The sequence below is a fragment of the Dermacentor andersoni genome, chromosome 10 (assembly GCF_023375885.2).
Source record: "Dermacentor andersoni chromosome 10, qqDerAnde1_hic_scaffold, whole genome shotgun sequence".
Classification (NCBI taxonomy): Eukaryota; Metazoa; Arthropoda; class Arachnida; order Ixodida; family Ixodidae; genus Dermacentor; species Dermacentor andersoni.
Window position 1 is genome coordinate 115,196,663 of NC_092823.1, and position 142,665 is coordinate 115,339,327.

The 142,665-nt window shown below is 45.3% G+C and overlaps 8 protein-coding genes and 1 long non-coding RNA gene across 11 annotated transcripts; all 9 read right to left on the minus strand.

The window, feature by feature from the left end:
* Positions 1 to 2,442: 2,442 nt before the first annotated feature.
* On the minus strand, positions 2,443 to 14,852 carry LOC126544780 (uncharacterized). Its single transcript, XM_050192253.3, has 4 exons — positions 14,408 to 14,852; positions 10,624 to 10,801; positions 5,246 to 5,387; positions 2,443 to 2,837 (listed from the first exon to the last, which is right to left on the minus strand). Exons 1-4 carry the CDS (start codon positions 14,496 to 14,498, stop codon positions 2,745 to 2,747), a joined length of 504 nt encoding a protein of 167 aa, XP_050048210.1. The 5' UTR covers positions 14,499 to 14,852; the 3' UTR covers positions 2,443 to 2,744.
* A 10,395-nt stretch (positions 14,853 to 25,247) lies between these two features.
* On the minus strand, positions 25,248 to 35,001 carry LOC126544783 (uncharacterized). Its single transcript, XM_072284735.1, has 6 exons — positions 34,946 to 35,001; positions 34,682 to 34,834; positions 34,500 to 34,578; positions 26,770 to 26,988; positions 26,077 to 26,283; positions 25,248 to 25,446 (listed from the first exon to the last, which is right to left on the minus strand). The coding sequence occupies exons 1-6, from the start codon at positions 34,999 to 35,001 to the stop codon at positions 25,351 to 25,353; spliced, it is 810 nt and encodes a 269-aa protein (XP_072140836.1). The 3' UTR covers positions 25,248 to 25,350.
* A 983-nt stretch (positions 35,002 to 35,984) lies between these two features.
* Positions 35,985 to 44,718, minus strand: LOC126544782 (uncharacterized). 2 transcript variants are annotated; one of them, XM_050192255.3, is made up of 4 exons: positions 44,397 to 44,718; positions 42,164 to 42,341; positions 39,537 to 39,678; positions 35,985 to 36,401 (listed from the first exon to the last, which is right to left on the minus strand). In XM_050192255.3, the coding sequence occupies exons 1-4, from the start codon at positions 44,482 to 44,484 to the stop codon at positions 36,255 to 36,257; spliced, it is 555 nt and encodes a 184-aa protein (XP_050048212.2). In that variant the 5' UTR covers positions 44,485 to 44,718; the 3' UTR covers positions 35,985 to 36,254. The 2 variants fall into 2 exon arrangements, with proteins under 2 accessions (XP_050048212.2, XP_054933813.1); XM_055077838.2 differs by lacking the exon at positions 35,985 to 36,401 and adding an exon at positions 37,319 to 39,380.
* A 10,189-nt stretch (positions 44,719 to 54,907) lies between these two features.
* Positions 54,908 to 74,441, minus strand: LOC126544784 (uncharacterized). Its single transcript, XM_055077835.1, has 5 exons — positions 74,261 to 74,441; positions 69,942 to 70,140; positions 68,215 to 68,356; positions 56,340 to 56,571; positions 54,908 to 55,006 (listed from the first exon to the last, which is right to left on the minus strand). The coding sequence occupies exons 1-5, from the start codon at positions 74,406 to 74,408 to the stop codon at positions 55,002 to 55,004; spliced, it is 726 nt and encodes a 241-aa protein (XP_054933810.1). The 5' UTR covers positions 74,409 to 74,441; the 3' UTR covers positions 54,908 to 55,001.
* LOC129387961 (uncharacterized) lies at positions 71,417 to 74,197 on the minus strand. The gene is made up of 2 exons (XR_008615105.1): positions 72,773 to 74,197; positions 71,417 to 71,543 (listed from the first exon to the last, which is right to left on the minus strand). It is a non-coding gene; the product is annotated as an uncharacterized lncRNA (long non-coding RNA).
* A 1,650-nt stretch (positions 74,442 to 76,091) lies between the features above and the next one.
* Positions 76,092 to 81,897, minus strand: LOC126544781 (uncharacterized). The gene is made up of 4 exons (XM_050192254.3): positions 81,644 to 81,897; positions 79,220 to 79,397; positions 78,067 to 78,208; positions 76,092 to 76,377 (listed from the first exon to the last, which is right to left on the minus strand). Exons 1-4 carry the CDS (start codon positions 81,726 to 81,728, stop codon positions 76,282 to 76,284), a joined length of 501 nt encoding a protein of 166 aa, XP_050048211.1. The 5' UTR covers positions 81,729 to 81,897; the 3' UTR covers positions 76,092 to 76,281.
* Positions 81,898 to 84,276: 2,379 nt separating this feature from the next.
* Positions 84,277 to 94,207, minus strand: LOC126544776 (uncharacterized). The gene is made up of 4 exons (XM_050192249.3): positions 93,934 to 94,207; positions 89,059 to 89,239; positions 86,093 to 86,234; positions 84,277 to 85,686 (listed from the first exon to the last, which is right to left on the minus strand). Exons 1-4 carry the CDS (start codon positions 94,022 to 94,024, stop codon positions 85,516 to 85,518), a joined length of 585 nt encoding a protein of 194 aa, XP_050048206.1. The 5' UTR covers positions 94,025 to 94,207; the 3' UTR covers positions 84,277 to 85,515.
* A 7,169-nt stretch (positions 94,208 to 101,376) lies between these two features.
* LOC126544778 (uncharacterized) lies at positions 101,377 to 114,620 on the minus strand. Of its 2 annotated transcripts, none has more exons than XM_050192251.3 (5): positions 114,463 to 114,620; positions 110,812 to 111,003; positions 107,924 to 108,104; positions 106,824 to 106,965; positions 101,377 to 101,539 (listed from the first exon to the last, which is right to left on the minus strand). In XM_050192251.3, exons 2-5 carry the CDS (start codon positions 110,900 to 110,902, stop codon positions 101,447 to 101,449), a joined length of 507 nt encoding a protein of 168 aa, XP_050048208.1. In that variant the 5' UTR covers positions 110,903 to 111,003; positions 114,463 to 114,620; the 3' UTR covers positions 101,377 to 101,446. The 2 variants fall into 2 exon arrangements, with proteins under 2 accessions (XP_050048208.1, XP_054917087.1); XM_055061112.2 differs by having other exon boundaries at positions 114,458 to 114,620.
* A 13,993-nt stretch (positions 114,621 to 128,613) lies between these two features.
* On the minus strand, positions 128,614 to 135,430 carry LOC129380314 (uncharacterized). The gene is made up of 3 exons (XM_055061113.2): positions 135,152 to 135,430; positions 133,360 to 133,501; positions 128,614 to 128,862 (listed from the first exon to the last, which is right to left on the minus strand). The coding sequence occupies exons 1-3, from the start codon at positions 135,265 to 135,267 to the stop codon at positions 128,758 to 128,760; spliced, it is 363 nt and encodes a 120-aa protein (XP_054917088.1). The 5' UTR covers positions 135,268 to 135,430; the 3' UTR covers positions 128,614 to 128,757.
* Between the last annotated feature and the right edge of the window lie 7,235 nt (positions 135,431 to 142,665).

Here is a 142,665-nt window from a genome sequence, read left to right on the forward strand (position 1 = left end):
TTCTGGGTGGTTGATCCCATCTGAGCTAGCCAGGAAGCTGCATACCAGATTACAGAACGAAGCCGAATTATTGGCAACTCGAAGTATGTAGCAAATCAGTTATGCGGAAGCCCGCAAGGTGGAGGACTGTTCCTTAATGAAGGCTTCTACAGAACTGATTTGCTGATATGCAGTACCTTTGTCCTTTGAGTTGAAGATTAATTCGGCATCGCCTTGCAGTCTGCAAGCCTCAGATGGTAGAGCGAGCAGTACAGAAAAGCACTGGTCCCGGATTGGTCTCAAGGACTAACAAATCCGGCATACTATCGGGTACTATCAAATGTGCTTGTTCGATTACCAAGCTTTCTCTTTCCGAGATACTGGTATCAGCTTCGTATCACTCTTGGGTGGATGATAGCGTCTTCATTTCATGTTTGCGAATGTCATGTCATCATCATCGCCATCATCATCGTCATCATCATTCTACTTTATGCCCAATGCAGGACGTAGTACTTCGATTACCCCTGTTTTACGCTAGCTAATTCCAACTCACTCCTGCTCATTGTTATATAGAAATGCGAAATTCACTAAGTACTTCGACTGCTCTCGTTGCGTAATAAATTGCGCGAGCGAAGTGGCAGCGACGCATCTCCTGGATTCCGATAAAGCATGTGCGGCGCATCCTGTCTAAAAGAGGTTACTCGGGCGTCGAAATCAGTCCACGTGTTATTTCGCGCTTTACGTAAGCGAATGTTGCAAGAGACGGGGTCACGCAAGGCTCTTCTGACAGTGCGCTAGTTTCTCCTCTGTTTTGCGTTGCATGCTTGCTTAACAACCTATGTTTCTTCTGTGCCACGGACTTTAATCATATAATGTACAATTTATTACGTTCGCATATGCACTATGCCTAGAAGTGCGAAAGGGTGGCATTCGTTTCCGTTTTAGTTTCTCCCTTGGATGCATATAGCCGCTGCAATCAGTAACATCAAGTGACGTCGCTCAACTAAGCACTTAAAACTAACATTCCACGGATGACGAGGGGACCTTTGGTAAAAATATGTCCACCTATAAAAACGCCATTCAGCCTGCCTAAGGCACTTTACTCTGGTTCATGCAACTTTTGTCCTGCACCGTTTTCATCTTTCGGCCCAAATCGTCACTTTGCGCTTTTGTTTATTCGAGATTGTTCATATTGCTTTCTTTTTTATTGTGATAGCACTTATATGGACACTCCAGGCGAATTTCTGTAATTGGCGTCGCCGTCGCCGTGAGGTTCCGCATAAAGTCCAAGGGCGATATAATCGTCACCGCGCGCCATATCCTGTATGTGCAAGTGAAAGCGTGCTAGAGGGAGCCAATGAACGCGGCTCAATATCACGTGCGCCAGCGAGGAAGGCGGGCTGGAAGCACGCTCTCTCCAGTCACGCGCGAGGCAAGGCGGTGTGACGAGGGCGGAGGGCGTTCTTCAGCGGCTGCTGCTGCTTACGGCGCCGCCGTGCGGGCGGCACATATTGAAAGCGATCTGCGGCGTGGGCAAAGTGCGCGCCCACGTGGGCCTCATCTTCAAAACGTCCTGCGATGTTTGCAGGGTCCGCGTAGTGCCGGTGGCTTCGTATGCGCTGTGCTTTCGACGATTCGTTCGCGTCGAAGCGAGAAATGCACGAACGTCAATTCGCTCGCTGGTGGCTTCCACGATTCCTCGCTCCTGCGTTTTGACAGCAGGTTTCCGCGGTCATCGAGCGAGATGTGTTCGTGTTTATATGGGCGCACGTGATACCGTGCTTGTTAATTCAGTTAGTAAGCGAATGTCTGAAAGTTTATACGGCTGATAAAACTACTATCTTTACTTCTTATAGCTATCTACTATTTTGCTATCGCAATCGGTGCTTCGCCTTCCGGGCGGCACTGAGCCTTTTCTTTAAATTCGCGAGTGACTGGTCTCGCACTCCTTTAACATGTTATTTTGTACAACTTTCTAACTTTATTTTTCATGTGTTTTAAGCTTTGATTTTTTTAGTGTTCTATACTTGTTCTAGAGTAGCACGCCAACAGCTAGGCTAGGTATTCAGCTCTAACTAACGTATTTCTCTCGAATTGCACATTTCACCCCTTCCCGCGCATCACCTAGTGAGAGCACGACACATTATTGTGCTGCTGCGACACTTATTTACGTTACTTTTTATTGGAAACATTTTCTTCTCATAGGCCGCAACTGCCTAGTAATTTTCCATGTTTGTATTTCTTCAGGCGTAACTTATGCTGCGCGTTAATCAAATAAAACCAGTACGGCATTGCCAGCACATCTACCTTTCACATATAATATGCTGTTTTCGTTGTACCTCTGTCAAAGAAAAAGCGTAAAAATCCAACATGAAGGCTTAGATTACCAGTGTACCTTATTACGCCCAGGTAATGAAATTTGAACGCTCTTATTTCAGTTGTGTTGAGTAAAAAAAATACAAATCGTTCGCAACATCTTTTTATTCGCGCAAACATACAAATTCATTCTCGTAATATTGTCTTGATGGCAGCAGATGAGATTGTTATCTTCCACATTTTTTCGACGAGTCCATGAACTAGTATCTGGTATGTGGCCATAAATAATCCGAGTGTTGTACACTGCTTCTTCATTGCTTAGCTTTTCTTTCCCTCACCCGTAGATGCAAAAGGAAGCCTTAATTGGACCTCTCCTAATTCGTCCATGCTTTCCTGGGCAATTAAGCCTTCATCCTCGACCTCCCTTTGTTTCTGTGAGCCGCTCCTCCTCAAGCCGCTATGTTTACTTTGAAGGACTGACATCCAACCGAGGCACCACCGTCGGTGACCTTAAGCTCAATAGTGATGGTCGTTGGGGCAAACTGCAACAAGAACAGAAGAGAAAAAATAAGTATTGGCGTATAGAGTTCTGTTTACTGGTATTGTCAGGCGCTGAGGCTCATCGCTTACTGTTCAATGTCCATAGATTACTCTACTGCGTTATACCAGCCTGATGCGCCTACCTCCCGTGCTCCTTCTCACTAGCAGTACTGCGCCAAGATGATGAAACGAAATATGGGACGTCCCTCTCGCAGGTTGCCAGACTACATCTTTAATGGTTGTGTCTGTAGGTTACTATCACCCTAAACGAATGGTTCTCCCCTTCTCCAAACGAGGCGAGGAAGCCTCGAAGGCTGTAACTACAGACTAGATCCATCGACTAGATCGCCCGCCACCGGCAGAAATTTCGCATTGCTCTTGACTGTATGGTCTCGGACCATGTTCAACTTTGTTCGCTGGCTACTACAGCGAACGCGTCTTGATCTCTTCCAGGAAAGGGCCTGCGCAGGCTCAGGGGAGCTAAAACTTCTCCATTACCGCTATTTTTCCATGATGATAGTTTCCTAACATTTACGACGTGAGCCATATCGGTTACCTTGCGCCATCACTGTATGCATTAAATTTGCCGTCCAATTCATTTTTCTCCCGACGTCTGCCAGCTGTTAATCACATTTAGGTAATTATTTGCCTTCCTGCTTCTCTTTAGTCTACGTCGTCGAAAGGCGATATTTACGTACGATACCGCGCCGGCTAATTTTAGTCTAATAATCTGGAAGTGGACCCAAATATGCCCCCATACAATCCGTTATGCAAAACTTGTGGTGCTCTTGTACGCGCCACATATACAGATGGCATACTGTCATTCAGCACGTATAATTGCGTTCTATCAAGGGATCACTAAGGGTGGAGCGAGCACAAGTTTCCATTTTTAAGCATTGGCTGCAGCCTGAGACCATTCCTTGTTGGATCTTCCTTGATCACTTCGTCTTCATACTCCTGTCAACTTCTGTCGCTATATGTACAGGTAACAAACACATCTATATAGCACATGCAACGTAATGCGAAGCATTCATGATTTATTGCGAAGGGTTTTCTGAATTTGGCTGACTCAACGGTAGTTGATGCCTACGGGGTGCAATCATTAATGGTTATGTATATTATGGACCATTATGGTTTATGTGGAGATTTCTGGCAGTAGTATATATATGATTATAACAAGTAAGATAAAAAATTGGAGGACGCTTCCGCTTCGCCTTCAAGAGTGGAATGCGATAGCGTTATCGCACCCTGTTCGCACCGCCCACTCATTCCCCAATCACGCGGTGAGCGACGAGCAACGCAGCGTTCGGCGCGGCAACGAAACGTGCGCCTGAGCAAGCGGAACGAACCAAAGAATTCGGTGTCTCAGAGCGAGAAAAGATCTGCGTGAGCCAAACGTCGTGATCGGCACGGACAGCCGGACCTCGACGCGCCATGAAGGTGGACGCGATCAAGGGGCTGACGCCTCGATGGGATTGTCCTCTATCTAGCTTGGGAACATCACGCAGACGCATAACTCCTCGCCAGCAGCACGGCACACATCGCAGGGGGCGCTTTCTCACCAGATGTGCTATGGCGCAGCGATCATGTCAGAGGCGTCCCGCATCGGGCGCTTCATCTAGGAATCGCGCTGTGAGAGGAAAGAAGAGCCGCGTCGCCTAAACACGAGGGTTCCAGTGACGCACACTGGAAGTTGGAAGGAGAGGGAGCGAGAAAACTTATTAAACGCAAGGGTATTGGGGCATCGTCGCACCGTTCCCCGCACGGCCCCAATGTGCTCAAACGAGATGAAAGGGAGAAGCGGGCGAGTGGCGCGCCACCTGTCGGGGCAGCGCCGTACATTGCGAGGAGGGGTTCTTCTGTGTTTGCCGCAAGATGGCTCTGCGTGTGCGTACTTCGCTACTCGTTTAACTGCGACTACTGTAATTTACATGATCATAATTACCGATATACACCGCAGTATAACTTTCTACGGCACGTTTCTAAGGCAACACCGCCTTCACTAGAGACGTTTTTGTCGCGCTTTGAACCATCGAACTCATGGCTGAGTGGTAGCGTCTCCGTCTCACACTCCGGAGACCCTGGTTCGCTTCCCGCCCAACCCATCTTGCAAGTTGTCTTTATTTATCAATTGCATTCCAGGATTTTTTGCTCACGGCCCACGCCGGCGACACCGACGATACCGGCTTTTCTGCGACAGGCGCTCCTGAACGCTGTCGCGTTAAAATTGCTTGTAATGGCCAGATATAATATTGAGAGCAAACTAAAACTCAGTCACACCCACCCAAGTTGGCCCAGTGCACAGGGTAGCAAATCAGGTGCAATGGGGTTAACCGCATTGCTTCTACTTTATCATTCGCTCTCTCTCCTTTTTTTGTGTGTGTGCTATATCAAAGCGCCGAGTACTTACACCTATAAGAAACTGTATGAAGGACTCCAGCTTGGCCTCTATTGTCTCTTGCACTGTAATCGCTGGAACCGGGCACTGGTTGTTCCACAACTGAGCCAGCTTCTTCTCGAAGTCCTTTGTTCCACCGCAGAGCTTGTACGTGCTGAAATTTAAAACGCGATTATTCGGCCTATTATCAATAAATTCTATGCGATACGGCCAAGCTCAACGTGACTCATTCCCACTTCCTCTCGTTCTATATATCTTGCACTAAGTAAATTGAATATTTTTGCAAATCTGTTCGCTTTTGCGTACCCTATGTCGAAAGAGATTAACATGTTCCACGTGGACAGTGAAAATTACGCGGAATGTAAGTGTTACGCAGCACTATACAATAACAAGAGGCCTCTGTTCAGCACAACGGCGGAAGGAAGAGCCTACGCACCCGAAATGTTGGCGTTTCTTCCGTATATTGCTCCGCCACGCCAGACGCTAGCTACCATGCGTTTTACGCCATCGCCTACTTTTCTTCATCGCAAGGCCGTACCTTTCCCGTTTGCCTTCCTCAACGCTTCCTCTGGTTCGTTGACTATGCTTGTCAGCAATCCTGTTAACTACGCTGTGAACTTTCTGCGTGCAGAGTCACTCGGTCGTGTCCAAAAAACCGTCGGCCTCTGCTTCCCGTTTTTCAAGAGCACAGACGACACGGCCTGTTCGCTCAACGCCCTCGCTTCTCCCGTGCAGCACACACTGGGTTCAGACATTTCTCTATTATGTCCTGGACACTGATCTCGAACCGCCGCACCACAAGCAACTTGTCAGGCTAAAGAATTTTCGCTCGTAGTTTGATCGCGACCAACAATTCTCCGGCGTTGCAGGGCTAAGCACGAGATAACGGGATCCCAAAGCCGGCCACAACGGCCGCATTTCGATAAGGGCGAAATGCAAGAGTGCCCGTGTGCCGCGTATCGCTTCCACTTTAAAGAACGCTAAATGGTCAAACCTATTGTGGAGTCCGCCGCTACGGTGTGCCCCTTAATCAAATTGTAGTTTCGGCGCGTAAAACCTTAGATTTTAAGTGTCTCAAGCGGCAAAATATACCAACTGTAGCTGGCTCGTTTCCTCACAACCACCGACCAGGTTCGCGAGAAGTTAAAAGACGACAGCGGCCTGGCTACGCAACGTTCTGCAAATGGCCACCTTGTAGGGCTGTGGATAGTCCCCATAGTCCTTGCATTTCACAGAAATTTCTTGCGCGCTATCATGGTTGCCACCGCGTGATGTACCACACATCTGTCTTCTACACCATTGATCCTATAGCACCATCACACGACTTGAACCGTCGCGATCGCGACACGTACGGCACATGTGAGCCGTCTTAAGCTACTACCCGCTCATTCTCCTTAGCCTATGGATCGCCTGAATGGCTCAGCTTTTTTCCCGGCGCCATTGCAGCGAAGAAAAATGAGAAGAGGTGCTTTGGGTCCGTCGCTGTCCGCGAGGCCGGAAGATACAACGACAAACACTTCAGTGCTCTTCTATCGCCTGGGTTTCCGCTCCTGCTTCGCTGCACAAAATAAGCGCCCTACGACATGAGGATACATGTAGCAAAAGCATAATCCAGGGGTTTCAGCTACTTTGGTGGCTGAATAGTGTAGCATATACCTTGCTAATACGGCAGAACATAGCATCGCCATCATCATCAGCAGCAACAGCAGTAGCAGCAGCTGCCTCTTTTTATGTCCAACTGCAGGACGAATGTCAACTCCCAGGGATCTCCAATTACCCCTGTCTTGCGCTAGCTGATTCCAACTTGCGCTTGCAAATTTTCTAATTTTATCACCCCACCTAATTTCCTACCGTCCTCGACTGCGCTTCCCCTTCCTTGGAACCCATTATGTAACTCTAATGGTCCACTAGTTATTTGCCCTACGCATTACATGGCCTGCCCAGCTCCATCTTTTTTGCAGAACAGTAAGTACTTATACACAAATATATCCTGAATATCACGGTGGCCTGCGGTGCCAACGGTTAATATTCGCCGGTAGTGTAGATCTAATTGCTCTCGCAATAAAACTTAGGGCGAGAAAACTATCAAACATGGTGGGCCGGTTCGGCGTCACATTTTTGTCGTTTTTAGAGAGGAGAAAGATGATATCCCGGCTAAAGCAGGATGATTATCATACTGGTGTGACCTCAGACGTCCGGCCATTAGGCAATAATTGTCGCGTACTTCGACAGGACGTCAGGCAAGCTCCACCTTCCCGACGTTTATGCTCCTCGGTGGGCGGTCGCCTGCTCTGACGCATCGCAGCCGGTTTGGTATTCAATGACAGCCGTGACGGCCGCATTCTCACGATGGTATACAGTGCAAAATCGCTCATCGCATCGATCTCTAGGTGCACATTGCAATAACTAGGTGGTTTAAGGTATCCCTAGAGTATCTACTGCAACGTAGTTCATAGCCGCTGCTGTCTCCGCAGAAAGTTATACCGCATCCGTTAAACAACCTCATCAAAATCTTCATAGCTCGAACAATGCTGCCTAAGAACTTACATGGGCAAGATGCGAGCGGGTGTTAAGAAATGTCTTTGTTCCGCTAAAAACAATTCTGGCGACCGGACAATTAATTAATTTATTGATACGCCCTTTTCCGCATATATTGCCATCACGAGGTTATTCAAAGATGAATCCTTACCTCAAGAGCTCGTACATAAATAAATGGGAACGGGTAAACAACTCTTATCGGCAACCATTACAACGAATTTATAGGCGTGGTTTCAGTATTTTAAAGCTACATCCTGCCAACTGTAGAAAGCGGATTTTCAATTTCAGCTATCATTTCTTGAAAGATTTCACCAATATCACAAAATTTAGAAAAACCGGAGGCATCAGGTTTACGAATTTTCCTGAAATTTCCCTGCAATTCAGTAATAAAAACAAGATGTCACAATTTTGTAGTCTAGTAAGGATGGGCGAATATTTTCAAGTTTGTGGATGCAAATTACGAATGCGATGACAAGTACTATTCGCAGTCGAATTCGAAAAGGAACTATTAAGTACTTTCAATACTGAAACCAACCCAATGTGTCGCAACAACCAATAGCTACATCTTTGTTACTGTTCTTCATTTCCTAATCAAAGTATTGAAGTTTATCAAAAGTGAAACAACGATAAAGAACACTTCCAAGGAATGTAGAAGAAAGAGGGATAATGCATGTTCGGTTTCCGGTTTTACGGCGGAAGAATGCGTGAAAACTTGTGCTTGTGGTCTGCCATTTAATGTTATTGGCCGTCTCGCCATCTAGGATTCTCATCTTTTAAGCTACTACCACAGATCTCGCCCTAACAACAGGCCCTTTTACATGTCCTTGCGGCACACAAGTCCTTCGGAAGCTCTTTGTTTTTCCGATACCACAATTTATCTTTTTCCCCCGCAGCCGGTTGTTTAACCTTTGTGTGTGAAGCACTAGTCCATACAGCAGGCAATCATTTTTGGAAAGCTTGTTTGCAACCTGGCTCTAAAGAGGCTAAGAGGCTGTTCTTGCAGCTTTTAATGAGAATTAGATTTCTCGTGTTTAAAACTGACTCTTTGTTCCTGACAGTAAGCTGTTTATTTCTTTCGACTTGTCAATATAAGGATTGTACCTAATTATCCAAAATAATATTGCTGCTGTAAATACGCTTATACGCCTGCAGTTGGCTATGCGATATTCCATTCGAGGTCCGATACTTCAATCAATCAATCTTTATTTTCATTCTGTCACTGATACAGAAAGAAGGACTGTGACAAAAAGCTATTTGTCAGAACAGCTTGACTAGGTCACAGCCCCACTTACTATTGCTATTAAATTGGTGTTCAAAAAATTTGGTATTCAACCATCTCTACTGTTCAGATATAAAGAGTGTTGAAATTTGATGTAATATATGACGCGTTTTAAAACATATAACCGTAATTTTTAGTAAGTATTTCGCAAAATCTCCGTAAACAAACAAGCTGAAAACGTAGGTACCACACTCGTCCAATTTTTGTAAGAGAGGCTGTCGACAAAAGCGCGATATCTGATTTCCGTATTATCTTATGGATTTTTAAAATGTTTGCTTCAGATTCTTTGAAACTTGCCGACTTTGGCATTCTTGAAAAAAGAAAAAAGAAAGAACTGTGCGGCCCAAGATTTACGTTGCGCTTTCTGCAATGCGTGCAGAAAGCTACTTTCCCTCCTAAATGCAACAAACTTTATTAAAAATTGTTCACTGGTTTTCTAACGGGAACATCTTTGTGTTTCAGATGTCTTTTTGAATACAAAGGTCACATACCGCCCATATGTAACGCTTCTTCTTATCTACAATTTTGAATGGACATTAGGACTAACACGAAATCGCTTTATACGGATTAATCACACTTTGAAAACTCTACATTACTCAATTTTGTGCCTTAATATTGATTTAAGAAGAAAGAAATGAAATTGAAACTGTCATTAATTCTACTTTGTGCCGGAATCCCAGCGCCAATACGCCAATGGGACGTCAAAAATTTCAAAATGCAGTTTCTTTCGGCATCTGCCCCGTGGTGGCTCAAGAAAAGTTCATGAAGCATGCCCAGTTTTCTTTGTGTCTCGTTTGAAATACAATGCTGTTCATCTTTGCTGTCTGAAAAACACCTAGTTCTTATCACACGCCATCGAAATTTACGACATTGACAATGGTAACCGAGCTCAACATGTTTCCTTCACTTTTTGGCGTATAAAGCAAAACTCTTCTCAATAAAAGTATAGCTTTCTTTTAGCATTCTAAAGGGTAGTTTACTAATGCAGGACAAATATTTCTTTTTCTCTTATGGATCTTTTTAAAGGGACACTAAAGTGAAATATGATTTCTTCTGCATCAGTAAATTACCTTTCCAAAACACCAAAAACACCACTCTTACAGCGATAAGACGTTTAGTAAGCCAGAAAAAGCGCAAGAACGAAATACGGGTGGCGACGCCTACTTGATTTCCTGCACCTGGGGGCTGTAACGTCTTGGATTTTGATGGCATCTTCTATAGCCTACTAATCATATATAGCGCTACAGATTGACCACATTGTGTTCTAAAGGAACCAAATGTTAAACATGGCAAGTTTCGGGAACCTTTACTCAGCCAACGCGGCTAAAATGCGAAAACATACTTTGAAATCCCTGACGTCACGCTGACGTACAGGCGCTGGGATTTTAGCGCGAAATTCAAATACTGATACTTGGACCTTCATTTTCTCATCTAATAATCAAACTATTTTTTTTAAATGACAGCCTGCAAGGTTCTCAAACAATGCTTCATTAGTCTAAACTGATTTATTGTTTCACTTTAGTGTCCCTTTAAATAGGGTCTGCGCGCATTTGATACTTCTGGGATATCGTACCATGACCCGATGTCGTTAATGCAGCTGATACTGCCACCGGTCTGCCTCTTCATGGTCACGGCTAGCGTGGGGTTCGATGTGAGAGGCTCCTTGATCACAAGTGTGAAGTTTAAAGTCATCGTCTGCCCAATCTTGGCGTTGACAATGGTGACGTCGTTCACCATAACTTTCTGGGAACCTGCATGATTGCGAGGAAATGAGAAAGACGAAGAGACATGAGCGTCACCCTGTGTACCAAAGATGGGCACTTCCACAAGTTCGTCTGTCTTTGTCCTACCCCAAGGGGCCTGCAGCCTTGTTCACTGTGACGTCATAGACTCTGCCAGTACTAACCTCTGCGCCAAAACGTGATGATAAGAAATGCGCATGAACAGAAGCTCAGAGCATAGGGACGAGGCACTGAGTGCATTATAGTGTCATGAAATGATCGGACGGTAGTAAATATTAGCAGCACTCTAGTTGAGGTTAAAAGGCAGAACCATTTCCTTTTTTTTTGGGGGGGGGGGGGGGGGCGGAGCACGTAATGTGGAGTACTCAACAACCAGTGGTCCATCCGAGTAGCAGAATGGTTTTCTAACAAAAGATAAATACACACGCGGATGGCAGAAAAGTAGTTCTGGTGGTTAGGTTAAGAAGTCTTTCAGGTGTAGGAAGCAGTCATCTCACGCTGTGCGGAGATAGGTGGGCATCTTGGGATGTGTAGTGCTAATGGGGCATGCAGTAGGAAAGAGAAAACGAAGACACGGTTATATAACACTGTTACCATATAGCAGATATAGCATAACTACAACATATTAACTGCAGTAGCAGCTATAATTACTCTACCCACCGCGATTTCTTCGTGCTCTCCGTAGCCTTACGTTCTTAGCTTGCTATTGACATATCACATGATGTGAATACCGACAGAACCCATCTCATGATGAATGTCGTCGGTAATGCAATTAGCATTGAAGCAATGTTGCCATAGAGGCCTTATTGCCAACGCGGAAATGTGTACGCAGCCGGGGTTGCCTTTTGGGCTTCCTGCTGCACACGCTGCGCCATCTAGCGGTGCCGCCGCAAAGTACGCGCGCGGCACAGGTTCGATTCCCAGAAATTTTAACGGTTCTTTTTTTTTGTCATTGAAGTGCAGCACATATGCTTCGGCACAATATCCCGTTACAGAAGTTGGCGTGAAGGGGGTGCATTTAAAGACGGCAAAGATGAGGTGACACATATCCAGTGGTGTAAGTGGCAGCAACAAGGTTGATTCAACAGCAGCACATTATCCGTGCCACATACCCAGTATCCAAAGTTTGTTCTATGGCTGGTACCGAACCTTCTCCCATCAGTTCACAGCCCTACGCGCTGCGCCATCTATGCGCACCACGAAGTCAGATGTAGCGCGCTTATACCTTAAGTAGATACGTACATTCTTGGAAAATTGTCCAACCTCCAACGTAGTGACCATGCTGCACCATACTTTTCCAAGCTAAACATACTCACAATAGATAATCTATTCCAAGTAAGGCTTGCTATGTATACACATAAGGAAATTCTGCATCACCCAAATACCCTGTCCGCATTTTGGTCATCCGACAACTCACGATATCCCATTAGGCATAAGAGACTAAGAATACCTATATTTAGAACCAAATATGGTACTCAGACACTCACCTACCTAGTACCTCATTTCCTAAATAATAATGCAGAAATCGCTACTATGATTAAGGAATGCAGATCTGCTTGCAGTGTAAAGAAAAAGGTTAGGAATTATCTTTTGCTAAGTTCCTAATGGTACTTAACTGTCCTTGCGGTCTCGATAACTTTTATTTTTATTTTAGTCGTTTTTTCTCTCACATTGTTTCTCCTATTTGCTATATAATGCTTTGTAACACTGATCAGTCTCATTTGCTTGCTTAAATATTCCGTTGTTCTCGCGCATTACTGATGATATATTATGTATAAAGTGTAATAATCTTACTTCTTTGTATACTTGATTGCTTGCCGCATACATTTTGTTCTTTTTCTTGTTTCTACTTTGTTGCACTGTATTTTTATGATGTTCCACCCCCTGAGCAATGTACGGGTAGGGGGGCCGTTGTCAGGCAGTTGCATCTGCCTTGAGCCCCTACATCCCAGACAATGTATTGTCTAAATAAAGCATTCATTCATTCGTTCATTCATATACAGGGTGTTTCTACGAAGACATTAAGTATTAAAGCTTAAGCTTTTAAATGTAGCCGTCTTGAATTAAGAGCAACGTTCCTTCGGAGACATGCCATCAGTGGTGGCAACCACAGGTTGGCCAGTGGCACGTGGTAATTAGTCAATAATTAACAAACAATCAAGAATTAACTTTTACACATTTAGTTTCAACGGTTTAATCGTAAATGGACAAATAGAGCGAGCTCTCATTAAAAGCCATATAGACCTCTGGACCTCGAAAAGATTGGATTACCCACGGAATTGTGACACGATGAATTTTGGCTATCAGAGCACGCGAAACCGAAACCGGGTGGCTGTAGCGAGCGCAAAGCCGCGCCCCTCGAGGCGGCGTTTTGATTACGTCACCCAGCAGCGAGCAGTCGACGCACTGCGGCTCTGGACTGCTCGCGACAGCGAGGAGTCCAGAGCACACGTTGTATTTGCCATGTGCCACAGGCAGTTTTTTTAAATTCTCGCAGCAAAAAATCACACCCTGTATAGCAGCAGACAGGATTATCTTTATTTTTACACTCAGACCTGTGGTGATGTCGGATGCGGCGCAGCTTGAACATGTCATCATGCCGTGGCAACACCCGCTGCAGTGACTCAGTCTGCCGTGACGTTCTCCTTCTGAACACATACGGGGTCGCCGTTACGAACGAGGCCATGTCGGCTGTGCGACTGTTCCATGTCGATTTAGGTGGGACTCGAATACTACCGCGCATGGAAATTTCAGCACAGAATGTTAACAAAAGCGAACTTAATGAGATCATGAGACAATACGGCTAAAATCCTAGGTTAAGTCATAGCTGCGAATGAAACGAATATGATGACTTGACCAATACGCTTTACTAGGTGATATAGCAGCAATGTAATGTAAGCGTAGAAACCGCAAAATCTGGAGTGCTCCAGTGAAGAGGTTCCGAGGTATTGGTTGAAAGTGGTGGACAGAGGACTGCCGTAACCATGAACAACAAGTCAATTCCGCTGCACTTAATACAGCCTTCCGAGGTTGCCCCTGGTGGTTATTCCCGTTTAACAACGCTTATCCTTCCGAACTCGAGCAAGCTAAACGGTAGAGAATCTTACTTACATATGGTGTTACCTCTGGTCGATATCATCAATAGTCTGTTTAGTTTGCTACAGGTTGACGACCTCTCATAGAAATCTCTAGTTATCCGTGCACATATCTCCAGTCAGCAGTGCCAGCAAATTCTCCTAATCTCACCACTACGCAGATTGCGTCACCGCCCTAGACTATATTTCTCTCCCAGTGGGCCGCACCCTCCTACTCCTACAGACCACGCTGTTTACCAATTCGACGCATTACAAGACCAGCACAGCTCCGTGTTCCACCTGACCGTGACCAGCACTTGAGTGACTGTCATTTGACGCCCAAATTCAAACTGCCACTTTTCGGTTCATTGATATCTGAGCGTTTTTCTTTCATTTGAATTTCCCCGTTGTCTTTTGAAATTTGACTCCACAGCGTAGTCCTGACAAAAATACACTACATCATATATACTCTTCCGTGACATCGATCAGCTGCTGAATTTAGTTTGCAATAAAAGCACAAATGTGGCCAACGCGTACTCACTCTGGCATGACGTAGGCGTAGGTGTCTGTACCGAAGCTCGGACAAGTAGAGGAAAGCCTGCAATGGCCACCAACTGTATTGCGGAAAGCATACTTTCAGGTCTTCGTGCTTGCGTGTCGAAGTGGGAAAAAAAAGATGAGTAACCTCGCAACCGCTCAACGGTAGGAGTTGCCTCTATATACAGGTGCTGTCGCTGCGCAGGTTGTACGGGGGAAAAAAATGAAACGCAAAATCAGCGGTGCCGAGTTTACGACACGCGGCGTTTCACATTAGCTTGCTAAGGCTGACGTAGCGTTTGCGGAGCTCAGGTGGGGCTGCTGCGACCTTTGCACGTGCCTCATCATGTCCGCCTCCGATCCGCGGTGGATACACCCGTGGCAGACCGCCGTGAGAAGCCAGTGGGAGAATAACATCAAATACATCCTGTTCCGAACGCGTGTGCATCGTTCCGGCGAAGCTAAGTGCGCACTAAATGAAGGCATTCAAATTTAGTCACTGGCAATATTTCCCTATTATTTTGCCGTCATTTTATTGTCATCGTTCTCATTCTCTTAGCTTCCACCCGATTCGGCAGTGATCAACGACACTCTGGAAATGGAAGTGGCCGCGAATAGAAATGGGGCCGAGCACATCCTGTGTGTTCGCGCGTGTGGTGTATTGTGCTAGATTCCCACAATGACTCATCGTAGTGCCTTTAGGTCACTATAAAGCTTCCGAAGTTGCAGTATTTGCTGAAATGATTGCCTTTTTTTTATAGTTTACGGCCACTCAGCAAAAAGTGGCAAATAAGGAGTTCGCTACCTCAGGTGAATTGCGCATTTCTCTGAATTACGCGTGAGAACTTGTAGTCTGGAGTAACGAGTGGATGTGCACGAAAGTAAGAGAGTACGCCGGAAGCAGGAACGGGGACAGAAGCCCCACACCACGTCCTAAATTGAAAAAAATTCTTGACATTTTAATGGGCCACATTCGCGATCCGCTAATTAGGCTCGGGGTAGTGGTGGACGCCGGATAAATTATGACCACCTGAATTTTTTTCACGTTCACTTAAATCTAGGTGGCGAGCGTCTTTCCACTTCGCCCGCGTGGAATCGAACCCAGGACCTCGAGTTCAGAAGCGCAACACCATAGCCAGTGGGCTACCGCGGCGGGTAGGATTAATTTTCAACAAAGCTTTATTCTGAGAGAGCAGCAGTGTTTATACCAGTTGTCTGACTCGTCACAAGCACTTTTGCAGTCATTTGAAAATATACGAGAGAGAACAAACTAGCGGCGTAACAATAACAGGCTATCAAAAAGGAATCATAGCTGTCGTCGCCATGTTCTGAAGACTAAACGCTTTAGGCTGAGTGGTTCTCTATATTTTTATGTAGCACATTCATTATCTGCAATTTTCCTGTGCGGAAACATTCATTTAGTCGCCATACAGTCTTCTAATCACTGTAGTCGTCGTTATTGGCGTCATCCTTCCTGTCATCATCGTCGGATTAGCTATTGCTGTTTTGTGTGAGGCCGAATATTTTAACAGGTCAAATGCGCAGGGTTTTCCGGTCTCGAAACGTTCGCACCCAGGTCTAGCAGTGATCCCCATCGTCGTTGTCCCTGTGGTCATCGCCGTTGTTCTTGTGATCATCTAGTCGGTTATCGCTGTTTTGCGTGGGACTCAAGATTCTCCTAGTAAGGATCTGCAGGGTTCTCTGTGTGGGAACATTCTTACCGATCTGATACAGCCGTCCTCATCGTCTTTGTCTCCGTTTTCATCGCCATCGTCCTTGTCATCGTTGGATTAGCTATGGCTGTCTTGCGTGGGCCAAGAAATTTCCGTTAGTGCGTACATCTAGTTTTCCTGTGTGAAAGCCGTCCCGTCGATGTCATTCAGTCTCTATAGTTCGATTTCTGATCGCTGTGGCCGCATTCCTATGTTGTCAGAGTGCAAAATCACCCTCGCACTGTGCTTTAGGCACAATGGTGAAAAAGTCGAAGTGGTCAGTATCGATTCGGATATCTCATACGGTATCTCTCGTAGTCCTTACATTGCTTTATGGAGTTAAACTGAGTCGATTAACAAGTCACTTATCATGTACCATCACGAGCAAGGTGTTGAATATAGCGGTGGCAGAGATCGACTGAGCTGGGCATTATTTCTTCAGCCGATTAAGTGAGCCATTGATTGATTGATTGATTGATTGATTGATTGATTGATTGATTGATTGATTGATTGATTGATTGATTGATTGATTGATTGATTGATTGATTGATTGATTGATTGATTGATTGATTTAATGCAAAATCAGGCATGCGTCTGCCCCTACTCATCACTTCAATTGTTTAACAATGGGACAGGGTTAATGCTACTACAGAGACTGAGATGCTAGCAAGCCTCTCACGGGTGAGAGGGGTCAGCCACTCGCAATGCACTTGAAGCGAGCAGGACAAGTAGACAAACGAATATCCTGATTTCTAATTTTCTATGAGTGAGCCTTATATGCTGGATGATATGTACACGGAAGCAAGTTGTCACTTTCGTGATACCAATGGCAACTGTTTGTTTAAATATAACAGTTACTTTTTCCTTTGATAAGCTTTACATATGTACGCCAAGGCAAGGTGTTGCTCACGTAATAATTAAGGGAGACGGTTTGGTCAAATAGCATGGCTTGCTGCTTCTCTTTTTTATAAGTTTGATATATGTGCAAGCAAAGTGTCGCGTGCGTGATGCTTAAAGCAAATGTCTATTCAAATCAAGGAACTCATAAAACAAAATTTATTTTAAAAGCTCCTTGGTTCAGATAGCATGTTTCTGTATGTTGTAACAGCAAGTATATATAGAAATTCGAGGAGTGTTTGCGCCCTTGGCGCCACCGCCGTGCTGTCTCGCTATCACTGCTTGCTGTCGCGCAAGCATGGCCGCCCGACTGGAAGGATAACAAGCCTCCAAAGACGCGAAACGCCAGCAGTGCGTTTTGGCTGCAAAAACGACACAGCCGAGGGGACGCTTTCTCACGTTCCGCTGAATCCCTCTGCAGCTGAGGGGGCAGCATCCTGCCCCTCACTGCTGGCATGTGCGCTGCGCGCGCAAACCCGGGCGCTCCTGCTGAGCCCGTGTGTGCATTCCGAACTGTGGTGCGCAGACTGGTAAGAGCGGAACGAACGGTGTACTTGAATCTAGGAATTTCAAAACTACAAAGCCTCATCTCGTGCGTCATTGCGGCGCGACGCATGCAACACAGGTGGTGGCGCTCATCACGCCAGGGCCCTGTGTCGCGCGAACGCGCCTCGCCAACGCACGTATATAGTTAGAACGCCGTCCGAGAAGTCTCGGAGCAACGCCAAAGTTTGACGCCGCGTTCGAACGGTCCGGCCCCTTTGGTGTAAACTTCCTGCTTATTTTTCTGTTTGTCCCACGTTTACGTAGAAAACGTGATCAGTTTTAAAGGCGACGCTTTTCTTTGCGAACCTCGCCACGTTTTAAGGGCGTTGGTGCCGCGGCGGGGCCGAATAGGCCCCGCCGCAGTACCCACGGCCTCGAATAGGCCGAATAGCCGAATAGGCCGAATAGCCGAATAGGCCGAATAGGCCAACCAATCAGCGCGGCCGTCGCGCGCCGATGGGTTCCTTGTACCACCACCAGATGACGCTCGCATCCGCGGAGGACGTCAGGGTGCCTTAGAACACGCACCTATAAAGCAAGATATAAGAAGGAAGAAGAAGCATGTGCTTGCTGAGGTAAAACTACGGAAACAATGGAGCATGTTTTATTAGAATGTGAAGACATCTGCCCAGCGGTCGATTTCGGCACCGCTGGCCTCCTTGAGGCCCTTGGGTTCAGCGAGAGCAGGGGAAAAGTAAACGCATCCGCAGCAGAGATTAGTAAGAGGCGATTGGAAGATTGGTGGAAGAAGAGTAGAGAAACGACAAAAAACGGAGATGTACAAAAACAAAGTTCACAATAGCGGGTCAGGAAATTTGATTGTGGGAGTTCATCGTGGTTTCTTTTTCTTTTTTATTAACCTAGGTATGACATTAGGTAGTATAATAGCAAGAGCTCGGTGGCGCAACCCACCGCTCTGTTTCAAAGGGGACGCTCATAACATCAATTCATCCATCTATTCATCCGCAACGGATGCGCGGCTTTCGTTTTTCTAAAGATAGCTGGGACGTTAGGCAAAGTAATGACGAGAGTTCGGTGGTGCGACCCACCATCCTGTTTCAAAAGGGACGCTAATGGCATCTATCCATTTATCCATCCATCCCTTCGCGGCAGCGGGGTTGGTACTGCATTAGACTCTCTGCAATGCCTTAATAAAGCCTTCCGTGTCACTTTGCTAGGACCGTCAATAAACACAGACTCGTGTGTCGACCGTTTGTAAAATCACCCGAAGCTTCACTGTATTAGATTCCAACTCGCTGGAACTGCTGCATTTCATAATCTTAGCTCAAGCTCTAAAATCCTCAAAATGCATATAATCGAATTCACTTGAATTCTTAGGTTTTACGTGCCAAAACACCGTATTGGTGGAATTCTGATTAATCTTGAACACCAGGGCATCATTAACATGCCCTCAGTGCACGAGACACGGCCATGTTTGCATTTCGCCCCCGATTGAAAGGATGCCGCCGCAGTCACGATTTAATCCCGCGACTGTTTAGCAGCGCAACAGCATAGTCGCTAAGCCACCGCGGCAGGTAATAATCACTAAAAAGGTTGAAATACATCTGGTTAAGATGTTTAGTTGATGCCCAGCATCAGTCACAAGACCATGCTGTATCACCTAAAAACAGACTGTTGTGTGTTCACCAACTGCCGATGGTGATTTTGTGGGCACAACACACACACACATATATATATATATATATATATATATATATATATATATAGCAGGCAAAGAGGAATTCTTCAGGCTACCTTTCAAACGTGTTTTTTTTTTTGTAAACCCTGATGAAGATTGGTCCACCGATCGAAACTGTTGCAATTAAATACTTGTTCTGTTTACCTTGTAGCATCACTGAAGTTCTATATATATATATATACAGTGCGAACAATAGAAGCACCTAGTAAAAATAACAGGACTTTACCGACAGTTCGGTCAGGGTACGGCCTTCATCAAGAGTGCTACTGCAACATCAGTGAGCTCAACTTATATATTTCCCTCAGTAAACAAAGCGACAGAAGCGAGCGATATAAAACAAAAAACATGAATACAAACGTTACGGACTTGCGCGTGCACAAAAAAAAGGAAAACAAACGTAGTCTGTGACCACAAGCACGCGTACATTTAGTGGCGTCACGAACACCGACTCGCTCATTGGCTCTTGTCAAAGTCAACAAAAACAACAGTGAACGCAAACTTGCGCGAACATGCAATGTTGCAATAGCGGAAGTAAAAACTTGCGCGTGGTATTATGAAGAAAAAAAAAGCAAAGAAATACCCTGAAGGAAAGCAAAACGTGTAAGCAATTTGTGAATAATTCACGCGTCAACAGGTGCGCATTCAGTCGTGTCCACAAGAGTGCAAAGACGAAAAGATGTCGCCAGTGGAATATAAGGAGTGACAGGGGTGACATGTTAACAACGAGCATGCGATAGGTTGCAGCTGCTGCAACCCTGAAGATGCTCAATACCCCTACCTGGTCAGAGGACACCTGTAGTGCGACCTCCACTAACCTCTGAGTCTTACGAGCGGCGTTCCATTGCCCTCTTTGCACAAGTGGTGTGCAAGGAGGGCAATGTATCATTTATGCCCGAGGGAAAGCTTCTTTATATACAAAGTCTATGCGCGTGTGAAGAATAAAATATAAGCGAAAGATTATATGACAACGTGAACTCGTAAACACGAACATAGCAGCAGGGCGAGAAGTATATCTAATAAATGATGCGGAAACATACATATCATTTTATAAATGTGCCGTATGATATATATCATATATAACCGTTAGGAAATACATCAAGGCAACCAGGAAAATTATTTACTGGCGCACCAAACTGCCGTTTCGGCCGCCCGATCAAATACTACAATGAAAGAGAAAAGTTGGGAGCCATGACAGCTAGAAATGCACGCGCTCACATTATGACATCATGCCACCAAAAGAAATAAAAATCAACGTATATCTAAAATAACAATAAAGGGCCACGAAATTTTCACGAGTTACCCAACGAAACGGGTAAAAAGGAAAGTTTGCCACCACTTTCATAGGTTCCATAAGTCACCGCTTTGAATTTATGAATTTGATACGATTCTCGAAGCTCTCTTTCGTGATGGGAACGAAACCCAGATTGAAGGATTATTGCGGTGATCTTATCAAATGAGTGGCCCGGAATAAGCACGGTTTTTGATAGCGGAAGAACAGGGAGAGCAGCAGCATGAAGCTTGTGTTTGTTAAAGCGGTATCTGAAGGGCGTTTCAGTCTGTCGAACGTTCTGTAATTTACAAGCAGAACATTCGAGCAAATTGACGCAGTTGTTAGTGTCGCACGCAAAATTACATTTAATTTTCATGTGGAAGTCGGAGGCATAATGCATAATGCATAATGTCGTAATGTGTGTACAAACCTTGCACCGTGTTTTCCTACAAGGTCGGCAACCCACTGTCTCAGGAATCCACGTTTTAGATGACGTTAACATGTCATGCAGATTACTAGACTTTCCGAAGACTGTCGGAGGTGGTTCTGGAAGGATAACTTTAAGGTGATCGCTCTGCGCTAGTATGCTAAATAGTTTTTTTAAGGATTTACGAAACATTCGGGCGCATGCTGAGTGGTTTAGAACTAGGGTACTTTGTGTTAGAAAGGACGATTGCAATTTCGCGTGGAACAAATCCTTCCTATTCAGCGCATCGCATTTTCTGACGGCATCATCAACAATGTGACACGGGTATTCTTGCTGGATTAAAGCTTCTTGAAGTTAACAGTTTTCATAGTAGTCTGAATGTTCCGAGCATAGCTTTTTATAGCGGAGCTCCTGACTAAATGGCATGCTGGTTTTTCAGTGTTTTACCTGTGAACTTTTAAAGTGATGGTGATACCTGTGTACGGCGTCACTTGTGGTCATAAACTACGTTTCCTTTTTTTGTACACGCACAAGTTTGTAAAGTCTGTATTCACGTTCTTGTTTCCTGTTGCTCGCTTCTTTCCTTCTTTTAATGAAAAAATCCATGAATTGAACTCTCTGCGTTTGCAGTTGCACTTGTGATGAAGGCCGCATCCCGGCCAGTAGGTCAGTAAAGTCCTGTTATTTTTGCTACATGCTTCTGTTCTTTGATCTATTTCTGTGCCGGATCCTATGCTTCTATGCATCATTCTACACACACGCACACGCACAAGTTTGTAAAGCCTGCGTTCACGTTCTTGTTTCCTTTTGCTCGCCTCTTTCCTTCTTTTAATGAAAAAATCCATAAATTGAACTCTCTGCGCTTGCAGTTGCACTTGTGATGAAGGCCGCGGACCCCGGCCAAAAGGTCAGTAAAGTCCTGTTATTTTTCCTACATGCTTCTGTTCTTTGAACTATTTCTGTGCCGAATCCTAAGCTTCTATGCATCACTTTACACACACACACACACACACACACACACACACACACACGTATATATATATATATATATATATATATATATATATATATATATATCCGCTGTATCTTTCAAGCCATCTGCGACGGGACAGATTCCGCCATGCGCTGTGTTTTCGCAGCTCAGAGAAGTTGTAAAAACTAACGGGCACTATTGGCGCACAGGTGCTCCGAATACTTGTGTGGACGGGATAGGACCTCACGGCTGAATGCATACAGACTATGACCTGGGCACCGGGTCACAAGGGCGTCACCGGGAAACTGCATGGGGACGAGGTAGCTCGAGGCTTTCGAAATCACCGAGCCACCCACGACTTTGCAATAAAAGACCCTATACCCCTAGACCCTTGCTACCCTTGGTGCGTAGAGCAACTCCAATACTCTTTCACATCACATGGGAACGTGTAGAACACGGAAAAAACGGCACATGAACCGAATGGGAAGCGTTGCTGTCTAGCCCTGCCCTCGAAGATCAGCTACGACTGATCCAACTAGCTGAGCGGATGGCCTGTGCCAGTGGGGCCTTTGAGTAGGGGCATCACCCTGCCGGACAAACTCCGTTTTTCAGCGCCCCCCCCCCCCCCCCCTACTTCCGCTGGAGAACTGGGGCAGGAGCCCGTCCGGTTCCTGTACATAATAAAGTTTTTCTTCTACTACTGCTGCCGCGCTTCCCCACTCCAGCGTTCTGACAGCGCGTTTCCGCAGTTATCGAGTGAGATGTGTTCATGCTTGCTTGTGCGTGCGTGACACCATGCATGTTAATTTAGTTAGTATGTCTATGTTTACAACTTTACGCCGCCGATAAAACTACTATCCTTGCTTCTTGTAGCTGTCCAATAATTTGCTATCGCTACTGATGCTTCGGGTTTGGAGCGACACTCCGATTTTTACTTTTTCAGTTTCGATTGTGAGGAGTGTTATCCATTAACCAGTAGATTCTGGTAATATTTCGCTCGCTGTCAGGACTGACTGAGGTATCTTGAAGTTTGAAGTCATTCGTAAAGCGCACAAGGCAAACAGGTATTGATTTCCAGCAGTACACAACAAAAAGTAAATTACTGGAGTACATCTTACGAAATGTTTCAGGATACAAACAGTTGTGTCTATATACGGGACATTCCTTCTATGTTTTCAGGTAGCACGTGCAGTTGCCCCGAGGTTATTTCTTACGAGCAATTCCGTCTTGGTTATGCCATACAACCGTCGGCAGTCTGGACCGACCAATGAGAGCCTAATAATCATACGGCGTATATATATATATATAAGTGAACAGTTCGGTTGAGGCCGTTTCACATGCGATTTTTGCCCCAGCCGAAGTGCGATTTCCATCACGTGCGACCGAAATCGCCATCGCACCCGTCGCAGGCCACCTGTGACGTGCGACCACCAACTTAGTCACACACCACATCGATCGCAGCGATCGGTAATTTTTGGTTGCCAACAAATAAAAAGAAATTAAACTGGAGGTTGTCCGCCGAAATTGCAGCGAGAGCTATTCTGCATTGTTATTGTTTTTTTTTTTCTGCGATGGTGTTCGTTGGGAAATGTCTGTCGTTCAACAAATGCCGCAAACTTCAACTGATCATGTGGAGCCTAGTATTGCCGAATCCAGTACTTACTATCAGCCTCGTCGCTCGAATAGAAAAAGTAAGAACTCGTATTCCACCATAACTTCACATTTCGTTGTCGCAACTTTATGCGTTTGTCGACACGCTACCTAGCACATGAAGCGCATTTTCACGTTTGTCTGGGGGGGGGGGGGGGGGGGGGGGAGAGGCACTTAGTGATGCTCATAGCACGTAGTACACTTGCGCGCCATTCAGGTAATTTACACGAGCCGGAAGTGGCTGAAACTACGAGGTGTTTGCAACGAGACAAAATGGCCCTCACATATATCGTCACAGATTTCGTGTTTGTGGAGTGCACGCAGCTCGCGATACAAAGAACGCCGAAGTTGTATGGTCACATGTCCTCATTGTATGGTCACATGTCCTCTGATATCTCTCGTGCGGGGCAGTTTATAGAGCCGCAACCTCGGCCAACTGCAGGATCAAGGGCATTTGAGGCGACAGCAAAGTACGCGAAGTCGCAATGCTGCGCCGAACGCGCCTCCATTCAGATGCATTGCGTTCGTGTCGGTTATCATGCGCAATTTTACCGGAGGATGACGCGTACCCTTCAAAGTTTTTGTTGCCGCAGCTGCGAGACGTCAAGGCTCGTCAAGACTCGCGTGCCAAAGGGAGAGACTGCATCGTACGCAGCGCATATTCTAATATTGCACGTTTAACGCTCTGACTTGGAATAAATGGTGTCATCAATTTATTTCGCAGCTTAAACGCATTTTCCACCTTGCTTGAAAGCTTTTTTTTAATTTTCTAGATTGACTGAGGTTTCTTTTTTCATTTCGCAGAAAACAATACACGCGAAATATATTGCGGACTTGGTCTCCTTACTGAACCTATAATAACCGTCATGTTAAGGGGCATTATAAACTCAGTTATGCAGTCAGCGACGTCCACAACTACATTGTTATATATGTAAAATTGCGCAGTTATTATTGCCCATCTGACTGCAGTGACCCAGCGACTTCGCTGGAGCCGATTACTACGAAACTACGAAACTCTTGGAAAGACCGGCATGTCTTCGCAATGTCATCTCTGTGCGAAGCGACACCGCAGCAATTTTTTTGCGTTGCAGCCATCACATCTGAAACGACATTTAGGTGTAGTTTTTAGTCTCTTATATTCAAGCTTATGGTATGTAATGTCATCTGGTCAACGGCGAAATAACTGGCATCATCGTTCAACTCGCGCCATTATTTCGAATCATCTCCCAGGCATATGTGACAGCCAACGGAGAACCTCAGCTGTTGCTGGAGAGGCGCAACTTTCCCCAGTCTTAGGCACTCTGTTACGAACTCATTAAAACCGTTTTTAGCGCAGTGCCATGAAAGCACGTAGGTCCACGGGTATTAACTACAAGTGTGCGAGCACGTGACTTACTGCGCATGCGCAGGGTACCTTTTAAGGCAGAAGAGATCCACCTACGCTCGCGTCACGCCATGTGCTTTAATAGTTACACCATTGTCATTAGAGTGCTCTCTTAAGCGTTCCGTGTCTTTTTAGGTACGGACATACGCACACATTAGGAAGCGTATCACGGGACAGGGATTTGAGTGACCGACGATGAAACACCTGTATCCCTCGGCAAATTCGCACGTCATCGGTTGGCCAGGCCAGTGGTGCAAGAACGTTGTTTTCAGTGATATGCTTGGTGGACGTTTTGGTGAAACTCTTTATTGCTGCGAGTGGATCTTACTCGCCAAAGTCGGTAGCCGTCGCATTTCACCTGTGGAAGTTCGCCGATCCTACCTTGACGTTCAAGCAGCATCAACGCGAACTTTGAAAGATTGGCACCCAACCGTAGAACCGCCGTTTTTCACCTTATACTCAACAGTGATCGTCGTTGGTGCCCGCTGAAAAACATACAAAATAAATTTGAAACATAGCACACCAGGGGCCTAATTCAGTTTTTTTTTTGTTCGCAGGTGTTGCCTTTTGGCATTGCCGCCTTCGCTAATAATGTGTGTTACAAAGCTAATGGAAATACACATATACAAAAATATTGTTAAAGATCTTGAGTCGCTCCCGTCGTCCGCACAAAGATATCCTGGCTGCGCTAATGCTTCCAATAGACTAACGTCTTCAATAGGTCTCTTTCCTTTGGCCTGTTGCGGTCTGCAAGCCTTGTGTAGACAAGCGAGCATTAACTGAAATAAGGCAAATAGCGCTAAAGTGGGCATAGTGGAGAGAGAGCGAGATACGAGAGACATGAGAAGCAAAGCCAGGGAGGCTAACCAAGTTCATGCCTGGTTGGCTACCCTACACGAGGGGAGGGAGAAAGGGGAAATATTCCACAGAAACCCATATTGTGCTCGTGTCCTTTCTCGAAGGAGTACAAGTAATTTTATCTTCAGACCTCACTTAAGACGGGTATCCATGACAGAGAAAAAAATAATGCCGTTTGGTTAAGTACCACTCATTCCAAGTGACAAGGGCAATAGAATTGTTCGGTACGTGAATAACAAGTCTAGTTTAGCACTCACACCAATGATAGCCTGTATCATGGGGTTCAGTCGGGAGCTGGCGGACTCCTGCCTCTCCATCGCAGGAACTGGGCACTCATTGTTCCAAAGCTGTCCGAGGAACTTCTCCGCGTTGCTTCTTCCTCCACACAGTTTGTAGACGCTGGAACATGGAGTAACACATGCTTCCTCTTTACCGCAGTGTTGCGCATGGAACAGGGGTGCCGACTTCGCTTATCGATTATCAATTTTGGGCTTGCCCCTTTTTGCCCAATTTCGCTGTAAAGTTTCTTAGCCTTCTCAGGCCTTGACTACCTGTTTTAGAAAAGACTGTTCATGGCCTAGTTGGCATTTTCTGAGGGACGTGTTTTCCGCTAAAGTTAATAAACACTGGCCGGAAGGGAAAACAGCGGCACGGGCAGTTACTTCCCACTAGTTTGTTCAGTCCACAGAAGCGGGTTAAAGAACTAGATGACATCCGCAGAATAAAAATAATAGCAGTAACACGCCATGGACAACTAACTGTCAGAAGTGATTACTAATACTACAGCGTAATAAATGTTATGTTAATGAATGAGTATGTTCCGATTTGGGGGGTATAATAGCCTTACCATTACTGAGCTTTTACGCTTGGTACTAGCGTCGTAAATACGCCTTAACCTTTCATATGGCTTTACCAGTGCAATAAAATAACAAAGCACGAAAGATATCCTACCATGCACCTCCCCGTGGCGGACAGGAAATTTTCCTGCCGTTTTGCCTGTAGACAGTCACTTCCATTTTCGGGTCGTCGGCAAGTTCCTCGGTGACCGCGAGTGTGAAGTTCACTGTTACAGTTCTCCCGATTGTTGCGTTCGTGACGCTCACGTCGCTCAGCCTAAACTTTTGCTCGCCTGCGAACGGTGAAACGTTTAAACAGACAAACAAAGTAGGTTATTATCTATACCCCACCTCAGCAAATCGACGCAAGGCAGCAAGCGCCAGGTCCTTGTCAGTGAATGACTAATGACAGCCGGCGGCGTCTTTCAGACAAGGGAGAACTGCTTGAGCACCGTGTGTCCTAAATTGCTCCATCAAATGTATTATTTTCAAATGTCCTATGTAAACGACTCATGTCTTCAGCCATTGTGTGCCATGATTACTTTCGTCGAACATATTCAGATGCCACATGGAAACCATACTTGCCCCCTAGAACTAGTGTAACATGCCAGCCCACCTTTCTGTTAAACATCGCCACCTTTCTCTTAAACACATCTCGCTTTCTCTTATCTTCTCTCTCCGTCAAACTTTCGATCAGTGGGTGTTGCACGCAGTGATCACAGGCGGGCAAAGGAGCATTCGTGAATTGAGTGCTATGTTTCAAGTGATGACGCAAACACGTCTTTCACTGTACCGAACGTAATTGGGGGAAGCCTTTTACCCGAGTAGTGAAAGCAAACCACCTACAATATTCGCTTATCGTAGTGCATCACACTCGACTTATTTTGTAAAAAAAGAATATTTTTATTAGTATTGCGTTGACAGGTTCGCGCAACTCTACTTTGCAATTAACCTCTTCCTGCCTGAATTTGTCGTCGTAAAAGACGCATCTGAATACTAATTAGAAGTACTTGTAGGCGTAGTAAACATGCAGCAATTTGGGAGTTTCACCCGAAGGGGGATGCATCGACACCGATAGCGACGTTTAGTGTGAAGCTTGAACTCTTCGGACGGTGTTCTAACTACATTCGGGTATGACTACAGGCGGATGCGACATATGTGAGAGCGGCAACATTTTTGGCACCTTTAAAAGCTTTAATACGCCATGTAGAATCTGGAATGACATCGCACTGCTGCCATTGTGCAGCCCGTAAAAAGCGGCTACACTGAAATTGCATCACTTTGATAACGGGAGCACTGATATTGCTTTGCATAGAAGTAACCTGAGAAGATTTAGGATAAAATGCATGCGCAGTGAATTAAATGTTCCGTGACTCTTGTTTTCAAGCTGCAATTCCAAAAAAACTCTCAGGAATACTTCAGCGCCGAACATAAGGCCATGTTTGAGCAACCTCAGTGGTATAGTGACATACCATGTTCATATATGGCTTTGTAAACATACAGCATACATACACCTAAAGGTATGTGGAACATCACGGCGACAGCAACGTCGTGAATTCGTCTGGAGTGTCCATATATAAAAAGAAGTCTGCAAGCTGCAGTGATTCATTGACGGCCACCGCAGCAGGCTCTCACAACGGACACCACCTCCATATCGAAAACGGCTCTTTTGCGTTGCACCCAGCGTTACATCCGTCTGCTGCTGGTGTGGTCTCCGAAATACGTGCAAGGACACTGCAACGCTCCGACCCGCCACAAAACTATGCACAAATTGCCGAATGCTAACGATGCACGATAGCTGAGTGGCTACCATGCCCGGGCCTCAAAATTTATTTAGTTCTAAGATTTAAAGACCGAGAGTGTTAGCTCAACGTTAACGGTTCCCTGCGCTCACACCCTTTTACTCTAGCCAATTTGCAGACAGCCGCTTAGCGGAGACGCCAGTGCTCGTGCCCACAACGCTCACGAATGCAGCGGTACGTGATACGCTTTTCTGACTCCAATGGAAGGTTTACAGAGCGGAATGTGAGCATGTGTCACTTCATCGTTTTCAGCTCAGCTGACAGCGCGTCCCTCGCCTCTTTGGAAGACACCCGTATCAAAATGCTAAATCAGAGCACTTCTCGGCAGTTCTTCAGCGCGTTAAATTTGAGCGGATCGGAGCATAAGCGACGCTCTGCTAAAACTGCCTAATCTCATGCTCCCATTGTTTGGTGCTTTTCCGGTAACCGTTCTTCAATGGCTTATCGCTGTTATAAAGTTACCCTTCGGTCCAGGAAGCGCCTACTGGATCTGATTTTTGTTTAATGTTGTTAGTTCTATAGTAAAAGAGGCTTGTCCAATCAGATCGTGCGTGCGACGCGAATAGTGTTGCACATTGTTGAATAGGCATGGACATCTGCTATTACTCTGTGCCCGTATTCACAAAACGTTCTCAAGCTAAAAGCGTTCGTGCCAACCAATAGTGATGTAGGACATATTATTAGAGAATGCGATCAGCTAAACAAATACAGCACTTATGAACGAAAAGCTTTGTGAATTCGGCCCCTGGTCTTTACGGCGAGGCACGTATAAGTAACAGACACACTTGATCCGTGAGATTAGATTCGGCGAACGACGACTGTGCTTGATTCTACAGTTGTGACTTGAGTGCAGATTGTCTTTCTGGGCAAATAACTTCGCCCCAATAAGAACTTAGAATATATGGTTCTTGTCCGTCCCTACAGTTATGAATATATATACATGCTTTAGAGGAGAAATATATGATAATTGCATAAAGGAAGCAACCATTGTAGTGTGGTTTCTTAGTGGATGCATGCGTGGTTGTTTTCTTCTTCTCCTTTGAAAACAGCAGTTACTCGCAGATGTCTTATTCTTTGGCAGAGTTTCGATTGCTTATTTATTTATTTATTTATTTAGTAGGGTAGAGTGACTTCACAGATTTACGCATTATACATGCAATCTATTCAAGTCTGATTTCGTGTTTCATGTTATTTGGCTTTCATGACATCAGGCGCTTCCTGCGTGACATTGCAAAAGCAGCGTAATACCTCCATTCTCTCTCTTTCTCTTTAAAGTCACTATCTCTGAAATTCTTGTGAAGACGCCTGTGAACGCTACAAGACTCTCTTCTGCGGCCTATAGCTATATCTCAGAATGTATGCCAAAAGTGATGCACAGCTTTTTCATTTTTTTGGGCCCCTCATATATTATTTTTTATCGAGTTATGGTATGTGCTCGTCAGCAAAGTTCTAAATAGCCGAAAAGGTGAAAAACTGAAAAGTGTTGAACTTAACGTCATTCTTCATGCAACAAATTAAGGCTTTCGAACAGCCAGACATGCTGTATATTTTGCTAAGTTTTCTACTAATTACTAAATCAATCAATCTATCAATGGCGTCCACAAAACACAGCGATCTTGACTTTTTGAAAATTTCGCAGGCTATCACAATGAATTAAAGCATACGTACTTGAGCATGGAGTAAGCGTCGGAGTCTGCAATGAAGCACCGACTACCGGAGAGCTTACCGCAGCAAGAAACAGCAACGCAAAGAACATTTTTGAGTAGCTTTCTTTGGCACTCTGCGGACATCAAGTGGCACTTGCCTACGGAGCCCCGGTTATACAGCCGCCCTTATATGTATGCGCTATGTACCTGCAGACAATGTTGCATAAGAAAGGGGTGGCTGAACGGCTTGTCACGAAAGCTAGGAAGAGTGGATATATGGGTAGATTTATCTTTGCTAAACTCTCGAGTGGCTGAAGCATGGGTAAAACCGGGCCGCGCGCACTGTGCTGATTTATCTTTGTCCAGGCGTTCTTGTCGGGTGCCTTTCACTTACGAAGTTTAGGGGCAACAAAACACGTCTGCCTACCGAGGTATTGAATAAATAAACAAAGCTTCCGTAACTAATGTGCAAAAGAAAGCATCTGACCATCATAAACAGAGGGTACACAAAATGTTCGTGTTCGTGGACTGTTCTAATGAAGCATACAGAATGTCTATTATGGCTTCTGAACTTGTGTCAAACTTTCTATTTACAGTTTTTATAAACAATTGTCCATAGGCTAACTGAAAACAACAGCAACAATGCCTTCTGCATTTCTTTATCGGGATTCTTCTCACTTTCCAATTTCTAGTAGATAAATAGGCAGCACGGTCTACTTGAGGTGCATGTACAATCTGCAATAACTTTATATTTTTAAACATATTACGTGTTAGAATATTCTGATTGAAGTGAACGTAGAATCTGTTAATTATTTTCAACTTTTGCGCATGTTATCTTACAATTTCTTACATGAGGACAATGATCCCTCACTTAAAGATGAACAGAGTGAGAGTGAATCAGACAGAGTTGTCGAAGAATCTGACAACTTTAATTCGGAGATTTATTAGCGCATTGCTCTATCTACAAAACCACTTAATGTAATTAACAGTTTGTCTTTGCACATGATTCTCTTTTTGAGCAATCAGAGAAATTTGCAACAGTTAATATTTCGACCACGAGAAGATAAAGGGTAATTTTAAGGGCTGGATGGCATGGCGATGTGGTTGGAGGGCAGCGAAGATCAACATCGGTAGTACATTTACTCATTCGGAATTAGCTCTGTTTGCGTACGGTGATTTGAGTTCGTAGTGCGCGAGAAAAGTTCTTCTTATGCTATTGTTGATGATGATAACCACTGTTATGAACATCAAACCACCAAATTAAGGACATCGCGGAAAACTAACTCATGGAGTATAGGACACTTTGTCACACTGCCTAGGCACGATCACGACCACAGTTCTTGTTTTCCTATTCAACGTCACTGTCTCATAGGATAAAAAAAGGCTAACACATCATGACTGGCACCCTGTCCATATGCAGTGCAGCAGCAGCATGTGCCATTGAAAGGTGTACAATATAGTGGCATAGTCTTTCAAGTGAGCATGATGTTCTAAGACACTTAAGTATCATTTCCGAGTGCTCTGTTAACCCAACATAACGCTTTCGGAAAAAGGGTCACCCCTAGACTTTCTCCAATACTTCTGTGAATGCACTGCCCGTACACCGGGTCGGAAGAGCATTCAACCGCTCAACGCCCGCATCCAGAGCGTGTTTCGCGTAAGCCGTTTATCTGCGTCTCGAGGCCCCGCACTGTTCCATCACCGGCTTCTTCGAACGGCAAACTACATTTTACTTTTAAAGCATAAGCTGTTATGCCACTGAGACACGCCAGATTTTTTTATTATTATTCTTGCATTCTAGCCGACTGTTCAACAAAATAAAAAAAGGCAAAGCGCTTCAGAAATTTAGGACACCTGAAAACACATTCAAAAGTCTGGGAAACACGTGAAAGCGTCCCATAAAGGCATCCAGCCTGGCGCTGCTTCTTGTGCAGCATACACACTACGAACGTAGGTAACACAGCCCTAAAAGAACGACCGAGTGCTTCGCGGTGTTTCAGCGTGCCTGTCACACATTCTACTGCCTCAAAGGCTATGCGCGCCAAGTACCATGAACATGTAATATGGTGGGTCCCAGCGATTTTTAAAGGTAGGAAACGGATCGTGTATGGTGTGACATCTAAGTCCTTTTGAAGTGTTCTTTGGAGAATGTCCCAGAAGAACATGACATCCATACAATCTACAAAACAGTGATCAAGCGCTTCAGCATGTAGGCACAAGTGGCACTTAGTCGACAACGGCACGAAACAGCCCATTTCTTGTAACCATTTTGACAGGAAGGGTTGCCGAATGTAACTCAAAGAAAAAAGTTTTGATCCCTGGAGGAATGATCATTCGACAGACACGCTGGTGGATAATGGTGTACGATGCCAACGAACTTTGCGGGTATCCATTGGAGGCAACACTTTAAGTACTTAGGTGTACCTCTCTCTCAATATCGCAATAGTAATCCACACTGGTCATCACAAGTTGCAGAACTACAATGTAAGGTTAACAACTGTCAAGGGCGGCAGTTGTCCACATTTAGCCGAGCTGAAGCATGCAATGTGTTCCTAGCAGCTCGACTTATGTATGTCTTGCAAGTATTACACTGCTCGCAGCTTGGGTTGCAAGCTTTTCATCGTATGTCTGCTACCTACACATGAAGCTCACGTGTTGATGCCATGCGACGTGATAACGTTGTTCTTTTTCCTCTTGAGAGCGGGGTTTCTGGCCTAGTTCACCTTGTTGTTAGGCAACTTGTCTGTCGGTTATTCCTCTTTCGTGATGTAAACAGTCAATTTCTAAAACAGTTGGTAGAACTTCCATCAATCAGTTACCTTCCAGAAATAGTTGTGTCGCCATCTGTCAGAAATGCACCACCTTGAAGGAGGTTGTTGAAGGATTTCACTTTCTTAAGGGTCGCTTTAATGTGAATTATATGTTCACTGCCTCCCGCAAAGAAATTTCTGCCGCACCCGTAGAAACATTGCTTTCTGTTCCTCGTTATTGTGCGCCCCATTCGGAATGTTATTACTAGATGTACTTAAGCGCGTCCTGAGCCATGCCAGCGCGGGCAAGTCGAAGTTGCAGCGCGTGCAAATTGGAGGAGCAGCTCCATAGGAGCTGCTCCTCCAACTTACGCTGTGACTGTGCTGTGTGTGCCGCGCAGGCGTGTTACTTTTTGTTTGTAACGTCAACTTTAGGGGTTAAATCATAGTCGGCCTTCGACTGTGCATTTCGCGTACTTAGCCCATCAGATTGAAAGAAACATTTAACAGTTGTCCAACTCTGATTTTCGTATTCCCGTGCGTATGCGCTGAAACTCACTGAAAGCTTCGATCTCATGCCGTCAAAACATGTAAGCTACGCGCCATGGTGACTATGTAGCTGCGGCGTTTTCCTGCTCAGCAGTAACTCGAGGGTTTGGTTTTCTGCCGCAGGAGCCACGCCCCGATGAGGACAGCATGCAAAAGGCTCGCTACCAAGCGTTCAGGCCCGAAATAGCCAAAATTTTTGTGGCACCTCCGGGCAGCGTCTTTGTTACCTTTGTGTTGCTTTGAGGCGGTAAACCTCACAAACGAAGCACAGCAAAGTTGACACACCTATTTCAGTTTAATGAAGTTACGCTTAGAAAGCGTGCTAATTTTGCTGCGGCGTCAGCATTCCCCGCGGGAAGTCATCGACCAACCCTTGAAACTCCTACATTTCCACTCAGGCAACCAGATGCTTAGCATTCTGCAAAATTTAAACGTCAAGCAGCATAATTTTGCCAGCGATGATGAGGCCACATTACATTAATCCAGTTTAGTTCCGTTACCCGCACCCAACCCTAAGCCAGATTCATTGCGACACCTGTCACGTTGCGGATCTCCGACTATACACCCGATTCGACGGGTTGAATATATCCCTCAGATATGCCATGTAACTTATACATCACTCCTTCGTGTCTGAGTTCTCGTCTATGATATCAAACAAACTAGAGGTTGGATTGCGCGACATTTTGACGAGACACACAGAGGAGAAGCACACACCGCAGAGCGTTCTGTGCTGTTAGTTTCTCTTCTGTGTTTCTCGCCAAAGTGTTGCGCAATCCAACCTCTAATATCCTATACAAGCACGCCCAGTCTTCAACCCTATCAAACAAACATAGCAGAAGCTCCAGTTTTCTTTTTTTAAAGAGGAGTGATTTAAGGGGGGAATCATTAAAACCATAAAAGGAACACTACTCGCCGTCGTTGTGTCAACGTCCACGACTCTTGCCTGCTTGCGCTGCATTCGCGACAAAAAGGCCAGGTTCCTCGAAGAGCACCATTTGGGGAAGCTATACAGCGTGCAACGTTACACGGCGTAGAGTTTGTTTGTCGCGGAGCCGGTGAAACATGTGCTGGGCCTTCTCATTTTGTGCATTACTTACCAATATGAAACCCTCACTTGCCCTGACGATTTGTCGTCCATCATATCGGGCGCAGATCAGGCCATACCGTGAGTCAGGTCTGAAAGTGGCATTGCGGAGCAACACACACGTGTTGCAAGCGCACCCGTGCCCTCATCTCAGCCCACGTTACCACGCGCACAAACATCTACACGCGCACTGACTCCGTCTGTCCCTCAGATCTGGCCGAACTGGACCACACCACGGCAAGCACCTGCGCCAGATCCTGTGGCTGTTCCTTGTGCTTTACCCTACGTCCACCACATGCAGACGACGATGGGACCCGTCGCCACTTCTCCAGCAGCGGGAATCGCCGCCTTCACAAACGAGGGCGAATCGGAGCAGGGCGCTTTCACGCCGATGATTGTCAGAGGACGGCCGAGCGACAGCTACTGGCGAGGCGCAATTCGTGGGCAACTGGTGCTCACACCGGCGAGTGTGACTGGCAGTAGCCACAGCCAAATGTCTCGGTGATAACTGCCATTGGTATCTGCTAGCACTGGCATCACCACGCAAATGAGCTTCAGCGTGTTCCGGCGTGCTGCTCCTCCTTCGCCATTGATTGGTCCTGCATATTTGCGACTGCGGTCGCGCGACGGAGAAATTGAGCGGCCCCCGAACGACTGACACAAAACAGTCGATTTTGGACCAAAGCGACCATTTGCGAACAGTTGCGACCGGTTTCCTTTGCGATCAACATGTCGCACGAGTTGTGCGAGTCACCGGTGTGATTGAGCCATTTAAAGTACGCTGAAGAGGTTTTAGAAATGGAAGATGTATGGTGGTTTGCAAGGCTGCCACAGCATCAGTCAAGACTCCCAGTTATTTTTCTCGATTGTGCGCGTATCAGCGCCGCAATTACTGTTTAAATTACTCAGTCCCCTCGCGCGTCTAGCGTAGCGTCTGAAGACCAAGCGCGAAGATGACGTCAATCCAGGGTCTTCAATGCATCTTCAGTAAACCTAAGTTGGCAGCAAGCACCAGTCCTGTGTACTCGTCTCCTCTTTGTTTATTTTTCGCCCTACTCTTCTTCCTTCTCAGTAATTAACGAGTCGATGCGCAACGCAAGAAATAACATTCATGCACACGTTCCTTTGCATTAAACGGAGCTGTAAGGACAGCCTTACTTAGTAAATACTTAGTCAATTTTTTTACGCACAATTTCATTGTCTCATACAGCATATCAGCTTATGCTTGACTTTCTCCTTTCATTCCCTTTACCCCTTTCCCCAGCACAGGGTGGCCAGCCGGTACTTACACTGGCTAACCTCCCTGTCTTTCCTCCTCTTTGTCTCTCTCTCTCTCTCTCTTGACGTGGCAAGTCTGCTAACCTGAAGAATAACTGGTGGACTTGAACCAAGCCACATCAGAGGCTACTGTTGCGCTAAGGTCATTTCCGAGAATCGGCGACCCGACCTCAAATCTCCCCCGTATCAGGAAGGCGAAATCACGATTCTTGACCAAGACTTATGTCGAACCAACTTTATTACTAAGAATAAAAACTAGTTACTTCTTGTTTCTCTGAAAAAAACACGTAAATTTGCTTGTTCTCTATCCAGATTAGATCCGCGCAATTTCCGAATGCTCCGGTTCAACCTTTGGCTCCAAGGTGAATTACACTGCCAGGCAGTAATAAGAACCTGAACTTATATGATACACAGGCCCTGAATATTTTTTTCATGAAATGTAAAGCTTCTGCTACTTGTGATTTAAGCTCTAAGCGCATGCCAGCGCTTCTTATTCCTCCAAGCCTGTGGCATTCTCCATCACTCCATGGGCGCGCTTCCGTTTCCCGCGTTTTATCTTTACTTTAAGAGACTGGCACCCAACAATGCTTCCACCGTTGGTCACCTTAAACCCAATGGTAATCGTCGTCGGGGCGAGCTGCAAGAAAAAGAAAGTGAGATTACAAATTATTAATTGCAAAACATATATGCAAATTAAGACGAAAACACGACGGCGAGCAGGCTGGAAGCGTGCCACCAGAACCATCCCGTCTTCAAAAAGGAGGACATGGAAGCATTAATAATAGGAAATAGTAGAAGATGCAGTAGAAGACAGGTTGGTGAACGAATTGCTTCATCGTACCTTATTGGCTCCATTTCTAAGGCAGTGCTCGTCTACTAAGATGTAGGTGCACATTAAATATCTCCTGGGGGTCGAAGTTAATATGGAGCTCCCACTATGGCACACTTCGTCATTAGATTGCGCTTTTGGCACGCAAAACCCCAGAATTTAATTATTAGGCATACAACTCTGCTTCTGGTAGAGTGCCAGTGCTAGCGGCATGCCTTGTCAGCTTATGTTGCAGTTTGTTTGACAAGCATAGCTACACTGCTTCACTCATGTTTCATGTAGTGGGATGAGCTTGGTAAATAGCTGGGGCTAAAATGAAGTCGGCGAACGCCTTGCAAGCTCACTGGCTACCATTCGTAAATTGTAACATGTGCCGTAATATAACTGACTAAGAAGCTAATTGATGATACTTTGTTAATTAGTTTAATATGTGTCTCGATTTCTCTTGCAAATGATGTCGGCCTTCCTGAATAATCCATCTCAAAGACTAGAATTACGTTATCTGTAACTGTAAGCCTTTTTTATATTTATTTATAGATACTGCAATCTGAAATCAGATCATAGTAGTAAAGTAATCAGTAAAGATATCGTAAAACTTAAGAATTATCACTTCATATAATTAAAATCACAACTTACCGGAGTAATGAAACCAAAATCGCAAATCAAATTCCAAGCGTAATAGAATCGTAGTTTGTGTAATACAGAAATTCCAACAAAACTGAAAGCACAAAGCAAAAACACTTCGCTCGAGACCATACTACAAGCTTTATGGAAGCGGGACACCTGCCAGGAATAGCTTCCGTAAAGTACACCCTAACATTCCTACTTTTTACCCGTTTCTGCACTTACCTTCAGAGTATTTTTCGTCCTCGTCAATGATAAAAAAATTATAGTTCATATTTTTAACCTCACAGCCGTCAGCTTTTATCTCATACCTTTTCATTGAGCCGAGGTGACTATATCGCTCTTTTTGAAGTTTTTTTTCCGTAGCGCAAATAGCACAAGGACGTAGAAGAGAAACCGAGGCACAAACAAGCGCTGACTTGCAAAAACAATTTATTTCCGGGACGGACGCCACTTTTATACCCTCGCTCTTTCTTTCATTTCTTTTTCAAGAGTACGTGTCTACTGACAAGGTAACAGAGCACATGATAGTATAACACACTTCCACACTACGCAAAAACTATTCTATTTAACGCATGCGCAGACACCCCAACTCCTTCTTTGATAGTGAGAGGGAGGATTTCCTAACACAAGCATCACCAAACTCTTCAATGCGAGCGATTTCATTGATAAGACGAGTTAATTCGCATTTGCTTCTCCCTATAATAATAGTATCTTCAAAGCGGGGAACGCATCCGCTCTTGTGACAATGAATCGCGAGAAAGCCAGCCGGCAAAGGCTTGCTAACTTCAATAGAGTGTTGCCTAAGCCTAAATTTATTTCATCTGCCCATTTGTCAGATATAACTACACAGGGCAACGGAATTCTTTAAATATCACATGTCCTACATTTAACGTACTCTCTTTAGCAAATTACACACTCCGTCAATACGAAGTGCAGCGCAAGTGGTGGATGCTCTTCAACCACTGCTGGCAAGTCTCGAGTAAGCCCCATGGCTCCCCCGCATCCCCTATCCGCGTAACGACCACTGGGCCTTTGGTCCTCCCAGATGTCGTCAACGCCGAAAACTAGCTGTGGAACTCCACTTTTGTGTCAGCGCGCTTCACTGCAGATGGAGTGGTCGCTTCCTTCTTTCTGTTCCCCCTTTCCCTTACCCGCAGTGTCGGGTAGCAAACCGGACGCTCTTCTGGTTGAGCTGCCTGCATCTCCTCTCTTTGCTATCTCTCTGTCTCTTTCTCGGCTGCTTTTCGCACGCCTCCTTTATTGTACTACAAAGTTTTCTTTTTCCGCACACGCTTATAAGCTTGTTTTACAACCTTTCGATGTAGTCCTGTCTTCTCCAAGTTATGCGATAGGCGGTGGTCGTATGAAATTACTGCAAAATTTTTCTTTTTAACCGACTATGCGCTAGCTGACGCCGAGAAACCAGCCTTCATTGACTGTGTCGCCCCAGCGGTGTTTGAACAATCGACACAACCAAATTTCTTGGAAACCCAGCCTCACTCAAACGCACTAACTGTTCTTGAAAACTGGAAGCCATTAAACGAAGGCACGCCTTCTTTAGTTCATTGCTCAAACAGAATCTCGCTATGTCCCTTTTAATAAGCTTGGAGTGAGCAGAACTGTAGGATAAAGAGGCTTATAACTCTAGGCTGGTAACACGAGCAGATGTGATCGTCAGACAACCCAATATTTGGATAGAGGAAGCGACTACTCTTATCAAGTGCCACTTCGAAGGCCAGATTAAGTGGGCTAAGAAATTCACAGATTATGCGTGTAGCACCTTCACATTTTTTAAAACATTTTTGAAAGCATAGCACCACTATCACAGAAGGAGTTGAAATGCCTGTGCATGTGTCAAACATAATAGTTTTTGCCAAGTGTGCAAGTGCATTATACTATCATGTGCTGTGTTACCTTGTCAGTAGACACGTGCTTGTGAAAAAAAGAAAAAGAAAAAGAAAACGCGAGGGTATAAAAGTGGCGTTCCTTCCGGAAATAAATTGTTGTTGGAAGTTAGGGCCTGTGTGTGCCTCTGTTTCTTTTCTACGTCCTTGTGCTATTTGCGCTACAGGAAAAAAACTACAAAACGTTACTCTAACAAGCCGAAATACCTACAATGATGGACTATCACTCCTTCCTTCAACGCAATAAAAGTGGCATCTATAACAGGAAGTATAAATACCAAATTTCTGACCGGTTTCGTGAGGCACCTATTGCAAGCTTACACATTAAGCCGAAGAGCACACTACATTCTGAGAAAACAAATATGCACAGGCTTATTTTCCGATGGATACAATGCATTTGTTCTGTACTTACGCCAGTAACCAGCTGTATTGATGGAATCACCTTGGCATCTATTGACGGGGTCTCTTCGAAGACGGGCACTGGGCAGTGGTTCTCCCACATCTGTGTTAAGGCTCTTTCTTGTTCAGTGGTTCCATCACAAAGTTTATAGGTGCTGAAAAGTAATAGAAAGGCGCGGCTCAGCCGAAGCTATTAATCAGGTATAATAACGGCACCACCAAAGGTGTAAACAGGAACACGTCAATACTGCTCGTGAGTGCTTTCCAAAGTACTGGCGTCCGCAGAGTTTCATCTCAAGATTACTGGCGGGAAATGTGGCCCTGAAAATCTTCAGAAACCATGACAACCAATGGGTGATTAGCATTCTTAGGTTACTTGACGCTCTTTCCGAGAACTATCTATCTAACGATAGCATACATATTTATCTATCATTTATCTACCCTATCTATCTATCGATCGGTCGATCTTTCTATGTCTGTAATCATTTTCCCGCCAACTTCGGTCACTGGGAATGGTCCGTCTAATGGGTAGGGCATCAGGCTGCGGCGCTGATGGAACATGGTGCGAAACCAATCATTGGACCAACTTGTGTAACTGGACATATGGCACTGGGACATTTACCAAAGAACGCCTGTGCCGCTGTTCATTGCGTCTCTGTAATGCCATGGTGGAGCACAGGGTAGGCCACTTGGCCTGTTCTGCTCATTAGTGAACCTGACCACAACTTGGGTCACTGGTTATGTGTAACCAGGTATGTACCATTCTTCCATGAATCTCTCTGAGGCTAACTTGCATAACTGAGCGTGTTCCACTGCCTATGTGGCGGACTTCAATGAAGTCGGTGAGTTCAGGCTAAATTATGTTACTTGGTATGTGCCAGTGCTTATGTGGCTCTCTTCAACGAACCCCTTTCAACCCAGCTTGAGTCGCTGGGTATGTGATACTAAGTATGTGGCACACTTCAATTAACGTCATTGATGTCAATTTGGGCCCCCGGGCATGTGTAAGTGGCTTTGTTCCGCTCTTCAATGAACCTATTTAACCCCAACCGAGGCCACTTAATACGTGAAACTAGGTATGTGCTGTGCTTCAGCTAACCTATTTGATATCGATTTGGGCCTCTGGGTATGTTGAAGTGGGTATAGGCCGCTCTGGATATGTGCAGCTCTTCAGTGAACAGCTTTTACACAAACTTGGTTCACTGGTTATGAGCCCCTGGGTATGTGCGGCTCCCTGTTATCCTCTCCCACTGGATTGAATTACAGATTCAGGTATATCTGAATTCCCGTATTGCTCAATTATATTTGAATAATTTAAACAATTATCTTCGCTTGCGGTATTCCATAAACCATAGAAGTTCACTTGCAGTTTCAATTTATTCCTTTACGAAATAGCAAAAAATTTCTGATGCATATGACATACAAGAGGAGGTCCGATAGTCAATGACTACGTCGGGGCCTCCCATCAAAGTTAAATGCTGAGAGGAGCAGCTGTATGCCAGCGAAACAAGAAAAATTTTAATAAATACAGAGGGCAAAAATAAATACAAATATGCGGACAGCTAGATATTTAAATCAACTGTGAACAACACGGACGTAACAAGAAAGTACGTACATACATACATACATACATACATACATACATACATACATACATACATACATACATACATACATACATACATACATACATACATACATACATACATACATACATACATACATACATACATACATACATACATACATACATACATACATGGGAGACGTTCGATGTTATTTCGCACATATTGTAGCCATATACCAACTTCGCGATGACAAATGAGTTTTATAAGCTCTCGCGTAAGAATCAACAAGCTTGCTCGAAACGAGACCGACATAGAGCTGGGCGGGCATCACTGGCTATGCGTTTCGACCTTCCTGCACAGGCTAGTTACAATAGTACAATACGCAGTGATGATCGATTTCTGCTTCTACTGCCGTGCCCACGTGTGTGTGTGAGAGAGTATTGCATACGAGCAGCGCACTAGTTGAACTGTCGCGACACCAGCCAATGCATAGACTAGTGCCGGAAACATAATATCGAAGTATACACCCACGCCAACCAAGGAGGCATTGTTGCAGCAGCTCGCGAGAGTGATCCTAGAGCTGTTCTAAGGGATCGCATTCCCTATTGATATATCCTGATATACTGACTCCAAAACCAAAGTATTGCACACTTTAAGGAAACACCGTTAAAGTTTAGCTAAAGTTTGCTTTGCTTGACAGAAACTTTCGATAACAAGTAAATCATTTCATCGAAGTTACATTTGATTCTTACTAAATTGTCTAAAACCATGAATAACTTCTAAATGTCAGTTTAAATTCGTAGATATTTTAACTCGGCAATCAAAAATGTTTTGTTTCGCTAAATTCACTTCAGTACGTGTAAATGAACAAAGTTGATGCTATCCCTTGAACATGCTTTAAAAAATCACACAGGTATGTGAATCAGACCCTTGAGAAAACCACGTAATGACTGAAAGTATTTCTCTGAACTTGTTAATGCTTTTTCAGGCGTCGCGTGCGATAAGTTAATACGCGTTTTTCTCTGCATTAAGCTTCTCCAAATAGAACTGTATACTGCTAAGAGAACCGTACCAACTCCCGTAACCAAGGAAGCAGGGAATTTTCATCCCGTTCTTCTTGCGCAAGACAAGCTTCAGTTTCGGGTTATCTCCGAGTGTTTCGTTCAGTGTAATCGTGAACCTTACGGTCATGGTTTTTGAAATTGTTGCGTCCTTGATGGTGACGTTGCTCAGGCGAAAAACTTGGAGATCTGAAGAAGACAAAGAATAAGCAAACTAAAGTGCTACCAAAATAAACACAAGTTTAGATGGCATGAATAATATTCCCGCAACCAACAGCGCTGCTTCAAAGCAGTATGTCCCCGCTTTTTATGCCACCAACCCTATTTCTGGTGTTCCATTCTCTTGATACCTGACGGGGTAATCCTCGCAAAGACGCTCCACCACTAAAGCTATGTGGTAGACTACACCCATAAGTTCTTGGAGAAGTTCACCAGCTTTACACAAGCAAAGCTGTCACCATCTGGACTGCGTCTCCCTGAGCCTGGTTGCACATTTTGTGGTTACACTCAGCGCGAGCATGAAACACAGAGAAGCACTCAACCACGAGCCCTAAGTTGTACTCACTATAAAGTAACAAGCACTTCCTCTGAGAACACTAGCACTTACACTGAATCGGCATTGAAATTAATCGAACGTAAAGATCTGTTAAAGTGAGCGCTCGTGGTCGTTGGCTCCTCTGTCCTTGTCATGCTCGTGCTACCTGTAGCCATGGAAAGAACGGGGAATGCGGGAGATGGAAATTCAAGACGATGAGCAAAACGTGAACAAGGTGACTGCAGGAGCCAACGTTTCGAAAAGTGGACTTGCCTTGAAGAAGACAAGTCCACTTGTCGAAACGTTGGCTCCTGCATTCACCTTGTTCACGTATTGCTCATCGTCCTGTAGCCATGGAATCGTACAAGCTATCTCGCTTGCATTGCTTTCAGGCCCCTTTCAGAAGCAACGAAGGTTTCATTCTTCGGTACATTGTTCCTTCATTATTTCCTGGATTCCGTCATTCGATCATATATCATTCATACATTATTTTATTGGTGCATTCATTCATCATTCATACATCCATGCATGCATTCATTCGCTTAATCTTCTGTTCAATGGGAAACGCTCGACACATCTTCGCGGTTAATTCGACGGTACTCGAAAGTTTCAACACGAAATAGCTCTACAGGTTGGGAAAAGCGGCTGTGCAAGCAGATTGATCGCTTCGCAGCAAGTGCGATGAGAGAAATGGATGATGACAACTTCCGGGATCAACAACCCAGCACCTCCAGAGCCCACTGTGTCGAAGGACATTTTAAAAAACGGCCTTTTGAGCATTTTAATCCCACAGGACCTGTCGCCAGAGGAATGACGAAAAATTGTGCCGAATGCTCAGTAACCACACTCAATGTAATCTGCATAGACTAGCCGACGAATATAACTCAACGTTTGCACTATAGCGGGGTCAGCATTATCCGGCATCAAGTGCTGTTGCGTTGCCATCACACTCATACATTCATATGTTGCCATCACACTCATACAGACTTTAATGATGCGAATTTTCTCTAAAGGCAAAAGTCCCAATGCTACCGACCTTTCAGCCCACACTTTCATACTGGCTTAGGCTCCTATTCATTGTGTAAGGACAGAAAAGAATCCTGTCAAGGGAGGCCGCTCTTACCGTGACGAAGACAAGATTTTTTGCCGAACCAGTGGCTTAATTTGATCACCTGCTACTCATCATTTTAAACCTCCATCTGTCATTCAACCCCTTTCCTGTGTGCAGGGTAGCCAACCGGGCATCCGTCTGGTTAACAATCCTGCCGTTCCTCGATTCTTTCACTTTCTCTTCTTTTCTTCGAACAAAGCCACAACAATATATTGCGATCTTTTTCTCTCGGTTGAAGGGACATGTAGCACGCTACTTGAGAGTGTAGCAATTATTTGATATGTTTGCGGATATCATTCATTCTTATTTGGCCATATGTTTATCACCGTGTTTGAAGTTAGTGTTCGTTGAGTGCACGATCATTTACTAGAGTTTCAATGCTCCGGGTCCAGCAGAGCGATCTGTAATAAATATATGAAATTGCAAAAAAAAAAAACTAAATGTGTCCCCACCGCACCTTCCGTGACCATTTATGTGAATGGTGAGATGTACCAAGAATCACGTTCGTCCTGACTGACGCGAGCATCGAATCCACAACAGTCAGGCACTGGTAACTCATTGTTGCATGGTGAAGGTCAACAGAGGAAGATGTACTTGCCTGAACAGTCTTCAATCTTGGGCGTCTGTATCCATGCACTCACCAGTGAAGTGCGTATCAGGCAGATAAGAGTCAAAGGAGCAAGCATATTTCATATCCTGATTTCCGGGACAAGTGCACTGGTCTATGTCGGCCAAAGAAGAGGTTATTCAACTGGATTTTCCGTGTCTCAGGCTACAGGCAACTAAGGTTACATTTATGTCCCATCTCAGTGTCTTCCTTAGAGCAATGTCTTAAGAAAAAAAAATATTGCTGCTACCTTTACCAGAGGTTCTTGAAGAAAAGTGTGACTTAAGAGAGCTGCATTTCAAGAAGAGAAGAAACAGATAGGTCGTTGTAATTGTGGCTTGTCGCCAACGCGACGTTTTCACCATTGTTCGCGGCAAACCTCTCTAAGCCCATTGTTCTACGTGGCCGGCAAACAGTCATACAGATGGCACTGAAAGCTGCCCATGTTTATAACTGGGAAACAAAAACAATGCCTGCAAACGCTTCGTGCGACGATGAATGGGATGCACGTCAAAATAGCTCTTTCCCATTGTCTCGGAACTCTTTCCGCTCGTACTTCCGAGCAAGAGCAGTGGTTGCTATACTCGCGGACAACTTTCTGTAGCTATGAAAGCAAAGATACGGGCGCACGGCTGCTGCACATGTGTTACCGCTCCAAGTAGTACGGCAGCGTTGGCAGTGCTTTTGGTTGCTCGGAACAGACGCTGAGTCGACGCTGCCACGTGCGAAGCTTTCGCGTCTGCCCCTACGCGAAAGGGGAAAGCCGCAAAATAAACAAACTTTTACACTCATTGGTATGTTCTGTCTTACTTACCTCTTGCTAATAAGGTGTCTATGGTGTCTTTTTCTCGGCCTAACCTAACGTGGATTAAAACGCGGGACTCATTTCAGAAGCGCTCTCACTTGTGCGTGCTTTGCCTCCGTAGCTTTCCCTTCATAGCCACAGGAAGTTGTCCACGAGGATAAGAAGAGGTTATTGCGCGAATTCCCTGTGGCGATCGCGTTAATGATCGCACTCAATGCCTGCAGCTAAAATAATACGTCAGAAACTCCTTATAGCGATAGTGAAAATGTTAAAATGTTGGCCTGCCGTTTCATAACAATCACATGCCAATTATTACAAAAATAAAAACAAAGCAAGCGATGTTGCATTGATGTTCAATTCTACATAAATGGCTAGCTCTGTTCAAGTGACTGGTTACTTTCCGTTTGAATCTGCTTGTGTTAAACAAGTCTTCGATGTAATACTATATAACCTAAGTTCGGGTATACCAAAATGCTTTGCGAAACTTGCAGTAGTCCTTGTAATGAAATCATACGCATTCTGCAGGAGAAAAAGAGCAATGACTTGCGAGAGTCTTCTACTGGTTTCACTCCTAGGAAATCAAAAAGGCCATCGTTACCTGGTTGCAGTGGCCTGACGACAACTAGCTATTTAGGCCGGCTGTTCGGCACAGTATGGGGAAGTGAGACAATGCCTCGTTGGACTTGTGGCTTTTAGGTCTTTTAACACTAGGGTCGTGGAACTATAGCAGCTATATGAGTATTAACGTCAATACACGTGTTTTCATCTCTGTGTGATTTCTTCGTATCCCTCTTCTCCGATATGTCCAAACAAAGCAGAGCTTCGCGCTATGCTTGAGATTTGAAGAGATCAACAGCGGTCGAACAACGGATGCACCATGCTGGAGCCAACGTTTCAACAAGGTTGTTTTAACGCCAAAGCGTTAAGGCCTCCGTGTCGCAGAAAATTCGGCGTCGGCGTGCGGTGTCCCGCGCCAAGCATCGGACATCGCCTCGGCAAAAACAAAAAAGAATTTCGAACCGCGCATACTCAGGCCCTTCATGTGGCCCAAGGAAATTACTGAACTGATGGAATTTCTCAAGGTAAAATACGTAGAAAAATTGTAAAGTATGATTTACACAGGACCTACAGACATGAGAGTGTCTGATTGCAATTTGAACATACGATAAAACATAATTCTGTTAGGCGGAAGCTCAAACACAAGCCCCGTTTAACGTGTTCGCGTTGTTCCAGCTGCCGTGTGAGGTCTGTGTTACTAGGAGTAACGCGGCCCCCTCGGTTCCTAGCACACCATCACAAATAAAAGGCCGCAAAGCTCGCCCTTCGTGCATAGCGTTCACCGCCAGCGTTTCCCGGTCAACATTACGGTTACATATATAGCTGTCGGGAAGCGTGAAAAGCACTAAGGGATCTTTGAATGTATCACATACCCTACACATACTCCGCCAACAAACCACCCAAGTAACGCACATAATAAAGTGCATTACAAACCGCCGACAAGAACTCTAAGAAAAGGATGTATTCCGTATTGTGCAAGCCCTCATAGTTAGCAGATGAGCCTACCACCTGCCCTATCACAACCTGACTCCGACCGAGACGCACCACATGGACACCCTGCTCCATACGGCACTAAAGGCAGCGCTGCGACTACCCCAACATGCGTCCACGCAGCTCCTACTACGACTCGGGGTGCACAACACCATGCTCGAACTAGTCGAAGGTCATCTTAACAGCCAATTGCAATCTCTCCAACGATCAATGCAGGGATGCCTCATTCTATCCCGGTTGGGACACCAAGCAGCAAAAAAAACACTATAGGAAGACCGCACACTTCTCCTTCTCCGCCTAGCATTCGCAATGAAATTCACGTGGCCTCGATTCCCCGTAATATGCACCCTGACCATCATAAAGGCCGAAGGAAGGCAAGAGCACAAGCCTTGGCTCAACTTTTTAGCGATGACACATCGACCACACCGGTCCTATACACCGACGTGGCCCGGTACCCACAGAGACGGGCCCTATGTCTGGTCGTACTAGATAGCAGAGACATTCTGAGGGCATCGGCCACGCTCAACACTGTGGTCGATGGCACGGCGGAAGAGACTGCTATCACCCTAACCATCGTACTTGCTTCAACCATACCAGATCCGGATGGACCCATCACAGTGGCAATTGATTCACAAACCGTCTGCAGGACTCTGCCACAAGGGATGGTGACACCCTACACACACCGCATCCTTGCATCATTACCCCCCGCAGCATTACGCAGGGTGGGTATCGTATGGACACCTGGACACGCCTCTCTCCATGGTAATGAACATGCTAATGCGGTAGCCCGAGAGCTCGCTAACTGGGCGGCATCGGAAGAGCTGTCCAACCTAGACAGTGCACTGACAGAACCGCTGAACCATACTGAAATTCTACAACATTACGGAAGTAGCAGGAGACGCTTCCCTCCCCCACATAATTTCCTTAACCGAGGAGATGCTGTCGCTTGGCGACATTTTCAAACTAATTCATTTCCCTGTCTCTTTTACTTTCACCTCTTGCACCCCACACAATATCCCTTACACTGCCCTCATACTGCCCCTACTGTGGAGCAAAGCCCTCAGTATACGATTGCACTTGGGAATACCCACATCCTCAGGGTTACTCCCCCATTTCTTCGCCTATGCCTTCGTCCTGGGAGACTGCACTGACCAGCTTAGACCCGCAAGAGGAGCGACGGCTGATCCGGCGGGCACGCGGAGTGGCGCCAGCTAATGGGTCCCTGAAGTAAGGGCTCCACCCCACGAGGAAGTCTCCTCACCTCATTAGAAATAAATTTTCTCTCTCTCTCTCTCTCTTTCTCTCTGTCTCTCTCTCTATCGCGTTTAACTCTTAAAGGCGAAGCTTAAGCGTCCTCCAAATTTTACTTCGGGAGAAAAAGCGTCTACGACCGGGCTACTTCGTAGAATATTGCTTCTTCCCTACCCTCAATAGGGACAAGAGAATAAGCGGCATTGTAGCGCTGGGTGAAGGCACCCTTAATGCTTTAAAAGGAGAGGGACTATTGTGCAATGGAACAGAAAGGAAGGGGTGGCAAAAGCAGAGAACAATATTCAGCTTTATACAGGTGTTGTCAATTAATGTTTTTCTCCAGTGAAGTAGGAAGATATAGTCTTTGAACAGTCTAAAAACCAACGATAAATTAAGAGGTTAAAATAAATGGAGGTGTGGAACACTGAAACGCAAAAGATTTGCGTTTTTCACGCTCCTACTTTTTGCGAAAAAATTGAGTCCCAGACCGCTCCCCTCCTCCCGAAGCTTTCGTCTCCTAGTTTTCGAATTGAACCCTAATCTCCCTCCCGCGCTTTTGAAAGCGAAGCTTACTTTGCCTACTTTCCTTGGTTTGACGTGGCCGCCTGGTTGTTGGGCACTGGGTGCTGTTGGTTCAGTCGATATCTCAGCGGAGATATTTGCGGATATATATTTAAAAGTTATATGTGCACCGAATTACAGTACCAGCGAACGGGCTGATATAACCCTTGCAGGCTGATCAGGTATCTTTGCTCTCGGTCACAAAAGGTACATTCTTACATGAAGCCTCAATTTATGATGCTGGCTTACTGGCACACCAATCCGTTGATGTAATGGAGAATCATGTTTAACCGACTCTTTCATTTATTTTATTTCCTTTGGTTTGCCACACAGTGTGTGCAACTGGGGTTGCACGCCTTCTTGGCCAATCCTCTTGAATCTCTATGTCCCACTGTGACATAAGAGGTACAGTATTTCTAAGTTTTGTTTTACGCATGTCGTACTTTTTCTGTGCATACACATGTCGTATTCATTGTTCCCGCGACAAGCATCATACATCACCTTCGTTCTTGCGACATCGCTGCGTAAACGTTGGTGGTTTGTAGAGGCGTGTGCTGTGCATCTCGTTGATTTGGCGTTTGTATTTGGCATAACTTGTGAGCGACGTAACGCATAAACATCAAAATTAAATGACAGTAAAGTAGCGATCTTTGTGGTGGATAAAGATAAACATTGCACGAGATTTCACGTCAAAGAAATTGCGCGCACCGTTGTTAGTTCTAAATTATTTCATTAACCGCTTTAGCATAGATTCGCTTCGAACACATTTCAACATGTGCGTTGGATATGCATGTCTTTTGCAAGAAAATTTAGACTTCCCAGTTCAGCGTAACACCATCGCTTATTGCCTTATCCTACTTTGTATGAACGACAGTGAGCTGTACAAATACTGCCGAGGAAAACGCGAAACCGGATGAACATCTGGGTCGTGCCTCAGGATCGGCCTTCCATAAACACCCCTGTGACAAAGTGAACAATGACATGTCCCTTATAGTTTTGACCAATAAATAACTTTTGCTCTACTGCACTGAGGTATCGAGATTTAGCAACGTTGCGAACCGCATTTTTCCTATAACTTAATCGCACACTATGCAGACGTCTTTCGCAAATCACGTGACTGGTATGGATCTTTTGCGGACAAGCGACTTTTGAAATCACAGGAGTATTTCTTGTCGGACTAATCGGTGAAACATGACTAGTAGAAGAGGGGCGCCAACTATAACATACACAGACGAAATAGACATAACGTCCGCTCGTCCTGTCTCCTTCGGCTACGTAGTGTAATAGTAACTCTTCTAATAACTTTTGGAGCCATCGTTTGACTTAGTGTGCATTCGGCGCTACACGTTAGGTGATGAACGGAGAGCTTTCCCGACATTTCTGTGATTTTGCTTGTGGGCATTCTACGTGGATAGCGACAGTGAAGACGCCGACATAGCAATGGTGATCGGGTTAGCTTGCCCTATTGCATCTTCTCCTGCTCACTGGATAGGCCCAACACATTGGTTTCCGCTACGACACCCAAAGTGCAGCAGTCGTTATTTCTTCATTCCGCACTTCTTCTGATGCCTGATGCACATCTTTATTTCTGTGTGCTTTTCACGCGCGGAGATTCATCCTGTCCGTATTTCCCATGAGCAGCTTGGGATTCAATGTTTACGTACAACGATTTTGAAGGATTGGCACCCCACAGTTACTCCACCATTGGTGACTTCAAACTGGGCCGTAAGGGTCGTGGGCACGGACTGCAAGAAAAAGAGCGAGGAATAGTCAGCAAGGACATTCGCCCACGATTATTACACTTCCTAATGCGAAAATTGAGCGTAGCTCTGTACATGTTTTCATTTCGCAATACCTGTATATTGGCTGGCGCGCACAATTGGTCTGACGCCGCACGTTGCAAACAGTGAGTGTGGCGCGACTGCCTCGTTAATCGGGAGATCGCTAGAGGCAGCGCGTGGTTTACGCGTAGACGCGATTCACAGCAGCTGCAGCAGAAAGACCTCCGCTCGCGCAGCGCTTTGTTTCCGTATATGGTATCGCTGACGTCATTGGTCACCGATACCTATACCTATAGGGATACCTATAGGAATTTATAGAGTACCAGTGGCACCCACGACGATAATAGAAGAGAAAATAGTCTAGAGGAATTCGAAATCCCACAGGTAACGCCGGAAGAAGTAAAGAAAGCCTTGGGAGATATGCAAAGGGGGAAGGGAGCTGGGGAGGATCAGGTAACAGCAGATTTGTTGAAGCATGGTGGGCAGATTGTTCTAGAGAAACTGGCCACCCTGTATACGCAATGCCTCATGACCTCGAGCGTACCGGAATCTTGGAAGAACGCTAACATAATCCTAAACCATAAGAAAGGGGACGCCAAGGACTTGAAAAATTATAGACCGATCAGCTTACTGTCCGTTGCCTACAAACTATTTACTAAGGTAATCGCAAACAGAATCAGGGACACCTTAGACTTCTGTCAAGCAAAGCACCAGGCAGGATTCCGTAAAGGCTACTCAACCATAAACCATATTTCCACTATCAATCAGGTGATAGAGAAATGTGCGGAATATAACCAACCCTTATATATAGCTTTCATTGATTACGAGAAAGCGTTTGATTCTGTAGAAACCTCAGCAGTCATGGAGGCATTGCGGAATCAGGGTGTAGACGAGCCGTATGCAAAAATACTGAAAGATATCTATAGCGGCTTCACAGCCACCGTAGTCCTCCATAAAGAAAGCAACAAAATCCCAATAAAGAAAGGCGTCAGGCAGGGAGATACGATCTCTCCAATGCTATTCACAGCCTGTTTACAGGAGGTATTCAGAGACCTGGATTGGGAAGAATTGGATATAAAAGTTAATGGAGAATACCTTAGTAACTTGCGATTCGCTGATGATATTGGCTTGCTTAGTAACTCAGGAGACCAAATGCAATGCATGCTCACTGACCTGGAGAGGCAAAGCAGAAGAGTGGGTCTAAAAATTATTCTGCAGGAAACTAAAGTAATGTTGAACAGTCTCGGAAGAGTACAGCAATTTACAATAGGTAGCGAGGCACTGGAAGTGGTAAGGGAATACATCTACCTAGGGCAGGTAGTGACGGCGGATCCGGATCATGAGACGGAAATAATCAGAAGGATAAGAATGGGCTGGGGTGCGTTTGGCAGGCATTCTCAGATCATGAACAGCAGGTTGCCATTATCCCTCAAGAGAAAAGTGTATAATAGCTGTGTCTTACCAGTACTCACCTACGGGGCAGAAACCTGGAGGCTTACGAAAAGGGTTCTACTCAAATTGAGGACGACGCAACGAGGTATGGAAAGAAGAATGATAAGTGTAACGCTAAGGGATAAGAAAAGAGCAGATTGGGTGAGGGAACAAACGCGAGTTAATGACATCTTAGTTGAAATCAAGAAAAAGAAATGGGCATGGGCAGGACATGTAATGAGGAGGGAAGATAACTGATGGTCATTGAGGGTTACGGACTGGATTCCAAGGGAAGGGAAGCGTAGCAGGGGGCGGCAGAAAGCTAGGTGGGCGGATGAGATTAAGAAGTTTGCAGGGACGGCATGGCCACAATTAGTACATGACCGGGGTTGTTGGAGAAGTATGGGAGAGGCCTTTGCCCTGCAGTGGGCGTAACCAGGCTGATGATGATGATGATGACGTCATCGGTGAACAGACGACGTGCGCTACTCTGGCGTTATCTCGTAGTGATCGTCACCGCAGAACACGTCTTGCGCGGCACTACGCATTTCATCTCACACTTTCGCCATACCCTCCTCCTCTGCTTTCCTCCTCGCGCTCTCTTTGCTCTCGCCATCTTTCATCCACCACTGAGCACCTCATTCGCTATTTCATCCTTCGCTGTGCTATTTCGCACGGTTACGCCAAGGGACGCCGACGCCAATGCTCAACCCTGGAATTAGGGCCTAAGAGCTGTTCTCTTTAAAGCTTTATTTGGAGTTCCCCGCGTGGGATCTCCAACGGCTTGAAACTCCTCAGGACTTCAATAAAGTTCTTTGACCGACCGACCGACCGACCGACCGACCGACTGACTGACTGGTAACAAGGCGAAGAAGCAGCATTAAGGATAACGCACGGTGCTGCTTACTTTAGTCACTAGAATTTTGTTTTCTCTCTTAAACACAACACATTTCTTTAAAATTGGTTCTCAGGTTGCCTCACAAAGGCATTTCTACGTTTTATATGCACCTGAATAGGTGGCGTCGGAGATGGCCCCGAAGTAAAAAAGTCGCAGTTTCTCCCGAAAGGCGAAGCATCGATAGCGATAGCAAATTTGTAGGCTTCCATTTTGTAGACTTTCGCTACTAGTATGGCTGCAGATCAGCTTAAACAACATATTAAAGAAATCATTTTAAAAAAACTCCATGAAAGCCTACATGCAAATTCTATTTCACGATCACATATTTCTGTGGGCGAGTGTTTCTACTGCAGGATACCACATCGGCCCGAAATGCAAATGGGGTTAATGGCTTCATGCCACCCATGACGCCGCAACGGACAGAGACCAAATCCCCGCGTTCAACATAGTTTATGCATATGCCCGAAAATGCCCCCGTGGGATGGTGTGCGACCTAGCTTGTGCCGCATGGGCTGCGGCATATTGTATATATGTGTGCCACAAGGCGACGACAATACCACATCCATGATATCTGCGAAAGGATCAATGCTGCGGCAAACTCCGATAGTTCCCCTTTCCGAAGCGATGCATTCCTAGGTCTGCATACCCATTCACAAGTACTCTCACTCGTAGTCAATCACAGCCATTTCCCAGGCGTTAGTGTGAGTGAGTGACGAAGGCGATGAGCTTACGCGAAAATTAACATTCACTTTACTGATAAATTTAGTGCTTCATGACAATAGAAGAATATTGTGAAAGGAGTGGGTCTTCCTTTTTTCGGCAATGGCGGTGACAATCCAACAAGGGAACAGAAAGGATTTACATAAACATGAAACGATGAACTAAAGCAAGAAATTCATTAAGGGTGCATTGAACTTTGACTGTTTCCATTACACTATGGTAAGAAAGCGCTCGTGACCGCGCTTGACAGACAAGACTATCGCCACCGGACAGAGAAAAAAGTCCAAGGACACTCTTCGGGACAGGTTTCGGCACTAAAGACCTTAAACGCGCTACTCACACACATAAGGACTTCTGAAACGTGCAACCGACTTCAAAAGTGTTTCATTGCGTTAATTTGAATTTTGGTAATGTGAATTATCTGAATAATAGTGTCAATGGGGTATGTCTGTATGTATGTATGTATGTGTGTGTGTGTGTGTATGTATGTATGTATGTATGTATGTATGTATGTATGTATGTATGTATGTATGTATGTATGTATGTGTGTGTATGTATGTATGTATGTATGTATGTATGTATGTATGTATGTATGTATGTAACCGTTCTCCCACCTACCTGGGTCACTGGGTTGCGCATCGGGCTGCTGTGCTGAGGGAACAGTCTTCGAAACCTACCGGCACACCAAATTGGGTCACTGAGTATGCGATAGCGTGTACATATGTGCTGCTTTTCAACGAACCTGTTTCACAACGACATGGGCCACTGAAGAAGCGGGACGGGGTAAATACGCTTTTCAATGAAACTCTTTGATGCCGACTTCGAGCACGTGGTATGTTCCACTCGATCTGTGTGCCCCTCGCTGAACCTCTTTGATGCCAGCTGGGGTCACTGGACATGCGCCAGTAAACAATTTGACGTGCTGAATTTGGCGGTTGCCTGAGGTCGCGTGACAGGTTGTTAATGTGGAAGCAACCACAAAGCGTTTGACCAATACTGGAGGGCCATGGCAAAACAAAGTGTAGATCACGAAATATTTTTTTTCTTTTCTTTGGTCTAATCATGCATAATTAGCGTGTAGACGTCATATTGGATGGGAAGTTTTCGTGGTTAGCGTCGGGGCAAAGGCTTGATGGATGTTAGGATGTATGAAGTGTCCCGAGTCATAATATTGTTGGAACACAACTTCCAAGGTGAGTAACAGTTATTAGCAGAGTGGTTTGCATTAAGCCACGCCGTCAGTGGCCCTCAAGATACTTTGCGTGACAGCCTGTCGAATAATGCACTTCTTCAGCGATTGAGTTACATAGGCTGCGTTGGCAGTCTGCCCGCTACATGGGCGTGAGGTCATTGGTATGGAGGTTGGAGGCCACGTATGGAGGTTTAACGGGACATAACTGGGACTTCATGCGTTGTGTGGCATGTGACGCCTACCGTCTCACATGTCCACACATCCGTTATGTGCATGTTGAAACAAAAAAGAAAACATGCGAGAATGACACGCCAGTTTTAGGAATCAGTACACCATCAGTTTATTTTTACCCCTTTTGAAGATTGTGCAAGTGCTACGGCAGGTGAGTCTGTTTCCTCCGCCGCAATCTTCAGCCTGCAATGCAACATCGAAACAATGAAATTAGCATATAACTTGCCTCTCTTGCACGCAGCAGCCACTGTATTGGAAATAGAGCTAGGATTTGTCATTACGCAAGGTGAGAAGTCATGTTCAATCACAACGCTCTAGCCTTAGCGTTCAGCAATAGGTGTAGGAAAGAGTAAACAGAGAATTACAGTAGTATTAAGCCTAACTCTGTCAGTGAACACAAATATGAAAAAACAAAAAACAACGAGAATTTATGTATAGAGAGAGTGAGCAGGCCAGTTAGCTGCCGTCACTCTTCAGTGAGCACTGTAGGAGACGCTCAACCTGATTTGTCGCGAGGCCTGAACAGCATTTCTTTTCTCAAATTTAAGCTTACCGCGTTGACACTCAGCGTCGGAGTATCGGGAAAAACTATGGTGCTGCTCTAATGCTGCACGAAAGTTGACGGCTTCTATAGGTGCGCAAGACTATAATTACACAAGGGGCAGTGCCGTGCCTCTGGAAGCTATATCACGTGGTCTCATAACGCCGAGTTAAGGAGAAGAGTGCGTCACAATGACGACGCGTGCTTACCGTGAAGAAATAGTCCAAAAACGTTTGCGCAATGTTTTACAAAGGTGTCGTATCGTCCATTTAGAAGTAAATGCGGACCTACGGATCCTAACTGAGGTCATGGGTCTTAGAGGCACGCAAAGAAAACGTGAATGGATCTGTTATGAAGATTAGTAAGGCAGTTCGGAGATTGCTGGCAGGAAAGTATAACAGCGCACAATCGGGGAAACACAATAGACTTTGCAGTTAGCTTCAGGTATAACACTGCTTCGGTCCTCCGGAATTTGTCCCCACAAGGCACGAAGCTTAACTGCTGAGAATGGATGCCGAAAAAAAGCATTAAGAGAACTAGCATGCTTGAAATCACTGCGGTACTTTGTACAATGAAACTCCTATATATATAATTTACTGTTTATAACTGTAGACCACGTTCCAATGTGCGCCAAACGCACTCACATCCACATACGGCACTTTCGGTGCTGGCTATTTAACCCACGACGGTCAAGAGTAATCCAGAGTCCCGCACTACTTCGTGTCCCGTGGGTTTTAAGGAGTCACCCTGGGATGTTAGGTCACCCTGGGATGTCTGCATTCAGAGCTGTCGTTGAGATATCTTGTCGACACTAGTCGGCCCATTATAAAAGTAAGCAGCTGTCTGCACGTGAAGACACTGAGGCTGAATGGGTCAGCCCAGAGTGGGAAATCCATAGTGTTCAGAATTAACCCGTAGCCATCCACTATCTTGACCCTCGCACATCGACTGTGCCGCCGCTGCAGCCAAACTCACCGGCGACGTATGGCAGCGGCGCGACGTACGGGTAGGCAGCAACCACGGGATGGTGCACCTTGTGCGAATACTGGTACGAAACGGCGGTGGGCGCTGCCAGCACGGGGGCCGGAGCTGCGTACACGGGTGCTGCCACCACGGGCGCATGGGCTAGAACTGGTGCTACGGCTCCGGCGTGAACCAGTGCGGTGCAGCAGGCGGCCAGGATGGTGAGTGCCAGGATCAGAGACTTCTGCGATGTAACGGCGTGCCAAGCGTGTGGAAGTTTGTATCGCAGGCAGATGCAGATGTCGATGCCTCAGAGTTGGCGGCACATACGCACTCGGGAGGATTGGCCAAAAAAATCCAAGCAGCTCAAAATAAAATAAAGAATAAATGTAAAACAATTCAAAAATATATTTGAGAATAGGTGAGTTAGTATACAAGAACGATAGATTGTTAATGATGAATGGACGAAAATTACGAATTCGGAAGAAGCAGGCAGTTTTACAAAAGTGATCTTTAGTTACATTATAACCTAACTATAATTTACATGTAGAATATTACAGTATGCGCGACAGATTGAAAGACTGCAGAAATGAGGAGAAAGACAAAAGAATGACATAAACTAATTACAAATGATGATGCAAAATGGAATAAGCAATTGAAAAGTATGAAAATTTAGCGATGCAGTTGTTTTGGTTCCCTGCTAAAGTTGTAAATTCCAATACAGGAGTGTCAGTGCCTGAAGCTTAGAGCATCTTCAATAGACAACACCATCCTTATCGTCATCATCACCACCATCATCATCTGCATGTAAACTGCAAGACGAGCGGTTGTCTGTGACCCAAGTTCCAACAATCGACAATTGCCCGTGCTTTGCTTATCAATTTCCCCAATCATATCACACAAAGTATGTTTTCCTCCGTAGGCCTCGACTGCGGTTGCCGACTCTTGGCACCCATTCTATTACTATAACACGCTACCAGTTATCATCTATATGCTAAACCCCTATTGCCGCTAAAGCTAGCCACAAATTAGATGTATGTGGCCGGAAATTTGATAAAAAGGCAATTGGTGTTCGATTATTAAAGAAATCACTTCGTGTTTATTATCAGAGAAATATTTTGATAGACGGGGTGAGCTTACCATTGTCGTTGTTTGTTGGTTTGCTGTCTATTCCTCAAGGAAGTAAGTTCCGCAGAAAGCTCTTCGGTTATGGCACGGAAGATGTGGTAGCGCTGAAGACCGAGAGATGCTACCGCCACTGGAATCTGCCGTCCTTATATACCCGAGCGACGCGTTCTCGGAGACGAAACCTTCTCGCCCCATATTATTCCGGCGTTCAGGCCGACCGCGCAATTAGGAAAGGAGCGTTGAAAAAAAAAGATCTTGGCGGACGGAGCTACTGGGGTACAGTTTCCCCTGCGTCAACCGGGGTGGGAGGTCACGCTTTCTCGCCCATCGAGGTCCGCGTACTACACAGCCAGCATTTCGTAATGACCACGCAGCAGTTTCTCGCCTAAATGTCAACATAGAAATTATGTAAGAGCGCGACGGCTTGACATAATACGGGTAAGGTATTACACTAAACAGTAAAACAAGCATTTTTGAACACCGTGTGCGAAGCCCTGATTAGCAGAGACACGAAAGTGCACACATGCGTCATCAGCTTCCCATCCAATAGTCCGAAATTATCCTACAGACTTAAGGTAATATCGAAAGTGGGCATTCCAGATTATTTACGTAGAATTTTTTTGGTCGTTTTGACCATGTCGGGGCCGAAAATGTCAGCCTACCGTGTGGTTACGCCATCGATGGCTCACCATAGCTGAAGCACCGAACCTTTTCTATCGCTTATGGCTAGGGGTGGCCTTCACGAGATCTTACTCGTTTCGCATTGGAATGGCCGACAACGCTCTCTGCAATGCCTGTCTTTGCGAGGAGACGCTGGAACACATTCTGTGCGACTGTCCTGAATATAATGTTCAGAGACAGTCCATGGCGTCCGTTCTAGCGCACCTTGACAATAGACCATTGTCAGTTGCAATCATTTTCACATATCGCCGACTGAAGACATCGCAGCTGAAGGCGACGAAGGGACTACTTCGGTTTATGAAGGATACGGGCTTGGACAAGCGGCTGTGACAGTGGTGTCACGTACCGCACAAGAGTGACAGACTGTAACCAACGATGTGTGTGCCGTGTTATGTGCCCTCTATCTCTTCTCCCCATCTTTCATCCCCCCCATCCCGCTTCCATGTGTAGGGTAGCAAACCGGTTAGGCTAAACTGGTTAACCTCCCTGCCTTCCTTCTCCACTTTTTCCTTCCTTCCTTCCTTCTCCCACTCAGGCTTTTAATTCTTATTTCTGCCCATGAGAGAAATTGAACTATAACTGCAAATAACTGCAAAAGTTTGGATTTGTTTGTAAAAAAAAGTTGTTAGTGATTGTTTAAAGAAATGCTAAATATAGCAACTATTCCCCCACACTAGAGAAATCAGTTTTATGATTATTACAAACATGCCCTGTGAAGCACGTGTAATCGTGACACATCGTTTCAGTCACCTTAGACATGCGGCGAAGGAAAAGAACATATTCCTTCGGCAGCCTTAGCTGAACATATGCGTATATGCCGCAGTGTTGTGTGCAAGACTATTACAAACGTTTGTCCAGACGCCCCCAATAACTTACGTATAAACTGCTGCATTGTTTTTTTTATTTGAAGAATATCAGTTTGTTCAACGGCTTCACCAAATGTGAAACTGCAGAAAATAAACTGCCGTTTTCTTACTGACTGTGCCGTTGCGCATAATATGATGAATTTCTTCCGGTCACCAGTTTAACATCTTCTACAATACCATAACGAGCTGAATAGTGCAACGTCGAGCGCTGCTTGGTGAAATGGCGTGGGGTGAAATTTTTATGTCCTTCCCTCGGGCAAATAAATGTGTCACTTCATCCAACATTATTTTCATAACAAAGATACAATAGTAACATTTCTGTGTTTCAAAGGTATCACAGCGCACAATGCCGGGTTTATATAGTTACAGCACGAAGTCATCAGACCCCACACATTCATTAAACGCAGTGCCTCCCCAGACACTCAAAACGGCCAAGAGCACCGAGTCAGCAGAGACCCGTGTTGTAGACGTAGATGTAGATCATTGGGCTACACTAGCATGTACCCACTCTGGGGATACGACTGAGAATTGGGTTAGACGAAGTAAAATGTCAAACAATAGAGCAAAATTTTATACCGGCTATGTTAGAAACAAAAGATAGAGATTGGAGAGCCTGAATGATTTTCTAACTATGAAATTCTAAAATTATCATAGAAATAAACCATTGAAATTCAATTCGGATGAAAGGAAAGGAGGCTTACAATTTGCTCAGAGTTTAAATGTCATTGATCCTAAAAGAAAATCTCGGATGACAGCGCTAACCTTCCCGTCACTGTGCCCAAGTGTAGAGGCAACAAGACATGCTGAAGAGTTAAGTTTAATCCAACAAGGCGGAGTGGTGTTGTTATGATTCGTTTCCTTACGCTAATAGCATGGTGAAAAGAAATTAAAATATTTGTTTTTAAGAGAGCTGTCAAGTTGTGCTCATGATGACAATGATGATTCTTTAGAGCACGGCAAGTGCCAGCAATGGGTGACTTACTAATTGGCTAGTTGTATGTACAGAAACGGCGGGCAAGAAAATTATGCGTAATTTAGAATTCAGGCCTTATCACTGAATGATTACATTTTAAAGGTTATTTTTCACCTCTTACGTGTACGACAATATCCTTAACAGCAACCTGAATTCTAGCAAAGCCTCTCTCCCTGAGCAACTGCAAAATATTTTCTTTTGCCACAGTTGACTCCCTTTTTGAAAAGCCATGAAATGTCCGGTGGTGTATTTTCTCTGTGAAAGAGGTCGCGGGATCGAAACCCGGCCACGGCGGCCGCATTTTGATGGAGGCGAAATGAGGAAACACCCGTGTGCTGAGATTTAGGTGCACGTTAAAGAACCCCAGATGGTCGAAATTTCCGGAGTCCTCCACTACGGCGTGCCTCATAATCAGAAAGTGTTTTTGGCACGTAAAACCCCATAATTTAATTTTTTTTTCTCTGTGAAAGGGTGAAGAGGGGCATTAGTCACACGCAAAAAAACATAAAGCTAGAGAGAAGAGTTTTCATTTTAAAGAGAATAAATGTGACTCATTTAAACAAATAAACAATAACCTCTTCGACAGTTTCCTTGGTTTTCGAGTCTCTCATCTATAGTGCATGTGATTCAATGCATTTTCATACTTTGCATGTTGGCTCCTTGCTTGATGCTCGGCCTCACACGAGTCGTTTGTGCACGCGGTAATAGTATTAAAGAACTTCTTATCACTAGAAAAGTGATATGACTACCAAAAAAATGAAGGTGTGCTGGTCCCCATTTTTACTGCAACACTGAGTGAAATAAATATCGCGGCGAAAGTGGAGCATTCAAGTGACGTCCGCAACGTAACTTTAATACTGCATCATATGGTACTCCTTTAAATGTATCTGACGATTATGTCATGAGACTTCGCCAATCCTGGCGGAGTGTCCAGGCTTGGACAATCTGTCCCAAAGAGCGAACATGTTCCTGGTACCGTTTCGTGGACATGATGATGATTTATTAGCATCCCTTTGAAACGGGGCGGTGAGAAATAGTCACCAAGCCTGCTTGATTTAATCAGGTATGGTATGGTATGGTATGAAAAACTTTATTTTGGTCCTGAGGGATCAGTTAATCAGGTATGCTTATACATGTTTTCCTTCTAGCATTTTGTATACATCTCCGTAATCTGTTTTTCTTCCTCTACATTTATCTGTCTACCTTGTACAGCTACCTATGCCGTAACGAATCCGGTCGTATCAATTTCTTCTCTTCTTTATTTTTTCACCAATACTCTAAATGTCTCTTCCTTATGTGGACTGCTGACATGTTGATGCTTCCGTCCACTCTAAATCCAAGCGCCTCTGCAAGGTTTGCGTTGCCTACGGGTCTCACTGTATGAGTTCCATTAGGATGTGCTGAGTCGTCTCCGGATGTTTGCTGCCGCAGACATATGTCTCATCTTGTTGCGAATGTTTGCTCCGGTTGACTGACTGGCGCGCAATATGAGATCAATATGCTAATACTCTTCATCACCAATGTATTGACAAATAAGTGCTCGAAGTTATTACGATGAAAAACAGTGATGACTAAAATAATAGTTTAATTGTCATTGCTTAAAGTGCATCACGATACCTTATTTTGTTGGGCCCGGGAAAAGGGCCTTTTGTGGTTGACTTTGTCGCCCACAGGTGACGAGGCGAGGCTTGTGTGTCGTTCGTGAAAAAGTGTGTTGGGCTTTCGAAACGTGGCGCCTTTGGAGAGGATCGCAACTGCTATCATCGAATAGCTCTGTCTTGGCACGAGTGTTCTGAGGCCGACCGAGCTTACTACCTGAGCTGCTGCAACATCATTCGCGGGTGGCTGTACCGACTATTGTCAAGTTGCGTAACCAGAAACATGAAAGACCCGTTGCATGTTGGCCTCCATGCCTTCCTCTGGTATACCTCACGCACACGCGGTCACGGGTGACGGCACACGGGGAGTGAATGCGTAACAGAACATGCATGCTATAACTCTTCCCGGTCCGTCCGCATTATGCTTGCGTAAAGACTGCGAACGGCTTCCGCGCGTCACTCCGCACGGAATAAATCACACGCACGTAGAAAGTGAGGTCACGATAAAAGCGACAGAAATGCAAAAAAAAAAAACCCGTCTCGTGTTACTTATGTTTTCCGCACTTCACCGAGAATCTAGAAAAAAAAAATACGAGAGAAGGTCGTTTTAAAGTCGATGTTCTTCACATGTGCCAAGCATCAGCTCGGTGACAAGTGTGATGCGAAGCCTCAGAAGATTCATTGGCCTTGCCAGCAAACGTCTCGCAACAGTCGAGATACCCGAAAGAATTGCGTTAAACGCATTGCCTAACGTTGAAAACCATTCTGTCTTGCATAGAGTGCGACGACTGTGTAAAAGCCACTTTCGCAAACGCATGTGTTCTTCTGAGCACTTAGTTATTGCGCAAAGTGATGTTGCAAAAAGTCAAGTTTGGTTATGCTGCTTTCTGAGGCATTCAGCAACGAACTTCGGCTGGGATTGCCCGTAAAGCTCGATATCTTTCCACTTGAGCACAGCCAAACGACACGTGTCGGGCTCATGAGAATTTCTCATTCAAAGACTACTCTAAAACGAAAATTAAATTTTGCAGTTTTACGTGCCAAATGACTGCAAGACTGGGCTGAAGATCTGTAAAAATAACGTTATATTAATTAAGTCATCAGTAGCTTGTTATTGACGCCCCTCGCTGTCATCGTCCTCGTTTTCACTGCAGTGAAAAACGTTGCCCCCGTCATCGCTACTATATTCTAAAAGGAACAGACAAGGATGGCGCTTGTCCTTGCTTGTTCTTTAATTTATTTCTTGTTAAAGAAGTCGTGCTGTTATACTTGAATCATGCCGAACCAATTGGCGCAATCATTGATGTTACTTAGGATGAACTTGCCTCATTTGGATAGCTTATATTTTTGCCAAAATCAGCAAACTTTGGCGAAGGCGCGTCCTTTCCATCGGCAAAGCTCTTTGCAATGCATGAACGCTTATGGTCTTTAGGTGTTCTTTCCCTGAAAATCCGTTTTAAAAAAAATCGGTGGCTGCTTAAGCTACGCCTTTAAGAGTGGAACGTGCGAGCATTCAAAGATCACTGACTGCTTCTCACACTTCCCGGCAACTGTCGCTTATGTAACCGTAATGTTTACCGGGAAGCGTTGGCGGCGAGCACTATGCACGGAGGAGAGCTTTCTGGTAGAAATGCGGCCTCTTACGTGGGCCGATCCCGGAGGTAGCGCACAGCCGCGCCAAACAAATAACATAATTTTGATGTGTCTATTATTGTTGCGCCCCTATAATATTTGCGCCAGAAAAGATTTAACATGAAAGGCATACGCTGTCAGTGCTTTGTTTCATGACATAAGTCTGTTGGCTGGCATTCTAAAAATTTCGAGAAATAGCTCTGCCAAGAATGCAGGACAAGGTATGAGCAACTTTAGTGACAGAATAGTGTGGCAATATAACCTGCATAAACCGCACGTCATATAGCAAGGCGTGGCATATACACATAGATAAATATGTACAGCATTTCTCGCTCCCGGACTATGCCACCGACACTGACACCGGATTTTCTGCGACTCGGGGCCCCTAACGCTGTCGCGGTTAAATGTTGCCTTAAAGTAAGCGTTACCACATGGCTGGCCATTGATTAGCTCGGTAACCTTCAGGAGTGCTGGCATGACTTCAGCATGAAACAAGGTGCGAGACGAGGCTGGTTGCTAATCCACGATGTTCACAGCGCGACAGAGGGCAAAGGACAGAAAGGCACGACGGACGACGCTTTGTTATCTGCACTGCTTTTCAGCTTCTCGTTCCGCAGCCGGCTCTTGACGCGCTCGCGCTTTTTTCGCGTGCAATGTGACGTATTATGCGTCCGTCGCGTCTTTCCATCTTCCGGCATTGCACTATCTTCGGGATCGGCCCATGTATCGGGAGTGCATAACGCCTCCTTTACCTCCATCGCGGCTGAACTGGCTGATGGCCATGCGTGGCCAGACCACAAAGAACGCCTGGTTGCAGCAAAGCGAATTCACGGTGCCCGCAAGGCATGGGACGACTACCAGGGCCGCACCTACTGTTTCTGGGCGGACTGCAGGGCAGCTATTTAATAACCGTTCTTGGGAAACTCTGCTCTTCATTTGCGACGCAACCTGCACACATAGTATTGTTTGAACACCTGGCGGCGTGTTGTAGGGCCTCGACGGGGAGGCCGGAAGCGGGACTTATGGCGCGAGGCCTAACGGCTGGTGCGCAAAGCGCCGCACTAAAAAAGTGCGCCTTCTTCTGACGCGGATCAGACGAAGACTGCGTTTATTCTAGCAGGGGGAAAGGGAACTCGGCGGGGTACACTTAAAATATTGGGCGTGGCGTGGCGCTAGTGATCAAAGCACTTCGAAACCGAAAGTGAGGGTACAACACGGCGCGTCATGAAATAACACCATCGGCACTACGCCAACCCCTAAACACGCGGCAGACCCCCACTGCTACTCTGACATGGCGTTCGACGCCAGCCGAGCTGCTGTGATAGCAAGCCAGGCAAGCTCGGTAGCACCATCTAGCCGCAGCATTTGCACCCGACAAGGTTTCGGCAGAGGGGCTCGCAGACCGCCCCGCTATATATAGACGCCAGATGTGGTCTGTACTTCCTGTGATGGGTGTCACACTCACTGCCACTCTCCGTCACTTCACCGTCTTCACAGCCCCAGATCCTGAAACCCCTTCTCAAACAGAGCTGTCGGTGGCGCGACCTTTAATCTCATCATCGCCTGGGTACCTGATGCCCTGACTCGTCCCATACTTGACGCGCAACCAGTACAGGCCTACGGCCTGTCCACGGGTGCCGGAAACGAGATACATGCGGACTCGTCAGAGCCACACCTACAAATTTCTCTGCAGTCATTGACACAATGCACGGCCGTTCGCCAAGCGCAGATTCAGTTCTAGATGAAGGGAGCCAAGGCGACCAACATGGACGAGGTAATCATTATCGAATAGCTGCCCGTGCTGCCCAAGCGCTCCTATCAGAAGGACATAAGAGAGCACCGATTTATGCAAAAACCTAACTCTCCCGTTTCCACCCCTCTAAAACTCGTACCTTCGTCTTACTTGATATAGCGGGCCCGGCGCTGTCTAATTGTTGTCCGGCTTCTGACAAGGAATCGCTCTTCATTGCACCCTCAGGCCGTGTTTCTTCAAGCTATGACTATTAGACTGCATCGGCGAGCCTTTATTCGACAGCCAAGCAGACGGATTCGCTGTTTGCGCGGCTCGTCACGGTAGCCGGCAGCTGTTCAGCATCAAGCATCTCTTGCCGCGCTTTCCCAAGTTCAATGGGATTAACGCCTGCGTGCCCTGCGACCATACCGAAACAGGCCGGGCCGCCCGCCGGAGACCGAGTGGCCGTGAAGACCCTCCGGAAAGATTCAGTGCGACAGAGTGTAAAGATGAAAGGCAGAGGGCACAGCGAGGGATGAAATGGGAGGGACGAGCCATATAGTAAGCGAAGAACTAAGCAATGCTGCGCACAAGACATTTGCATTGACGACCTCTTCTCCCCTAGTCATCAATCAAATGTGTGATGTGTGCGTATATATATGTGTGTGTGTGTGCGTGCGTGCATGCGTGTGTGCGTGCGTGCGTGTGTGCTTGTGTGCGTGTGTGCGTGTGCGTGCGTGTATTGTGTGTGTTGGATAATATACATTTATTTTACGCGTTTTGGTCAGGCGTAAATAAATTTGTTATGTTGTTCGACGAGAATTTTTTTTTTCACATAACCATGCAGTTGCCAAAAACTCCCATTTTCCCACTATATATATGGGGGGGGGGGTTGCAAAGGCTTTATGGCCTTCTTCCCATATGAGGGCTGATCGTAAATACCAGAGTGATATTCCAATCCTGGTACCCGAGCTCGCGCTATTAGCGCTCCTAACAATGTAGAGGCACAGAGGCTCACAGTAAGATAAAGTGATCAGCTGCACTCGAACAAGAGATCTCCCAGTCTGAAGCCAAGGTTTTGACTAGGGGACTTGTCTGTCATAGCAAATTGTTTCTCCAGTCTGACACATTTCTTGTTCGACCGCCGTTAATCACGATTACTGTGCCTGCGACTGTGTTAAAGTCGGCATTGCTTGTTGTTGTATCCTCCTTTTCTCTTGTTTATTGTTTCCAGAGTTGTTAGTTTGTCATAAGTGGCTCTTAAAAGGCTAACCTGCCCCTTTTTACGAGAAGCTTTAATTTATGGTAATTGCGGGAAGGCGAATGTAAGTATAGTATAACCTACAAAAAACAACCAGATATTTTTTCAAGCGAAGCTTGTATTGGCGCACAAGTTTCGGTGGTGTTGTGGTCACGCAAAAAAAAAAAGACCAGTTCCTCCCAGATCAGGTCAGCTGCGGGAAAGCGCGGTTTGAGGAGCTGACAGCTGCGCCGGCGCCGGAGCGTGAGTCATTAGCAAGGATTCCAGCTGCATAGGCGCGCGCTCACGCCATCCGCGCAACGAGCCGTTTCGTTTCCGTCGGGGCGAGAAAGGGCAGGAAAGGGTGTCGCGCGCGCTGCGCCGGCTTCGTTTCCGTTCAGTTCATTCTCGGAAAATGGATGGGACGGCCACGCGTTGTGCGTTTTCCCGAGGAACTGGCTGCCTTCGACGAGCGGCGGCGAGAACTCGCCCGTGAAAGGGCTCGCCGTCGGCGTACCGATCCAGCCGTTAGAGCCGCCTGAGCTCAAGCAATCCGACAACGAGAAGAAGATCCCAAGCTGAGGGAGCGGGAGGTCGAAGCAATCTCGCACCGTTACTTATCGGTAACTTCAATGTGACGAAGGTCAGGCGCACGCCGCACAAGCTGCGTGCGCCTGACCCCCTTTTCCGGTAGGGAAAGGATTGGTCTTTCTTTTTTCAGAAGTACGCTACTAGAATTAAAAATGTCATTCTCAGGTGTTCATTGGAAAAGTGCAGCAATCGTGGCTAAGCGTGGTTGCTTTGCGTGGCGAAGCTGCTGCTGCTAATGCTGTTGTAGTCGTCGTTGTTGTTGCGGGTGGAATAGGTGGTGGTCATAATATAATGTTTGCAATGACCTAACGTTCTATCTATGGCACAATAACATGTCTTTCTACATGCCTAGAGACGAATCGTGGTTGTTGTTTCTCCATGTATATGGTTTCCCGTGCAAACGGGAGGGAGATCGGCCAGGCTTCAGTGGAAAAGCTTAATTTGTTTTTATGTTTACCTAACTTCCCTTTCGTTTCTGCGGCACTACTCTGTGCTTTCTTTCGTGCCTTGTGACTAGACTTTATTTTTCAGTGTTTATTGTGTGGCACTCCATGCAAGCTCTCTATAACGTAATTGGGTGGCTTCAGATTATTTGTGGTGGATTTTAGCGTGTTAGCTTGGAAATTTAGCGTGTTAGACTTATTTACTAGTATGCGCTTTTAATATAACTGTCCATTAAGTGTTCTTTTTGTAATTTCTGTGACTTTCCAATGAATGTATTTGTATGTTGGCGCCACTTGTAGAACACCATCTCACATACATCGTCCTTTTTAAAAAATTCAGGCAAACCTACTCGTATACCTACGAACAATTTTTTTAAAGCGAAAGAAAAAAAGCAAGTATCGAAAGAACGCCCGGTGCATTTATTGAGTCGTATACAGATGAACTTTCAGTGTCGCTCTCGCTTGTACTTCATCTTGATCAGGTAGCACGCCAGGCATTCGTAACCTTCATGAAGCTGTGCTTGAATGGTAAGGATGCTTGTCCTCTGTAATTAACGACTCGGTTTGCAAAACGATGGTGTTTCTGTGTGCCAAATTTGTTCTAAAGCTTCTGATACATAGCAATGCATCAGCACACGCTAGAAAAAGGACACCATTTGATCGCAATCATGAAGGCAGATGCAGCAATTAAAATAGAAAATAGTTCGTACGCTTCTTTCTAAGATAATGGTTGAGTGAAAGCCGTTGTTAGCCTTCGAGATGAGCGATGGAGAACTATATAGCATGGCATCCAAAATGCGTGTCGTCCAGATAATGAAGAGTTCAAAGATGTTTTGTTCAATGGCTTCGAAAGGGGGCGGAGTGCACCCCACGCAGGGCATGCCCTCCTAGTTGAAGCCCTGATATTAGCCCTCCCAGATGTCTAGCGTTCTTCAGTTATGCGCTCTATGGAAATATAAATCACACTACGCAATTTAGAGGTTGATAGTATTACGGTACGTACTTTCTTCTGACGTAAAATCCTGCCACGAAACTTGTACACGAACTCGTAGTTGTATTTGCCAGGTTTTAAGGGACACTTTCCTTTCCACTGTCTTGTCAGGGTGCGCTCCTGCGACGTGGCTGGGTCGCACAACTTGTAGGTGCTTCAAAAAGAGAGAAAAAACAAGGTGTCTGCCCAGTGTCGGCGCTAAACAAGAGAACGTTGGTGTGCATGGTGGTTTAAATGATTTGCTGAATAACTGTACACTATATAATTCTATTCTGCCTCTTTCTCTCTTTTTCACGTTCATTATCCACTGATTTCGTATTTATTCATCTCGTGATTTGCGTGAAATTAGGTCAACCTTGCTTTCTTTAGCGTCGGCACTTGGCTGATCTTTACTGTTTCACATCATGAAGCCAGGTGGGCCATCTACCAAAAATAGTGTACTCTATGGTGCACTACCATTATTTTCGACTATACTGGCTCTCATTACACCCGTATCGCTATTTTACCTACTCTGCGAGTAATTTTCATTTCTTGTCTCCTGTCTTTAATGCTTCCCCCTATGAGCCCTATATTTTGATATCTCTCGCGACTCGCTACGACTCTCTGGAGGCACGAAAGGGTCGTTTTTTTTCTCTCTCTCTGGAAGTTGTTACAAGATACCCAGAACCTAGATTCATCAAACCCCTGGGTTGTCAGCATAGAAGACCTCGTCTTAGGATATCCTTCCCGTATGTATGCCAATCTGAGCAGCTGATACATCAGAGACAGCGAAGCTGTATATGCGAATTCTCCCAGCTTTCGAAAGTACTCGGGGCCTTCGTACTGGCTGTTCTTAGTAATGATTCACCATCCGACTCTCTTGTACCTTTGTCACTATTCGGGGGTTCTAAGAGTGCCTGCCTAGATTAGCGTGAGGGCAAGTCACTGGACAACTCGAATTCTCAGTTGTCGATTAACTCGCCCTCACGCTATGATCTGCTATTTTGCATGAATTTAAGTTTAACACCGTGCTTGCGGGCATCCCCCCACCCCGCAATTTTGCCCCTACTATATCTGAAGTGGCTGCCACTCAAGACATGTCGATTCCCCCGCAAAGGAACGGTAGCATCTGTGCAGACTACGGAGAACAATGTGATTTTGCTACAGAAGCGACAGGAGGCAGCACCGTTCGGTTGCAATGGAATCGACATCCTTTTAGTGACAGCACTGCAGACGACGCCGACTTCGAATTTATTGTCGACGAAAGTGGTAAGCACTGCCCGCAAAGATGTATAAAATTTGCGTTCGAAATTTGAGCGTATATCAGCCAAACGGTTTAGCAGGAACAGTCATATGCTCTTGGTACTGCGATGCCAGTCAAAACATGGATGCCACTACAACTCAATGTTCGCGACATCTGCCAGGACTGCAGTAAATACCGTGTTTTCACCATTGTCGTGACAGATGGCGCCACTGTTTTGCTGCAACGGAATCATGTTTCTTAAGCGGGATAGGCGCATACGACATCCACTTCGGAATTTTTGCCGACGAAACTAATATGTCATGCCCAGCAAACTTCGTAATGGACTGAACTTCATGCAGATGGCAGCTGTATGCGAATTTTGAACAGATATCAGCCAGCGGATCATCAGGAACACTACTGTATACCTAGCGCACCTATTTTTTGCAACAGTCAGTGCGAAACATAGTACAAGTAAACGCCCATGAAATACGCTTTGCATTTATCATCCGTAACTCACCACGATTTTCTATTTGCACACTGATAGCTGTACATGTCTTCGTCCGTTATGTAGAAATGCAGCAGCGGGTTGTTGCGCAAGACCTTCGTCAGCTCGACGCTGACGGTGACGTTCCGGTAGTCGTCAGCCAGGGACTTCGAGGATACCATCACGCTGACTTTGGCCACGTAGCGTTTGCTACGCATGGGTGGATCCAACCCTGGCGCCAAAGTGCAAAAAGAAATATGTCCGTTAGTTTTTGAGAATCTGCCACATCACCGGACAGTTTCCTGAGATCGGTTGATCGCGAGTTGTGAGCACGAGAATACCATCACGGCTGCTTTTTCGTCAGTCAGAGGCGTTGTACCGCCGGCTTCGACTGAACATCATAGAGAAAGACATTCAACAAGAGCGCACACTCCCATAGAGCCCAGCGGCCGAATAAAGCCCCTTAAACTTCGTAAAGTAGTAACACTTTCCTCCTCCGCCTTCACTCCGCCTCGTTTCTCCTCTCTTTCACGCTTCCTCCTCGACCGTGGCGCCGCCTACACTGCTCGAGCGTAGCAACGGCGCCAACATGCGCTCCTCGCCACTCGGTAGACGCTTCTCGATTGAAAATGGCGCTGATGCATGGCGCGAAGGCCCACGTGATGCTATTAGGCCAATAGCGACGCGGCGTCGGCCTCGGCCAAAGCGCGCAAGAAGGAGGCGGCATTCTTTACAAATTTTAAGGGTCTTTACGGCCGAATTGACTGTGGCCACGGAGGAAGGAAACTAAGGAGAGGCCCTACCCCCTCCGCGCGCTAGGAGAAAAGTGTGGCGGAAATGACGTAGTAGGTTCTCATTTTTTTGCTGCTGTTTTATTTTTTTTTTTGTTGTATGGCCACGCCTTTTGGGCCACAATGGCGGCGTTGTTATGGTCTTGAGCGCTTACACGTGTTGCTCTGGTAGGTTTCGGGCCGTGGCAAAGGCACTGAGTGGGCGGGTTTGCGTTAGTCACCGTGTCTTGTTGCGCTGTGTTACTTGCACCGCGCTCTGCCAGATGTTGCGCGAGCGCGCGCGCTCCGCGCGCCACACCACGCGCAGCGCGGCGTGGTTTCGCGAAAGATGTAAACAAGAGAGGAGGGTGGCCCAAAAGGCGGAGCATCGCCATGAGCAACGCCAAATTCCGGCTTCACTTTTGCTTCACAAAGAGTGACGTCAGGGCCTCTCCTTAGTTTCCTTCCTCCGTGACTGTGGCGGACCGAGCGGATGGTGTTAACTCCTTCCGGTATCGGTTTTGGTGGCGCGAGTTTTGAACGCTAGCTGGCACGCGCTACGCCGGCTGCGCTACTCGGCGTTTTCTTTTTTCTTTTCTTTTTTGCTTCTGCTGCTCAGTCAAGCGCAGTGTTTGTGTGCAATCGTTTATTTCATTAAAATGATTGCAAGCTATCTTTACAAGCCTCCATCGAATCTGTGCCACGCGCAATTTCATAAAGTAGACGCAAAACGCCATGTAAATGAGGAAATGTTTATTTCGCTCTATGTAAATGCTCGTCCGGGCTTTTTGTGCGTTCACCCAACGTTGCGACACCAGGTAAGCAGCAGCAGTTCTAGTACGAAGCTGCACCGGACCGGCATCAGCTGAAAAAAAATTACAAGCCTGTGTCATTTTGGTATTTAGCCCTTATATGAATACTACGTGTAGAGGGAAAACTTGCGAAAATGGTGAAGTCGCGACATTACAAACAAAAGCAATTCGCTTTTACATACATGGCGTCGAAAATACCTGACTCATTCCAAGCCGTACTACAATTTATGAAAAAAACATGTAATTTCCAAGCATTCCCCCATTCCCGGCCATTATTTTCTGTACTTTAAGAACACAAATGCACGGGCGACTGTGCGTCTCCAAAACAACTTGGCCTCAGCCGACGCGATTGTACGCTACATCCACAGAGGTGGCCACAAGAAAGGCTGTATGTCAGACCATGCTACACGCTCGCAGAAGGCCTTTTACTCGCAATCAAGACAAATGTGTAGATGCAAAGCGTCTTTTCAGTCGTTCAGAAGTCAGAATTTTCAAGTTCTTGGTTTTTGAGCTGCTTGGCATTATCTTTTTTTTTTTTGCGTCCTGCTGGCGCAAGCAACACACTCCCGTGTTATCACTCTCGCCAATCGCTCGTCGCGTCTGCGACAAGCGTGAGTACAGAAAGAAGGTATATGTTGCCGGGCCATAGAAAGCGTCACAAACTATAAGATTCAGTACACGCCAAACTAACTGCCACCATGACCAGCTTGCTTTCTTGCTGCGTCACAACCCCAGGCGCGGCGAGCATGCCTCAAAAGGTATTCCAAAAAGTAGCTAAATTAATTACAATAATTTTGAGGGTCAGCGAATGCGTCACGAACTTGCCTTAGTAAGATTCAGTACACGCGAAACTAACGGCTGCACACGGCCTAGCTGCTTTAAGCTAACTGCGTCACAACACCGGGCGCGGCCACTGTGCTTGAAAAGTACCCCAAAACGTTACGAAACTAGTTATAATAATGTCCGGGGTCAGAGAAAGCGCCAAAACTTGTCCCGGTAAGATTTAGTACACGCGAAACTGCGTCCCACGGCCGAGGGGCTTTCCGTCACAAAGCCAGGTGCAGCGAGCGCGCCCAAAAAACTACCGAAATAAGTTATGATAATGTTTGGGCTCCTAGAAAGTGTGGCAAACACCTCCCAGTAAGAGTAATTAACTTAAATTAACTAGGCCTGGGTGGTGGAACTGTTTTTCGCGAACTGCGTCACTATATAGGTTCGGTTTTGTGCAGTAAGCCTAAGTGTGCTTGAAATGCGTCGCGGACTGTCAAACGAAATTCCTCACCTTGCTGCAGTCCAGTGGTGCAGTGGTGCCATCTCGAAATGCAGAAGGAACGCGAGAAAAAACCGGGGACTCAACAAACGAGCTACATTCAAAAGAGACGGGTCGCCGAGCAGGCGAGCTTCACATGCGCAGCTGGCCTCGCTCGCTTCTGTGGCATGTCTGGCGAATGACGCATGCATATGGCACGTCTGGCGTGTCGCTAGCTTGTTGCTAGGTAACGCAAGGAAAATGAGTCTCAAATTATAAGTTCATTTATACGCAAACCTGCTTAGTTTTAGCCGGAAAGAATAAAAGAATGAAATATCTGTAAGTTCATTTCACTTATTTTTTCTTTCGATGCTCGCGTCAACTAACGGATGGTGTTGACACTAGGCGTGACGTGTTTCCTGCTGCAAGCCTTTGCCGAATGTCCCCTCTTGTTGAATGTCTTTCTCTATGGTAGCATTCCCGAAGACAGTGAGATGGAGAGAGTAGGGGGGAGAGGAGGGCCGGGGTGAGGGTTCATCAGCCCAGAAAGTCGCAGGCCCACAAAGACAGTACCGGAAGGCTACTCACGTACCGGAAAGCAAATCACGTATGTTAATGTGTACGACGCGGCTTAAGGGTTTATCGTGACCATATACGTACTTCACTAAAACCCTACGGGCAGACGTGAACCCATTGTTTCAATGAACGCAGAGTGGACGAAGTGATACTGAGCCTAGCCAACGCTGCGCACTGCGTAGCGTGATTGCCTGCCACAGGGACTCCACTCTGCACGTCTTAAACGACCTCTATAGCCACACACCATCAAAACATATTTATTGCTTCCACGTTCACACTCCCACTGCCAGTCGCCAAGTTTCCACCGGGTTCAGATCCCACGTAAGCAGCTTTACCTGACAGAAAGAATTGCTAGTAATTGCGTCCGTCATCGATTGAGAAGTGTAGATGCCTCCGCAAGGAAGGTCTGCAGTGCAACGAATTCGCACAACAGACATAGAGACGGGGGTGTGTGTCCGCATGAAAGCTTGGCAGGATGGCACAGAAATTACGTTGAACTGGCTGCACGTGTAAACAATGACAACACTTTCGCGTCGGAATGATGCAGTGTTGTAGATTTTGTCATTCTTGCCGACCAAGATCGCCGGTGGCTTAGAAGTAGGCTTCAGTAGAGTGAGGTGGTCGGTATGAAAGGTACATTGGAACAACACTTGGTGAAAACATGTTGAAATGGCCCGCGGCAACGTACAATCAATAAAAAAAATGAGATTAGCGTTATGAATAGCTTCTTTTACAGGGAGATTCCTGCATTAAAAACGACCCACGCAGTGCGTACAATAATTGCAAACGGGTGTATGGGTTTATACGGGAGCAGGCAAGACTTGATACAGGATGCCACATGATAATATGGAACCATGAATATCGCTCATACGAAGCGGCGAATACGAACTTTTCGAATAGTCTGACCATTGTGTCAAGCCACCATGATTAAATCCTGTTATGTACCCTTGCACTGGTCTACTGCTGCGTTGAAAGTGCGGCTCTCCTCTTCAGCATCGCTATAGGGGGTGTCTTCTGGATCACTCTCATCGCTTGTCTCTGTAGCTGAGACAAGCGCGAGTAAACCGAACAAGATTGCGATACGAAACAACATTTGCAGCACAGGGTCTGGGTACGTCGTAAACAGCTTTATTTACGCGCCTTCTCAAAGTGTGTTTCTCGTTTTAATTGCCTGCAACAGTTATAGCACGTCTACAATAACAGACCCGTTTTTTAACACGATAGCCGCAAACTAATTTCCTTTCTTCTTCTAGGCGCTCCTTTGTGGCAGGCGTAGCGGGAGAGATATTACGACTCAACTTGCATTTTAGTTTATCTTACAGCTCAAAATAAAACAGAACATTTGCTCACTCAACACATGTATATGAGGAGCAAAACATGCAAGAATGAAGGAAGTAACAGTACTTGGGCACTGACATAGTTTAGAATGGTGTCGTGGGCTCAATATTTTCTGATGAACAGGAAGGAAGGAAGGAAAAACTTTATTGCTCTATTTACAGCTTTCAGCGGCTAACAGAGGTCTTCATGTTTTACTGAACTCTCCGTCGTCTCGAGTGGTCGGCGCCCCTATTCCAGAGCACCGCTGAGCCTGGCCACTTTGAGAGCGTGTTGCACCAATCCTTTTTGGACTGTGAGCACGCCGCTGCTGAGCTGCCACTCACAGCTCCCAGTGTTCCGCCCTGGGCTTTTTTTTTCTTTGTGGAAAGAGAAGTTATTTCTGCACTCCCATGTGATGTATATAATGTTGGGATGGCCCCACCCCATGGGCATGTGTCCCTGTATTGACTGGGAAACATTTTATGTAGGATGTGTAGAGTGGAGAATGTTCCTGTCTGCAGCGTTCGCCAGCCGACTGCTTCGTGTTGTGTTAAAGACGGGTGGAGTGGTGTATATATTATCCTTTTGCCTCTTTGATGGTTAGTATTTCCGCGTACGTTGGTTCCACCGTCATAGTGGTATCCGGGTCCATTGACTGTCCCACTCGGTATGTGAGCTCGGGAGATAGACTGATGAACAGGACAATCACAAAAGGCTACGCGCAAGTTGCCATTGTGCTTGTTCCGAAGACATTTACTGACAATTAGTATACAGAAGGTACCAATCGCGCAAACATGTCGAAAAGCATTGCAACCGCTCTGGAAGTGAGAAAGAAAATTGTGCCGATGCAACGAACATCTTGGAACCTGTGCGAAGCGAAGCTATTCTGAAGCGGTTAATCAAATGCTACGAACTCGCCCATTTCGTTCCTGCGTCTTTGGCGTAAAAGGAGCTACCACACGCGCATGCGCCCTCGTACAATCGAGCTACGCAATGGGACACAAGTGGCGACCATCGCGTATCGCTAGTTCGCCGTGGCACGATAGAAGTATGCGTCCAGTTGAGGCCTAATGGTTAGAGCATGTGGCTGCTGCTCTGGGGGACCGAGGTCAATTCCGCCATCAAACACGTAGTTGACATTCTTTTTTTTAGTGTGAGAATGGTGTCCAAGACTTGTGCGCGCCAGCAGGAACCAGGCGGCGTGCGCAAATCTTGGAGGCCATCGTATGCACAGTTCGCAAAGGCAGCAGCAGCACCCAGCAGCCGCGATCAGCAAATTCCGGGAAGGCTCGCAAAGACAGCTTCGCTTTAAATGTCCCAGGAGCGTGGTAACCTCTTACAGTTCGTTTGTTCTGTGCAGGAACATTCGGAACTGAGCTGTAGGTATAGATGCGAGAAATACGGGAGTGTCGCTATCGCTATTACGGGAGCGATATCTTTCGAAAAGTCGGCTCCCACTGATCGGCTTTATTGTTCCGTTCAGCGGCAAGTATGAACATACACGTCTTGCGAAAGCATGTCCTTTATTTCGTCATCCAGTGACAGCTGCTCAGTGACGTGCAAAGCCGGATGCTGAGACTTGGTGCTCCACAAGTGAGGTTGGTGCCAGGGCATGACGAGCGATGTAGGTAATTTGTTTCGTGAGTTTACTAGTGGCCTGTGGGCCTCACCGTCGCAGACAGGCGAAAGCACCCTACAAGCTCACCACCGTTGATGACGTTTGCTCTTATGAGTACAGCGCGGCCCTGAAACCAAACATTAAGTAAATAGTTGTGAACTAGTGAATTAGTCAACTAGCGAACTAGCAACAAATTATCGTTTGGTAAAGTTTCGGAAAGCGGCCGCTTTTAGCAACGTCGCTCTCGTTGAGACACTTTTCTTCATTCATGTTCAAATGTTAACCAACAGTCTGAAAGCCATTTGCGTGTACTCCCGTTGTTTCTCTTTAAAGCTAGTCACTGCAACGCAACCACTTCAAACGCTTTAACGTCGTTGCATTGCCGGTACTTTCATAATACGTGATAACACGACCTCCGCGACCGGGTGACGCACGTACCACGCACGTTGAGAACATCTTGACTCGGTCCCACATCATTTATTTGCTCCTTTCTTGCTTTCTGCCCTTTTTGCCACGTTGAATTCAAGCGTCACCAAGGTTGCTTGTAATGCATATTTGTGTGGGTGTACTTGCATGTTCCCACCCTGCGAAGGCATTGTGAATGATCGCACTATCTATAAATAAATAAACAAAAATCAGAGGCCTTGATCAGAGCTTCGAACGACCAGTTCCATTCAGCGCGCTCGTAATGACGACTCGGTCCGCATAGCCTTATAACGCAGTTGGCATTTTTGGGAACTTCACCGAGTTTGCGGTACGTATGTTCGCTTGTCCTTGGCTAACCTCCTGCACGCCAATCGTCAGTCAGTGGGTACTCCATGGTCTAATGGGTGTATAGCATGGAGCTGCTGTGTCGAGGAAACCGGGCTCGAAACAAACCACCGGACAAACTTGGGGTCACTAGGTGCACGCATTGGTTATGTGCCCGCTCTTCAATGAACCTCTCTGACGTCAAGATGGGTGACTGGGTATGTGCCTCTGGATATGTGCCGGTCTTGAGGGACAGGAAGAAAATACGGTTCTTTAAAAGGTGAAAAATATTAAAGCTGAAATTAAATTTTAAATACGCAGGTCCGCGCGTCATGTAACACATCGTCAAATGTGGCGCATAAATAGCTGAATAAAAAGTATTGGATGACGTTTGAGTCCTAAGCGCCTACCCAGAATGGCTAAATCAAATCAAACCAGATCAATTTATTCGGACATTAACATGTCTGAACGTGAACATGAAAAGTGCATGCATCCGCGCTCTCAAATAATTTACATACATAACTATAAACTCTCCACAGATTTTAAGTACGCATTGCGTCGTTTTATACAGACTGATCTTTTTTATACGCTGCAGAGACTATCTTTAAACCGGCACTCAATGAATTATTCCGACAGAGTCCTTCACGAGCATGCTGCTTTATCTCTGCTTCCTCTTCCCTCTCAACAGAGTATAAGGCTAAATGTCTATTACCTCACGCCGACCTTTCTGCGTTTCCTCAATAAATTCGCGTCCCTCCCTCTCTTTTTCTTTCTCTCTCTCTCTCTCTCTCTCTCTCTCTCTCTCTTTGTGGGTTGAATACGTTTTAATAAATATCCCAGGCAGGTTGTCTGTAGTAATTTATTGACACTGAAGCGCAAGACGTGTGAAGGCTCATCATTTCCAGCATTTCGAGTTCATTCGCTGTCTATAGACACAATATAGTACGCTCATTTTTCTATGCATTTACATATAAAATTTGAGCAATACGTTTACACGTCTTCGACACCTTCTATGTAAACTTATGTCAGGGCAGTCCGGACCTCGTTCTTTCTCGTTTGAGTTTACCTTGAGGGTATTCCAGGCAGTTTGAGTCAGCTTATAATGGAGGTAGCCCGTGAACAGGCCCGGCGGCACAGGGCACTCGCTTCTCCATGCGCTGGCGATCTGCACCTCTATTTCGTTTCGGGCGTAGCACAAATTGTACGAGCTGAAGTATACAGAGAAATTAAACAAATTGTCAGGATCGCTAAAGTCGCTTCTTTAAACTTCTTTAAACAAGTGCGCGCTCTGTATACTGTAATGGACCCGTATTACCGACCGACCGACCGACCGACTCACTCACTCACTCACTCACTCACTCACTCACTCATTCAAAAAACGAAAGAGGGGTAGTGGCCGTCATGCCTCCTCCTTTCCCGGTATAGACGTATAGACAACGAAAGCTGGCACAAGCCCGGCACAGTGCTGTTGTAACTAGTAGGCGAGGAGGAAATAGAGAGGAGGGGAAACTATTTGCTGCACCTTCGTAGCTTGAGACGCTTGTGGCGAAGGTGCTGCGGTAAGGAGGTATAGAGATAAACGGAAAGAACTGAATGAGAAACGGAGGGGAAAAAAAAAGGAACTGCGCCCAGGAACAAGTATGGTCTTTTGTAGCTGCAGACAATGTGTGAGTAGGTTAGGCCGCTTCCATGGCAGCCATTTTCCACGTAGCGTCCAAATACGCCTATTAGGTGGAGACCTATAGGTGGATAGACCTATTAGGGTGGTTGGGGACAAACACCCTTCGTCAAGCGTTGAGGACCCATAACAACCGAGCACCTAGCCGGAAGTGCGCTTGTGCCTATTTTACCTGTGCTGCTTGTGAGGTCATGCATATTGACAGCGTCTGTACGGGACTAATGCGTATTTTGTCTATAAACATAGCAACATACGTTTCTCAGGAAACCAAATAGTCAAGCTAACTCGTTTTGAGAACTTTCTCCACACGCAGACAGCCCACGCATGCGGATTGCAAGGAAATCCATAAAGTAATATGACCTGCATAGAGGCAGTTCGGCGACGAACTTCAAAAAGGAAAGCTTTGCTAATCGTTTCTTTAGCCAATGAATTACCTTTGCTCGCCAAATAAATGTGTTTAAAGTACCAAAGTATTAAACTGATTCAGAGTTGCTGTTTAGCGTTCCTTCAAGCTACCCTTAAGCACACATTGTCGCCTTACCATGATCCGACTTCGTCGATGCAGGGAATGTGGGGACCACCGGCGATGGACATGATTACGTCAAGGAGCGGATTGTCCCGCAGCCTCTGCGTAAACTCGACGGTGTAGTTCACAGACATGACCTTGTCCACCGTGGCGTTCGTGATCACCACATCGGTCACGTATACCATCTCGCTGTCTGGAAGAGTGCGACTATAAGACGCGTCGCAATCACCAGCAAGAAATACTTCGTTACTCTCGCTAGCCCTCTCATCGCGCCTATCATGGTCAAAGAACGTGCCCGATACTAAGCCACCTTTAGTCTTACCACTTCTCGCCACCTCCCTTATATTGAGCGGTGCATAAAGCGGGGCGGCAGGTTCATTACTCTTCTACCTAGACCGCTGGTTGATATTGTCTCACATTTCACACAACGCTTCTGTTACTACCCTTGAGAGCGTTGCTTGCTTGTCTCCTTTAAAATAGAGAATGAGTGCGCGTCGTCAGGGCCAATGTCATTTAAACAAATGTTGATATTCATGCAGAGGTATGGTGCCGCAATCTCTGATACCTATGTTAAAAGGCGCGTTTCACCATACAGGCGACAGATGGCACCACCCTTTCGTTGCAATGAAATTGGCATCTTTTAAGGGCGTCACCACAGAAAACTCGCACCTCGGCTTTATTTCGAATAAAACCGGCATTTAATGCTCTCAGATCTTGTGTGAAACGGAACCCATTGCAAAATGAGCGTTATTCGTACAAAATGTTCACAAATTCGAACATTACATGCGAAATTTAAATGGAAATTAACTAGCGCTTGAGCAGCGCAAGTCATCTATACTTTATGTTCCTATTTAGGCAACAGGGAGTAGATATCTCCCATGCGTCACTATACATTACTGCGACTGCTATTGAAAACTCGAAACGGAGTTGTTCATGCCCGTCCGACCGTTGTTTCCGTTCATAATTATTGTTAAGCTGCCGCCCCGATTCCGTAGTCATCGTTATTTTGTGTTGGAGCATCTAACTGTTTAGGTCTCTTGAATTGTGCACTGAGAGCTAAAAGGATGCCAGCTTTGACCCTTGTGCGTCAGACTCGCTACTCACCGGGCCTCCTAGATTGGTAAGCACAGCGTATTGATGATTTCCTGCTTTTCGGTCACAAGATCCTCCGGAATGCGCAGATGCCTTTTTTTTTCTATAGGCCGTTAAAAACTCAAAACTAGGTTCACAGTCTATATCGTCCGTCACTCCCTTCAAGTTGCTGTCGCTAAAAGGAAGCTTCAAGTCGCCAGCTCCTATCTAAATACACGGAAATTGATTGAGAAATCATTCTCCTCGGCCATTGATTATGTTTGTTGCATTTAAAGTGAGTTGAACTCTCATAACTACACGAAGCGAATTTTTCATTTATGCCATTGTTCCCGTGGAAAGATTTCAGAACTTCCCGCAATTGTAGAAAACTGAAGTATCAAGGTTACAACTATGTAATCAAGCAATAAATATACATTAGACTTCTAAACGAGAAACTAATAGCACACCTAAGTGGGACAGCGCTGATGTATTATGTTTTTATCGAAACATGCCCATAATTTATTCCCAACGTTCCAAGGAATAATTCATTGATGAACATAAAACCTGGTTTGAGCAACCTTGGCGGTGAAATGGTATAGCATCTACTTTGCACATACCGCAGCAATAAACGTATAGCCTACATCCACGTAATTATATATGGAACATCAGGTGACGGTGAAAATTTGCCTGGAGTGTCCATATAATTGCTATCGCGTTAAAGTTTACGCACGTCGGTGCCCACCGGAATCCGAGCTCGTACCTCTGCTGCAATTTACAGCGGGCAAGTGGAAGCGCTTACCACTGCCCTGTGGCAGCTTTGGCGCTTGCTACTTTACGTGAGGATTTGCTACCTCCCCCCCCCCCCCCGATTCTGAAAGTAGCGATGTGTGTGCATGCATTTCAAAAGCCATGATAGACAGTACCGCAATTGAGGCGTTGTGTGCATCTCAAAGATCTTGTTTTTGACAAATGTATCTGCTAATTACCTCTTGCACCCTCTATTGCGATAGCTGACTTAATTCGGTACTTGCATGTTCTCGGTCACTTCACTTAATCCTAAGCAGTAATCTTATAATCTAAGCGTCTGGCTTTATTGCGATCTTAGTCTCCCTTTTCCTCACAGTGAAAAACAGTCGTTATTCATCCTAAAACCCCCAAAACCAGCAGTAAGCACTCTGGTCGAGGATGCCATGCGGTTGTAATCGTAACGCCTCCTATGACTCCTTCAGGAGCTCGCATCTTTTCTTTCAACGCTTGTTACTTAAACAGCCGTTACAAGCCTTCATATATTTTTTTACAAGAAGCGCCTGGAACATAGCTCCCCTTGATGTAATGCATCGCCGTAAATTGGCAGTAACTGCCGCTTACCAAAACAGTAATTAATGGTTGGCGATTGGGTCCACCCATGACACAAAATTAGGAGAGCCAAAATGCAGAGTCCTGCGACACACATTTGCTTCGCCGCTAATATAACCCCGCAGTTTCTGTTTCTTTCTTTTTTTTTCCCTTTGCAATAGAATGCTTTGACGCATGTGCAACAGCCATAAAAATGATGAATGCAGCCTCTTCGTCTTTATAGAGCAATGCCGCCATCTACGCGGTTCTGAGTGCATGCCGGCCAATGTGTTCGTTTCAGCACACACATGCTGCCAGCTGGCCCCATCTGACGACAGAAGTTGGAAATGGCTCGCTTAGTAGCGCTTGAACTCGCAAGAGGCGCGCGCGCGTGCAATGGAGGAAAAGGTCACGAAAGGTGGCAACCAAGTACATGTTAATTCAAAGTGTAAATAGACAACCAGGGGTCATAAAAAAGCAAGTGAGAGAAACACAGACGGTAAATTGGATGTAAAGGATGGAAACTAATCGGATACCAAGGAGATTTACAAAAACAGCAAGAGGGAAATTTAGAGGGAAAATTTATGTGAGAACGCAGAGGAGCAATGCCTTGCTATTTGAGGCCCGAGCTTGCTGCCTGAAGACAAAACCTTACCAGAGCAAATATGCTCCACCGGATGAGGCATGTCCGAGCTGCAAAAAGTCCGTAAATGACTCAGAACATTGTAATAGAGTACCATAATATTAAACCAGCGAGACTACGGGGGAATGTCCACCTTCCACGAGCGTTAGAATTCAAAGAAGATGGAAGGATTAACTGGTCAGCAGTCGAGATAAGCAAGAGACGTTTAAAGCATTGGTATAAAACAAGCAGGGAAGAGAATGATAGAACTGGAGTCATTGGAAGCGTAAGTAGCGGTACAATATAGCGACAAATGTTTTAAATACGAAACATAACATTGAGATCATATAGGCAGAACGCTAGATGGCGCTAGATGCAGTAAAACCTGATTAAGTCAAGCAGGCTAGGTGACTGTTTGTCGTCTCCCCACTTCAGAGGAGATGCCTATAAACATCATCACCGTCACCAGGCAATAATTCTATGATGTACAGCTTGTATTGGAACCAGGTGGTGGTTTGGGGGTGCAGATGGTGGTAGTGACCACTACGATGATGACAATGATGATGATGATGATGATGATGAGAAGGAGGAGGAGAATTCCTTTGCGGGCAGTGGTACCTGCCCACTCTGACGAATCGGCCAAAGGTCTTGTTGCTTTCGTAAGTGAATTGAAGAAGTAATTTTTAAATTGCAGCAATATTATTACGCAAATCATTCTGACCAGGAGAAGTTCCGCTCCTTGGTATACAAACTGCTAGTTTGCGGGGCGCACCGATGCCTCCACCCTTCGTTCCCAGCAGCGTTTTGTTGTCGCCTCGGAAAGATGGGGAGAGGGGCGCGTACGCCTGATCTCGTTTCTATAACCACATGGTTGCTCTGTGACGTGGCGTACGCGCCAATAATCTCGATGTTGTATGTACCTCTAGGAATGGAATGTGGTAAGGTTGACAATTATTTATTCGCTCTGCGTTTGCGGTCCAAAAGGTGGAGCACCCGGACGCTGCACTGGGAAACCCTTGTTGAGATAGCACCAGCGAATGTATTTTAACTTTTTTTTATTGGAAACGCCCGAAACCAGGATACAGCTAGAGCAACCTGACTACATACCTACCACTAAGTTTTTGGTAAGAGGCAAATTTACTCCGACACTGCAGTGCAGTTCTACCCAATGCCGTGAAATACGTACGGCATGGTGTGGCATGCTTTCAGAATGTATTCTTTTTAGTGCCCAACTGCAGCCCTCTACACATCAGGGCTGTGTCACCCTCGTTGCAGACGCCAATCTTGCGGCAGCCTTATCAAGGTGATTCCACTTTGCAATTTTCCGGCGCCTTGATAGTCCTCATGCTGTAGTTTCGTCGTCGATCGTGATTCGCTGAAGCTCCGTGGCCTTGCCGTCACAATTTATTTTTATTACAAAGTCGTTCTTTCTTCTCTTTTTTTAACACTCGGGTATTCGCGGCCTGAATCTCGTGTTCGTTGAGTTTCTATTCGAATAATACCGATTGATTAGGCAAGCCCCTGAAGCATTCTTTAGCGCTAGTTGAATCCGTAAGCACCGGTGTTTAGGCTCTAGTACCTCAAGAGTCACAAAATATTGCGCTGGGCATGTTTCCTGATTGTAGATATCCAGTCATGGGCCATGTCAACGCTTAACTGTAAGATTCCCATCCTTTCAAAACACTTACCTTAACTTTTCTTGTCTCCAACATGCATGTTGTTGTTTTTTCACACTTGTCCACCCTTCTCGCGATGCACACTTCTATGATTTGCGAATCAACCACGTCGCAACAGTTTCATTGCTTTCATTCTGCCTAGATGAAACTTTTATTGTGGGAATGTTTGTCACATTCGCCAAGCTTCATCCATTCTCCTCCCTTCAAGAACCTCTAAGACATATGCACAATATATTGTTTAGCCAGGTTGTGAATATCCTAAAAAAACTTCCGGATTGAAATGTTCAGCGCTTGGCAAATGTCATAAACATTTTTGAATGCCCATAACGTTCAAAAAATAAAAACATAAGTGGGCTTGATTTCGGATGTTTCGGGTATTTATAAGTGGTTTTTTTAGTTTATTAACATGTAAACACTGTGGAGTTACACACAACCTAAGCCTGTGTACAATACATTGTTTAAAATTTACATAAATCGTAGTACGAAAATGATAATAACGACGTACATATAACATAAAATAGAGATACGCAACTGCAATGTTAGCGACGCGCCAACGTTACGAATTATGTGCATTCAAAGTGACTCAACGAAGTTCAGTACTGGAGGACAGTAACGAAAAGTACCTGATTCGAATAAAACAGTTCGTATTGGAAAGTAAACAAAGAAACGTCGCATTCGGGTTGCTGATTGTATAGGCAAAGGTACCAACACGAAACGTAACATTCGCTAGTTGGTTGTCCAACACAAAATATCATGAGATAAGTGGTTAGAAAATATCAAATGCTTTGTTTTTAAAGTTTGCCGGTACCTCTGATAACGGAGAGCTTTGACGTTTGCAAAAGCTGGCTTTTGAATATGCTCAAAAGTGCCGTTTAGGCCGAAATAAGTATTTGTCTTTAATTCGAAATTTTACGGGATAGCAGTTTTCTAGTATGCATAACAATTTTATGTAATAGCAATCACGCCAATTTCTAGACAGTTTTATCGATGATGTACTCTCATTAGACTTCTTTGATCAATCAATTTATTCTTATCCATTATCGTCAGCGGGCTTACCGTATTGTAAGGATTAGCTTTATTTAAGTGCACTTCGGCAAAGAAATAATGAGAAAGCATTAAATTAAATTTTCTTAATTATTGGTGCGTGACCGGCGCAAATGTTTAGTTCAGTTTTCTATCAGCCAGACAGCTGTGAATGCTGATAAAACACACGTGAATGTATTTAGTGTGGCATATGAAGCACTCGTTAACAATCAGAGAGACCGTAATTTTTTGTTGAAGAAAAGATTATGCTGGTGAGCGCATGATGTTAGGCCGGAGCTTCAACAATTGGCCTTTCGATAAGAAGACTTTGTGAAAGGCAGACAATATTCGCTGTGAAGAAAATGACAATCATAAAACGAGTAATGCTTTACTCGGGACACTTCACCGCGGTATGCCGTACTTGTGAGCAGCTGGCGCTCTCTGACACTGACGTGAGAGGCAATTTGATCATAAGTTGCTCGATTCTGGCTCTCACCCTTGGTTGTTACGCGAGAAAATTATCTTATGTATATCATACAACATACAGTAGTGACAAAAGTGGTCCAAGCTCATTCCCAAGGCATCTACCAAAATCTCAGCGAAAACAGAGAAATGGTGAGCATCCACAATGCGTGTAACGTTGGAAGCGCCATGGCCGATGACCCCGCCGTAGTTGGTATGTAGACAGGAAAGGACACGCACCCAGTTACATTGCCACCATCCTCGAACATGTACTTGAAGATTTTGTTCGCGTTCTGAAATACGGAAAGACAGAGGATGCATCAGCACATGAATGTTCTTGCAGGCAGGCATTTTTGTTAGCCTCTAGTCTTGGATCACCTGGACACTTCCATGTCCGAATAAAACCTGAATTAAATTGAAGCCAGGCTTCACACCCCACTTGACACCCTTAGAGACCCGCGTCTCCCATTCCATGCCTTCCCTTTCCTTTAATATTGCTTGCTAGAAATCAGGCGAGGGCCCCGAAATTGAGCAGGCAAGACCCACCCTGCATTGTATTCTAAATGCGCTCGTCATTGAACAACAGGTCGGGACTTTCATAACGGCTTACAAGGCCTAATCGCATTGCTTCTGGATACACTCAAGTGCGTCCTTTGTAGTTTAACTTAAAAGTAGCATTCAGTAAATGCAGCAACTCACTCCTGAAGTCAGATACTTGTTCTTCATAAGGTCCAACGTCATGTTAACAAAATACTTCCCAGGAGGAATGGGACACGTGTTGCTCCATGCCTTCGTCAGCTCCATCTCCATGGTAGAATTACCATCGCAGAGATGGTACAGACTGCGAATTATAAAATGAAAGATTGGCGCCCGAGTGGTTACGGACAAAACAGTAAGAATTTTATGTCAGAGCACAACGACACTACTCTGGGCTCCAAAAACTTGACCACTGACCAGCTGTAATTCTTTAGCATGTATAGAAGCCTCATCATGCGGGACATGTTAAGGTGATTGTTATCACGAGTATTTCCTGCCCTTGATGTGCCTTTGCATAAGGTGGGTTAAAAAAGCAGTCTTCATGGCATTGCCATGGCAGCCCACAATGGCTGTCATGACCATGGGTGACAATAAAATGAATGTAACCTATGTGAATAGAACAAAGCCCTGGGTAAATGGGCACATGCTCTTACTGAGGTCATCGCTGCTGTCACCAAGCCAGCCAGTCAAGTTTTTGGAAGTCCTTAGTAGGAACCAAATCAAACTGCACGAAATCAGATTTATTCTTCTAGTGTATCTAACAACCACACAACGCTGCTAGAGAGAGTAAATTCGATACCGGATGTTTGTCACCTTGTTTATGTAGAGGTTCTACTTTCGACACTTGGCACTCACCTTGTGAAAGACCACTACAAAGTGAGTCTTTATCTTGCTTTCCAGCGGTCTTTTACCAGAAGAGTTTAGTGTCGAAGGTAACCTCTCTAGATAAAGAAAGTGGCAAACATCAGATATTGAAATATAGAGTGATAGTTATGACACTTTCATGTTGTAAGGTACTGGAACTGATAATCTACAAGAATCTTACGGCATTCTTAGATGCTAACTCGATTTTGTCATCGGTGCATTATTGCTTAAGACGTGGTTTTCCCACTATTACAAAGCTAGTTGAGGTACATCACGAGTTCGCGTTAGCTATAGATAAAATTTAAAATTAAACTATGAGGTTTTATGTGCCAAAATCACGATATGGTTATAAGTCCCACAGAAGTGAGGGCTTAGGTTGCAAGTAAAGATCAAAGTCGCTGCCATCTAGATTGATTTGTCCAAGGCATTTCATAAGCTATCATACCCCAAATTACTTCTTAAATTATTATGCATTTTAAAAATTGTATAATTGTCATGGGATTCAGTTCTACTTAAAATCTAGTACAAATGTGTCATCTTGAAGCAAGTCTCTTCAGACCTACTTGCAGATGTTTCCCCAAGGTTCTGTACACTGTGTGCGTTGTTGTTTCTACTATATGTAAACGGCATTGTTGATGGATGTAACGTCGAAATTAGGCCTTAAGCGAACGTATGTGTATTATATTCCCTGATTAAATCAACTGATGATCCGCTTCAGATGAACAGAGGACTTCATGAGCTGTTTGAGTGATTGACATGGTAATTAATTGTTAGTAATATTTAAGAAAAGTGTTATCATGTCTGTAATAAATGGACCGTGAGTCATCTTATTTTACTACGTAATAAATAGGAACCTGTTATCTCGCATCGTGAATTGCAAATAGATCGGTCTTTGTATTTGCAATAACTTACGGTGGAATGATGGCAAACCGATAACAGTAACCGAGAAATTTGTAAACATTACTTGAAACGTTCCCTTCGCAATTCTTCCTGAAAAACAAAGCATACTGCATGACTGCATGCAAGGTTCTTACCTTACCCATTCTTGATTACTCTAATATTCTTTGGGACCACTTAGGTTAACATTAATAGGCTAGAAACAGATCAAAATGAAGCGTCAGAACTGTTCTTAATTCCTATGATCAGGTATCAGTTTCGAGGTTGGTGGCAAAAGCTCGTCTAAAGCACATCGCAGATACAAATAGGATTGTAAAATGACGCTTTATCTGTAAAATTATTTTTTTTAAATCATTAAACCGTGGCACATATAACTACGTGCATAGTTAAACAAGGGATCCTATTAGAGTCCAACATATCGCTTGCATAGTTTTAGTTCAGCCGAAAAACAACGATTTTGGGCATTCTTTCTTTCCGCGAACGATACTGTAGTGGAGTGAGGCATAGATTCACAGGCAGTGGAAACAAGAGACAGAAAATGTTCAAACACTGATTGGTGGCTGATATGTCTTTCGAACCCTTTCGTTCTTTTTTCTTTTCCTTTAATAAGCTGCGCTTTCCTCGTGATTCCTCCATAACTTTTCTGACCATGGGGGCTGCTGCTCTCTTGCCATATAGATCTCACGCAGGGCAGTGCTTGCAATTTTTATTACCCTTACAAGTGTCTCGGCTGCTCGCCTTGTTTTCTGCTGGATTACGCACTGAGAAAACAAATAATGCCTAAATATTCACATTACGACAAATAAAGGTCATCAAGACCCAATTCATTTAATAAAGCAAACCTCTCTATGCTTACTTTCCAAGCCTTAGCGCCTTGTCGCGTCTGCTTGGTCGGTCTTCGGCCCAGTAAAGTACAGTTAACAATGGAACTATCTCTAGAATCGGCCCCCCGCCGAACCTCACCACAGTGTCATAGCAAAGGGGGTCAATGCTCGAGACAGTGAAATGCGCGTTCACGTAGGTCCCGAGGTGGGGGTTTCCGCATATTACTATCTTAACTAGAAGGCAGGTAAACGCTGTGCTACAAAACGGTGTTAATAATATAATCAGTTGTATGACATTTCATTAACCGCTTAACCACGAAAGCTTCGTTTCTCATATTTGAACATGTGCATCGATCTGCGTAATTTTTTTCTCAATAATATGAGTCTCCGTTTGAGAGACTGGTGTTATATACGATACTCATCCTTTGTTGCCTACACTGCAATAACTCCCGCTGGTGTAAGCAGCATTGAAAAAAAAACAAGCAATAACTGTATTTGAGATTTCAGAATTAGTGATAAGAAAGTCGTCACACGAGTTCTCACCAAGAACCGACGTCTTCGACACAAGGAATCAGGGATTCCATTCCTTCCTCCGTCATGGCCACTTCAAGTGTCGGGTATGTTTTCAATGACACAATAACGTCGATGTGAAATGACACGTTCAGCATGTTGCTTCCGGGCTGGCTGGTAGCAGTGACGTCGAATACGGTCACGTTATGGCTTTCTGTGAGAGAGAAGTCGTAGCATACATTCGAGACATACTTTATTACTGCAATGAAAGAAAAGTATCTAATACTCATTTCAAACGGACATCTTGTTCCTCCGCCCTGACGGGAGACGATTGAAGTAAAGCCTCGCAGGCGAGCTGGTTAAACCTTTTGCCGTCCTCCACTCCTTCGTGCCTTGTTACCCAAACCACTCCTGCAGCCTTCCCGGTGTCTGTGCATTGTGGTTCAGAGTTGCTTAGTGACCTGATCACCGTCAAAAATTCTGCACGGTTGCTTAAAGGGTGATACATACGCAGGCATCATTTCTGTGGCTTTCGGTATCACTGAGAGTTCAGCCAACAGCGGTTACGTTATTGGACGGTTTGTTCATAGAAATATATTTTTGTTTTTGTTTTCTTTTAGTCGAAGCTACGGCTGTTGCCGAAGCATCAGCTGCTGGATCCGTCAAGAATCATGCATGATCTAGGTTTTTGCTGTGAAAAATGTATATTTTTTTCTTGCTTGCGAATCTTTTCTAGATTGATCAAGTGTTTGGGTACGGATCCGCTGGCGGCTTCATCATTACTTTCAAATTCTGGTGTGTTTGGTCCGACGTGACGCCCGCTGTCGCAATGATCTGCCTGCCAGGCCTGTGTCTAAAACTTCGATTTCGTTCCTGCGGCTCTGTACCTTGATTAGTTCTTCAATCGCGCTGCACTTCATCGCGAGTAAATGTGTTCTACCATTGCCAGTTTGAGGACTTTCAAACTGCCTCGTGGCTCTGCTTATTACTCAGCAGATAGTGTACCACTCATCGCATCCAAACGTCAACCTGGGTGATGTTCTACGCGGCTCCAACATTTCCGTTTCCCCGAAGAAAGGAAAACTCAGTTGTTAGCATGCGCGAAATTTTTCTCAAATGAATTAACGGGCCCTCAAACGCCCGCAAGGACTTTACAGTGCAATTTCCAATTAACGTTTCAGTATTCAGAGAGACCACTAAAGCCTGCAGAAATTTTCAGGAGCAGTGCAGCCAGAAACCTTCCCACCAGTCACCACGACTTCCATACTTCCTAGCAAAGACGACAGAAACAAGCGTGGAAATAATAGGAGCAATGAACCACACCAAACAGGTGTTTTCACTTGCCTCCATCTTTCCTCGTCGCTGTTACATCTTTCGCTCTTCTCTGTCATTCGAATACGTGCCAACTCGCCGAAAAACGCACATCGCTCCATCAGTGTTTGTTCCAGTTTTGGTCATCTGCTTTAAAACAAGTTACCCCGCACTCTTTACTGCTGCGCATACCACGTGGACGTTGAGGCCATTCGCACAAAAATATGTTGTGAACTGAAACTGAACTAAAGCTTACGCTGAAAAGAAATGATTATGAATAATCACATAAATTATTTGCACAGGATATGCAGACTGCAATTATTTAAGAAACGCGCACTCATTTAGACGCAACACATTTAAATCCGCAAACATGCTTAGAGAAGTATTTCCTGTATACCGCTTCAAAAGTGTGTCACCCGCGGCTTCCTCCTGTGGCCATGACGATGAGGACATGCGCCAACTGCTCTTCGAGTGCCTCCGACACACTGTACGCCCACAGCGGCTGCAGGCTACAGCGAAAACTTTGCGGAGCCGGTCCCCATCGACCTTGTCACTAACCAAGCTTGCCGGCTCAATAACAGTGAAAGCAGCCCAACGTAAAGCAGTGAACACGGTTAAACATTTTCTTGTGGACACAAGTATAATTAACATGCAGTGCAGGTCACAGCCGTCTGTCTTGCGCGTAATTTCACAGACTGCACAATAGAATTTGCAAAAGTGTCTTGTGACGCTGCCCGTAGCAAGTAGTAGCATAGTGTGTAAGCACAGCCCGCTTTCAGCAGTTTGTTTCGTATGCGTGTACGCATGTTGTCTCCCATGTATACCACACTCACCTCGGTCCGTTCTGTGAGTTGACTAAATCTCTTTCTTTTGCTTCCATTTAAATCGATATAAAAGACGGGACCACTAACTTGTGTGCCCAAAAAGCGACAGTTACTGCCACAAATTTCACAGAGTGGTCCAACGACATCTTTGAATGTCGCAGTTGGTTGGTTAGAAACCAATGCGGTTTCTTGACAGGCAGCTTGGTAAGGCGGGGAACACAAGCGGAGTGGACCGAAGCGCAGGCCCAAAAACTTGGTGAGCGCCTCGAGTATCGTGGAGGAAATGAGCACTCTGAAACTCAGCGCTTCAGAAGCACACGGTCGTGTTCCAGCGCACGCGGTACTCGTGCGCTCTAGTTTTATATATTCGCGGAAATGAACTGATTTTCATATGAAAGGGCGAAATGCATGCCGAAAATCACCCACTGAGTAAGAAGAAAGGGGGTTAACCGAGGGGCCCGATTTTTTTATTAGTCATATCATAAGAAGCCAACAAACACTGACACCAAGGGCGACATAGGGGAAATTACTTGGGCTTAATAAATGAAATAAAGAAACGATAAATTAATAGAAATGAAAGTGGATGAAAGAACAACTTGCCTCAGGTGGGCGACGATCCCACAACCTTCTCATTTAGCGTGCGATGCTCTAACAACTGAGCTACCGCGGCGCCGTTTCCCCGTCCACTTTCTTGGGTATTTATGTTTTTCTAGCGGAACCCTGGGAGTGTTAGCCAGTGCCACCACTCACAAACCTTGGCGGCGGATGTAGAACATCCTTTTAGAACATCCGTCGGCACGTCGACCGCGAGCCCTTTCTCGAGCGAGTCCCCGACGGCGTTCATCAAACGCCGCCTGTTCCTCGGCCGAACGCACGACGTGTGGCCCGCTCCCTCTGTCATTCCTTCAATGCAGCCTGCACTTCAGCAGAACGAACCGAACGCGGCTTCCACATCTGACTGCCGGGTCTGTACTGGCGGCAAACGGTGGGCCCGAGGCCAGCGAACACGCGATCACACCCTTTCTCTCCTCCGGAAGGAGGGGATGCTTGTGATTGGCTCGCGCTTTGCACTGCGTCTACTTCATACATATAAAACCGCGCCTCAAGAGGTGCGTATTATGAACCGAAAGTGGCTGAATAGGTTAGCGTGGTGGCTTCGCAACCCGGAGGTTGGATGGTTCGAATCCGTAGCCCGACAAGCAATCTTTAGTTTTACGCGGCTGGGGTTTTATTCGTATGGCAACGCCGACGCCGAGACGAGTAAGGCAAATATACAAGCTCCACTTAAAAAGCTGTTGCAGTCCGACAGCTGCACGGCTTACCATCATGTTGTCAGCAGTAACGCAGCGGCGCGTTAAGCAGCTACGCAGTAAGCAGCTACGTTTCTGTTACAACAACACGCAACGTGTACGCAGGCAGCCGGTGCAGCTTTAATAAGAGCATCTCGCATAGGTCAATATTTGCCGAAAGTCGAAACCGCCATTGGTATTTTTATTTTTTCGGTAAAATTCAGTTCACATCCAGAGCTCTCCCGTGTCGCATATTTGTATATCCCGCACGGGGTGGACGTTCCCTATTTTTGCACTTTCAGAACACGAGTGTATCATCTTCGGAGTCGCTAATTAACTCTCTGGCCAGGACCTCGACAGGAACTCATGTAACTCACTTAGAGTGCCCCGAAACAATGAAAAAAATTCCGCTCCCCTGCTTAGCTCAAATACACGAAACAGTTTCTAGCCACTTTACAGTACATTCAAAGAGACACGTTCGCGTGATATCTCGCTCTGGTGAACTACAGTGCAAGAATTTAGCGGTAGCAACGTCTTGATTTAACTCTCCTCTAGTATATTAAGCATGCGAACGGATCCTCATTAGCGAAATAAACGCACGCATATAAATTACGGGTGTGAAATGATATAGCAAGTGTACATAAGATGGTGTGTAGGCAAAAATAGAAAGAAACCCCATGGCTCGTTTGTTAGTACTCTCTTCCTATGTCGTTTCTCCATGAGTGACACACTTCATTTAATATGTATGCGCTTGTCCCTAAGTACGAGCACAGCCTTACATAAAGGTACTTGACAAACCAGCATCTGTGTTAGCGCTCCCAAAATATGAACACCTAAATTCGACATATGACTGGATATACCCCTTTAAATTTATTCAAATTAATTCCCAATGTTTATGCATTTATATTTACTGTATATACAATAGTACCGTTTGCGAACGAGGTATCATAGCATAAGAACTTTTTCAGGTAAGCTTATGCAAAACAGTTATGTGAGTAAATTGGTAGGGACATGAGCGCCCAGGAAATAAACAGCTTCATGAAAATATAAATGTAAAAGCTCAAATTCCAGAGATAATTACCCACAGCGAAGTAACACATCGCTTTGTACGCTCTATAAAATCACTATTTTCGAAATAAAGAATATTAGGCATACAAAATCTGATAAAAACTTAACATGTCATTTTATTAAAGTGATGTAGATAAAGGGACCCGCAAACCGAAAGTTATCATTTAATTCTAGGTGGCTATTCTAAAATGTGTTGTTGGCCGATATTGGACCCATATGTTGGTAAAATGTTCGTCACTATTTCATCATGAACGGTAGACATTCCATAGTCACATGGAACTAAGATGCGCCGTTTGTTTGCCATTGCTTGTAGGTACTATAATATTATTGTTACGCTACTCTAACTTGGTGACGTATTTTTCAAGGCTAGACAACGAAAACGTGACGAGAAGTGAAGTTTTTCATATGCGACTCACCTGGACAAACAGTCAGCATGGGCACCTGGAGATCAGATGCCGAGGTCGTCCGTGAGGCAGCAAGAAGGCTACATACCAGTGCTAGCAACATCACGGTACGAGGTCTTTTCCTCCAATCGTTAAAATATCCCTACAAAAGAACAGAGAGTTCACTTCACCCAAAGATTCGTTGGTATCCAGCACTGCCACGCTCCGCTACGTCGCCAACGTATTGTAGGGAAATGGGTCGCGACTGCGAAATTCCTCGACGAGGACCTGAGTGTTCCTCTGACTACGCATGCGCGCACAGGTGCTTCCCTGCACCCCGCGATTCAGTGAATGTTTCCACCGCTTCCGATGACTCACGAGCTCGCACATGCCAACACGGATGGTATAGGCAAGCTATTCGGCTGGCCTGAAGCACAAAACAGGATGCCAGCCAACGCCACAGCTGCTTTTACCGCAGGTCTCCGTTGTGAGATCTTTTTGTTTTGCAAACTATCGTTCTCGCAGCTGTATATCATGGCGACAAGTAATGAGAGTAGAGAAAATGAGTTCGTGGCTTAGACGCAATGAGAAAAGAATTCCGTTGGTCTGTGCGCACATTCGTGTTTAGAGAGTCATACAGATCAAATAGCAAGTCGGGAATCCAGGCCAAAGGCAGAAGTCATCAAAACATCGACAGCCGTAGGCACTCAGATACCATTCCTGTGTTCCAAGTCGTTTCCAACCATCCAGTTCACCTGGATCTCACGGCGGCTACGGGAAAACGCCCTATCCCTTTCCATAGCTTCGGTACTCCTTTTCGTTACTCTCAGAGTTATGTGGCCTGCGGACGTACACCCACACCACCCATTTGTGGATCTTGTCAACCTTGTTGGTTGCCAGTGGACTAAGAATCACTTAAAGAGCGCAAACAAAGAAAAGGACGTAAGTAGAGACAGAGATGTCATCAGCCTCATAAGTAGTCTATATTGCAGCCACTACAAAACGAAACCTTCTTTCAACCACATCCAATTATTCCGTGCCTTTCATAAGTCAACTATATCCTATGCCTGCAAATTTCCTAACCTCGGCACAGTTGTTAATTATTTCTAGTTTTCAACAGCGTTTCGATTAGCCCACAATTGTTGCTCCAATAGACTACTGGTTATTGACTCTAAGCACTGTATGGGTGTCCAGCTACCCTCTTTTCTCCAATTTCCAACTAACAATATCAGGCACAGTCATTCATTCTCTAATGCATCCTGTCGTATTGCCATCTCTTAACGTTGCGCCTACCAGCGGCCGTTGCATCTCTCATTACGCAACGTTTACACATTTCTCAAGCTTTTTTGTTACCATCAAATTGTGAGCGCCTTCCATATAAATAATGGTAGAATTACAACATTTCATCTGAGTGACCGCTCGTCCCGTGTCTTGTTCCCTACAACATCTAGCAGCTTCCACACTCCAAGCGATCCTCGGCGCCATGTGCTAGCAGCATCTGTCCAGTCAACCCTGAAGCAGCGAACTTCTGTCAAAGAATGCGCGAGTCTTTCCCACTTTACGTGCTTTGGTTGGACCATTGGACCAAACAGCTGCTTTCGAGCTCAACCTTTCACTCTCTCTCAATCCTATTTCCTGTTTGTTGCTTTCACTCACTCCAAGGCTACAGGTTTCAATAGCTGGGATACGGTAAATTTGGTGACAGCAAGCAGTAAACGATATTTTTTACACTGCATAGCGATAAGTGTGTTTGGTCAGCTGATGGTTTTGTCGAGGTTCCCTTATGTGGACCGAAAAGACATGATGGGCGAAGGTCTTCACGCGTAGCAGCCCTCCAGAATATACACGTATATGAGTGCGAGAAGCGAGCATACCATAGGAAACAACAGAGTATGACGGTAAGGCAATCACACGTGTCACAAGCTCAAATGTGCATGCTGCGCCCTGTGTACAGCTGTGCGCCATACCCCACGCCTGGTTAAATTTAAATTGTTGAGTTAAATGCAGCTGTGGGCAATCGGCGACGCAGACGTGTTTTCCAACGCCCTGTGTACGTGTCGTCCTTCGTCTGGTCCCTTGTGTTCTCTGGCACAGTTCTTTATTATCCGCCGTCATATAATGCGGGCATGGATGTCACGTGGGAAGAAGACACGAAGCTTGAAACGAGGTCTGTAGCGTTCTACGCCGCTGAACCGAGAGTCCGAGCTTCGAGCACACGTCCATCCAACGGCCACGAATTCCACGAACTGTGACGAAGCGCTGCATATGTAACACAATAGGGTGGCATTTAGTCTGGTAACATTGGCGTTTTGTTGCACTTGATTATCGTCTTTTTTTTCATTACAAAATGATAACTCGAGCAGCAACTACACGTGCGATCTTTCTTTTTTGCCTGCATAGCCCGCCACGCTGGCTTTGTTGCTATAGCTTTTTGGTTATGAACACGAGGTCGTGGGCCCTATTCCCGGCAACGACGGCCGCGTATTGGGACGGGCTGGCGTCAACTGTGGTAACGTCCTTGCAGCTAGGTTTAGCTGCAAGTCAAAGAATCTCAGGCAGTCAAAATTATCCCGGAGGCCTCCACACAGCCTTTCTCATAGGCATTGTTGCCTTAGCAAGCTAAACCTCGCAAATATATAACTACCTGCATTTCTTCCAAGTCTTCATACCTTCTGCAACGGTACTTGAGTGCTAATAGCGAGGAGGCATACTTTGTGACAACGCGATAAACGGATGATTGTATTTTTTCAATGAAAATGACATGCTTTGACTACCACAGTCTGTCTGTCTGTCTGTCTGTCTGTCTGTCTGTCTGTCTGTCTGTCTGTCTGTCTGTCTGTCTGTCTGTCTGTCTGTCTGTCTGTCTGTCTGTCTGTCTGTCTGTCTGTCTGTCTGTCTGTCTGTCTGTCTGTCTGTCTGTCTGTCTGTCTGTCTGTCTGTCTGTCTGTCTGTCTGTCTGTCTGTCTGTCTGTCTGTCTGTCTGTCTGTCTGTCTGTCTGTCTGTCTGTCTGTCTGTCTGTCTGTCTGTCTGTCTGTCTGTCTGTCTGTCTGTCTGTCTGTCTGTCTGTCTGTCTGTCTGTCTGTCTGTCTGTCTGTCTGTCTGTCTGTCTGTCTGTCTGTCTGTCTGTCTGTCTGTCTGTCTGTCTGTCTGTCTGTCTGTCTGTCTGTCTGTCTGTCTGTCTGTCTGTCTGTCTGTCTGTCTGTCTGTCTGTCTGTCTGTCTGTCTGTCTGTCTGTCTGTCTGTCTGTCTGTCTGTCTGTCTGTCTGTCTGTCTGTCTGTCTGTCTGTCTGTCTGTCTGTCTGTCTGTCTGTCTGTCTGTCTGTCTGTCTGTCTGTCTGTCTGTCTGTCTGTCTGTCTGTCTGTCTGTCTGTCTGTCTGTCTGTCTGTCTGTCTGTCTGTCTGTCTGTCTGTCTGTCTGTCTGTCTGTCTGTCTGTCTGTCTGTCTGTCTGTCTGTCTGTCTGTCTGTCTGTCTGTCTGTCTGTCTGTCTGTCTGTCTGTCTGTCTGTCTGTCTGTCTGTCTGTCTGTCTGTCTGTCTGTCTGTCTGTCTGTCTGTCTGTCTGTCTGTCTGTCTGTCTGTCTGTCTGTCTGTCTGTCTGTCTGTCTGTCTGTCTGTCTGTCTGTCTGTCTGTCTGTCTGTCTGTCTGTCTGTCTGTCTGTCTGTCTGTCTGTCTGTCTGTCTGTCTGTCTGTCTGTCTGTCTGTCTGTCTGTCTGTCTGTCTGTCTGTCTGTCTGTCTGTCTGTCTGTCTGTCTGTCTGTCTGTCTGTCTGTCTGTCTGTCTGTCTGTCTGTCTGTCTGTCTGTCTGTCTGTCTGTCTGTCTGTCTGTCTGTCTGTCTGTCTGTCTGTCTGTCTGTCTGTCTGTCTGTCTGTCTGTCTGTCTGTCTGTCCGTCCGTCTGTCCGTCTGTCTGTCTGTCTGTCTGTCGGTCCGTCCGTCCGTCCGTCCGTCTATTGTGACGTGTGGAAAGGAACAAACAAAAGAGACTGTTTACAATGTATTTACAAGAACAGCCCAGCCAGAGACAGAAATGGAAACTTGCGCCAAGCCCAAATGCGTCTTCCTCTTCCCTCCTGCCGGTCTCTTGCTCAGACAGTCTCTTGATCGTCAGTTCTATAGCAACAATATTTATCTATCTAGCTTCTTACAGTGACCCAGTACGCCAGTTGTCGACTACCTTGGGCCCTTAGGTATGTATGTGGTCGTAATGATGTCGTGGTAGTTCCATCCTAATCATTCCAGTTTCGTTATTCGTCTCTCGTACTGCAATCACCGTTACGGCATCGTCATCATACACCCGTCGTCATACGATTGTCATCAAGCTGTCGCTGTGCCACCGTCATCTCAGAAACTTTGTGGAATTGTAATGCCGTCATCGTCATACCACTTTCATCGCTCTTTCGGCATCATTCCTTCTTCGTCGTTCAATCGTGGTCATCCCACCGTTGTTATGCGTCGTCGTTGCGTTGTCGTCGTACAGTCGTCTTCATAAACTCGTTATCATACCGTCGTGGTCATTCAGTTGTCATTCCAGCTTAGTGATTCGATACTCGTCATACCATCGTCGTGATGCCTTCGTCGTCGACCCGTCATCTCCCCATTGTCGTCATATGCCGTCATCGTCATACCGCCTTCGTCATTATACCGCAAGTATCATTTCACAATCGTCATACCATTGTTATCATACCGTCCTGGTCACACCGCCTTCGTCGTTCCATCGCCGTCATTCCGTGTTCCTCATTCGATCGACGTACCTACGTCGTCGTCGTCGTGCAATCATTGTCGTGGCCGACCCTGGCGAGCGAGTGTCATAGCAATGTGAGCCGGCCACTCCCGAAGTCTGTGTATGTGTCATACAGCTAAAGCAATGAAAATCTCAGAATAACCACTACAGATTGTATAACAGGTGTCTTTAGCAATACGGTGTGCTGCCATATTGCATGAATGCTAGCTAATCGTATTAACGTCGGTAGTCATCGTAGTTTTTTTTCTACATCGACCGCTGCTATATGAAGTTATTGGCTGAACTTACGGCGTCGGAGCTGGTTATAGGAGCTCCCCGATAACGAGAATAGTCATTCCGTCTTAGCGGTGATAAAATAAAACGCATATAAAATGGGAAGAATACCATGCACCGAGTCTAGATTTATTTCCTACTGTATACCTAGTTACCTTCTGAAAGCTAACGCCCTAACAACCTTTACCACCAGGGCATCAACTAAGTGCGAGGTTAAATAGTGACCGGTGACTCACGAGGCTGGCATTCGTGGAGATCTCTGCGATGCATGTAGTAATCAGCGCAGAAATGAATGATTGGACAAATAATGTCAGCACGAAGAGGCTTAAGGAGTCTGTATTTCGTACCTATATATCTTATTCTATATTATATTTTGTCAAATAAAAGTTTTTCCCTTCAAAAATTTCATTCACGACCCGAAGAAGCACTTCAATGACTCCGACAGTATTATTTAATAATTATGGTAGTTTAAATGGGCAAATGATTTCTCGCAACTTTTCCGTCACATTCCCACCAACGCACTCCGTATTGTTGCTCGCTTAGGTATCAACTGGATTGCAAACGACGAATGTGTTAGTTCCTCAACAAGAATGAATGTAAACAGAAATTAGCATATATTCAATAATCTCTTTCGATGCCCCAAAGCACCTTAAACATCAAAATGTCTCCGACATGTTTGAATTCGCGTTTTACGTCTAGCAGGTTTCAACTTGATAACCCCTTTAGACATGAAATGACTCCCTGTTTCCCGTCCGTCACTGCTGAAAAACCTCATATTTCTTCTAAGCGCAATCACAGAAATATCAGAATTTTAGCAGTACTCACAGTTATTGTAGACAAGTTTAACTATGTACAGACTTCGGTTTTAATGTGCGCAATATTATCTGCAAATTTTCTTGCACTAGCTCTATTGGTTCTGTTAGTGAACTTTCGCGGACACACTGACTATTTGAGCACGGTAAACCATCAATGCTGGATCGAAAGCTCTCGGTGATGTAGTACATATAACTTCTAGTAGAAATGGGGAAGTGATACGCTTGTCTGTGTTGTGTTACTGTGTATTTAATACCCGCTGCTGCACCCTAGTGAAGGGTGAGTAGCCATCTAAATTTAGACCGCCTTTCTGTCAGCCAAGCTGACACCTAGTGGGTGAAAATTTCGTGACGTTTATCTTGTTAAGAACATTTTGCTATATAACAACTCAGAGGTTTGAGAAGAAGTAGACTGGAGTGTCGAAGTAACAAAAAAATTGGACAGGAACTATCAGAGAACGGTTGGCGGTAGACCTTACCGGTAGACCTGCGGATTTATGCTGCTGGGGACACTTATGGGTTAGTCCTATCGGTTAAGCCTACTAGGCTTGTGAGTGCTGTAACACTGAAGTGATTACAGAACTGGCCTGCTTTAGAAACCACATGAAACCCTTCCGAGGACAAATATCGTAAGCTACATGGTGTCGGGACTGGCTCACCAAGCCAGCAGCTTTTGTTACATGGTCTCCAGGATCAGCCTGGTTCACTCAGTCAGACCCGAAATTTAAGAAACTGTATGGGCCCTCCATGTAAAAAGGAGACAAAGAGCCAGAAAAATGCTTCGTTGTAACATAGCCCTTCAATACTTCTCTATATGTAGAATGTATATGTCGAATGTACGTAGTCATCTATGTGTCGATTGTACGCCCACTTTTAGAGTAGATGTGGAACACCTAGAACTCTTTCACTAGAGTTAACATCGATGCTCGAGGGCGTGTGCAGTTGCGAGTGGTCCGTTTCATCACAGGTAATTATGACTATTTCAAAACGTCATTCAAAATAAGAAATAGATTAGGATGTGCCCTTCTCGAAGACATGCGCAAATATTTATGTTTCCCTTTGTTCTATGAAATATTTCATAGTTTAATAGACTTTCAAAAAGAAAACTGCATGCTGGAGCCTGCGTACATATCTGCCTGTACTAATCATACATTAAAGTTGCGCGAGTTTGCTACATTCATTTTCCCCACATACAGTATAACGATAGAATAAGCACCCTCATGAAACTGCCTCCGCTTGTGCTTCATAGTTTTATTTCATGTCAGCCTAGGCACAGCTCGAACTTATTGCCTATGTTTCTTTTCTTTTTCCTGGTCATCTTGACATATATCTCTTTCTGACTCTTCGTTGCCTTTTATTATTTTTAAACCACATTCAGAGTTGTTTTCTGTAGGCAATTCCGTATGACGTGTTACCAATCTGCGCTTTTTATGTATTTGTATTTCTTTGCATTTGAATGCTATCGTCCCCCGTAGACTAATGCCCCACATGGGTGATGTATGTATTGTAAGTAAATACTTTAATACTAAGATGCATTAAATTATTATAGTTATACACTGAATTTCCCTTGTATTCTTCTCTTTATTCCCTACACTTTCATACGAAGAGATGCGATGACCATATTCTCTACAACAAAGACTTCGCACAAGGTATGTTTCCAATATATGTATGTATTTCTTTTCCTTGCATTATTAATTATTTAGCTTTATTTTTCATGTGTCATTTCGTTTTTTCGACGTTTACGTCAAACTCTATACAACCTAGCCGCTTTGGAAAACTTCTTTCTTCGATTTTGAAGTGCATCCTGTTGTCCTGAAAATAAAGCAAGCAGACACAATATCAGAGAACCATTGCTTTTATTGAAAGCAACAATCAAGATGCCAGTGTGATAGGTATTATAGCAATGATTGTTTTTTTTTCTTGGAAAATTCCAGCAATGCTCAAGATACATGCCCGGGTCAAAGATGGGAACAGCTGTTCAGTGTTCGCAACTCATCATGTAAAGCATCAAAAGCCTCAAATTCTACCCGGCAGCCATCAGCAGCACTCTAACATTAAAGGATCTCGAGACGTCCTTTGATGCGATAGCATTTTTGTTCAAAGTAATAGTAGAGTGAAATAAAAATTGGACATTTTGGGCACTGTTGCCTTCATCAAACAAAGAGAAATCTATTTGTAAGCGAGAAGGATGAGGCGATCCCAGAGGCTCTCATTTTGGTTTCTCGCGGCCATACGAAAAAAAAACTGTGAAGCCCGAGAAAGGATAGGTCAAATTATTTTCGCTGTTTAAGAAAAATCTAGAACTATTAGGAAACAGTGAAATGAAAGTGTACTAGACTATTACTCGCCGCAGCTGGGAGCAGAATTCAGATTTTCCACATTATGCGACTTTACTAATCTGGCTACCACGGCGGTCATCCTCCCGTTTGCTTTCTGGAGCATTTGTGCCTGTGAGCAACATTAGCTCTGGAAATGTCAGCCAGTGCCACTCCCAGCCAAGGCGCTGGATGTAAACATATTTTTAATCGTGGGCCTCACGTAGTGCCCCAACTTTAGCATTCAAGTAGCCGTGGCAGTCAACCTGCCAACCGCTTTCTCGGATATTCGTGCAGTGAACAATTTGATACGAGCGACTGCCAAAAAGTGCCGCTCCCGAGGTTTTAGATCACAACTTTCTAACTGCAGGCTAGCAGAAGGTAGATAGCAGGTAAAAGTTCCCGGCGGCGCTGTGTTTGTGGTTACAAGAGCAATGTCACCATACGGTTTAGGATTTGTCGCAACGTCTCTGGCTGCAGAACCCACTGCTCTGAATGATGCACTTCACCTCATCGACACTTAAACTTTAGGAATGGGATTTTTCTTGCGACTGACGTTTTCATTCGCACTGTCAGTTATCGAACATCGAGCTCAAGACCTGGTGGCTCAAGACGCGGAAAAGCCCGAGATTTCATCACCGCGTGAAAAGAAAATGCCACATTTATTTTCAGTGCTTGTGCTGCCTTTTAGGGGTAACTGACCTAGCTTTCTTGTGCTAATTGAATGGAATTGAATTGAAGTTTATTCCAGAATAAGAAAAAAGGTTACGTGGAGGACAGGTAAAAGCTGTCAGAAAAGCTTGAGGAGCTCTGACCCCTTAGCACACGGGACAGCATAAAAGCGTGCGGATATGGGAGTATAACCTACTAAGAGGAAACACATACACGAATTATAGAACGTCGCTCGAAAAGGGGAATATAAAGCACCCAGAAAGAAAAGGGAAGTCACCGTATCACATCATTATACAAACACTAAGCTCAGTTCTTTTGGTGATACACCGGACATATCAACGTTATTTTCCTTTATTATGTGGTTTAGAAGCGGTGGGCAGCCGAAAATTTAACGTTTCTTTTCCGTAATCGGTTCTACATTTCGCGACATACCGCACTTCAGGATGGCGTACATTATAGGAAGTTTTTCTCTAGCCTTGCTAGACTTGTTATGGCATCATTATTTTCCCGTAAAGCAAGCTTTTATAAACGACATAGCTTGTAATCGTACACTGATGGAACCTGAACTATGTGGTACTTCTTAAATAAGTCTGCCGTGTGGCATCAATATGGGACTTTACAAGCTAGGCGCAAAGCTCTCTTTGCAAGACGGCAGGTTTGCTAACGTTTGCAGCTGTTATATTTGGCCATACGAGAAACGCGTAATTTAATAAAGAAGAACATAGTTATAAACGAGTATGTTATCATAGGTAGGAAAATAGTAGCAGCGGCGGCGCATAATGTTGGTTGTCCTAGGTAGGTTATTAATACAGTATTGTGCGTGACCATCCAATGTCATGTTAAGTGAAAAATACACGCCCAGTGATTTGAAGCTGTTTACCACTTCAATTTCAGAGTTATTTAACCAAATGGTGGGCAGCTGGATATGTATGTTGCGGGGCTGAAATAAAACAGCCTTCGTTTTATTAATGTTTAGTTTTAGGGAGTTCGTTTGAGCCCATGCACTAATTCCAGGCAGTGCGTTATTCACTCGAATACCTAAATCGGCGCATTATTTGCTCGAAAAGAATAAACTCGTGGCATCAGCATAACTTATATTAATGGACCGTTTCATCAATACGGACAATCTCATTCATATAAAGTATGAACAGAAATGATCCCAGGATGCTACACTGCGGGCCGCCTGTGTTTATGGATTTTATTGAGGAATTTTTTTCTTCAGTGACAACAAATTGCGTACGGTATAGCAAATAAGGCTTAATTTGTGCGCAATGCATCTTACGCCCTAGCGATCCAGTTTTTGAAGCGGAATATCATGCTTAATGAGGTGTGTAGAAAATCTACTGAAACGTCACATGCGGAATACCGCTGCGTATATATTTTACTTTCTAGGGCACATACGGTAAGGCAGCTTCGCCACCGGGAACACAAATTCTCGTCACCCGACTAGGGTGCCCTAAATACAAGGAATATAAAACTGAGCCCTTTGCTGCAATTTCAATTTTCACCAAGATTGCACTGACTTGCTCTGCTGTGGTCGTTGTTCGTAGCTTTTATGGCTATGACAATCCTTTGAATTGATAAGGAACCACCAACGCATGCATAAATTACAGGCTAAATTTAGGATTCTCCCGAACATGAGTAGATTGTAAGATAACCGCACGAATCTACAAGGGAGGATAGCTCCACGTCTCATTTTTAGGTCCAGGCACAAAATAAAAGAAGTTATCGCATGTCGCACAATAATCACAACAAAATATTTGTAATATGCTATGTCAATGCACAAACACGGGACTGCCAAAGCCAAACGAGAGCTTTAGGGGCATTGCATGGCAGGTGGAGGCATGAGAGTTTAGTAAACAAGCAAACTTGACAAGATCACAGTTTGAAGTAAAAGCAACGTCAAAAACTTTTCGCTTTTCAACATTTGAGCGAGACCATAGCTGCACCAAATAAAAAGTGTCATCCGTGCAGTGATACCCGCAGCAAAGAACTCGACAGAAATATTTTGGAGTCCTCAGACAGCAAGATACTGCGCTGCCGACAAACAATATAACAATTGCAAGGGTAACATAATCTGACTCAACAGCAGCACTGCAGTTACTGGGTCAGCATTGTGCTTATGCCGACTCCTGGTCGCTGTCGTAGGCGGTCGCCGCGACATTTACCATCATTTAGACCGACCATTGAGTCCAATTTCAGTGGTTCCCTAGTCACATTAGTGCAACTAGGAAGGATGTAACCGACCAACTCGTGTCTGATGTTTAGTTCTTGAATGCCCAGAATTCATCCGTGCCAAAAGTGTTTTATGTGAGCTGCGTAGTCCACTGTCTGAAGATATGTGGTACAACGAGAAAACCAAAGACGTCATTGCTGTATTCCGTACACCTGCCTTTCCATAGAGGTTTCTGCAAGCATGGAACTTGACTGTCCCTCTGCATTGTTTATAAGTGGGCATGACCTATATGCTTTGACTTTCGCACCACGTGGGAAAGACAACCTCCAACTATCCCTGCTGCGATGACGAGACGCTTCGGTAGCGCACTTTCTCACATTCTGCTCACAACGTGGTCAACCGCGACACAATTTTAGACAGCCACTTGTACAGACATGTTTTTTTTCTATAACGAAGGTACTTGGGCCTATGTGCATACACCATCTTTTCGTAGCCATACGCGATTTCCCTACAGAGAGCGAGCTAGATTCTTATGAACTTCACGTAGGTAGAGTGCCTCTGGTGTAAGGAGTACTTGTATAATGACATTCACCTATCATACATATCAGAGTATTTTTCACTGCGCAGTCGACGTGACCTTTGCTTTTACTTAGCACGGCTAAAGAAAGAGGTGATTGTGTGTCTAATGCCGTTAGCAGAATACATTTTTTTTTTCTTGAGCAGTGAAACTTTCTTTCTGAGCAACCCGTATGGATCTCCTTCTTACTTTTGTTCGACATGCAATTGAATGTCAACTATCTTTTTTCACGAATCTACACCCCCCTTTGAGCATTGCCACAGAATTCATTTAACTATGTCTTGCTCCTAATTACTTTTGCATCAGATTCGTAAGAATCCATAAACAACTTCTGAATATTGTTGCCTCTGAGTTGAACAGGCTAATGAAGGAATTAGTTATCCCTATAACTTTCAAGGATTAAGAATGACTGCAGCTACCGTAAAGGACAGAAATGTCCCTGGAGTGATAGCGCAGAAAAGTTATAAAATCTGCATTTCTCGACCGTACACGTAATAGTCACTTACATTCAATGATTAGTTTGCATCACAGTCAAGAAAAAAAGCGCTTGGATGCGTATACTTTCTTAATATAGCGTCATTTTTCATTGAAGTGCATTTTCCATAAATAGCTTAGAGAGATTCCAACTCCATGTTTTTTTGAGTAAACGAGAAGAAAGGGTGTTAACCGAGGGGCCTGATTTTTATTAGTCATATCATAACAAGCCAACAAACTCTGACACTAAGGACAACATGGGGGAAATCACTTGTGCTTAATGGTTAAAATTAATAATTACATTGTGAATTATAATGTAAATCATGAAATCAATGGAAACGAAAGTGGATGAAAAGCTACTTGGCGCAGGTGGGGAACGATCCCACAACCTTCGCATGGAATCGTTCCCCACCTGCGGCAAATTGTTTTTATATCCACTTTCATTTCAATTAATTTATGGTTTGTTTATTTCATTCATTAGGCCCAAGTAATTTCCCTTCTGTTGCCCTTGGTGTCAGTGTTTGTTGGCTTCTTTTTATATGTTTTATGAGTGTCACTTGCTAAATCAAATTTCTCTTACCTTGAGTGAAATTCAGAATATGCATTCGGTTTTGATATTTTTGCACTCTGCTAAGCGATTCAAGGACCAAAATATTCGTGCCGCACTGAGCTACTAGCGCAGCAAAAGTCTTTTTTTTTTTCACTTCTCCACACCTACCACGGATCGAACTAAATCTTGTGACTTTCTGGCTGAATCGACAATGGTCGAGAAAGTCGGTCAAGGATTGCCAATAAATATAATGAGGCACGATTTTTTTGCATACAGTTTTGGTTACAAGTTCTTCTCAGGACGGCAAGTAGAGTTAGAAGTTTTTATCTCACCGTAATGTACAACCACGCCAAGAATGCAATTGGTACTTTCAGGCTGTTCCTGTACTTCCCTATGTTAATGGGACACTTGTTGTTCCAGGGCTTGCCAATTTGCATGTCGGCTTTCTTAGTGCTCCCGCACATCCTGTAGGTGCTGCGATGCCAAAAGATATAGGAAAATGTTTCTGTTTGCGCCGTATTAAATTTTTAATATTATTCTCGTAATACCGTTTGGTTGGGGTTGTAAACAATTCTTGTTGCACTGCGAAAGCCATCTCGAAAAGCCAGACGAAGATAGCATTATTGCAATTGAACCTACTTTTTTTTGGCGCGAGGTACTAAGAGCTATAAAACTCATTTATACATCCATGGTCATTACAGTTTATACATCTCGCAGCCAGCTCGAAAATGTGCAAAGTCACTCAGCTAGATTCCTTGGTCGTAACTACAACAGCACTGCAATCGTAATGCACACAAAATTCTCCTTTAATGTCCCGTTGCTTATGAATTGCTTGAATATGTAGCCTTGTTTCATTGCATTATGCTGCTGCAAAGACAAATTCATTCCCTCTCTTTTATAGCCCCCCTCACTTGTATCCCCTCACCATGACCATGCACGTAATTTTTATCCCCACTTCAATTTAAAAATTCATTTCATCCGAAAAGCGGCAATAATTGAATCCATCTCCCACATACTTTCGCAAACATTATGAATGGGTGTTATTTCAAACATTATATACCCTGGGCGTTAATGATTTCAGGCAACCTTGAGTATAACTGCATATGGATTTCTTTATTTACATGGCAGAACTTTGATCTTCTTGTTGCGTTACATTTGTATTATTTTCTCCTATTATTTCATCTCTCGCATTGAGATCCTCACCAGAAAACATTCTGTGTCCTATTTATGTGCAATTATATAGTGCGGCCACCGTGACAAACCCACTCTGTAACGCCGAAAGATCACGAGAGTAAAAGAAATGAACATCAAATTATTGAAAAAGCCAACGCGCAAAATGAAAGAGCCATATAAAAAGTGAATCGCATGTTAAAGAGCTCTGGTGTCAGTGTCGAGAGACCTGTAGACGCATCGGTTTTAGCCGCATACTCACCAGGAGCCGACCGAATTCAAACAAGGCAGTTTCTTTGATCCAGATGTGATTGTGAATGCCATCTTCGCACGCCTCGTAAGATTCTGTTTGACCTCCATGCTGTAGCTCAAGATCATCGTACGGCCGACCCTGACGTTCGACAGCGTGACATCACGCAAAGTAACGACATCACTTGTCCTCCCTGCAATGGCGTTCAGAAAAAGGCCGGAAATTTCATCAGGCAGTTTGGACCGGTTGGTGCCAGTTTATTAACAGTACACTGGAGAAAAAATACTAGGTTAGGCAACGTACCAGGGTCTAAAATTGGTATCATTTACCGAGATGAGAGCGTCAGCGTAACTTATAGGGCGCATAATAAAATCACAAGCTGCGACGCGGCGGCAGACGAAAATAATCTGTACATTTCATTGATTTCTTGTGTCTGGAACTCATTTATAGCGACAACGGGAGGCTTGCACTGCTGACACCGGTCACCATTGCCGTTGACGTTGATTCCTTCAAATTCTTCTTTTTTTTTTCTCCGAGGCACACAAATTCGTTATTGCTGACTACAGTATTGCCTGTTGCAGCGCCAAAATATGTGCACAGATGCCAACACCCTCCGCGTCCCAGTGCAGCACAAAACCTTTACAGAAATTATATGGAGGGAATGTAGAGTGAATCTTGTAGACCTTTACTGTTGCCTAAGCAGCGAGTCTCAACGATGAGTGGGGCACTTTGTGGCAGAGACTCACTATCTCGGCTGTATGTTTATGTTTGCCGCAACAGTCATTTGCACCGTCAAAAGGGTACTACGAGGAAAGGTTCTGATGTTCCATTGTACTCTTTAGGATAGTGTGCGCATTTTATTTGCGTGTGCGCCTGTGTGCGTGCGTGCTTACCCTATGTTACTGGCAGTATTTCGATGCAACAAAAAAACAAGAAAAGTTGCGCGTTAGTGCCGCTGGTAGGGCGCCCTGCTGTGCACACAGTCCCGGGACGATGTGGTCGAATACAAGCGGCGCAGCTGTGCGAAGTTATTTGCAAGTGCGAAGCTGTGCAAACAAGTATTTGGCCAACATTTTTTTTCATTAAATATATGGAGCAAATTTGAAAGGTACGCCCCTCAATGGTCGTCTATTTCATCCTCCGCATGTTTAGCCAATTTTCTTACGTAATGCGTAATGTGTTTACATAATGAAACCGCTGAATAACATACTCGCCTGTTATCGACGCTGTGTGCTTCAGAAACACCTGTGCGCTGACGATGTGTAAAGTTATTTTATCTTGGATACCCACGACGGGAGGACGGCTAAGAAGCATGTCCGCACGTTGATTATGATGATAACTTTCATGTATATACCCACAATGAAGGATTGGCACGGAAACTTTCGGTGCATATTGTGTCAACAACATAGCTTTGAGATGATCGCCGTGTGCTGATAATGATTTTAACTTTCATATTATGATACATTCCCACAAGGAATAGTTCGTCAAGAAGCGTGCCCGTGTGTTGGTTATGATGACAACGATGATGATTTCCATACAATGTGACTTGCCCACAACAGGGTACTACTGGTCAAGATTCCACCGGCACATTGAACATAAATCAGAAATAAATGAACAAACAGAAGCTTATGTAAGGTTTGTTACAGTGCATAGCATGGCTACGCAGAGCACATTCGCGTGCCAGTGGCCGTTACCCCAATGACGCAGAAATGAAAGGGGCCAATTTAAAGCCTTCCATTAACCGCTTCACGAGCGCTTAGCTCCACACAGATTGCAACATGCGCATTCGATCTTCATAACTTTTTTGCTGGATGGATTTGCTTATAAAACCCCTAAGGGCCCCCGAGGGGAAACTGAGTATAAGGTGGCCTAACTACGAACGCTTAATGAAAAGGGAGAATAGACGCAGCAGTCCCTATTCCGAGCTTTTAACCATGATCCTCGAGTAAAATTAAGCCTGAATTCCTTACTCGGTCATAAAGAGCACATGTTATTTTTTTTCAGGTATTCTTCAACATGTCTCTCGTGTCGAAATATACCTGTCATTCTTTCTTTTTTATTAGTATCTTCTCTTAACGTCTCTCTTAATTTTAGGCTTTGTTTTGTCTAGTCTGCACAAGGCATCGCATGCTTGCACACGTGCAGGTTTCTTTGGACAAAGAATACAAAGCATTGAAATCTTGAAAGCACAAAGGTATCAACTTAAGTCTGTATATTGCAAGCACTTTATCACACCAGGTAACTTCTTGCTCAAACGAAATGTTGTATATACCACAGACAGCACTCAGAGGAAACTTTGAATGGCAAAAGCATTCAATTTTGCTGGCGCAATCCGTGCTCAATCACAGCGTCCACTTTGCCGGTGAAATAAACTGTACTTTGCATTATATTTGTACATGACATAATTAAAGCACTTAATCTCTCGCCCTAATATTCCTTCCAGCCTTGCATAAAGTTACACATAGTGTAGATCAGATACACATGTTAGCGATAGGCTCAGCCTCCTCCTTGACTTAAAGAAGCGTACGAGTCTGTTTTGGTGCGTGCGTGCGCGCGTGCGCGTGCGTGCGTGCGTGTGTGTGTGTGTGTGCGCGTGCGTGCGTGCGTGTGTGTGTGCGCGTGCGTGCGTGCGTGTGTGCGTGTGTGTGTGTGTGTGTGTGTGTGTGTGTGTGTGTGTGCGTGTGTGTGTGTGTGTGTGTGTGTGTGTGTGTGTGTGTGTGTGTGTGTGTGTGTGTGTGTGCGTGCGTGCGTGTGTGTGTGTGTGTGTGTGTGTGTGTGTGTGTGTGTGTGTGTGTTGTGTCTGTATTTGCCCAAAAGCACGCTCCACACAAACAAAAAATATCTCAAAAGTAACCATAAAGTGTATAGAATAAGAAGTAAATTATAATTTAGAAACGCACCTGGACACGCAGTTATCTTTGGGCGTTGAAGGTACGCCGACGTCAGATGCAGCAAACCAAACACCAGAGTCACCTTCTGCATCGCAGCCATGTTCCCGCTCCTTTCGACAGGTCACTTGTGGCCTTCAATGTTCGCGAATCTCCAGAACAGTCTTCAGTTTCGGATTATCGTACCGAGCATCTGCGGTGAAGCTGTTGATAGGAAAGATGCCAACTTCACTCGAGCCGCTCTCTCTACGTATGGTGCATGACACTATAGTCTAGGGTCACGTGTGAGATAAACCCCCATGTGCCAGTTTATCTGTCATTCACACCAACCGCTTTTATTCCGTTCTACTTCAGGTCACGGCATGGGCTGCCCCAAAAGCAGACGGTTTTCATACTTATTCGTTTCAGAAAACGAGCTCCCGGTGACGTATGCGATGCGCTTCTGTCTTCGCGCCTGGGACACCCCCATTCCTTGTCATAAGAAACCGACCGGTGTGGTTACTATGAAAGAACGAAGATGGAAAATATGGAAAGTTCAACAAATCGGTACGTATACATGATAAAATTAGACGGACAGCGGTCTGTTTTTTGTTGTCAGTGGATTTTCCGTGCTGTACCATTTACGACTAAGAGTCCAGCAGTGACGCACACTCCTTAATATTGCGCGTTCTATAGCCTCAATCTATGCACATTTGTGAGCTATGCCGAACTAGCGAGAATCGCGTATATACAGTAGGGACGAGGCATCAGACGGGCAGGTTCATCTTGCACATATGCAGCGCTGCTGTGACAGTTATGTCACGTACCGCGCAAGAGTGACAGACTGTAACTAACGATGTGTGTGCCGTGTTAAGTGCTCTCTATCTCTTCTCCCCATCTTTCATCCCCCCCATCCCGCTCCCATGTGTAGGGTAGCAAACCGGTTAAGCTCAACTGGTTAACCTCCCTGCCTTCCTTCTCCACTTTTTTCCTTCCTTTCTTTCACAGGTATCGGGGAGTATCGCCTGGACACGAACGCACCCAGGAACGAGTATGTGGAATGACGGAAACTCTATTACAAATCCAACAAACTACCGCAAAAAATGCGTCCAGTAATTTTCGCCTGGTGCGGAGAACACACGACCAGCCTCACCGGAAGGTTCATCAAATATGACGGGCTGGCTAAGCTGCGAAGACAACAGCAAATCTGTTTAAAAGCGCGTGCACCTCGGGTCATCGACCTTGTGTGCACGGTTTTCTTATTGCAAACAAAACTGACGTCAAGAAAAGTCTATTACAGCTGCTAAACTTGAAGCTAAATTGGAATTGAATTCCAATTTCGTCTATGATAGACTACGCAGCAGCGCTTCGAAAACTGGCTGAAGATTGCGGTTTTAGTAGCAACGGATCCACTGTTATCGCACGGGATGACGATGAGAAGATTTGTCTGCAGCAGCCGGGAACAAGCAGTCCAGTATTGAATACTCGCCCGAACAGAGTACAATATAAACTTCGCAACAACCTACAGCATGGACATAAGAGGCTATGGCATGTTAAAGCTGCGGGAAATTGGAACACTCAATGGTAGAAACCATGCGGAGGACGCATCTGCTAATTCAATGCAAGCGAAACAGCCACCGTCGACAGAACATGCGATCTGCTACCCCAGCGACGGTGTAAGCACCCAGCATTAAAGCTTCACTGCTGATTTACGACCGTTGCGGGCATGCGGCGTTCAACATGTAGTGCATACAGGCTTATACTTAAGCAAAGCAGGCTCGAAAATTATTATCTCCCACTTCTCAGGAGCTGGATTTTCAAACACCTCTCGAGCATTGGGCGCCGTTAAAACCGACACTCCAAAGCAAAGTCTATTAATGGGAGCCCGCGGATGAAGCTGAAACCCGCAGAACCGAAATATAATGTCACGTGTTAATCTAACCCCTGTACGGAGCCAGTGCATTCTCAGGGCACAATGATTCATCAAGGCGTCAAAGAGGTAAGTCAAGTTGGTAAAGATTCAATATTTTAAAACGTATCAGTGTACGAAGCACGGATATTTGAGGAACGAAAACAAACGGCACAAAGGGTCTTTGTGTTGTACTTTTCGTTCAAGTTGTGTCCGTGTATTGTAAGCCCAGCCCATGAAACAATGGTTCTTACAGCGAGGCTGTCTCTGCTTCTTCTTTCGACTTTCCCACTGCTGCTGCTATCTGGCAACCGCGTCGCGTCTTGGTTCAGAGCATGTCTATACATGTCAGCAGAATGGCAGAAAGTAAAGTCGACGCGAGAAACTCGTTTGTACCATTGCACTACGTTGAATGCGGCCAATATCCTGTGGAGCTCGCTGGGCGTAGCCGCATTAGCCTCTTGACAGCTTTCATTTTTCCGCGACCCCCGCAAAAGCATGGCAAACATTGCAGCGCTTGCCCTGCATCCAACGTGCAAGTCCAGAGAGAAGCTCGATACAATAACAGAAGGGTGGGGGGGGGGGGAAGAGTAGGTAGGGAATGGGTAGAGTCGATGCAGTCGAGCATCAAGTGAATAACAGCCTTGTCACTATTCGCTCGCAGCTCCCATACAATGGGGGGGGGGGGGGGGGGGGGGATGACGTGAGAAGGCAAAGAAACGCTACTGTTATTGTCACGACAGCTGGTTGCGGGCAAATGAGATAAACTTAAGTTCAAGGTGCGATACGTTTCTGCTATTTCTGAAAAACAACCACCATGTAAATTTGCCAAGTGGATAACTTACGCAAGGCGTGCAGGAGCAAAGCCGCAATTAAGCGCACCGTATGGCCTACACGACACTACGGAAGCGGTTGCACGTCCAATTAACACTTCTGTGCCCGCAGCTGTAGCTTTGTGGCTATGGCATTGCTCGAGGTCGCGTGTTCAATCCCGAACCGCGACAGCCGCATTTCCACGAGGGCGAAATGCGGCTGAAATGAAGGAAACACCTCTGCCTCTGTGTTCTGTGTACTACGCAGACAATCAGCAGTGGAACACGTAAGGTAACGTGTAACATAAACTCGCCACTCTCGTGTTGGACTAACAGTGGAAGGAATTAGACCTGCGCCGTCAACATCACCTCTAATTATCGTCAATCAACGCGAACAGTACAGAAAGAAAGCTTCGATTACATCGATTCCCACAGTGCGTGGAATCCACGTATTCTTTTTTCGATCCCAAAATGATACTTTTGCACTATAAGTTCTCAAGGAACGGCGCAGCTTCTTGTGATATTGGTTCATGTTAATTTTAGTTGGGACATCTGCACATACTCTAAGTTTTGTCATTGGATTTGCAAAATACAAATACTGAACATTCTACCATGCTGCACTATTGCCTCTCTGTCACATTTATGCGAGCTCAAAGTTCTTCTGAGGGCGCTCTTCCGTTGGGAAACTCACAGTGGGCATCCTGTGTTGATATATATTCTCGCAAGCCCTGCAAAGCAGAATGACATTACAGTGCCTATCCATGTCAGGCGGACATGGAGTCAACGCCGCTTCCAGAAGATGTTCACTAAAGCAACGGATCTACGCAAGGTGCAAGCTGCTGTTGACAGCAAACTCCATCCTAATCAGTATAGTTCTGCTTGCTCAAAAGCCGGTAGCAAGCTAGGCCTGCAATGTTTAACTCAAGGCAAAGCGCCAAAGGATTGTAACCATCCGTACCTTACCTGTGACCTGCGGCGAGAAAATCACAACAGACCAAAAAAGTACGATTAGACGGAAAACAGCACCGTTGTTGGGAAATATCACCGTGCTCAGCATAAAGTGCTTCCTCGGTGTAGCAAGCTTCATATTCAGTATTGGTCTCCAGCCGTTCCACAGTGTAACCGATGCTGCGCGATAGGACAATAGACTGCGTCCAATTGTTCACAGCGCTCTTTGCGTATTGTTCTTTTTTTTTTCTCGCAGACAGAGCTTTGCACAAGAGTAGTGCAAATCCATAAATACACTAATAAAAAGCCATCGTGCTCGTCGAAAGATGGCTCTTTCCTGGCTTCGACGAGGGTGCATTCTCACAAAAGGCTTCACGCGAGCTGCTCTATGTCCTTCTTTCCAATGAACGCAAGCACAAACGGCAGCCTTTACAGATTTTGCAGCATGACAGCCTTTGCTACACAATATAGGATGACGTGGTATGTGCTACGGGACTTACATCAGTGACATCAGAGAATGGTTATAGAATTGTTATAGAGGTTAACAATAGAGAATAGATATAGAAGAAAAATAATCGACTCTAGAACTGCTCGCTTTGGGGCAAACGTTGCTTAACCGCAGTGATTAAACGGCAACACGGCAAAGCAGTCCTTGCTACATGAACTTGATCGCAGTAGGGAATGCAAAATAGCAGCAGATCTCTGTGGCGCATAAAGTCATCGCCTGTTATATTATTAATCGGTTTCAACTAGAAGGGGCCAATACAATTATCTGCAAGATACGCCACTCCATTTCTTTTCCTTACTATTATAGCAATGAAGTCGAGAACAACTGTCATGTATCTCTGAGTGTTCAAAGATACTCTACAGAACAAAACATTGGCAAATAAATTACTAAGACTGCAAAAGCGTGTAAGCATGCCCTTGCTATACATAAAGTACTTAGATGCTATATAAAAGATGTGTTCACAATAAGTGCAGGCAAAAATTTTGTGAAATTTTAAACACGGGACAGAAACTCAACACAAACCTTGCACGGAAGCTTCAGTAACATTAGCAATATATCTAAAACATTCTAGCATGTCGAAGCAACAAGTACTAGGAAATTTCCCTGCAAGTACTTCCAGGTTTTGAAGGACACCTACGCCGAAAGCTACGCAACCGTTGATCTGGCGTTCGTAAATTAGTCTTCGAAACACTTTTCCCTGAGCAGCTTGAATTTGCTGCTTCACTGTGGTGGCTCTATTTGAAGAAATCTAACCTCCTAGAATCCGTACAGCATAGGTCCATCGTTTCGCTTTTCAAAAGTACGATTACCAATACAGAACTTAACAGAAATAAAGCTACGATGCTGAAGCCATCGACTTTATATCGCACGTGAGTGCCCCTTTCAGCAATGCATTTACCGTGTCTGGCTTTCACCTTTACGTGTCTGTGTCCGTCGTTCACTATGACGCAAATCACATATTTACCTCATCTTCGCACAAACGGAAGCGGCAACACGTTCAGTTTCAGCTGCTTTCCCAAGTGCCACCTGCCTGTGAAATGACCTCGCCGGTTTCATTAGCCGGATTCTGATACTAACAATTTCCGAAAAGATATCACCACTTGAGTCGCGCTATGACATTAATTCTATTTACTCTCCCTTGCCATTTTTGTTTGTTTCTTTGTTTGTTGCTTGGTTGGTTTAGATTTATATGCATTTTACACTCTTCATTTTAATCACCGCTGTTGTCATCGCTGTTTCAAGGTTAGTTTCAAACTTTTCCCTCTTTCTTTTATGAATCTTCATGTAGCGCTTCGGCAAGTTTCCTTTTGTCACCTACACCTTTACCTAGCATAGGCGGATTTATGCCTACATTATTGATAAGCTTTGTGTACGTTTCTATAGTCAAAGTTTTTGCATTGCCATAATATTGTTCTCTAGCCCCACTTACCCTATTCCTGAAATAGCAACTGGGAAAATATTTGGAATATATAAATACACTGATTTTCACTGGTTGCCGCAAGATGCTGGCTTTCTGCAACAATTGTCTGTCTTTTATTCGTTCACACAATCATGGTCGCTCTTGCAAGTGTGTTTTCACATTGTTCGCTGCTCTTTATTTTATTCTTTATTTTATTTTGGCCGTCCTGTTCCCAGCATAACAGACTCACAACGTTTAAGATCTCTTAAGGTTGTTAATCTAGTTGTGCAATAAATAAATCATTATTTAATTGTCAGAGATCAATAACGAGCGTCACGTTCAGCGGTAAAACTATTTTTCCTTACAACAGCTTTTTCTTCCCACCTTCGTTGCCACGAAAAACAACCATGGACGTTCTTTTGTAGCTAAGTTTGTCAAACGTAGCTTCATTGACATTTCTTCCACGGCGTTCACATCTTAGTCTCATGTATGTTATAAGTCGTTCTCCTATTTCTCGACTTTGACATCAAACTCCATGCCCCCCAGTGTTTTCCCGTTGTTCTGTCCTTCAACTTTGATGTAGATGCTGTTTCCCTGAAAGAAATAAGCAAACAAAAATAGGCTAGTGAATAACCTTGCTTACCAGAAGACCTAGAAGCAGCCCCAGTGGTGTGAATTCTGCTGATAAGGCTGTGCTCAAATATACTAACCGTTGTCATCAACAAAGCCATGTAAGTATGCGTAATAAAAAAAGTTCATCCCATATGTTCCTACTCAGAGTTTCAGACCTCAACAGACTCAAATTACGTTCACCACGGACATTACGTGAACGGAGACATCATTATGGGAGCGACCTTATTAATCCAGAAAAGCAGCGGTTGAGAAACACTGCTTCCAACTTTAAATAGCCGCTCCCTAACACTAGCTGATCTCAAAGGTCATGCTTTGGCTGACTGCATGCACCGAAAGCGACTGCCGAGCCAGAAACAGGTCACAGACTCCATTTTTTTTTAAATCACCCGTTTTGGGCGCTGTAAAACTCTGTCATATTGTCGAATTCTCCTTCTTGTAAGCTGCGATTGGCCCACGCGGCTGTCACGGGGCTCTCTGATTGGCTCGAAGCGCCGCCAATGAAGGGGTGTACGGTAGCGCGATTAAAAGACGGGACAAAATAAGACACACAGGGACACACACAGCGCTAACTTCCAACAATGTTTGTTATCGAAAACCAGGTCGTACTTATAAACTCAGCCAACATGAGTCACCGCCAGGTGAACAGATAAACAATCAGAGCGAAACATTTTTGTAAGAGATATGTTAAGCCATGCGCAAAACATTTGAGCTCTTTTTCAGAGAGAGTCAATGATGGTTTGCTGACACATAAATTCCCTAGGGCATCAATCTGCTCCGCTTCTATTATAAGTCTAGGGAGTTCGCACTTATTTCTACCAGTAATGGTTGTTGATTCGTAGAGAGGGGAGCACTTATGTTGCTTACAATGAAGGGAGAGAAACCCATCTGATGCAACGTTGTACACTTTATTTTTGTGTTCACGCAGTCTATCATTAATGCATCTGCCCGACTCTCCGACGCCATACTTCCCACTCGATAAGGGTACACGATATATAATTGATGTCTTACAATCTCTAAGCTTCTTCCTGTCTTTAACTTGACAGCTAGGAGCACGTTCTTTCTTTTCTGGTCTTGTTTTCCTGCACAAGATGATTAGTTTGTTAGGTGCAGAAAAAACCATATCAGTGTTACCTCGGCGGGCAATTTTCTTAAGGTTGTGAGACAACCGGTGGATATAAAGTATCACTGTTGGTGTTTTTTTTCCTCACCGCTACTATTTCCTTCCGCACGTTCAGAACTCCCTGATTGCTGCACTTGCCGAAGTATTCCCTCTGCAACTGATGCCAGAACATGATTGGGATAACCTGCTTCATGTAGCCGCATGGCCTGTTGTGTGAATGCTTCGTCAGTGCAATGATGGCATGATTTATAAGTGCGTTAGTAAAACACATTTTGGCAATTCCTCTTTTTACCAGTTTAGAATGGGCTGAATGGCATGGCAACAACGGTTTATTTGTCCTGGGACAAATAAACCGCGTTACCGTGCACCCCATGAGGATGCGTTACCAACAAGCCCACATTGCAAGCCTCGTGACCCTTAAAGAATTTCACAATATGGGGAAATTTGAGAATGTCCAGGACAGCATCCCAGAACGGCTTTAATTTAATTAATTTGTGAAACTTCTTCTTTAAAGAACCCCAACTGATATTCTTGTTATCTTCGGACTACACGCAGGCGCATTTCTAAATGTCGCCTCGTGAATCGACCTTCCTATTACACCTTCCCAGACTTCATTTTTCCCAATTGCAGCTCTTACTTGCTTCCGCGTAAGCTTTTCTCGAGAATAGCTCCCATCAGTGTGCCACTACCCGTCGAAATTGTGGCTACATCCACGCTAACAAGCAAATTACCATCGTTCGACGCATTGTCATCACCACACGAGTACATAATTAGTGGACGGTAGTGAATAACATCAATTCCGTAAGTGTATGCGATATTCACTTCCAGATTTATGCAAAACTGGTGCACTTTTGTGAACTTCACGAAGGTGCTCATTATCCTATAAGTTTCGGAAGATATATAGCTGTTCTACTCAATGCGCGATACAAAATAGAGAAGTCATAATGAAAAGGCAGGGAGGTTAATCCAGGCTGATAGCTAAAGAATATCTCAACGAAAATAAAATGGGTATTTATCGCCCCTGCGAATCAAGAAAAAGGAATAAACTGAACACCTTGAATGAAAAAAGCATTGGTATACTTTTTCTCTCGCTCATTCCTGAATGCACAACATGTGAGAAGTCTAAGTGCCAAACATCTTTTCTTCATTTGGCAGACGAATTTCATTCCGCCTTTCACTTTTTGCTAGCTGAATAATATGGTTAACACTAACTTAATATTTCTGTGCTGAGTACTGCTTTGCTGAATACTGTTCAATGCTGAATGCTTAATCTCAAGGTAGTCTCACTGTAATAATGCATCAATGGCAAATATTAAAATCAGCTTGATTTCCACTCTAATGCAGGTACGCAAGTTTCAGTCAAAGAATGATACATGCACAATCGGCACAATAAATGATCAATCAAAATGACAATTATAGTAAGCTTACACTTTTTAATGAAAGTCCAACAATTTTTCAGTGATTGCTTCATGGAATTTCACCAAAGATATTTTTCATATTGAACAATAAATTCCATGAAATTTTTACAAGATTTCAACGATGATTATTTAGAGGTTAATCTCCTTTCAATAATTATTTTTTCATGGCAACGAGATAAAGAAGAGTCTCGTGCCACAGATGCCTGTCCAACTCCATCAGAGCGTTAAGCAAATATTTGATACCATGGGACAAGAAGTTTTGTGCTTGGTTTATCATTATTGGCACTGGCCAAATGAAATTTCTCTTCATTTTAATAGAGTGTTTAGGATGCACTCAGAATGATGAGAGTATCAGAAAACCAATGCTTATATATTTCTAAAAAATCAATGAGAAGAACAATTAATTTTTTTGTTATTTTCAGTGACTATACCAACGAGCCGGGATCTAATTCCTGACATTTTTAATACCCAAACCCTTTTATTGCCACTCACACAACTTCTACCGCTCCCGAGCATACTAGTTCTGTATCTTCAGTTCAATTCAATTCAATCTCTTCTTTTACCAGAAAATGTGCTGGCTGGACATCTGAGATAAAATCGGCAAGAAAACAGTTTGACGGGGCCCAGTTGACCATACAAAGGAAGCGCACTTCCTGCCCCTGCCGAAGAAACTCGTGAAAAAGAAAGGAAACACCGCACCATTATCTTTTTTGTAAAAAGTATTGCCGAGTGGGATCTTTTTTCAGACTCGCAAGTGTCGAGTGCAAATGATCATGTATTTTGCGCAGAACTGTATATAACCCCCCCCCCCCCCCCCTACGGCAACGCCCTCGGGCAATGCGGGAATGTGCCTTGAATAGAGAATAAAGAAACAACACTGCGTACGTCTAAAGTCATCTATGCAGATCTCATATAAACGCACGAAAAGTTTGTAAGTTAAAACTCTGACTATCTCATTTCTATGTGACTCTGCGCGTAGCCATGGCGAAACAGTGTGGCAGATCCATCCTCATTCTGACAGATGAGTTTATCGAGTTAATAACTCGATAAATTCTGCATCGGACGAAACCGACAGTTATACTTGAGAACCAACTTTTATGTAGCATGAAATGTCCGCTGAACTAACCTGCGAAAAGGGAAAACGGCCGGGATCGAGGATTGCAAAGGTAGCCATGACCGTGCCTATTATGGCAGGTCCATCGGTCCGGGCTACGACAAACGGAGTAATGTGGGAGCTGTTCACGGAAAACGTTTTTCGACAGAACCCATTTCACAATGAATGTCGATATGAATGCGATTAGCATTGAAACAGTTTAGTGACAAACCATGTGCCTAGCTTCATCGGTACTACGTAGCCAACTTCCTCAATATCTTGTTGCTGATATCTACATCTCTGTAGCTCGAAGCTCCTCGTTTAATGCACGCTCTGGTCCCATTCTGCTCACTTCGTTTCTTCCTGCACGCTCGCCTGCTCTTGATGCAAACTTTCTGACTTCTTTGTAGCTGACTTCAATTTTCTGTTGCAGACGTCTCCCACTTTCGGCACTTCTACTTGTCTATCCGGCCACCCTACCCAGTGCACCGCATACTCAGTCTGGTGGATCGGCCAAGAATGTTTGTTCGCGTACCTAGTGTCACATGCGCAGTTGCAGATACCCGATGGTCCTAGTTGTCTATTCGGACCCAAACTCAGCGGTACACAACCCAGTTACATTCATTCAGTAGCCCAAGTCGTCCATACGTGCACGTACCCGCTGACACGAGCTCAGATGCGCATACCCAAGGACCCAAGTTTTGTATCCGCGCACGCGCCCGGTGGCACATGCCTGGTTAGCGTGCAAGAGGTTAGTTCAGGCGGACGTACCGACAAGTGCTCGATGTTCCCGAAGAATTCTAATCGCATCCGTATTTAAATGTTATAAAGCGACGTTGAAGGTACAGCTTCTGTGTAGCATGAAATTTCCGCTGAACCAACACGCTTAATGAAAACCGGCAGGGGCTGAGAATCACTCAGACAATTGAAAACCAGGAAGTCAAAGGGTTGCTGATGTGCCATCATCTTGCACCATTCTGATCGCAATGATAGTCCTCAAGATAGCTGTCAGCCTTTAGTAATAACGGTAAAATGTCTTCCAATGCGCATATTTTATATATAGTTCCCTGCATCCACTGCTCATGACGAAAACACAAAGTGTGTGATTTTTTCCGATAAAAGACGATAATGCTACCTTTATCGTGAGAGGAGGTGCTGAAAGGTGCAGCAATAAAAGAATTATATAGAAAAAGAGAGGCCCCCTAATATTATCTCACCTTTATCAAAACGCCCGCAAGGGATGGAATCTGTACGCTTAGCCTGTTACTGTAAGACCCTGCCGGTATGGGACACTTGTTATCCCATGCCTCAGCTACTTGCTTCTCAACCTTTCCAGTGGCCCCGCACAGCTTGTGTGTACTGCGACATAAAGACGTATAATCAAGAGAGAAGGAAAATTGATTAGGGCGACGACACAATTTTGAAGCAGAGCGCAAGACAAACACAGCGGAGTGCGTTTCAAGAGCGATTTGTTTATATTGAATTTGATATTCTTTTCTTATTATTATATGCAACGCATTCTTTGCGAATAATAAAGAATATCTGGAAGCTCCACGCAGAGTGTTAAACAGTATTCAGCTTCGCTTATGACCTTCGGTCATCGAGAGAGCTCACTTTTATGTGTAACGGGTAGGCTTTTCTCCCTGCTAATTGTTCTTTACACTTCGGCTGCAATCATTCTTGGTTAACCAATAGCGTCCATACGTTAAACTATCGAATGACAAGTCACCAATACGTCATTTCTATCTCAAATTTCACCTCTTATCGCGCTGCTTTTCAAAATGAAGACAATCCAGCAAACCGAGTGGTCCAACTTTCTTATAGTACCTCGAACTGGTCGCTTCACTGGTAACCAGAATGGTGGTTTAAGAGCACAATTTAAATGCGAATTGGGCGTGCTGTCCATCGCCGATGACTGTGTTTGACCATCGCTAAAGGTGCCTGCTTTATTCCGCAATAATTTAAAGCACCCTCAATGCTGACAAGGGTGGAAGCTCGCGCAAGTTGGAGTTTCCTGACGAAACTAAGCTTATCGCGGCAGACCGGAATGCAGAAAGACACACGCGGCACTGACTTTAGTCCGTCGGCAACTGCTCCAACAACTTTAGCTTGAATGCTGTTGGAGTGGCGAGCTGGTTGGTCATCCATGGCGAAGACTATTGCGCAGAAACAGACTGGAACAGAAAAAGGCCTGGACATGTGTCCGTCTTTGTCAGGCTGTGCGCTACAGTCTTCGAGTCTTGCTACAGCGCCTCTAAACATTGCCGGAGCTCTTTGAAACGACCATACGAAGGTACCTTTAGTTCATTATGGCGACCTTTAACGGGCGCCTCAGCCTACCTTTCCAAATGCAAACTACTAAAACCTCCAAAATGGTTTTCCACACCCCAAGTATTAAGACTGACGTGCTTGCTTGCACAAGCACACGCTGGTCGTGAGACCTATGGCAACAAATTAATCGCATTCATTAAAATAATTCCACCAATGTCCAGCTCCTACCCATGGGTTTTTGGCCCGGTCAAGCTGTCTCGATAAGCTTTCTTTCCAAGCAGGCCACCAGCATGTGTGCACGTAGGAAAATAAAGTATAAATGAATAAATTGATTTGATATGTCCACCGTGGCAGTTTATAAGTATCTGTGGATTCTTCGCTTTTCACAGCATACTGACCATGAGCCGACATCCCCGATACAAGGCAGTGTCGATAATCCAGATGTCATTGAGAATTTCAGCTGCGGACTTCCGTCAACCTTCTGTTTGACCTCTACGCAGTACTCAAGCGTCATCGTGTCCCCAACCTTTACGTTAGACACAGTGACGTCATCAAAGGAAATGATGCTGCTTGCCCTGCTCCCTGTAGCGGTATTCAGAAAGAGGAAGCGGAAATCATATAAAATAGTTTCGACCGATCTATGGCAGTTTAAAGAGTACGCTGCAGTAAATATGAACTTAGGCAATCTTGATATATTACCTATGCGTCTGGGATGTGCACAGGCGTGTTCTTGCAGAAAATAGTAGGTTCTGCATCCACAATGGTCGTAAAGCTACGCAAGTTACAACACTGCGCTGAATACCCGAAGGCTAAATATTTGAAAAGAAATGTGGCCAAAAAAGAAGGGACTTCCACATCATTCTATGAAAAACAAAAATTGTGACCTGTAAACTTGGTTAAGGAATTTTTAAAGGTCGGCTCGATTTGATTCTATTCAGGAGTCATTGCTCCAAATATATTGTTCCACACATGACAGGCAGTAGGCTCTTCTTTGTTGAACAGATCTTGCGGCTTGAGGAACAGCTGTGGACCATCTCCAGCTACCGAGGATCGCTTGGGCGGCTGGACAAGATTCCTAACAGAAAGTATCCTATATACAAGGAGGAATCGCTCGATTGTTCGTTGCCCTCCGTCCCCTGCAACACGTCTAACAATGCCACAAAATCTCTGAAACAAAAAATGCTTTGTTATATACCTCACAAGAAGGAAAATGCACTTGTTTACCTCTAACGGGTCCTGTCCAAACTTTCCCACCAGTACATAGAGAAACCCTACTGCAAGAAGGTTTTCGTCAAGGCATATTGTACTTAGCTTGATTGCTCTTACATCCTCGCATATGGGCTTTCTCAAAAGGCAGATCTTGCATCACTTTTTACGTATTTGCAGGATCTGTGTAGCCATGTGACGCTTTCTTTCTGTGTATTTAAAGTAATAAAGTTTTTAGCAAAAATTCAGAGGTATGTGCAAGGCAGAAAGCGTAATTCTTACAGCAACATGCTCAACTTCGTTTTACTGCACATGCTCAGGCCTCCAATAATTCAAGCAGTCAAATAATCTGCTCATTTTTGGGGTGAATTCAGATGTCGCTGCAGACTCGTGGAGCTTTTTGCATGCTTCCTCCTCACTGTATAATTCCATGGCTGTAGCTGTGGATTCACTGAACAACTGGAAATAAGAAAGTTTTCTTGTCGCATTTCCTCGAGGGTCACCTGCAAAAGCAATTCTTGTGTCCTAATAGCACCTGAACATAAAGTACGGCACCTGAAAAGCAAGGTTGGCGCTCATTTCCTGTAAAGCATTCGGGTATACGTGCCTTCGTCAGCTTCGACACTCCACGCAATCCAGATTTCTGCTCTTCATATTCTCGAAATTCTGTATAATGATGATGATATACTTGCTGACCTTGTGGCAGCTGTAGGAAGAAGTAAAAATTACTTCTGGTAAAACCATACGAGTGTGCATCTAACAGGAACGAAAATTATTTCACTTACAAAAAAAGTTCCAACTTTCTGCAGGCTGTTCCTAATACACTTCAATATGTGCGGTGGATCAGTGACAGTATAAATCATCCTAGAGGGGTCACATGGGTGCTGAAATGACACTTGTTGGTTCCTCATGTCGCCAGAAATCCCTCCAAGAAAACGTGCCACTAACAAAATTAAATCTTCCTGGTCGGCCAGCCGCATAAGTCGCACGTTGTTAAAAGCTTACCTAGGGCCCTCGAGGCTGACCGATTGGTTGTCGAATTATCAGATTCCACTGCATCAATAATTGTTCCAGAATTCGGCAAGTGCACAATATCCTGCAGTAGAAGCTCTGCAAATATTGGTCCTGGTGTGGCGCTCAATGCGCGGAAATTACCCATAGTTTGTAGCCATCCGTGCGAAAAGGGTCGAAACAAGAAGACCAACACGTGATCAGCATCTTTTTCATGGCCTATGAGTCCTGTGTGTACACTAAAGTCAACTTTTCCAACGACTTTCATGTCGGGCTCTCTGGCGTGCAGGGTGTTCTTAACGCTCATTTCGTAGAACATGAGCGCGCCTGATAAAAAATTATCATTTGAATCATTTCAGAAAAGCACAAGCGCAACATGCAGTTTAAGAGATGCGCTTTCCAACCTCGTCATTCTCTTTCAGAGCAACTCAGTAGCTTTTCCTTCAGTACAGTAAATACGAGCACGTCAAACCCAAAATCAGCTTTTAAGTTCTTGATGTAGCCGTACAGTGTGCGCGGGTTCGGCAAGGCCAGAAAATTATTTTCTTGAAGCTATGTGTACACTTAAGTTGGCTTAATCTTCAAAAGAAGGTATTTATAGAGCCAGTCTTTCTTAAGCCTTGTGAGGAAAGAGTGCAAATTTCATTCACATGCACAAGCATTATATCAAGCAGAAAAGAACACTACCGTAAACCAAGGCCCTCTGTATGCCAAGAGGTGATGTGAACATTCATAATGCGCTGTGCACATCATGCAAACCATGTCAACGTGCAGGCAAACATAAATAAGAGCATACCATTATCACAGAGCTGTGGTACGCTGTCAATATTGAACACCAAATAATGAAGAAAATACGTGTGCATCAATCTCCAAGGCTTTGAAGGCTTTGGTGTAGCCGTTTGTGCTTGGCAGGCTGGTCAGTCGGAATTTGTGCATAATGACAATCATTCTGTCTATGTTGATAAACGTGTCTCAAAGAATAACATTAAGGTGCTGAGAAAGAGGGAGACAGGAAGATCTATGAGGGTGTGAATAGGCCGCTCCCAGCAGTCAAGAATTCAACATTTACCACAAAGACAAAAATTGTTGCTACTTGGTTGGGTACTGTGGAATCAATGCAGAAAGGGTGGAATCATGCACAAAAAGCTAGTGTCATTTCAGAGTATTCTTGTATCTTGAATTGCATCTCAAAATGACCAACATTCGTTCAGAACACATCCAATACGTAGCTTTCACAATTATATTATGGACATGGAGGCTCCTCTGTGTACCTAAAATTAGCAAGCGCCGGCTCCATCGTATTCACGTAAACTATATGTGTGTGCAGTGCTACAAGCTTACCGCTCTGGTTATGCAGACTTGGCGTTCCCCTTTATCACACATTGATCAATAACCAATTTCTCGCGCTCTGAAAGGCTTTGAAGGCTCTGGTGTTGCCGTTCGTGCTTGGCAGTCTGGTCAGTCGCAATCTGGCAAGTTTTGCTTTGCATTGTTGAAGGTGCTGTTTCGCGGCTCGAAGCTGGCGGCCTCAACGTCTATACTTCAGCACAGCTGGCACAGCCAACCACGCGGTCTGTTTGACAAGCCGAGAGAGAACGCGAGAGAAAACATTTAATTGGACCATCGAGGTCGTTGCTCTTGAGGTCGAGTGGGTGGTTTCCTCATTCCAGGACTCCACTGGTCATGGCTGCTCGGCGCACTTCCTGGACGAGAGCTCCTTGTCCCGCCAGGCTATCGTCCGTCAGCAGTATTTCCCACTGCTCAAATGAGGTGCAAGGCGTCTTCAAGTGTTCAGGTTTGCCCCTGCACTCCCACGAGATGTGAAAGAGTGTAGGGCGTGTGTCGCCGTACCAGGGGCAGATGCCGCGATATGTATGCGGGTACATGTAAGTGCGTACGCAGGTTGTCGACCGTATCACTGGGCAGCGCCAAGTCTTGTAAAGAAAAGAAAAAAAGAAGTCATGCCATTTGAAATTTCGCCGGCTCTGCAAACGCCCTTCAAACTGACGGCAAGAAGCCCGCAATTTGTGGGTGCAATCACATAGCAAACAAGTAAGCCACACCCGATCGCGCGGATGTCAACATGATTAACATACCGTCATTCGCCGATGCAGCGTCGGTCCAGTCTCAACACGGCGCCGGCGATGATCGGCACTTTTCAATCGTGTCCGACGACTCACGCGTTCGTTTGTATGGGGTCGAACTGTCGACGGGCGGGACCGAGGCTTGGGTTTGATGAGGTACGCTGGAAGGCCTTCAAAAATTCTTAGGAGGGCGTTAGACTTCAGCGTCGGTTTATCAAGCTCCAGGGACACGGCGTCGCCATTGATGTTGAAATTGTGAGCATTGACAACGTCCGTGGCATACAAGTGTTACGCGCACACACGCGCATACTTCGATTCGAAGTTAAAACTGCCATTTTCTTGCCGCAGTATGGCCTGCTTCCATGTCTCGCGCTGCTCGTTCTCACTCGGTGGCCAAAACAACGACAGCTTTTCGGCTACTCCCTTGTAGTCGGAAGGGCACCGCCGCAGGCAACACGTGTTCGGCACCGTCGTCCCAAACCAGCACTTCAACTAAACAGTCCTGATCTCGAAAAATACTAAACCACGTGCACAGAGCGCGCCGTATCGGCCAGCTCGTCTCGCAACTCGCAAGCATTTCGTTACGCGAACGAGCCCTCAGAAGCACAGTGGCGCCACGTCGCGACAGCTTTGAGCAGTACATAAACCTCTCCCATAGCGCGACGGAGGAGTTTCGTGACCAGAAAACATGTAAGGACTCTGGCAATATCTACATCGGACATTGATTGCGATGTACTTGACGTAGCATTCTGTCCGTTCGATTGCCTACGGGCCTTGTTCTGCCAAAAGTACACCTCCTGACTGCGGTCGTAGATGACCCGCAGCGCTATCCCAGTGGCTGTGGCGTTGCGCTGCTGAGCCCTAGGTCGCGGGTTCGAAAGTGGCCGAGACGCACCCACTGCGTCCACAACAGCTCTCAATATTTGGGAGCACGGTAAAAAAAAAAAAAACTCAGGGGTTCAAAAGGAATCTGCACTACGGCTTGCCTCGTAACAAAATCGTGGCTTCGGCACACAAACACCGGGATCTGTCTTTTTTTTTTTTGCGCCCTTAGATCTTAATGAGCTCTGACACAGGACCAGCGATTGACATTTCGAGTACCGAAATATTACGCGGACAATGGAAAGGTAGATTTATTTTCGTATGCAGCATGATTCCTTGTCTGGTCAATGGTTAACCTTAACGAGCAGTAAGAAGGGATGTCAGTGAATAAGCAGTATTTGCACAACGTATTATGGTGTCAAAACATAGTAAATTATACAGAAATGTTGTCAAGTGCTTTTGTAAACGTATTTAAGAGAGGAAACGTTCAGTGTCCATAGACTTTCGCCAGCACAATTCGTTTGCTCTGAAAAGCGAAGCGGCTGGTCATTATTTTACCTGCATTTCGAAAGGTTTAAAGAAGTACAGTCGAATGGGCGCATTTCCGCTTGTTCCATCACCTTTATTTCTTCCGAGACATTTATCAGATCAAAAAGAAATATTGCGGAGTACGACAGTCAGATTCGGTCAAGCACTGCTTGTCGATAATATTTGGCGTCCGGCTATGCACAGAAATAGTGGCTGATTAGTCGCTGTCGTCTTCTGCGCCTTCAACTGTAATGTCGAACTCGACGCATCCCAACTCCTCGCCATCATTGACAGACTCAATTTTCACGTGAACGGTGGAGTTCTGAAAAGGGAATTCAGACGGTTATACTGACTGCTTGTAAAAAGTGTCACAGTCAATTCGGAATCGACAAGATGTGCCACAGGGTCTTACTGGAGCGCTCTTCTAGCACCTCTGTTGCTTCGAAGCCGAGCAGAGTGAGAAACATTACCCTCCTCGTTGAGACTCCGGAGCAACTATAACATTGTGCGAGGAATGCCCTGGTGACTATGAAAGGAGAAAATAAATAGGAGAGAAGGGTGTGTCACGCGAGAGAAGCCAAATGTATCGGCCCAACACGTGATCCTCACGTCGGAGCACGCAGTAGGTTTTAGCGCCCCCGCTATGCATTCCGGGATGTAGGGCAGGATAGCCCAACAAGTGCGCATCGATTAAAGAGTGCCGGGAACAAAAAATTCAGGGCCAATACGCTCAGTCTCAGAGGTCACGTGTTGGGCCGATACCTCGAGCGAAAGGAACGGCTTCACTGTGAGTTGTCTCCGTAAATGGCTTAGCTGCCTTGCCTGCGTGAATGGCTTCACGCGGCCAAGGCCGGATGCGTGATGCAATGTTCTCTCCTAGTTCATTTACATCTTCCGTGCTGGTAACGGTAGGAAATATGAAACTCCATCCTAGACGCTGCCCTCAAATGCAGTAGAACTAATCCAACATTCTAGAATGGTCGTCAACTCAGCACTCCGTCTCGACTCTATTAATGGATGTATCTATCGATGCATGCCATTAGCGTCCCCTTTAAAACTGGGTGATGACATGTGTCACCAAGCTCTATTTTTCATATTTTGCCAAATGTATCACTTATTCTTTTTTCAGACATTAAATGCTAAGCATCAAACCTTTTGTGCCGTTATGGGTCAATTTGCTTTTGTAATCGTGCGTTGTTTGTGGTCTCCCTGCCTTTCTACTACCAAACCTCCAACTGCCTTTTGGTAATCTCTGTTGCCGACATGTTTGCTTCCCCTTGACATTGCTGAACACCAGTGCATCAAGTACGGCAGCGGAGCCTAATCCGACAGCCCGGAAGCTATCTTCACATTCTAATAAAGCATTTTGCATCGTTTCTTTATTTTTGTCACAGCGAGCACATGCTTCATCATCCTCGCTTTTCCTCGCTTCAAAGCTACACATTCTAAGGCCTGCTAATTTCGCTTCAAAAAGTAAAGAGCTTCCCTTTGAGTTATCGTACATAGTTTCTCTCTTCATTTCGTTTTACCTCCTACGATCATAACGGGTTTCTTTTCCATTGCCTCCGCCCAGATGATTGTCTCTGCCTCTCTGCCTTTGCGTTTAACGTGCTTTAGTGACATGGTGCCAACTATACCGGCCGCATAATTGCTGATAAGCTTCGTAGTTCTTTTACTTTTCCGTGAGTCAATAGTTTTCGTGCACAAACACTTGAACAGTCGCGCAACCCGGCCACTTTCTTTCATATTCCTCATTCGTTCTTCGAAATCAGTTTTACTCAAAGCTTCACTCACTTTAAACTTGTCCAGCGCATATACTTCTGTATGCATTCATTTCTTGTGGGCGCCCAATGCGAAGCATCCCATTGTCCTTTGGTTGCCATCGAGTCCTGTTTGTAACTCTTACTTCAAGCAAACAATCACATTTCCAAGTCAGTCCTCGAACCATTACACCTTTCCACATACCCCGTAGCACCTTGTACTTATTGCATCCACATAGCGCTCACTGTTTCATTATAGCCGCATTTGTCTGCCCCTTTGGTGTTTATATATGTTTCCCGGTGTTCCCATATATCAGTTGCCTTCATATATCTATTGCCCTCCCATATCTATTTCCCTCGCTAAAGAAAGTAGCTGACAGCGCCGCCCCTCGACAAACATGATCATCGTCATGATGACATTATTGTCATCATCATCATGTAAGGGAGGAAGAGCACTGAGTTGAGTATCGCTTTAAAATACGGCCATTATTATGTTTTCGCAAATCAGGCAGGGGCGTTCGTTCATTGAGCCAATGTTAAAAAAACTCACAAGACAGTTACGATTATGTTGCGCAATTGCTTAAGTGTTTAGCTGTGATAAAATACACCTCTAACGTCGTAGAGCACTTGCATATGTAGTTTATTGCAAAGGCAGCAATTAACTCTCGCACTTCGCATTTGTCTTACATATTGCCCCTAAAGTGCCACTTATTACTTTCACCAAATATAAGCAAAGTACCTAGTTTTTTCCTGCAGAAATTGGGGAATTTAACTAGGAGTCCCTTGACTCGTGAAAACAGAGAAAAAAACGAGAGTTCAGTTATTATTTTCTACTTTCGTACTTGGCAAATTGTGCGTATGCTTAGGATAGGAACGTGAAGGTTTCGCCACGTATTACAATTAGCGTTTACCTTGTTTTCACGGAATTCCGAGTTGGCGCATTGGGCAGTTGCTTTAGGACTCGGTACAAATTGCATAGAACAGCAGTATATATGGCACTCTGGAACGCTTGAGTGAGTAAATTTCTACAAAGGATCTTTTTAGCCTACACAGCTTAAACTATAACAGTTCGTCACGCATAATGGGTTTCATTCTTCAACGAAATATAAACACTGTGCCTTGCACATTGCGTGAAAGATCTCGGGAAGAAGCAACCACATGCCTCGTATAATAGATAAAAAATGAGTAAAAAATTGGAGGACGCTTAAGCTTCGCCTTCAAGAGTGAAACGCGACAGCGTTCCCGTCGACCCGCCAAGGGGTGTAAGACAATGCGCTACGGCGCAGCGATCACTTACGAAGCGCCCCGCATCGGACTTTGCACCCACCAATCACGCGGTGAGCGTCGAGCAACGCAGTGTCCGGCGCGGCAACGAAACGTGCGCCTGAGCAAGCGGAACGAACCAAAGAACTCGGTGTCTCGAAGGGGGAAACGATCTACGCCAGCCAAACGTCGTGATCGGCATGGGCAGAGAGATATATAGATAGTGATCTAAAGAAAGGAAGGATGCTTGATTCTGCAACCCGTGAGAGAGCACGGCGAAGCGTCGTCAGGGGAGAGGGAGTCGGGGCCGCGACGCGCCTCGCACCGGTCCCCGCACAGCCCCAACGCGCACGTGGCGCGCCACCTGTCGGGGCAGCGCCGTACATTGAAAGGAGGGGGTCTTCTGTGTTTGCCGCAAGATGGCTCTGCGTGTGCGGAAAGCGCAGAAGAAATGTAGCGGAAACGTACTTCGCTACTCGTGTAACTGCAACTTCTGTAAGTTACATGCTCATAATTACCGATATACACCGCAGTATAACTTTCTACGGCACGTTTCTAAGACAACACCGCATTCACTAGAGGCGCTTTTGTACCGCTTTGAAGCATCGAACTGGGACGTCCTCCAGAGAACGCTGAAAAAACATTTGCCCCTCACACTATATGGAATTAATTTTCTTGCGGTTAACAATGACGGGGGTGTGCCCTATGACATGTTCATGGTATTAAGCATGCATAGCATGTGGAAAACAAGAATGGCTGTCAGACATGCAGATCCTATTGTAAGATCGGTAAGAGAAAACTTCACTGAAAGTATTGCCTATATCCGAGACGTGTACCAATCCCAGGACGAACAGCCAACATGGTATCCTGTACTTAATGACCTAGTGTCATTAAAACGTTTTTAGCAATGTCGCGTCAACAAGCTACTGGTTGGCGCTTTTAACATTTTTGTGTTGGTTTCTCTGTTTTGTTTTGTCACATTGGAAATAAAGAAAAAAAAACTCGTGGCTGAGTGGTAGCGTCTCCGCCTCACACTCCGGAGACCCTGGTTCGATTCCCACGCAGCCCAAGTTGCAAGTTGTTTTTATTTATAAATTGCCTGCCGGGATTTTTCGCTCACGGCCAACGCCGCGGACGCCGACACCGGCTTTTCTGCGACACGAGCTCCTGAACGATGTCGCGTTAAAACAAGTATTCAGTCATTATTTTGAAAGCACGTAAGGTGGGCACTTCAAACGCCACATGCACAGCACACGTAGAGTGGCCCCCATTTCCTGCAAATGTGAAATCTCTGCCATTCTTGGTTCTCTCAGGAAAGCGGCGCAGCTATTTAGACGTTTCCCATAACGCCCCTAAAGAGTCCAGAAATTAGGCTCAGCAATTATCATTGAACTTATAAATGACAGATACGCTTCAATATTCCTGCCTGCATATTGCCCCTAACATTCCGCACATTATCTAAGAGATGAACTTCCTGAATCATATATTTTTGTTCCTTTTCATAAAACTCTGAGGACTGGCATAGGACCTGTATGAATGCTCATAGTCGCGGTTGACAGTTTGGCTGCGAAAATAAAAGGTGTCTGATCAAGTAGACGTGACCGCGATATTTAGCCGATATTTTTCCGGCAATCCTGACGCGGCGCAGCACATCGCTTCCATGGACAAATGAGGGACGCAAACATTGAATGGCCAAGCCGGCTCCATATATATGGTGCATTACGAGTGAGATCACGAGCGTTATAGTGGTTATATTGGTGCCCGGGAAGGGCGCGGCGGAAATTTTTTGCACTTACCTCGATGAACAAACCAGCAAGAGAAGGAATTTTGACATTCAGCTCGTTCTGATAGCTGTCCGGCGCTATGGGGCACTCGTTGGACCAAGGCGCGCTGATTTGCTCCTCCAGGCTATTAGTTCCGTTGCACATGTTGTAGGTACTGAAGTGTGAAAGAAACGAGGGAAGCGAAAGAGAGGCTCAACTGACGAAGACTTTCATTCGTAAGTGCTCTTCGGCATTGGCTGGTCGGCTTGGCTGATCATATGTCCGGCATTACGATCGACTGTAATCTTCTCTTAAGATATTTAACAGGGATAGGCGGGCTAGTTGGTGGTCGATATTGGAATGCATCATGTAACCGCGCCAACAACAAAGGACAAAGAACGAAACACCGCCCGTCCGCGCCTGTCCTGTGTGTTTCCTTCTTTGTCCTTTGTTGTTTGCGCGGTTACATGATGCATTCCAATTTCTCTTAAGAACAGTTCTAGCGGAAGAAGTTTTTGTGAATGCGGGCCCAACGACATACTTACCACCCCGCTTTCTTTCTTTATTTTTTTAGTCCTAGCGAAGCAATGTTTCGGCTACTGTGTTCGTCGGCTACTTTGAGTTCTATAAGTAAGCCACTCAATGAAATGAAAAAAAAAAAATGAAAAAGGAGTCTCTTGTGCCCTTTCTATCAACTTCACGTCCGAGGAAGGCGAGGGATATGCCCCTTCCGGGATCAGTTTGCAGCCTGTGTGGGAGTACATTTTCTACGACTTAATTTGAAATAATAATGATAGCAATGGCTGACACGTTCGGATGGCCACACGAACATGGACATCTTTACTTGATAAGCAATGGTTCGTTTAGATCAGGAATGACAGCGCTAGCCTTTTTTTTTATTTTGAGCTTAGGGTTTCGCGATGTATCTTGGGCAGTGCCCGAGACACAAGATCCGCTTCAGAGTGAAGGGCCATTGCACGACCTGGTATTGTTCTTATAGCGTATTGGTCCCAACCTGCTCTATTTGCCTTTAACTACTTCTTCTCGGGGATTCAATAGGCGTGCTCTTGAAATTTCTAGTCGCCCTCGTCATCTCGTCAAGTACGTTTTAAAGAGAAGCTTTCGATTGCTGACCGGACGGCAGCTTCAAGCCCAAGTACTGAAACGCGTCCGGAAGAAGCCTCTGCGACATTGCCTAATCTCGCGTCGCCAGGAATAAAGCTAACAAAAGAACACAATATTGCTATTTTTTAACTTCTCCTTTTCTTTTTCTTCCAACCTAGCCAAACCACAACTTAGCCTACGTTGTTTGCATAACTCGCCGTGGTGGCCTATAGTGGCTATGGCATTGAGCTGCACACGGTGATGTCACGGGTTTCATTTCTGGGCATGGCCGGCTGCGTTTTTGTGAAGGCTAAAAGCAAAAGCGCTCTCGTACTGTGCATGAGGTGCACGCTAGAGAAACCTAGGTGGTCAAAATTAATTGAAAGTGCCAACTACGGCGGGCCTCATAATCATATTGCTGTTTGGGCACGTATAACCCAAGAACTTAATTTTATTTATTTCAAAAAAGCGCAACTAAGTTTCCTAGTGCGCAGACGACCCCTCACGTCGAGTTTCCAAGCGCTCTGCCCAGCCCCCATCTTGTTCGGACAGCAAAGTAGCCTGGAACTCATTTGTCTTCAGTGCTCTATTCGTGAAGCCGTAGTTTTAGCTAAAATTGGAACGCGACTTAAGATTCCCACTGTCGACTTAGCTGTGGGCAGCGGTAGTCAGACCAGATTTATTACGGAATCGTGTCAGCTTCAGCTGTCCTCATACATACCACGATCCGACGTTCTGGAAACACGGCAGTCCCGCATCTCCGGACGACATTTCGAATACCACCTGCGGGCTACCATCTATCTGCTGGCTTATATTCATCGTATAATTGAAGGACATCGTGTCACCGACTACGGCATTGGACACTGTGACATTGCTGATGAAGACTTAGTCGCTGTCTGGGTTTTCTGTTTGTAAAGCAGAAACAAGACAAAGCGTGATTAGAGCGAAAAAGTTGCGTTCCATGCTCAGACTGATAAACACCACGGCCACCTTTCTTTAAGATACAGTCGACACCACAGTTACGGCCTCAGTTACATAATACAAGGCTTATGGGTAAGATCTGTGTGCTTTACAGGACGCCCTTCGTAATAGCACCTCAAAGGCAAAATAGGAGCGTCGCGGGAGCCATTGTCCCAGGTAGGGAAACTTCGCTCAAGCGAAATTATTTCTAGGCATAGTCCCTTTTGTTTTCGACATGTTGTACTAATTAAGGGGTACAGTGCGCTCGAGACTTCTTTGAAATTACCTTTTTCAGAAATGCTCGATGGTTGCACACGAGCGTTACGAAGCAGCAATGAATCTATTGTGGCGACAACCAGCTGAATACTGTCACTTTCCAGAAACGCTCTTGGTTGTCGTCTCATCCGGACTTTGTGGAAGTTAGCTCTGCTGTCCAAACAACAAAGTCTAGTGAAATGGGTGCAACTGGGCAGCACCTGCACATTGTTGTTTCACCAGCACCTCTTATTTCGCAGTCGCAGAGCTAACGTGTTTGTATATGCATCGAGACTCAAGCCTTACGCGCCGACATTGAAACCTGGAAAATAACGAGAAGCAGTAGGGATTCTCAGTTTACTTAGAACTAAGAAATCAAGTTAAGTGGCCAGAATTAACAATGCAAGAGAGGCGAAAAGTTGGGCAAAAGTATCGCGAAAAATTAAAGTTGTATTAGTGGCAAATAACAGCGAAATAAGTAATAAACGAAGTTCCAGACAGATAATATGACTTCTAATCAATGCTGCCGAAAGGAATAAAACCTATCATTGCAGTCCCTGTGTTTGAGAAAAATTGAATAGAGCATCGCATATATTCTTAGGGCAAAAACTCAAATGCCTACGTCCTAAAAGAGAGGAACACCGGGTGAGTAGCCCTGACCTAGCCACCCGAATTACGAAGGCGGACCTTGCAGAAGGCGCCTCATTAAGAAATCTGCATTGCACTTGTGCTTTATTTTTTTCGCTTTCATTATTTCCCCTCTTAACTGGTTTAAGACTACTTTGTGCACAATGTTACGCTCCCTAGTGGGTGCCCTGTGAGCTTTTGCTGTATAGCGCACGCTTTTTTGCCGGTATTGTGGTGCCGAAATTTACTATAGCATCAAACTTTCAGAAGGGGCCCGTGTTTAAATCCGTAGCGGTCTTTGCTTTTCGTCATTACTACATGACGATGATCACATCTTGCGGCAAATGCATAAAGGCTGGCCATCTTTGGACCGGATTGCGTCATTATCAGCTCTTCTGAATATTAAAATAGGTGGTGAATAAGTCGTGCGACCTTTCCTGAATCAAAACCTAATTTCCAGTGACGCTATTTGTGCGACTAAAGCGGGACCTTACACATCTGGAAATTTGTCAATAGCTATAGCAAGTGATTAGTGAAGTCTTGATTATTTCCTCCAATGCTTTGAAGTAACGCGCACACTTGTAACTTCACCTGCGCGTCATTATCAACTCCCACATATGCATATTCCAGCAATCTATTGCTATTATCTCTACAGATCGGCGCGAGGACTTTCGGATATTGCTCTTTCGGCGTTGAAATTTTTAACGCTTGCCCTCTAGGCGCTCACAATGCCGGCATCGACAGGTCTGGCGGGTATGTCTGCGTTTTTGAGCGGTCCCATAGTCGCAGTAGGAGCTTCGCTGTACAATGGCCATACCTGAGCAAGACGTTAGAGTTGGCGTTTGCGTCGATGCAGCCGCAATGTGCAGAAGAGCAAGAACGAAAACTGCGCCAGCCATATTGATACAGAGGTTCTCGGCGCCGAGCCTAACGTAGCACGAAGGTGTTTCAGCTACCGTTGGATTCGGTGCACTTTCTAACGTAATTTATACAGCGCGCCCCATGTTTATCTCACCATAACCTTGAGTTACAGTGAGCGCCTACGCCATTGGAAATGGCGATTGGCCCCCACCCTTCCAAAAAGCAACAGGTGTGTTCCACATAGATATGCAAATACTGTCATAGCATTGCACGGGAGATGATTCTCTGGCATCACCGGATGCATGTGCGTGCCATTTCGGAAACGCACGTGGCTGAGTGAACCGCAATATCTGTGGGCAACTTCAAAAGCAGTAAAGGTTGAGCGGCGGCGAGCCTACCTATGGCCTTCTTTCAGCCCACTGCATTTTCATGTGCTACAATATAGCACGTGCTATTCCTTAAATCGCGAGAACATGTCAGTGTCGCGGATGAAAGCAAAATGGCACAAAGGGAGAATGGCGAAGGCTAGACGAGGACAATGAAAAAGACAAAATAAAAAAGTAAATGGGCACACATATTTCAACTACAGAGACATCCAACACGCATGTTAAAGAGAAGGTAGCGTCCCAGAAAGCACAGTCGTCGAATGAGTGCATGACATTACTACTCGCCAACATGCATGTTAAAGAGGAGGTAGCGTCCTTGAAAGCAGTCGTCGAAGGTGTGCCCGTGACAGGACAACTCGCTAAACTTCGAAAAATGGAAATCTTTAGCTGCCACTACAACCACGACGCAACTAACCCGCCGGCTCACGAATGCTAAATGATTCCATGCTCGTGCTCAGAATCGGCTTGATGGCAAGCTCACAGAGATGCCCCCAAGGACAGAAATAAAAACATTGTTTTTGTCTGCACAGCGCAGGAAAACGAGAAAGTCACCTTCACCACAAACGCAATGCTGTTTCGTACCTCGAACACAGGAAGATGCTAGCAGCAAGGGCGTCACTCTATGTTCCATAGCAGGACTGCGAGTAACGTAAAAACTAATGCACAAACATTGCGTTCCCTGGCGTAGCCGGGGTGTGTTTGGGTTGGCCGCGCTCAATTTATCATATATATATATATATATATATATATATATATATATATATATATATATATATATATATAATTCATCATTGCCCTCAGCTTGGCATAGCGGCGCGCGGTAAAACAAAAGATTATGCGCGCGAGAGGCAGTCACGTTTTTCAGTATTCTCCTGCGCCCGCATTTACAAGGCCCTCTTATGCTTGAATTTATCATAGGCGAAAATTTTATCCAATCCCGATCATGGACATTGAAGGTGACCGGCCAATGGCAAAGTTTAGTTACGAGCAAACAGCTCTGTGAAGTTGTCTCTTGATTTCTAGGAATGCCGAGATACTGTATTTCCATGTTGACGGTCCATCAATAAAGTGTTGGACAAATTAAGCGGCTCGGTCCGCTTATTGGAAGCCACGTTGGAAAGTCTTCGACCGAACCTTGTGGGCACGGAGCACCAGTTCCTCAGAAGTGCTAACTGGCCGGGTAGTCTTGGTACAATTAAAGGTGAAATGCTCAACTGATACGAGAACGCAGGAAACAGTGAAGACCAGAGTGATACGAGCGTGTTCCAACAGTAAAAGTGTTCAGGTGACGGTGGAAGCGAAGGGACCAACAGTGAACCTAATAACAGGAACCTCACCCAGTACGAAATGTTTCGGCTAGGCGCTTGCCATGAGGAAATCAAGTGTCCTTATGGAAATGATGGCAGCACACGGAGGCTGCCCTTGTATGCCAACTTCTGGATCACACCAGCGTGTGTTTCCGAGCACTGTGTGGAAGCCACTGACAATCATTCGTCCAAACTTTTGAAGTAATTTGCATTCATTTCTGGCGCGATTTTGCCACGCAAGATGAACGAACACAAAAAATTGACATGTCTATCACAAGCACCAACTCTCAAGTCAAGCTTTAATTAGAAAACAGACGGAATATATAGTGACACGTGGCCATGAGAAGTCGAGTTATCTATTCTGGAGCGTAACTTTTTTGGTGTGCTGTACAACTAATGGACAACTGGCGCATTGGTCTTTGTGAATATGCCGCGCCTCAGTTATCTACCGTGTATTATGGTCATGACGACCAACTATAAAGTTATCCTGATTGAACACAGACAAGCAGCCATGTTTCTTGCGGTACGAAATCATGCGGGTTTGACGATTCATACGCAAGGACGACTCCTGCTCCCGCAATCTCACATTTACACAGCGTCGGGTCTACCCGACTTGACTATATGACCCCGTGTCACTAAATATTCGTTGTGTTTTCACCACCGAAGCAGTTTTTGTCAAAGTCTTCAGCATACTTCCATTGCAAGGGTGCAACGGAAATAACGTCAGCGCCTGACACGTCAACACCTCGCCTGCCTTAGCCTGCCCCACGGAGGAAGGAACGCTTAAAAGAGGCCCCGGCCTGCCCAGCTCTGTTGCAGTGTGTGTGGCGGAAGTCGTGGCCTGTTTTTCGAAACGAACCACAGGAACTGGTGGTCCAAACATGATCTTTTTCGTAGCAAATGCGCCAGTGAAGTTCTCGCTGTTGTGGGCCTCCGAAGAGGGAGATAAGGAGTTTTCGGCCCGGGCCTTTCTCGAAGCGCATTACGTTCGTGAGACAAGCTGCAATTAAAGAGCGGTGTGAGAGCTTGAAAATTGTGTTCCGGGTGTGTAAGCTGCGAATGTATAAGTGTCAGTCAGCAGCACAAGCTCTCACGTATTTGTAGCACCGGCCTTCTTCGTCTGCTGCAACATGCCACGGACAAACAAAGGTGCGCGTCTGCTTCATATAGAAGTTTCGTAGGTTTGTTCTAGGGCGCGTCAGCAGCGGACACTGCCGGAGGCTCGTCGCAGTGCAAGTTGGAAGCTCGCATCCGGCTTCTCCAGTGACTTTAGTGAAGGTACAAAAGGGAGGAGTTGGTGCACGAATATTGCTGCACTACAGGCGTGAAATACGTGACGTCAAAGTTCCTCCTATATTGTTTTTATGGAGAAAAGACAGCGGTTCCGGCTTGGCTCCGCGACCACCTGATCATCCCGCCGCTTCCCAAAAACATGCACCCGACGCACCACGCCGGGAGACGCAATAAACGAGCAAGAGACCTTCAGAAGAACTTTTGCAACAGCAACGAGGCCGAAGGAAGAAGCGCACACGCGGTCGCTGTTGTAGACCGCACGGGTAAGTGCCTCGCGAGCGCCACGGTGACCACGGGACACACGGGGGCGGCCGAAGAAGCCACGACAGCCTTAGCACTGGCCGCGGTGCCGAACGCTGCGATCGTGATCAGCGACTCGCAGGCGGCAATCCGCGGCTTCGCGCGCGGTCGCGTCTCGCGAGAAGCGGCCCCCATACTCCACATTTGTGACAACGGCGACTAGTCATCGCCCTCGCAACACCAAGATTATACGGTCTTCCTCTTTTGGACCCAGGCACACACCGATGTCCCGCTCGCGGGCAACGAGGCGGCCTACGCCACGGCTCGAGGTTTCACACGCCGAGCAACAGCAGATTATGTGGCCGCCGGCTCCGCCCCCGAGAGCGGGGCATCGGATCTGCCGGATCGGGACACTACAACAGAAATGCAGCAACAAGAATCACAATGGGCGTGGGGCGATCGCCTGACCACATTCAGAGACCTCACCGAACACTACAGACTCGAAAGACGCACATTTCCGCCACCACACGATAAATTAAATAGGAATGAGGCCGTAACTTTACGCTTGCTCCACACACACACACCTACCCTAGCCCGGCCCTCTTACATCACTGCTACCCAGGTTTATATCCAACAGATGCCTGTAAAGCTTGTGGACAGAGAGCAACACTGCGACAGATGCTCTGGCAATGTGCCGGCAACCACGGTAATGAAACCACCTCCGTTCGCGACGCGTCCGTAATCGCGGCCGTTGCCACAGTACGGGAAGTCTCGAGCTCGCTTCCTCCCGACGCTGCCCCGGCTGCGGGAGCCACCGGGGACCTTCTCCGTCGGCGTCGCCGCCGCTAGGAGGCGGCTCTCAAAAGTTCATAGTTGGCAGACCAGCTCTGGGCCGTCCGGCTACCCGAAGATGCCGCATGAGTCCAAGGACTTCGAGCCGCCACCTGAGGCCACCACAACAAAAACTTCCGGACCATTTATTAATAAAGTTTCTTCTTCTTCCACCATGACCTGCCCGCTTCAGGCCAAACGTGTAATTGTTTATGACCCGTCTGCCGCGCTATCGGCACGTTAATGGCGTTGGAGACTCCCGCTACGCTTTATATAATCTCGGCAACAAAGTTCGTACGTTATATCGACGGTCTGGAGAGTGCTTCTCCATATAGAAGAATGAAAGCCTAGCCTATGACCATAGACAGGCAGCTCGCACTGTCGCTGCAACATAATGGTGTTGCCGTCTGTGACCACCACGGGAAACCGCGGCCAAATGCGCAACGCACTGAAAGATGGCGCCATCGTTCCATTGCAGAAAATAGGATCTTTGGACCGCCTTGTCACGGACGACACGTACTAACCAATGCCTTAGATTGGCATTGCTTCATTGGCATTGGCACTGCTAGCGTACGCCAGCATGTACGCTCTCGCCGCGCCTGTGTCAACGGTCAGACCGGTCAAGCCAGTTTTCTAATGATTTCATGACTCCTTAACGCATCCTTCACGCGTGAGCTTCTCGGGACTCAACTTCACTTTATGCTTCAGTTTTGTATAGGACAACCCTGCATGCCTCCGTTAACAGCGATGGCTGCCATGACAGTAAAGAATTTAACGGGGCTCGCTGCTTCCGCGATAACCTACTTTGGTTCTGAAATGGAATATTCCTCGAAAAACATTTTTCTCAAACCTTGAGATGAGAGCCAGCGCTTGTGTTCCTCGTGTCTACCTTTTTCCATCTTCCTTTAGTCTCCACGGTGTCATTACGATAGAACTGAACTCATACCAACCAGCCCAACATGCTGCACTTCGAAACTTGTTTTTCGTGTTCACCGCACGTCTAAAAGTGAAAATACTGAAGCGCTGTGACAGACGACGAGTGATGGTAACTGATATAGCAAGACACACGCGTGCCCGGAGAAAGCGATGGAATGCGGTTTACTTAGAGTGCGCGGCGCTTATCTAGCTTTCGCAGAAGCTGCGGCGGCCCTCCAGCAACCGTTGATGCCGGTGTGATGATACCGCACTCGTTTTCCCGCTTTTTTTTTTATTTTAATTATAACCCCAAGAATCTGGCTGCCGACGCTCTCCTGCGCTTCTCTTGGGAGGGGTGTGGCTGGGTACTTCTACGTTGTCCATGCCTGATTAACCGAGGACTGGGAGATGAGATGAAGTTGTTCCCGATGTATCGCAAAAAGGGTCTTTTGCTTGCGGCGTTGCTGACTTTTTCTGTCTGTCTTCAACAAATGGAGCTGATGCAGGCTCTCGTGCGTCCGGTCCCGTTGGAGTTGTAACGTAAACAGGCCTGGCGATCT

Bases quoted from the DNA above. Each gene is read 5' to 3' on its own strand.
- LOC126544780 (XM_050192253.3), bottom strand. From the start codon at position 14,498: ATGCTTTCCGCAATACAGTTGGTGGCCATTGCAGGCTTTCCTCTACTT. The intron at 10,802-14,407 runs GTGAGTACGCGT...GCAATCATGCAG, and splicing joins TACGCCTACGTCATGCCAGA to GTTCCCAGAAAGTTATGGTG. The intron at 5,388-10,623 runs GTACGATATCCC...TTTAAATTTCAG, and splicing joins ATTAACGACATCGGGTCATG to CACGTACAAGCTCTGCGGTG.
- LOC126544784 (XM_055077835.1), bottom strand. From the start codon at position 74,408: ATGTTGTTTCGTATCGCAATCTTGTTCGGTTTACTCGCGCTTGTCTCA. The intron at 70,141-74,260 runs GTACATAACAGG...CTTTGGCGCCAG, and splicing joins AGCAGTAGACCAGTGCAAGG to GGTTGGATCCACCCATGCGT. The intron at 68,357-69,941 runs GTGAGTTACGGA...CTCTTTTTGAAG, and splicing joins TGTGCAAATAGAAAATCGTG to CACCTACAAGTTGTGCGACC.
- LOC129380314 (XM_055061113.2), bottom strand. From the start codon at position 135,267: ATGTCCTTCAATTATACGATGAATATAAGCCAGCAGATAGATGGTAGC. The intron at 133,502-135,151 runs GTATGTATGAGG...TTCACACTTCAG, and splicing joins TTCCAGAACGTCGGATCGTG to TACCTACAACATGTGCAACG. The intron at 128,863-133,359 runs GTAAGTGCAAAA...TTCCCTTTTCAG, and splicing joins TTGCTGGTTTGTTCATCGAG to AACTCCACCGTTCACGTGAA.
- LOC126544778 (XM_050192251.3), bottom strand. From the start codon at position 110,902: ATGGCTGCGATGCAGAAGGTGACTCTGGTGTTTGGTTTGCTGCATCTG. The intron at 106,966-107,923 runs GTGAGTATGCGG...TTGGCATCGCAG, and splicing joins TTGAATTCGGTCGGCTCCTG to CACCTACAGGATGTGCGGGA. The intron at 101,540-106,823 runs GTGAGATAAAAA...CTTTATTTTCAG, and splicing joins TGGCGTGGTTGTACATTACG to GACAACAGGATGCACTTCAA.
- LOC126544782 (XM_050192255.3), bottom strand. From the start codon at position 44,484: ATGCTTGCTCCTTTGACTCTTATCTGCCTGATACGCACTTCACTGGTG. The intron at 42,342-44,396 runs GCAAGTACATCT...TGTCTTCTTCAG, and splicing joins CAAGATTGAAGACTGTTCAG to ATCTCCAAGTTTTTCGCCTG. The intron at 36,402-39,536 runs GTAAGTACAGAA...TTTTTCTTGCAG, and splicing joins CAATACAGCTGGTTACTGGC to CTCGCCCCGACGACGATTAC.
- LOC126544781 (XM_050192254.3), bottom strand. From the start codon at position 81,728: ATGTGTGTCGCAGGACTCTGCATTTTGGCTCTCCTAATTTTGTGTCAT. The intron at 79,398-81,643 runs GTAAGCGGCAGT...GCACTCTTCCAG, and splicing joins AACCATTAATTACTGTTTTG to ACAGCGAGATGGTATACGTG. The intron at 78,209-79,219 runs GTAAGGCGACAA...TGTATACTTCAG, and splicing joins ATCGACGAAGTCGGATCATG to CTCGTACAATTTGTGCTACG.
- LOC126544776 (XM_050192249.3), bottom strand. From the start codon at position 94,024: ATGTTGCTAGCACTGGTATGTAGCCTTCTTGCTGCCTCACGGACGACC. The intron at 89,240-93,933 runs GTGAGTCGCATA...TCTCTCTCACAG, and splicing joins CATGCTGACTGTTTGTCCAG to AAAGCCATAACGTGACCGTA. The intron at 85,687-86,092 runs GTGAGTTGCTGC...TCCGTATTTCAG, and splicing joins ACAAGTATCTGACTTCAGGA to AACGCGAACAAAATCTTCAA.
- LOC126544783 (XM_072284735.1), bottom strand. From the start codon at position 35,001: ATGGCAGTTATCACCGAGACATTTGGCTGTGGCTACTGCCAGTCACAC. The intron at 34,835-34,945 runs GTGAGCACCAGT...TCGTTTGTGAAG, and splicing joins TGCCAGTCACACTCGCCGGT to GCGGCGATTCCCGCTGCTGG. The intron at 34,579-34,681 runs GTCAGTGCGCGT...TGCCACTTTCAG, and splicing joins AGATCTGAGGGACAGACGGA to ACCTGACTCACGGTATGGCC.